This window comes from Mustelus asterias, chromosome 19 (genome assembly GCF_964213995.1).
Source record: "Mustelus asterias chromosome 19, sMusAst1.hap1.1, whole genome shotgun sequence".
NCBI lineage: Eukaryota > Metazoa > Chordata > Chondrichthyes > Carcharhiniformes > Triakidae > Mustelus > Mustelus asterias.
Window position 1 is genome coordinate 34,255,123 of NC_135819.1, and position 108,049 is coordinate 34,363,171.

General features: G+C 43.8%; 2 protein-coding genes across 3 annotated transcripts; one reads left to right on the forward strand and one right to left on the reverse strand.

The window, feature by feature from the left end:
• Positions 1 to 3,349: 3,349 nt before the first annotated feature.
• Positions 3,350 to 71,005, forward strand: gys2 (glycogen synthase 2). 2 transcript variants are annotated; one of them, XM_078235310.1, is made up of 16 exons: positions 3,350 to 3,769; positions 14,039 to 14,220; positions 15,174 to 15,365; positions 17,137 to 17,322; positions 29,451 to 29,595; positions 33,648 to 33,765; positions 34,837 to 34,957; positions 40,315 to 40,421; positions 47,307 to 47,366; positions 50,974 to 51,052; positions 51,996 to 52,109; positions 64,253 to 64,379; positions 67,235 to 67,330; positions 67,424 to 67,587; positions 69,940 to 70,020; positions 70,114 to 71,005. In XM_078235310.1, exons 1-16 carry the CDS (start codon positions 3,649 to 3,651, stop codon positions 70,300 to 70,302), a joined length of 2,082 nt encoding a protein of 693 aa, XP_078091436.1. In that variant the 5' UTR covers positions 3,350 to 3,648; the 3' UTR covers positions 70,303 to 71,005. The 2 variants fall into 2 exon arrangements, with proteins under 2 accessions (XP_078091436.1, XP_078091437.1); XM_078235311.1 differs by having other exon boundaries at positions 50,974 to 51,047; positions 51,991 to 52,109.
• A 7,272-nt stretch (positions 71,006 to 78,277) lies between these two features.
• On the reverse strand, positions 78,278 to 86,309 carry spx (spexin hormone). The gene is made up of 5 exons (XM_078234694.1): positions 86,233 to 86,309; positions 86,049 to 86,106; positions 84,587 to 84,649; positions 84,388 to 84,474; positions 78,278 to 78,390 (listed from the first exon to the last, which is right to left on the reverse strand). The coding sequence occupies exons 1-5, from the start codon at positions 86,254 to 86,256 to the stop codon at positions 78,320 to 78,322; spliced, it is 303 nt and encodes a 100-aa protein (XP_078090820.1). The 5' UTR covers positions 86,257 to 86,309; the 3' UTR covers positions 78,278 to 78,319.
• Between the last annotated feature and the right edge of the window lie 21,740 nt (positions 86,310 to 108,049).

Consider the following 108,049-nt stretch of genomic DNA (forward strand, 5'->3'; position numbering starts at 1 on the left):
CATCAAGTCTGCACTGACTCTCTGACAAAACATCCCACCCAGGCCCTCTCCCCGTAATTCCACATATTTGTCCCTAATCCCCCTAACCTACACATCTTGGGACACTAAAGGGCAATTTAGCATGGCCAATCCACCTAACCTGCAGTGACCCAAGGCCAGAATCGAACCCAGGTGCTGGTGCTGTGAGGCAGCAGTGCTAAACACTGTGCCACCATGGCGCCCCCTGGGGTTTGAGCCCTGCACCTTCAGGTGCAAACACTAAAAGAAAGATGCATATATTTCAGCACCGTTTGGAAACACAAACCATCCTAAAGTGCATTCCAGCCAATTGAACACTTCTTGAAGGTGTTCAGAATGTAAGAAATGCAGCAATTTGTGTAAAGAAAAACTGAAAATGACCAGGCAACCTAATCACTTTGTGACATTGTCCAAGCCCCACCCACTGCCCCAATTCCATGATGTCAGCCAAGCCATGACGTCAGAATAGTGCCATGGGATCTTTTATGATTAGCAGAGAGGGTGGCAGGCGGGCCTCAGTTTATCACATCTTCCAGAAGACAATAGCCTCTCGCTAAACTGCACTGAATTGTCTTTGATCTGATTTGATTTATCATCACATGTATTAGTGTTCAGTGAATAGTATAGTTTCTTGCATGCTATACAGACAAAGCATACCGTTCATAGAGTACATGGGGAGGAAGGAAAGGAGAGGTTGCAGAATGTAGTATTACAATTATAGTTTGGGTGTAGAGAAAGATCAGCTTTAATATAAGGTGGGTCAGACTGGATCTGGTGCTCAGGTCTCTGAAATGGAGCTTGAATCCATAATCTTCTAACTCAGCGAGAGAGAGAGATAGATAGATAGATGGCTGCCCACTGCAGCAAGACTGACAGGAAGTCACAGACTCCCGAGTGCAAAGTCTCTATAGAAAGTGGCCTCACGAAGTGACTGTTCCTAATACAGGTGAACAATGGCTGTTGACAAATTATTCAGTGAGGGGCCACCAACGTACATTCCAACAGTGGGCGGGCTCTATATTAACCTGACTGAACCGCTGCTGAAACCCATTCCTACATAACTCGTTCCTCGAGATTGACCATTGCATTGAACTCCTGCCAGCCTCCCATCTTCCAACCTCCATAGGTGTCAACTCATCCAAGTTCTGTTGCCCTTATCTGGGGAGGTGCTGGCCTGGTGATATTGGGTGGAATTTTCCTGCCCTGCCCGCCACGGGAATGGTAGCGGGTGGGACACGGACCATGCAAAGGTCTGTTGACCTCGGGCGGTATTTTCCGACATGGGGTAATGCTCTCCGTAAGAGTTTTAACAACATCAGGTTAAAGTCCAACAGGTTTATTTGGTAGCAAATGCCATTAGCTTTCGGAGCGCTGCTCCTTCATCAGATGGGGTAGAAACCTGCTCTCAAACAGGGCACAGAGACACAAAATCAAATTACAGAATACTGATTAGAATGCAAATCTCTACAGCCAACCAGTTCTTAAAGATACAGACAATGTGAGTGGAGGGAGCATTAAGCACAGGTTAAAGAGATGTGTATTGTCTCCAGACAGGACAGCCAGTGAGATTCTGCAAGTCCAGGAGGCAAGTTGTGGGGGTTACTGATAATGTGACATAAACCCAACATCCCGGTTTAGGCCGTCCTCATGTGTGCGGAACTTGGCTATCAGTTTCTGCTCAGCGACTCTGCGTTGTCGTGTGTCGTGAAGGCCGCCTTGGAGAATGCTTACCCGAAGATCAGAGGCCGAATGCCCGTGACCGCTGAAGTGCTCCCCCACAGGAAGAGAACAGTCTTGCCTGGTGATTGTCGAGCGGTGTTCATTCATCCATTGTTGTAGTGTCTGCATGGTTTCCCCAATGTACCATGCCTCGGTACTCTCCCTCCAGGTAATGCTCTCCCTCCAGGGCCTTGCTCCTCCCCATCTCTACAAACACCTCTTAAGATGTCAGTGCTCCTTCAATTCTAGCCCCTTGCACATCCAAATTCACTCCATACTAGGCATTTAGCTGTCTGGGCCCTGAGCTTTGTAGTTCCTTTGTAAACCTCTTAATCACACACTCTCTCTCTCTTCCTTAAAAATCACTTTGAGCAAGCTTCGAGGGTTGCCAACTGTGATTAAGCGTGTTTCTGGACGTTTCATCACATGACTTGCCCCCCATGCTCCAGCCATTAGTCAGACAACACATCCATCCTTGTGACACACTGCCTTCCTAGGCTAACTGGAAAGCAAAAGGACTCACTACCCAATTGGATGATGCTTGACTGTAAACCAAAGGGCCATTTTCAGCATTTTCAATATTTTTATATCTGGCAAAGAGAGCAATGTTCAAAGAAAAACGACAAAAAAAACCAATCTTTTGAAATGTCCCGATGATTTTTCTCCAGGGTTGACCTTCAATTCCTAGAGATTCCAGGCCGATCCTGAGGGGTTGGCAACCCTAATTTTGATTACCAGCCTTAACATAATGTTGCTTTCTGTCAAACCTGGCTGGATCGTGCTCCGGTGAAGGTCACCTTGGAACATTTTCATAGAATCACAGAATCCTACAGTGCAGAAGGAGGCCGTTCGACCCATCGAGTCCGCACCAACCACAATCCCACCCAGTCCCTGTCCCCATAACCCCATGCATTTACCCTAGCTAGTCCCCTTGACACGAAGGGGCAATTTAGCATGGCCAATCTACCTAATCCGCACATCTTTGGAGTGTGGGAGGAAACCGGAGCACCTGGAGGAAACCCACGCAGACACGGGGAGAACGTGCAAACTCCACACTGACAGTGACCCAAGCCGGGAATCAAACCCGGGTCCCTGGCGCTGTGGGGCAGCAGTGCTAACCACTGTGCCATCCATTACTGCGCATAAAAGTGCTACATAAATGCAAGTTGTTGCTGTTTTAATTCCCTGTCCCAAAGGCACTGAGGGCATTTTTGAAGAGGAACAAGAAGTAACAAAATAATTCAAAATAGGAAAAAAAAGTCTGTTAAAATTTACAGACTTGGTTTGAAAAAATAGATACAATGCAGTTTTTTGTAGTTCTGTATATTCACCTATATGTGTGAATCTGAACCCTTGCTGGAGACCTAGGATTCTGTGGACTAATATATGTTTTAAAAAAAAGAATATTTGTAGAAAACTTCCTTATTTGTTCTTGTTTAAGTTATGCAAAAAGTAAGTAAAATAATATTCCGCCCAATATCACCAGGTCAGCACTCTTGATATTCGGCCAACTTGTTAACCAACATGGAATGGCAAATAAAAGTTACCTGAGGTTTGACCCAGTTTAAACAGCAATGCACAGGCTGACTGGGGAAAGAGTTGAGTTGCTCACGGCAGATGGGCAGGACATTGGGACACTCACGTGATAAAGACATATCTTTGCCTGTTGGGAGCTCGAAGACCCTTCCTCCACCGCCTATTAGTCTGGGAATTCCTTTCTGTTTAACTCGACCTGTGGCTCTTTAAAGCTCCTCCGTCTAATCGCTGCGTTTCCCAAAGAGAGAGTAAGGCTTGGGGAACATTCCACCGAAGCAGGAAGCGAATCTTAACTGAGGCGGTTAGCAGGGCTAAGAGAGTCAACTTTTTCCTGTACAGTGCAATTTCACACACTCTCACTCACACACAAAAGAAATGCCGCTGCTCAGGTCACTTTCGGTAACCTCGTTAAGCGGATTCCCTCCATGGGAAGATAATACTATGCCTGTGGAAGACCTAATGTTCTTTGAGATTTCTTGGGAAGTCACCAACAAAGGTCAGTGATCGGTTTCAGAAACATTCCCGCGATACCCAGGCCGTTAGAGGGTTTAAAATGCGAATTTGATTTTTCTATTTTTAACGGAGTGTTTAATGGGCCACTGTGAATGATTTATTGTCCTGTACTCTTTATTTGCCCTGTTTAATTTCTCCTGCCAGCCTCTTGTGTGTTATTACCTCTCTGGACCTTTAACCTTTTGTAAGTTGCTCATTAACTCCTGGCCTGTTGACATTTGGAAGAGGGGCTGGGGCAGCCAGTCTGATTCGAGAAAACAAGGTTGGTTTGTTAGCTGAGAAGTTGCAGGGCCTTTAGTTTGAGATGTGGAGAATTTTCCATTGGGATTAGGTTCATGTGCTAGAATAGGGTTCACAAAACTTGTAACTGTTTCCCCCCCATTGTCCTCTAATCGTCCCACAGAATTGTTAGTGCAGAAGGAGGCCATTCAGCCCTTTGTGTCTGCACTAACTCTCCAAATGAGCAAGATTGACCTATTTTAAGGTGTTCGTTCTTTTTTAGACCGATGTGTGTTTAAATATCATGAAGCACATAATTGAATCGTTGGAACAGGAGCCACGCATTCATTTAATCTCTGCTGCAGTCATTTAATCTGTGTAGCAATTGTATCATGGCTGATCTGTAATCCTTTTGCTCTCCATTCTCTTGATGCATTTAATTAACAATCTATTAACTTCCATTTGAAAAATCCAAACTTTACACATTGCTGCAAAAACGAACTGACTCAAACCCCCATAGCCCACCTGCCCCACCCCCTAAATAAATTAAAACAGAAAATGTTGGGTAAACGCTGTGGAAAGTTAATGTTTCGAGTCCATGTGGCTTTTCTACAGGGTCCAAAAATAAATTGTCTAGCTTGGCAATGAGTCCTATAAATTCAATTCTAGTTTAATAAATGCCACTGAGATTTCACCAATGTTTCAGAATCCCAGTAAATAATAGGAGCGATTTTTGTTTTGAAAATTAAAACCTAAAAGCCTTGTCTATATCGAGTAGACAATACTACAGTGTTAATGTCACTGGACTAGTAATCCAGAGGCCCATGACACCAGTTAAAATCCCTACAGTGCGGAAGGAGGCTGTTTGGCCCATGCAGTCTGCACTGACCCTCTATAAGAAGTTTAACAACACCAGGTTAAAGTCGAACAGGTTTATTTGGTAGCAAAAGCCACACAAGCTTTCGGAGCTGCAAGCCCCTTCTTCAGGTGAGTGGGAATTCTGTTCACAAACAGAGCATATAAAGACACAAACTCAATTTACATGAATAATGGTTGGAATGCGAATACTTACAACTAATCAAGTCTTTAAGAAACAAAACAATGTGAGTGGAGAGAGCATCAAGACAGGCTAAAAAGATGTGTATTGTCTCCAGACACCATGACAGACCCTCTATAACAGCATCTTATCCAGGCCCCCCAACACCCTCCCTTTACCATGGCTTCCATCTAACCTGCACATCTTTGGATTGTGGGAGGAAACCCATATAGACACTGGGAGAACATGCAAATCCTTCCATGGCAGCTGGTAGAATTTAAATTCAATTAATCCAGAATTTAAAGTTCCTCTCAGTAATAGGTATCCTGAAACTGCCATTAATCATTGTAAAAACCCATCTGGATCACTAATATCCATTAGGGAAGGAAATCTGTTGTCTTTACCTGGTCTGGCTTTCATGTGACTCCAGAGCCACAGTAATGTGGCTGACTCCTAACTGCCCTTTGAAATGGTCTAACAAGCCACTCGGTTTGAGGGTAGTTAGGGATGGGCAACAAATGAAGGAGATTGTCATTGACTTTAGGAAGCGTAAATGAGAACATGCCCCTGTCTACATCAATGGGGACGAAGTAGAAAGGGTCAAGAGCTTCATGTTTTTAGGTGTCCACATCACCAACAACCTGTCCTGGTCTTTTCTCCCTTCTCCCCACACCCCCACGGCGACACTATAGTTAAGAAAGCCAACCAACACCTCTACTTTCTTAGAAGACTAAGGAAATTTGGCATGTCAGCTCCGACTCTCTCCAACTTTTACAGATGCACCATAGAAAGCATTCTTTTTGGTTGTATCACAGCTTGGTATGGCTCCTGCTCTGCCCAAGACCGCAAGGAACTACAAAAGGTCGTGAATGTAGCCCAATCCATCACGCAATCCAGCCTCCCATCCATTGACTCCGTCTATACTTCCCGCTGCCTCAGCAAAGCAGCCAGTATAATCAAGGACCCCACGCACCCCGGACGTTCTCTCTTCCACCTTCTTCCGTCGGGAAAAAGGTACAAAAGTCTGAGGTTCACGTATGAACCAGCTCAAGAGCAGCTTCTTTCCTGCTGCCGTCAGACATTTGAATGCACCTACCTTGCATTAAGTTGATTGTTCTCTACATCTTAGCTATGACTGTAACACTACATTCTGCACTCTCTCCCTTCCTTCTCTATGAACGGTATGCTTTGTCTGTATAGCGCACAAGAAACAATACTTTTCACTATGTTAATACATGTGACAATAATAAATCAAATCAAAATTACGAGAGCTCAGAAGTGAGTTTGTTGTGACCAAATAGATCCAATACTTGTATTGGAAGGAGGAGCATTTGTGGTGATAAATTAAGCTAGGCTGCTGGAAATATAGGGCTGTGATTGAGGAGAGAGATCCAGGAGATGGGTGTAAGAGTAACTTGGGAGATGAGTGGAAGAGCCTGTCTTTAAAAAAGCAGAGGAGCCCAACAGCTGATGGGGAAGTGGAATGAATGCCATCCAGAAAATCAGAACCAATGAAGCGTGTAGTTGATGCAAGGATCAAAGGCAAGGAGTGGAGATTGCCCCAGCATTGAGGTAGCTGATTGAAAGCTGGCCATCTCTGCAGCTGCTCAACTTGCTGTGTTCCATGTAAAGTTTATTTATTAGGCACGAGTAGGCACACTGCAATGAAGTTACTGTGAAGATCTCCTAGTCCCCACACTCCAGTGCCTGTTCGGGTACACCTGAGGGAGAATTTAGCACGGCCAATACACCTAACCAGCACGTCTTTCTGACTGTACGAGGAAACTGGAGCACCCAGAGGAAACCCGCACAGGGAGAACGTGCAAACTCCGCACAGACAGTGACCCAAGCTGGGACTTGAACCCGGGTCCGTGCCACTGTGAGCAGCAGTTCTAACCACTGCCACCGTGCTGCCCATGCTAGGGAGGAAGTTGCAGGATTTTCACTAGTGACTGTGAAAAAACAATGATTATATTTCCAAGTCAGGACGATGTGTTACTTGGAAGGGAATTTTGGGAGTGGTAATGTTCCCATGCGCCTTCTGCCCTTGTCTTTCTAGGTGGCAGAGGTCGCAGATTTGGCAGATGTACGAAAGGAGCCTTTGTGAGTTGCTGCAGTGCATCTTGTAGATGGTACACACTGCTGCCACTGTGTATCAGTGGATGAGGTGTTGTTTACGTGGGTTGCTTTGTTCTGAATAGTGCCGGGTTTCTTGAGTGTTGTTGGAGGTGCACCCATCCAGGTATGAAGTCCAGCGGGCAAATGGGAATTAATCTAGGGAACCACTGGGGCAGTTATCAGCAAGAAGGTGGCAATTGGGCCAGAAGCAGGTGAGGGAATGGACTTTAGACCAAAGAGAAAAGCACAGAAGCAACGAGTTCAGTGGAGCTGGGAATCAAGAAGATACAATATGGAAGTGAGTTGTGTTTCTGTCCTCTCCAGACTTGTGTTTATGGAGAATCTTTCAATACGACTGTCCTAAGGCAGAGTTGGCAATAAGCTGGACTTCTCCGTGGCAGATGGCAATCAGGGGACTGGGGTAACTGACAACTTGACAGTTCAGAGTGGAATGTTAGTGGCAACGAAAGCTCAGTGGAACCAAGAACAAGAATTGGGAATAGCAGCAGAGCAAAAGGGCTAGTGAATAAACTTCCATTAATGGAGTGGCGGAGCAACAGCCAAGACTGATACCAGTAGACTGAGGATTGAGATGCAGGGACATCTAAGAAATGAGGGGACTATACAGGTCAGGAACTTGCGTGGCAGTTCCTGAATGCTGGGAACTGGAGATCTTGTCTTTGCTCCCACACATTGATTTCCTCCTTGTAAGTTCTGCAGACTGGAAGTGAACCTGTTAAATTGGGTCGACAACTGTGATGGGAGCTGGGAACTAGTAACCAAGGGGTATGAATGTAAGTGTGATCTGCGCATCAGTTTTGCTGTGATGCCTGTTATTTATCTCTTGATGCGGAGATGCTGGTGTTGGACTGGAGTAAGCACAGTAAGAAGTCTCACAACACCAGGTTAAAGTCCAACAGGTTTATTTGGTAGCACAAGCCAACAAGCTTTTGGAGCGCTGCCTCTTCATCAGGTGAGTGGGAGTTCTGTTCACAAACAGGGCATATAAAGACACAAACTCAATTTACAAAATAATGGTTGGAATGCGAGTCTTTACAGGTAATCAAGACTTAAAGGTACAGACAATGTGAGTGGAGAGAGCGTTAAGCACAGGTTAACGTTGGCCGAGTTGTAAGAGTAGGTACCGTGTACCTGGTGGATGGTGTTCTCACGTGAGATGATGGCATCCGTGTTGATGATCCGGCACGTCTTGCAGAGGTCCTCTGCACCTCTGCAAGACATGCTGGATCATCAACACGGATGCCATCATCTCACGTGAGAACACCATCCACCAGGTATTCGGTACATACTCTTGCAACTCGGCCAACGTTGTCTACCTGATACGCTGCAGGAAAGGATGTCCCAAGGCATGGTACATTGGGGAGACCATGCAGACGCTACGACAATGGATGAATGAACACCACTCGACAATCACCAGGCAAGAGTGTTCTCTTCCTGTTGGGGAACACTTCAGCACTCACGGGCATTTGGCCTCTGATCTTCGGGTAAGCGCTCTCCAAGGCGGCCTTCACGACACACGACAACGCAGAGTCGCTGAGCAGAGACTGATAGCCAAGTTCCACACACATGAGGATGGCCTCAACCGGGATCTTGGGTTCGTGTCACACTATCTGTAACCCCCACGACTTGCCTGGGCTTGCAAAATCTCAACTAACTGTCCTGGCTGGAGACAATACACATCTCTTTAACCTGTGCTTAACGCTCTCTCCACTCACATTGTCTGTACCTTTAAGACTTCATTACCTGTAAAGACACGCATTCCAACCATTATTTTGTAAATTGAGTTTGTGTCTTTATATGCCCTGTTTCTGAACAGAACTCCCACTCACCTGATGAAGGGGCAGCTCTCCGAAAGCTTGTGGCTTGTGCTACCAAATAAACCTGTTGGACTTTAACCTGGTGTTGTGAGACTTCTTACTGTATTTATCTCTTGTGCAGACAGAGGGCACCAAACTGCTACAAATAGCTGATACTTGCTCCAGGAGAGAATTTTCCCTCTGGCGCCTCATCCTGTGTTTTTGATTTTCTAATTTTGTATTGGAGTTGACTTTTCCACCCTTTTTATCCTGTCCTGTCATTTTGGACTGGGCAAAAATTAAGACTGCTGGACTGTGGCCCCGCGGTTAGCACTGCTGTCTCCCAGCAGTGATTCCTGGCTTGGGCCACTGTGCGGAGTCTGAATGTTCTCCCTGTGTCTGCGTGGGTTTGCTCCGGTTTCCTCCCATAGTCCAAAAGACGTGCTGGTTAGGTGCATTGGCCATGCTAAATTCTCCCCCTGTACCTGAACAGGCGCCAGAGTGTGGCAATTAGCAGATTTTCACAGTAAATTCATTGTAGTGTTAATGTAAGCCTTCTTGTGACATTAACAAACTAAGAAAGCTTAAATGTTTCATTTTCTGATGCTGAAAATGTATAAATACTAATTCCTCTGTGTGTTAAAATGTAAAATTGAACTGCAACCACTTCTGTATCTCTCATCAGGCATACAGGAAATACTTTGAGAAGGGTGATATAAAGGAGAGGTTGGGCTTAAATATGGCTCCCAGGGTCTTTTGGGAGTGCTTTTGAAGGTGGACAATTTGTGGGTACCATGGGTGAGTGCTCCATTGAGTGGTGACAGTGACCAAGAACATTCAATCGCGAATGCAGTGGACAGGTGAAGAGTGCGTTGCTTTTTGGAGTGTAGAAGGTGTTGCAAGTGTGGAGGCTGTGTGCAGAACACAAGCCTAAAAGACATTGCTGATGGATGGGTGGAAGGAGTTTGAAGGCCACCATTTGCTGGGCAAAGGAGACCAGTGTTGTTGTGTGAAGATTCAGCAAATGATAGAATCCCTACAGTACAGAAGGAGGCCATTCGGCCCATCGAGTCTGCACCGACCACAATCCCGCCCAGCCCAGAACCTCATGCATTTACCCTAGCTAGTCCCCCTGACACTAAGGGGCAATTTAGCATGTCCAATCCACCTAACCCACACATCTTTGGACTGTGGGAGGAAACTGGAGCACCTGGAGGAAACCCAGGCAGACATGGGGAGAACGTGCAAACTCCACACACTGACCTCAGCCAGGAATCGCCCCAGGTACCTGGTGCTGTGAAGCAGTAGTGCTGACCACTGTGCCACCATGCCTCCCTGATTTGGAGACTGGGGACTATTACAGCAGTACATCCAGTAGAGCTTGGCATCAATATGTTGTGATGTGGAGATGCCGGCGTTGGACTGGGGTAAACACAGTAAGAAGTTTAACAACACCAGGTTAAAGTCCAACAGGTTTATTTGGTAGCAAAAGCCACACAAGCTTTCGGAGCTGCAAGCCCCTTCTTCAGGTGAGTGGGAATTCTGTTCACAAACAGAGCATATAAAGATCCCCATTGAGTTTGTGTCTTTATATGCTCTGTTTGTGAACAGAATTCCCACTCACCTGAAGAAGGGGCTTGCAGCTCCGAAAGCTTGTGTGGCTTTTGCTACCAAATAAACCTGTTGGACTTTAACCTGGTGTTGTTAAACTTCTTACTATCAATATGTTGGGCAGTGGAAAACCATGTCTCTCAAATTTGATTGAGTTTTTTGAATGGGTAAACAAGAAGGTAGATGAGGGCAGTGCAGTTGATGTTGTCTACATGGACTTTAGCAAAGCCTTTGACAAGGTACTGCATGGTAGGTTGTTGCATAAGGTTAAATCTCTCAGGATCCAGGGTGAGGTATCTAATTGGATACAAAATTGGCTTCTTGACAGAATAAGAAGTTTAACAACACCAGGTTAAAGTCCAACAGGTTTATTTGGTAGCAAAAACCACTAGCTTTCAGAGCCTTAAGCTCCTTCAGCTGAGTGGGAATTCTGTTCACAAACGGGGCATATAAAGACACAAACTCAATTTACACAATAATGGTTGGAATGCGGATACTTACAGCTAATCAAGTCTTAAAGATACAAACAATGTGAGTGGAGAGAGCATTAAGACAGGTTAAAGAGATGTGTATTGTCTCCAGACAGGACAGCCAGTGAGACTCTGCAAGTCCAGGCAAGCTGTGGGGATTGCAGATAGTGTGACATCAACCCAATATCCCGGTTGAGGCCGTCCTCATGTGTGCGGAACTTGGCTATCAGTTTCTGCTCAGCGACTCTGCGCCGTCGTGTGTTGTGAAGGCTGCCTTGGAGAATGCTTACCTGAAGATCAGAGGCCGAATGCCCATGACCGCTGAAGTGCTCCCCAACAGGAAGAGAACAGTCTTGCCTTGTGATTGTCGAGTGGTGTTCATTCATCCGTTGTCGAAGGAACACCGCTCGACAATCACAAGGCAAGACTGTTCTCTTCCTGTTGGGGAGCACTTCAGCGGTCACGGGCATTCGGCCTCTGATATTCGGGTAAGCGTTCTCCAAGGCGGCCTTCATGACACACGGTGCAGAGTCGCTGAGCAGAAACTGATAGCCAAGTTCCGCACACATGAGGACGGCCTCAACCGGGATATTGGTTTCATGTCACACTATCTGTAATCCCCACAGCTTGCCTGGACTTGCAGAGTCTCACTGGCTGTCCTGTCTGGAGACAATACACATCTATTTAACCTGTCTTAATGCTCTCTCCACTCACATTGTTTGTACCTTTAAGACTTGATTAGTTGTAAGTATTCGCATTCCAACCATTATTCTGTAAATTGAGTCTCTGTCTTTATATGCCCTGTTTGTGAACAGAATTCCCACTCCGCTGAAGAAGGAGCTTAGAGCTCCGAAAGCTTGTGGCTTTTGCTACCAAATAAACCTGTTGGACTTTAACCTGGTGTTGTGAAACTTCTTACTGTGTTTACTCCAGTCCAACGCCGGCATCTCCACATCATGACTTCTTGACAGAAGCCAGAGAATGGTTGTCGAGGGTTGTTTTTCAAACTGGAGGCCTGTGGCCAGCGGTGTGCCTCAGGGATCAGTGCTGGGTCGACTGTTTGTCATTTTATATCAATGATTTGGATGAGAATATAGGAAGCATGGTTAGTAAGTTTGCAGATGACACCAAGATTGGTGGCATAGTGGACAGTGAAGAAAGTTATCTCCGATTGCAACGGGATCTTGATCAATTGGGCCAGTGGGCTGACGAATGGCAGATGGAGTTTATTTTAGACAAATGCGAGGTGATGCATTTTGGTAGATTGAACCAGGGTAGGACTTACTCAGTTAATGGTAGGCCATTGGGGAGAGTTACAGAACAAAGAGATCTAGGGGTACATGTTCATAGCTCCTTGAGCCACAGGTGGACAGAGTGGTATGGTAAAGAAGGCATTTGGCATGCTTGGTTTCATCGGTCAGAACATTGAATACAGGAGTTGGGACGTCTTGTTGAAGTTGTACGAGACATTGGTAAGGCCACACTTGGAATACTGTGTACAGTTCTGGTCACCTTATAGAAAGGATATTAAACTAGAAAGAGTGCAGAAAAGATTCACTAGGATGCTATCGGGACTTGATGGTTTGAGTTATAAGGAGAGGCTGGATAGACTGGGACTTTTTTCTCTGGAGCGTAAGAGGCTGAGGGGTGACTTTATAGAAGTCTATAAAATAATGAGGGGCACAGATCAGCTAGATGGTCAATATCTTTTCCCAGAGGTAGGGGAGTCTAAAACAAGCGGGCATAGGTTTAAGGTGAGAGGGGAGAGATACAAAAGTATCCAGAGGGGCAATTTTTTCACAGAGGGTGGTGAGTGTCTGGAACAAGCTGCCAGAGGTAGTAGTAGAGGTGGGTACAATTTTGTCTTTTTAAAAAGCATTTGGATAGTTACATGGATAAGATGGGTATAGAGGGATATGGGCCAAATGCGGGCAATTGGGACTAGCTTAGGGGTTTAAAAAAAAGGGCAGCATGGACAAGTTGGGCCGAAGGGCCTGTTTCCATGCTGTAAACCTCTATGACTCTGTGAGGTGATTCATTCCCATTGCTTATATCTCCAATGATGCCAGTCTATTCTGATTTAACTTTCCATTTTGGACACGGCCGGAGTCACCATCAGTGTGGACAAGGTTTTATGTCCTGGCACTTCCTTAAACTTGGCGCGCACTCTTCGCTGTCTTTCCCAGCACTGATACTGTCTTAGATAGAAAATATATTAAAATGCTGCATGCGATCCAAAAGCAATAAGAGCACTATTCATAGAATCTCTACAGTGCAGAAGAGGCCATTCGGCCCATTGAGTCTGCACCATCTCTCTGACAGAGTGTCGTACCCAGGCTCCCTTCCCTGCCCTATCCCTGTAACCCCATACATTTACCATGGCTAATCCATCTAACCTACACATCTTGGGACACCAGGGGGCAATTTAGCATGGCCAATGCACCTAACCTGTAGTTAGCACAACATAACATTCAAGGTTATGGGCCAAGTACTGGTAAATGGGATCAGGTGTTTCTTGCGTGTCAGTGCAGACTCAATGAGCTCAATGGGCCTCTTCTGCACTGTATGATGATTTGGACTGTGGGAGGAAACCAGAGCACCCGGAGGAAACCAACGCAGACATGGGGAAAATGTGCAAACTCCACACAAGACAGTTACCCAAGGCCGAAATTGAACCCGGATCCCTGTGGGGTGAGACACTGTGCCACCATGCAGCCCTTAAACTATTGTCAGTTTTGCTATTGAGATCTCTGTAATGCAGACAAAATAAGGGAGAAAATCTGTATCTAAATCTCACCTTAGAGTCTATCTTCATCCATTGCCAAGGAATTAATTGGTGTTCTATGGACAAAGGCAATTTTAACATGGTCAGATCAAAGAGTGAATAAGATTATGGACCATTTCAACAAATCATTTGGATACACTTGACTGCTCCAGGAGTGATGTATGCATATTGCGAGATTTGAATTTCTTTCTTTCAGTTGGAGGTATCTACACTGTAATCCAGACAAAAGCCAAAGTCACTGCAGATGAATGGGGAGAAAACTATGTGCTGATTGGTCCTTATTACGAGCATAATGTGAAAACGCAAGTGGAAGTGTGTGAGCCAAACAACTCGGCCATAAAAAAAGCAATAGATTCCATGAAACATCAAGGATTTCAGGTAAGGGATGTTATCTCTCTGGAGGGAAAGCTGTAGCCCTGTGTTTTGTGAACATTGATTCATGTAACGTCACTGTTTTAGCTGTTATTGGAAGATGGGCGCAATTTCTACCTTTAGGAATTTGATGCAGGCTGGAATTCTCCGACCCCACCCACGGCTGGGATTCTCCAGTCCCGCCGCTGTGAACGGAGATTTGGCTGAGCGCCAAATTCTCCATTTTTGCTGACAGTGGTAGCGAGGCATGAGAGACTGGAGAATTCCAGCCCCAAATCGGCATGCTACTTCTAATTCCTTTCAAATCGAAAGAACAGAAGGCCCCCGCATTTAAATAGTGCCTCTCGTAACCTCAGAAGTTCTGTACAGCCAATAAAGTACTTTTTGAAGTCGCTGTCACATAAGAAACACGAGTATGGCACAGTGGTTAGCACCGTTGCCTCACAGCGCCAGGGATCGGGTTCAATTCCTGGCTTGGGTCACTGTCTGTGTGGAGTCTGCACGTTCTCCCCGTGTCTGCGTGGGTTTCCTCCTGGGTGTCCCGGTTTCCTCCCACAGTCCAAAGAAGCGTGGGTTAGGTGGATTGGCCATGCTAAATTGTCCTTTAGTGTCGGGGGGAGCTAGCTAGGGTAAATACATGGGGCTGTAGGGGTGGGGCTGGGTGGGATTGTGTTTGGTGCAGACTCGATGGGCTGAATGGCCTCCTGCATTGTAGGATTCTATGAGTAGCTAATTTGTGCATAGCAAGTGCCCACATAAAGCAATGTGATGACTAGATAATCTTTTTAATTATGTTGGTTTGAGTGCAAGACACCAGGGATAACTCCCCTACGCCATTGTTAATTGGTTTAGAATCTTAAACAAAATTGGCAGAAATCAGTCTGGTGATAATTTCTCTACAAAACGTTCACAAAAGCCTTTTTCAATCCAGCCTAATTGATGCAACCTCCTCTTCCCAGGTTTGTTTTGGCAGATGGCTGATTGAAGGTAATCCATACGTGCTGCTGTTTGATATTGGTTTGGCAGCCTGGAATCTGGACAGATGGAAAGCGGAGTTCTGGGATACCTGCCACATTGGCATCCCCCATCTTGACAGGGAATCGAATGATGCTGTCATATTTGGGTCCTTAACTGCCTTGTTTTTAAAAGAGGTACGTTGACTTTTTAATGCCACGTTGCAAGTCTTCAATGCTTCAGGCTTTGCACGTTTGTGAGATTCTTGTTAACAAGGCAATGTTGTGAGTTAATGTAGAATGTTCCAACATCTGACTTCAGAATATCTTCCAATATCTCTCCCTTTTGCCACCCTCTCCTCCTCTCTCTCTCTCTCTCTTTCTCCCAAAATGAGTTTGGCTCCCTTCCTGCCAAATATGTGTCCATGACACACACTGTCTTTCTTTGATCGCTTGTTACAATGCCTAGCTCTCTTTCTCAGGGGTAAAGGAAATAAAGCTTACACTGGCTTAATAAGGTGCTTCTTGTGTTAAAGCACATTTGGAGCATTGAATGAGTGGCACTCTTCATAATATATTCCTGTTTACCAAAGATCCCATTTTGCTACTGCAAAGGTTGCTGGGAATGTCATTCCGACAATGTCAGAATCCAGCTTGTCCACCTGAGATCCAAGTGTGAAGCTCTAGAATGAACATTTCACTGGCATGGATCAAATCCAGCCAAGACCTCGCTGAATGGTGGGAAATGCTCAAGAGGCTGAACGGCCTACTCCTGTTGCTACGTGCAACCAACTCCCAATCCATCACAAGTCATTCGGGTCAGATCTTGGCAAATGGAGCTCGAGCACCTTCATAGTGCAAACAATACAATTGCAACCAGGCATTTGTAATCAAATGTAAAGCCTCTTGTCAGTGTTTGCCCACAGGATGTGGGTGTCCCCTGGCTAGGCCAGCACTTATTGCCCATCCCTAGTTGCCCTCGAAGATGGTAATGAGCTGTTGTCTTAAACTGCTGCGGTCCCTGTGATGTAGGCACCCACAGTGCTGTTGGGGGAGGGAGTTCCAGGATTTTGACGCAGCGAGAGTGAAGGAACGACTATGTATTCCCAAGTCAGGATGGTGAATGGCTTGTAGGGGTTGCACCATGTTGGCTGTCATGCAATCAGGTCTACCTCAGTACATGGTTGAGGGCAGCTGAGAATTCAGGAGCCATGAGGAAGTTGGAGGAGCACCAGATCATGATCTTAAAATACATATTGTGAACTGGAATTTTGTATTTGCTGGCTTGGTAATTGTATAAAGATTCCTCCTTTTTTAATATTTTGGTTATTAAATAGAAACTAAAAGCAGGAGTAGGCCCTTCAAGCCTGCTCCACCATTCATTTTGAACATGGCTGATCATCTAATTCAATGATTCCCCCCCCTTCCTCCCCATGTCCCTTGATCACTTTAGCCCCGAGAGCTGTATCTAATTTCTTCTTCAAATCTCTCAACGTTTTGGCCTCATCTACTTTCTGTGGGAGTGAATTGCATACATTCACCTCTATGGGTGAAGGAATTTTTCCTCGCCTCAGTTCTAAAAGGTTTACCCCTTATCATCAAACTATGACCCCTAGTTCTAGACTCCCCTACCACTGGGAACATCCTTTCTGAATCTACCCTGTCTAACCCTGTTAGAATTTTATAAGTTTCTATGAGATCCCCTCTCACTCCTCTAAACTCCAGTGAATATAATCCTAACTTAGTCTCTTCTCAGATCTGCTATCCCAGGAATCAGCCTGGTAAACCTTCATTATACTCCCTCTATAGCCAGGACATGTATGAACATTTATCTTTGCATTGAAATGTTTAGTGGGATGCTGACTCTCCCTCAACACACAATTGTAATTGGTTATGTTTCATACCTACTACTGATTTATTTGTAGTTTTTAAGGTGCGTATTTAACATGATTTCCATTTGTTTTTGCAGCTTTCAGATCAATTTCCCGACAAGCCAAACATCATTGCCCAGTTTCATGAGTGGCAGGCAGGAGTGGGGCTGATATTGTGTCGAATCCGACAGTACCCCATCGCGACCATCTTCACCACTCATGCCACCTTGCTGGGCAGGTACCTCTGTGCTGGCAATGTTGACTTTTACAACCTACTCGATAAGGTGAGCTTGTTAACCAACCAATTTGGTGATTATTAATTCACTGGGTATCTCTGTAAATGAAAGGTGGATCTGTTAACTAGGTTAATTAGTTTTAGCAATGTCAAATGTTTTAGTTTCTATCAACAAAAGCTTTTTTAAAAATTCTGATTTGATTTATTATTGTCACATGTATTAGTATAGAGTGAAAAGTATTGTTTCTTGCGCGCTCTACAGACAAAGCATACTGTTCATAGAGAAGGAAATGAGAGGGTGCGGAATGCAGTGCTACAGTCATGGCTAGGGTGTAGAGAAAGATCAACTTAATGCAAGGTAGGTCCATTCAAAAGTCTAGCAGCAGGGAAGAAGCTGTTCTAGAATCGGTTGGTACATGACCTCAGACATTTGTATCTTTTTCCCAACGGAAGAAGGTGGAAGAGAGAGTGTCTGGGATGCATGGGGTCCTTAATTATGCTGGCTGCTTTGCCGAGGTAGTGGGAAGTATAGACAGAGTCAATGGATGGGAGGCTGGTTTGTGTGATGGACTGGGCTACATTCATGACCTTTTGTAGTTTCTTGCGGTCTTTGGCGGAGTAGGAGCCATACCAAGCTGTGATACAACCAGAAAGAATGCTTTCAATGGTGCATCTGTAAAAGTTGGTGAGAGTCGTAGCTGACATGCCAAATTTCCTTAGTCTTCTGAGAAAGTTGAAGCTGTCCATCTATTTTAATTTGGGCTTTCAATGAGCAAGTAAATCTAGACGAGAGAGGGATGGGAAGGCTGTGTACTGACACTGTGTGGTATTTTGGGGGTTAGTGTATCCTAAATTCCCAGGATTGCATCCTTTATTCCCATAGCTGTCAGACACATCATTGCTTTGGATCACTCCCGCTCAGTCATTGGGCTGCAGTGCGGATTAGAGTCACGTGAGTGGATGGATTTCTTGGCAGTTCTATTCCGGATGCAGTCACAGCTCAGAGAAAAGCACAAGGACAGGAAAGGGAAGATGTGGCTGCTTAAAGCTTAGGAGCAGGGACTTAGACAGAGGCCGATCCTTCTTAACCACTCCGCAGCAGTGCAATATACTTGTTACCATTAAGGACAAGGAGAAAGACAGCAGGGTGAAAAGTCACAATGCAGGCTAAGGCACTGTGGTTTCGCGGCAATGAGGTAGGTAGCTGGAAAGACAAACAGAAATATAGTAATCACAGTGGATTCTATAATGAAGCACGGATAAGACTTCCAAGCGGTGTGTTGTCTGATCAGTGCCAGGGTAAGGGTTATCTCTAGTCCACTGGACAGGAATGAAACTTTGGTTGCAATGGTCTATGTTAGAATGAAAGCGAGGTAGGAGGCAGCCCTGTTAAGGGAGCATCAAGTGTTGGGAGTTAAGTAGAAACATAGAAGATAGGGGTAGGCCATTTGACCCCGCAAGCCTGTTCCATTATTTAATATGATTATAGCTGATCCTTTATCTCAACGCATTACTCTCACGTTCAGTCCATAACTTGATAGAGGTTTACAAGATTGAGTGGCATTGGCAGAGTGGATAGTCAGATGCTCTTTCCTAGGGTAGAAAAGTCAAGGACTAGGAGACATAGGCTTAACGTGCATGAGGAAAAGTTTAGAGGAGATGTGCAAGGCAAGTTTTTTTTTTTACATAGAGGGTGATGAATGTCTGGAATGCACTGCCCGGGGAGGTTGTGTGAGCAGGTATGATAATGGCATTTAAGGGCCAACTAGACAGATACATGCATAGGATGGGAATGGAAGGATATGGACTACGTAAGTGCATAAGGTTTTAATTTAGGCAGGCATCATGATCGGCGCAGGCTTGGAGGGCCGATGGGCCTGTTCCTGTGCTGTACTTTGTTCTTTGTACCCCTTTTAATGTCTAGCAATGTATTTCCTTCTTAAATACATTGTGATTTGGTCTCTACAGCTTTCTGTGGTAGAAAAGTCCACAGGTTCACCACCGTCTGAGTAAAGAAATTTTCTCCTCATCTTAGTCCTAAATAGCCTATCCTGAGACTGTGACCCCTGGTTCTGGAATCCTCATCAAGGGGGCATATCAACCTTGCATCCAGTCTGCCCAGCCCTGTCAGAATTTTATACTTTTCAATGTGATCCCCCCTCATTTTTCTTAAACTCCAGCGAATACAGACCTAGTTGATCCAACCTCTCCTCATATGACGATCCTGCCATGCCAGGAATCAGTCAAATGAACCTTTGCTGCACTCTTTGGTATGAAGACCAAAACTGCAGACGCTACTCCAGATGTGATCTCACTGAGGCCCTGTACGGCTGCAGTAAAACATCTTTGCTCCTGTACTCAAATCCTCTTACGATGAAAGCCAACATACCATTTGCCTTCTCAAATGCATGCTGTACCTGCTATCAGTGACTGATGTACAACATTTCCCAATCTATCAAGAATCAAATAATACTCTGCCTGCCATTATGTTTTTCCTCCCACAGTGAATAACTTCACACTTCTCCACTTTACAATACACTACAAGTGCATTTTCTTGCTCACGTAACTTGTCTAAATTCACCTTGAAGCCTGTTTAAATTATTTTCTATTTGTTCATGGGATGTGGGCGTTGCTGGCTTTCAGCATTTATTGCTCTTGAACTGAGTGGTTTGCTAGGCTATTTCAGAAGGCATTTAAGAATCAACCACATTGCCGTGGATCTGAAGTCGCATGTAGACCGTAAGCTAACAGTGGCAGATTTCCATCCCTAGAGGATATTAGTGAACCAGATGGGTTTTTCCAAAAGTCGACAATGGTTTCATGGTCATTATCTGCAACGTAGAAGGCTTAGGGGTGATCTTGTAGAGCCCTATTTTTTTTTTAAATGAGGGGTATAGATAGATCAGCTAGATAGTCAACATCTTTTCCCAAAGGTAGGGGAGTCTAAAACTAGAGGGCATAGGTTTAAGGTGAGAGGGGAGAGATACAAACGGATCCAGAGGGGCAATCTTTTCAGAGGGTGGTGAGTGTCTGGAATGAGCTACCAGAGGTAGTAATAGAGGCGGGTACAATTTTGCCTTTTAAAAGGCATTTAGACAGTTACATGGGTAACATTGGTATAGAGGGATATGGACCAAATGAAGGCAATTGGGACTAGCTAAGTGGTAAAAACTGGGCGGCATGGACAAGTTGGGCCGCAGAGCCTGTTTCCATGCTGTAAACCTTTGACTCTATAAAAAGATATAGAGATACTGGAGGGGATGCAAAATAGATTTGCATGGATAGTACTCCCAAGGTTATAACCATCAGGAAAGGATGAATAGACAGGGCCTTTTTTGTTGAGGAGAAAAGCATTCTAATAGCTGCTGTTAAAATTCTCAAAGGTTTTTATAAAGGGGGCACCGATTAATTTGATTTATTCTTGTCACGTATTGGAATACAATGAAAAGTATTATTTCTTGCGAGCTGTTACAGACTAAACCTACCATACGTAGAGTACATAGGGGAGAAGGAAAAGGAGAGGGTGCATAATATAGTGTTGCAGTTACAGATAGGGTGTAGAGAAAGATCAACTTGATGTGTGATAGGACCATTCAAAAGTCTGATGGCAGCAGAGAAGAAGTTGTTCTTGAGCCAGTTGGTAAGTGTTTTCAGACTTTTGTAGCTTTTTCCTGATGGGAAAAGGTGGGAGAGAGAATGTCCGGGGTGTGTGGGGTCCTTGATTATGCTGGCTGCTTTTCCGAGGCAGCAGGAAGTGTAGACTGAGTCAATGGATGAGAGGCTGGTTTGCGTGATGGACTGTGCCACATTCACACTTCTTTGTAGTTTCTTGCGGTCTTGGGCAGAGCAGGAGCTATACCAAGCTGCGATACATCTGGAAAGGATGCTTTCCATGGTGCATTTGTAAAAATTGGTGAGAGTCATAGTGGTCATGCCAAATTTCCTTCTACTTCTGAGAAAGTAGAGGAATATGGGGAAGAGCAATAATAAAGGCCATAAAATGGCTACCAAGACATCAAATGGTGGATTCGGAGGAACTTCTTTGTCCAGAGAACATGGTGCTCACTACCACGGGAAACAATTGAGGCGAATAGTCAGAGGGAGGCTAGATGAGCATATCGGGGCTAGGGAAACACAGGTTTATGCATGGTTGGAAGAGGGAGGAGGGAAAGAGACTTGAGTGAAGCATAAAAGATGGATTGGTTGGGCTGAATAACATTTTTCTGTGTTGTAAATTGATGTAATTTGAGTTTTTTGAACCTTTGCTGTGACGAAGGTGGTGCTACATCAGCATATGAGATATGATGCTAGAAGTGATGTGTGAGATAGAATCATAGAGGTTTACAGTATGAAAACAGGCCCTTCGGCCCAATTTGTTCATGCCGCCCAGTTTTTAACCATTAAGCTAGTCCCAATTGAAGCCCATATCCCTCTTTACCAATCTTACCCATGTAACTGTCTAAATGCTTTTTAAAAGACAAAATTGTACCTGTCTCTATTACTACCTCTGGCAGCTCGTTCCAGACACTCGCCACCCTCTGTGAAAAAATTGCCCCTTTTGTATCTCTCTCCCCTCTCACCTTAAACCTATGCCCTCTAGTTTTAGACTCCTCTACTGTTGGGAAAAGATGTTGACTATCTACCTTATCTATGCCCCTCGTTATTTTATAGACCTCTAAGTTCACCCTTAAGCCTCCTACGCTCCAGGGAAAAAAGTCAGAGTCTATACAGCCTCTCCTTTATAACTCACCATCAAGTCCTGGTACCATCCTAGTAAATCTTTTCTGCACTCTTTCTAGTTTAACCTCCTTTCTATAGTAGAACTGTACACAGTATTCCAAGTGTGGCCTTACTGATGATATCTTGTACAACTCCAACAAGACATCCCAATTCCTGTATTCAATGTTCTAACGAAACCAAGCATACCAAATACCATCGTCACAACCCTGTCGACCTGTGACTCCACTTTCAAGGAGCTATGAACTTGTACTCCTAAATCTCTTTGTTCTATAACTCTTCCCCAATGCTCTACCATTTACTCAGTAGGTCCTGCCCCGATTCGATCTATCAAAATGCATCACCTTGCAATTATTTAAATGTGCACATTTGAGTGTTTTATACAGATCCAAGATCCAAGGCTTAAAATGCCCCCTTAAATGGACAATAGTCACTTAGCAGTAACCCACTCTTCACCATGTAAGAATTCTGGGCAGGCAAAATGATACTGCTGCTGTGGGTGGATATATTGCAAAGCCAGGGATCTTTTCACTCACTCATGGTATGCTGGCAAGTTAGACGGGCAAACAAGTTAGCTCGGTGGTCAGTCTGCTGCTTGTACACGCTGACGTGAGCCACCTTGCAAATGAAAATGGAAACTCCATCCAGCCAAGGCTCATCTACTTTGCAACTAGCTCCCATACCCCCACATGCAACACCATGGCAGATTGACGAATTGTTTTAAATAGCACTGACACTGTTTTAGAGTAAGTGATAAAAATGGATGTAACAACAGGTTTTAAATAAAGATGTGTCTCATTGGAAGAAATGCCAGAAGTTGTAGACTGTGCAACGTAATGGTTTTCCAAATTTGGAATTGAATTGTTTCCACGCTGCCTGTGTTTGGTGGTTCCTGGTATTTGATCAGCACCTTGAGTACAAGAAGATTTGAGGGGTGATTTAATTGACGTGCTTAAAATATTGAAAGAATATGATAGGGTAGTTGTAGAGAAATTAATTTCCTCTGGCAGGGGACGCAATCTTAAGTTGGAGCTAAACCACTCAGGAGTGAAATCAGGAAACACTTTTACACGTGATTTATGGTAGAAATCTTGCATTCTTCATCCTCTCCTGAACCAGAGATGCTGAGGGGGTTGGGGATGGTTTAACTGAAAATTTTAGGATTTTATTGAATAAATTATTCTTGGATAATGGCGACAAAGGATGTGAAGCAAAGGCGAGTCAATGGAGTTGAGGTACACATCAGCCCCGATTTCATTTGACTTGTGGAGAAGGTTCAAGGGGCTGAATAACCTCCCCAGTTCCTATTCCCATTCCCCAGAAAGTAGACACTTCCTACGCATGTTGACAGTGAATGTTACTTTTTCCTTCTGCTTTTTTTTCCCCCCCATCCAACTATCATGCCTTCCTCAGAATCTTGAGGGACACCATTCAGCCCATCATGTCTGCACTCGCTCACTGAGAACATTCTATCTGACCCCACCCTCCTGACTTATCCTTGTAACCTTGTACATTCCTTCTTTCTAGGTAGCAATCCAATTACCTTTTTTGAAAATATCGATCAAACCTGCCTTCACCACCCTCTCAGGAAGTTCGTTCTGAACTCCAGTCACCCTCTAGATCATAGAATCCTACAGTGCAGAAGGAGGCCATTTGGCCTGAACCGACCACAATCCCACCCAGGCTCTATCCCCGTAACCCCACATATTTACCCTGCCAATCCCCCTGACACTAGGGGATAATTTAGGGGAATGGGAATAGGAACTGTGGAGGTTATTCAGCCCCTTGAACCTTCTCCACAAGTCAAATGAAATCGGGGCTGATGTGTACCTCCACTCCATTGACTCGCCTTTGCTTCACATCCTTTGTCGCCATTATCCAAGAATAATTTATTCAATAAAATCCTAAAATTTTCAGTTAAACCATCCCCAACCCCCTCAGCATCTCTGGTTCAGGAGAGGATGAAGAACGCAGGATTTCTACCATAAATCACCCGCACATCTTTGAACCCAAAGATGAAAACATCTTCCTCCTATCATTTTTCTAATCACAAATAATGTAATACCTACTTGAGAAAGCAAAGAGAGCAAAGCCAATGGAGTAGGGCACCATTAAATTGAACTAGAGTATAGTCAAGGTGAAGAATAAATGGATTCTGATCAGTATGAGTTTTATAACCCAACAAATGTAGATATTATATCGTGTACTGAGTAAGGATTTAGTCACCGTATAAGACTGAGCGCCAGTATTAGCGCAGACAATCTCTCTCCTCCTCACCACCAGAAGACTGTGACAGCAATATGTTATCTACAGTTTGTGCTATAGAAATTCATCAAGCTTACAGTAACTGGCCCTCCCAGCCGTTGTAACCTCCAGCAGAAAATACACCAGACTTGTATCATTGGAGTATCAAGTTCCTCCCCATCTCCAAAATGCTGTGGCCAACTCGGGCATAACACCATTCCTTAACAGAGGAGCGACAAAATTTTAGTTGTCCCTCCTAATCTTGGGGCACCGTAACACTGACTGCACAGGGTTCAGCATCATTCGCGACGACTCAGATGCTGAAGCAGTCCAAGTCCAAATGCAGCAAGACCTGGACAATACCCAGGCTGACGAGTAGCAAGTAACATTGACCCTCTCCAACTAGAGAGGATCCGACCATCGTCCCTTGACATTTAATTGCATCACCATTGCTGGATCGCCCACAATCAACATCCTGTACACGTTGACGTAACCCGGGGGTTACCATTGACCAGAATCTGAATTGGACTAGCTGTGCAAATACTGTGGCTACTAGAGCAGGTCAAAGGCTGGGAATCATAGAATCCCTTCAGTGCTGAAAGAGGCTATTCAGCCTATCGAACCTGCACTGACGACAATCGCACCCAGGCATCTATCCCTGTAACCCCATGTATTTATCCTGTTAATCCCCCTGACACTAAGGGGCAATTGAGCATGGCCAATCAATTTAACCTGCACATCTTTGGACTGCAGTGAGTAACTTGCTTTCTGATTCCCCAAAGCCTGCCTACCATCTACAAGGCACAAGGCAGGAGTTTAGTGGGATACTCCCCACTTGCCGGGATGGGTGCAGCTCCAGCAACACTCCGGAAGCTTGACACCATCCAGGACAAAGCAGCCCGCTTGATTGGTACACCATGCACAAATATTCAATTCCTTCATCACCAACGCTCAGTAGCAGCAGTGTGTGCCATCTACAAGATGCACTGCAGAAATTCACCGAAGATAGCACCTTCCAAACACATGGCCACTACCATCTAAAAGGACTAGGGAACAGAGACCTGGGAACACCACCACCCTTCGAGTTCCCCATCCAAGTCACTCACCATCCTGACTTGGAAATATATTGCCGATCCTTCACTGTCGCTGGGTCAAAATCCTGAAATGCACTCCCTAACAGTACTGTGATGTACCTACACCTCAGGGACTGCAGCGGTTCAAGAAGGAGACTCACCACCAGCTTCTCAAGGGCAACTAGGGATGGGCAATAAATGTTGGCCTAGCCAGCGATGCCCACATCCCTGTAACTGAATAAAACAAGCACATCACAGCAGTTTAAGAAGGATCAGTGCCACCGAGATGGCCAATAAATAGGGCCTCAGCTATATTGTCTGCCTCCTTCTGTCAGGAGTAAAAGAATGACTAGGGTAAGATTAGGGCCAGTCAAGGACAGTAGTGGGAAGTTGTGCGTGGAGTCTGAAGAGATAGGAGAGGCACTAAATGAATATTTTTTGTCGGTATTCACACAGGAGAGGGACAGTGTTGTCGAGGGGAGTACTGAGATGCAGGCTGTTGGACTGGACGGGATTGAGGTTCAGAAGGAGGAGGTGTTATCTATTTTTACCCTTTCCAGAATTGCTAAGTCCCCTGGGCCAGATGGGATTTATCCTAGGATTCTCTGGGAGGCTAGGGAGGAGATTGCAGAGCCTTTGCCTTTGATCTTTGTGTCGTCATTGTCTACAGGAACAGTGCCAGAAGACTGGAGGATAGCAAATGTTGTCCCCTTGTTCAAGAAGGGGAGTAGGGACAACCCTGGTAATTATAGACTGGTGAGCCTTACTTCTGTTGTGGGCAAAGTTTTGGAAAGGATTATAAGAGATAGGATTTATAATCATCTAGAAAGGAATAATTTGATTAGGGATAGTCAGCACGGTTTTGTGAAGGGTAGGTCGTGCCTCACAAACCTTATTGAGTTCTTTGAGAAGGTGATCAAAGAGGTGGATGAGGGTAAAGCAGTTGATGTGGTGTATATGGATTTCAGCAAAGCGTTTGATAAGGTTCCCCATGGTAAGCTATTGCAGAAAATACGGACACATGGGATTGAGGGTGATTTAGTGGTTTGGATCAGGAATTGGCTAGCTGTAAGAAAACAGAGGGTGGTGGTTGATGGGAAGTATTCATCCTGGAGTTCAGTTACTAGTGGTGTACCGCAAGGATCTGTTTTGGGGCCACTGCTGTTTGTCATTTTTATAAATGACCTGGATGAGGGCGTAGAAGGATGAATTAGTAAATTTGCGGATGACACTAAAGTCGGTGGAGTTGTAGACAGTGCGGAGGGAAGTGGCAGGTTACAGAGGGACATAGATAAGCTGCAGAGCTGGGCTGAGAGATGGCAAATGGAGTTTAATGCGGAAAAGTGTGAGGTTGATTCACTTTGGAAGGAGTAACAGGAATACAGAGTACTGGGCTAATGTAAGATACTTGGTAGTGTGGATGAACAGAGGGATCTGGGTGTCCATGTGCATAGATCCCTGAAAGTTGGCACCCAGGTTGATAGCGTTGTTAAGAAGGCATACGGTGTGTTAGCTTTTATTGGTAGATGGATTGTGTTTCGGAGCCATGAGGTCATGCTGCAACTGTACAAAACTCAAGTGCGGCCACACTCGGAGTATTGCGTACAGTTCTGGTCGCCGCATTATAGGAAAGATGTGGAAGTGTTGGAAAGGGTGCAGAGGAGATTTACCAGAATGTTGTCTGGTATGGTGGGAAGATCGTATGAGGAAAGGCTGAGGGACTTGAGGTTGTTTTCGTTAGAGAGAAGGAGGTTAAGAGGTGACTTAATAGAGGCATACAAGATGATCAGAGGATTAGATAGGGTGGATAGTGAGAGCCTTTTTCCTCTGATGGTGATGGCTAACATGAGGGGACATAGCTTTAAATTGAGGGGTGAGAGATATAGGACAGATGTTAGAGGTAGGTTCTTTACTCAGAGAGTAGTAAGGGCGTGGAATGCCCTGCCCTCAGCAATAGTGGACTCCTCAACATTAAGAGCATTCAAATGGTTATTGGATAAACATATGGATGATATTGGAATAGTGTAGATTAGACGGGCTTTAGATTGGTTTCACTGGTCGGTGCAACATCGAGGGCCGAAGGGCCTGTACTGCGCTGTAATCTTCTATGTTCTCACAATCTTACACGAGGAAGTGACCATTATATGGAGCAGTCTTATCAAAATGACAAAATTACAGTGCTGTGTTGACTTCTTGATGCATGGCATTTGGAATAGGACTATTCCGTACTAGAATCCTTGAACTGCAAATTGAGAACAATTTTTAAAAAATCTGGGTCAGTACTGTGAGCAAATAAACTTAACAAGTTAACCTTTGCACAGCACTCCACTGTTTTGTAGCTGAGGAAAACTGGTTGGAGATCTTATTAGCTAACTTTGCTATGCCTATGTATTGGCCTCTGCATTCTTTTCTTCTTGCCTTGTCTGTCGGGAAGTATCTAGGGGTCTCCTTACAGACCAATGTTAATTCACCATGTGTCAGGGTTCTGGTGGGGAGGGAGGGCGGTAACATGCAAGCTAATCTAGACTTCTTGGGAAAAGCTATCCTATTATTGTATGAATGCACAGGGGCCTACATAGTGACATCCCCCTCCCACATTTTGGGTTTATCTCCAGTTTGCTCTGGGGTTATTAATTACACCAAAGCTGAGGGATTGGGAAATTCACTACCACTTAAAAAAGGGAAAATAAATTAAGTCCTTTCTGTTACAGACGGGCAGTGAGACAAGAAATTGGGACTGTTTAAATTTAGCCCCTTCCTGTCAGTAACATTTGACACTCTGCTGAAGTATTGGTAGATTAATTTTGTGTATAAATGGAAATCTTGGGATGGGAGAGGAATTTGTATGACATTCTGGGTGGGGTTTTCCAGCTCCACACACCAGAAGAGTGGAGATTCCCACCCTCAACGGAACTTTTGCTGATCCGGCAAATTTTCCGTCTTCCAAACCCGCCACCAACCCCCCCCCCGCAACCACTCCCCGGATTCCTGCAGCGGGTGGGATTGGAAAATCCAGTCCCCTGTAACAAATCCAAAGCATGCTCAGATGGCCTTGAGTTGATCTGGACGCAAGTAGTTGGTGTGTTGTGTTTTGAAATTTAATATTATTTATGACCAGTGGTACTACAGTCTTTCTGTGGTGGAAGAGTGATGTTTATAATTTATTTATTAGTGTCACAAGTAGGCTTACAATAAAGCCTACACTGCAATAAAGTTACTGTGAAAATCCCCTAATCGCCGCACTCCAGCGCCTGTTCGGGTACACTGAGGGAGAATTTAGCATGGACAATGTACCTAACCAGCATGTCTTTCAGTCTGAGGGAGGAAACCCATACAGACATGGGGAGAACATGCAGACTCCACGCAGACAGTGACACAAGCTGGGAATCAAACCCATGTCCCTGGCACTGTGAGGGTGCAGTGCTAATCACTCTGCCACCATGTTGCCCTCTGAGAGTGGCTGTAACGTGGATTTATTAAAAAGTTATGCCAAAATGGCTTGAAGTTGAGGACCAATGTTACCAATGAGCTTGGTTTCGACTGCTTACAATGGTAGAGTTTGTTATTTAAAACATTTTTTATGGACATCCTCAATCTGCATTTCTCCATTTCAGTCTTTTAAAAACAAGCACTTTAAAAAGAGGAATGTCCTTCTCCAAAAGTAAAATGGTCGGGAGATCATTGGGTGCTTTAAAATGAGCTTTGTCCCTTGGCAGCTCTCGCTGGGATGAAGGTCTTGCGGCATGATGCTTCGAACCTGACATTCTTCATGAAGTGCTCCTGCCTATGGGGATCTGCCTATCAATGTAGCTTAATGAGTAAACTGCAACTCACAACAAATGTGCTTTGCTGCTGGCCTCTTGGGCCCCGTTGACCTTTTTTCACAGTCAGGAAAACCCTCGTTAAGACATCTGATCTTCAAGTAAATGTTAGTTTGTCAAGTCTCATTGTAATGCACAATGGCTGGAGAATTCTAAGTGCAGGTAGCTGACAGGAAATGCTCTTTGGTCTTGTATTTCTTATATGCATCTCCTCGGTAGTGCAAAGACTAAAGTTATCACTTTGTTATTGAACAACTGGACGATAACTCATTTTCCTGCTTTTCCTTTCTCTTACTGAACAGTTCAATGTCGACAAGGAAGCGGGAGAAAGACGGATTTACCACCGCTATTGCATGGAGCGAGCCAGCGCCCACTGCGCGCACGTGTTTGCGACTGTCTCTGCCATCACTGCTGTCGAAGCAGAGAACATGATAAAGAGAAAACCAGGCAAGATGCACGCTGTTCTCAGCTCCCTCTCCCATTAGCTCTGCAGCTCAACAGTCCAATACTGTTTTAGAGATCGCTGCTGTGCGTTCTGCCATTCTGAAATAAAAGTTTGGAAGCAGGAATTGGCCACTCAGCCCTTCGAACCTGCTCCACCATTCATTTATGATCATGGCTTATCATCAAAATCAATATCCTGATTTCCCCCCCCCTTCCCTTGCATTCCTTAATCCCTTTAGCCCCAAGAGCTATATCTATAGAAACATTTGTTTGGCCATCATTTGTGTTTGAATTCATCCAATATTATTTTGCAGTTCACTAACAGCAAAGTATGTTACTCTAGAAACTCGTGGCAAAGCTAAGAACCAACTTATCGCAAAACCATAGAGCACAGAAGAGGCCCTTCGGCCCACCAAGTCGGCACTGACACATTAGAAACACCTGAACACCCATCTAATCCCATTTGGACCATAGCCCTGATTGTTACGATGTGCCAAGTGCTTACCCAGATACTAATTAGGTTATGAGGCAACCCACCTCTACCACCCTCCCAGGCAGTGCATTCCGGACAGCCGCCACCCTCTGGATAGAAAAGGTTTAGGTCACATCCTACCACCACCACCTCCCCCTCTTTCTCCCCCCCCCCCCCCCCCCCCAACACCCCCACCTAAATCTCCTCCCCTCACCTTGAACCTACGTCCCCTCGTGAGAGAACCTTCAACTAAGGAGAACAGCTGCTCCTTATCCGCTTTGTCCGTGCCTCTCATAATATTGTACACCTTGATCAGGTCACCCTGCAGTCTTCTCTGCTGTAATGAAAACAACCCAAGCCTACCCAACCTCTCTTCATAACTTAAATGTTCCATTCCAGGAACATCTTGGTGAATCGTCTCTGCACCCCCTCCAATTCAATCACATCCTTCCAATAATGTGGCGAGCAGAACTGCACACAGTGCTCTAGCTGTGGCCTCACCAAAGTTCTATACAACTCCAACATGACTTCCCTGCTTTTGTATGCTCTGCCTCGATTCACAAAGGCAAGTGTTCCATGTGCCTTTTTTTCACCACCCAACTAATATGCCCTTCTGCCTTCAGAGATCTGTGGACAAACACACCAAGGTCTCTTTGTTCCACAGAACTTTCTAGTGTCCTACCATTCATTGAGTACTTCCTTGTCAAAATACTCCTTCCAAAGTGTATCACTTCACACCTTTTCAGGGTTAAATTCCAAGAGCCAGTTATCTGCCCATTTGACCATTCCATCTATATCTTCTTGTAGCCCAAGACACTCCGCCTCACTGTTAACCACCAGGCCAATCTTTGTGTCATCCGCAAACTTACTTATCCTACCCCCATGGACACATGGTCATCAATGTCATTTATATAAATGACGAATAATAGATAGCCCAACACAGATCCCTGCGGTACGCCACTGGTCATTGGCTTCCAGTTAAGATTCTCAACTTGAGTTGAGAAACAACGCTAACACAGTGGCACAATGGTTAGCATTGATGCCTCAGCACCAGGGACCCAAGTTTAATTCCGGCCTTGGGTCACTGTCTGTGTGGAGTTTGCACATTCTCCCCGTGTCAGCGTGAGTTTCCTCTGGGTGCTCTGGTTTCCTCCCCCACTCCAAAGGTTTGCAGGTTAGGTGAATTGACCGTGCCGAATTGCCCCTTAGAATTGCCAACTATTTTACAATGGCTTTGTATAATACTTTGTGATAATTTCATTGTGAAGGGATAATGCCAAACACATAAAGATGTCTAAATTAGGGGGATTGGCAGGGTAAATACTTGGAGTTATGGGGTTAGGACCTGGGTGGGATGGTCTGTCGGTCAGAAAGTCAGTACATACTTGATGGGCTGAATGGCCTTCTGCTGCATGGTCGGGATTCTATGAACAAATCTTAGTTGAGTGGAGAGTTCTTCTTGACTAGGAGAACTGACCCTTTAGCAGGTACAGATATAAAGTATGTTTTAACAGTGTCACAAAAATATATTTACTCTTTTAACATCTTGAGCAGGCAAGTGTATAATTCACCACAGCCATTCTCTAATTAGAGTTAAATTAATGGCTTTTTAGCTCTTTTGTATTCCTAGAGAAAAGTAACTAATAAACCAAATTTTTCGTAGTCCGTATGGATTAAATTTCATAATACTGTGGAATCTGCATGCAGGGGTCTTTATAATTAGTTATCTTACCATTTAGTATATCTAGTTTTATAGGTCTTCCATTTACTTTGTGGAGATTATTTGCCTTTCACTGCAGCGTTCATAGAAATCATAGAAACCCTACAGTGCAGAAGGAGGCCATTCGGCCCATCGAGTCTGCACCGACCACAATCCCACCCAGGCCCTACCCCCACATATTTACCCGCTAATCCCTCTAACCTATGCATCTCAGGACTCTAAGGGGCAATTTTTAACCTGGCCAATCAACCTAACCCGCACATCTTTGGACTGTGGGAGGAAACCGGAGCACCCGGAGGAAACCCACGCAGACACGAGGAGAATGTGCAAACTCCACACAGACAGTGACCCGAGCCGGGAATCGAACCCGGGACCCTGGAGCTGTGAAGCAGCAGTGCTAACCACTGTGCTACCGTTCTCACCTGAGTTTTCCCAGCCAGAATTCCCTTGCGTTACATGCTGTGCTAGTAAGTACATTAAAACCGTTGCTGGAAGGCACTGTTGTATTTCACGTTCACATGGGGGACTGTTGCTTAGAGATCTTATGATGACAACATTTTCCAAAGGATATGTATGCAACCTTGCTAACTCTTGTTCATATATCTAACATTGATGTGGTGATTGTAGGCTGCTTAGATTCATGTCTGGGCCATAAGAGATTGGACAATCAGGTGACCAAGGACATTTTTTCCATTAATAGGTCATTTTAGATGGATTGCATCCAACTGAATCATAGAATCCCTACAGTGCAGAAGGAGGCCATATGGCCCATCGAGTCTGTACTGACCACAATCCCACCCAGGCCCTACTCCTGTAACCCCATGCATTTACCCTGCTAATCTCCCTGACACAAGGGTCAATTTAGTATGGCCAATCCACCTAACCCGCACATCTTTCGACTGTGGGAGGAAACCAGAGCAACCGGAGGAAACCTACATAGACCCGGGGTGAACGTGCAAACTCTACACAAACAGTGACCCGAGGCCGGAATTGAACCTGGATCCCTGACGCTGTGAGGCAGCAGTGCTAACCATTGTGCCACTCTGCTGCCCCCTGCTATCATTTTCTTTAACAAGGAGCACAGAAATAAGTCATTCTGCTTGTTGTGCCAATGATAGCTCTGAAATAGCTGCGGTTCTTTGATTTTGAACTTTTTTTGCCTTTTTTTAAAAACTGTTGTCTGGGAAGCTGTTCCATGTATTGTATCGAGCACTCTGTGTGAATGACTTCTTGATTCTTGTCCAATCAATATAATTTTATTGGTCTGAATCTGTACACACCTTGTTCTTCTGTCAGAATTAATTTAAAGTAGGTTCTGTATTTCCCTTTTCCATACAGTTTACTACCTCTAGTGCTTCTTAAAGTCACCTCCAGAGCACCTTGCCATTCAAGGTTAAGAGGTCTATAATTCTCTCCTAACATTGGGGACCATTCTAGAGGCTGCTCTTTGCACCCTCTCCAATGATTGAATGACTCCCTTGTCTCCTGGTAGCCAGCCAGCACACTCATGACATTATAGCTCTGGTGGTTGTGAGCACTGAGGGCCATGCCTGAGGCAGTTATGTTGGTAGCTGGTTCACTTCCTGCTTCTTGAGCACTTTCTGGCAGCTTGAACTGCCCATTGTAAAGGGGAGCACGGTTATTGATGGGACAGTGGCTTACCTGATCCTCTGACACTGGTATCCCCGCTAGAGGACAGCTCCTGTACCCACACCCTGTATCTCACAGATCATTACAAGATTGACCCGTTACTTATATTGGTAGAAAGTACAAAAATCTCCTGTTTTCACTTTTGAATGTCTGTTGCTTAAAAACTGAAGAACCATCTCTACAATACTTTCACTGTTCTTTTTTTTTCTCTAGATGTAATCACGCCAAATGGCCTGAATATCAAGAAGTTCTCTGCCATGCATGAATTTCAGAATCTGCATGCCTTGTACAAGTCTCGGATCCAGGAATTTATTCGGGGCCATTTCTATGGGTATTGCCTGCTGCTTTTTCATCTTTCTTTCTTTAACGTATCATGCCAAAATGCTGGAATTTCTGTGTCCAGTAGAAGGAGCCTTTAGATCACTATCCCATGGTCGTTTTTATCAACCACTGAAAGCTCACCAGTCATAATGACGAGCTGTGATCTGACTAGCCATAAACTCCACTCATCACACCAGTGTCCTCACTGATGCAAGCCATTCAACATCCCATGCGCACACAACTGGAATCTAGCAAAACTATGCTTCTGACCACCATCCTGACTTGGAAATATATCGCCGTTCCTTCACTGTCACCGGGTCAAAATCCTGGAACTCCCTCCCAGCACTGTGGGTGTACCTAACACAGTAAGGAGTCTAACAACACCAGGTTACCTAACCACAGGGACTTCAGCATTTCAACAAGGCGGCTCATCCCCATCATCTCGAGGGGATTTAGGGATGAGCAACAAATGCTGGCCTAGCCGGTGACGCCCACCCCCCCATGAATGAATACATTAAAAAAAGCATTTTAAATGTCACCATCACCAATCTAATGCTTCTCCCTCTAATTAAGTGGATTGGTGCATGAGCCCTTTGTGGTTTCTTCCATTTTAATTAACAATTTCTGCACAGCTTCATCCCTCTTACTGACTGGGAATGAGATGTTTTTTTTTATTTGCTTGCTTTTAAGATGGGCTTGTCAATGTTTACAGTGTGCAATCCATTCTGAAGAAGAGATTCATTATCAGGCTGTTATAATGCAACAAATTCCATTCATTGCAAATTACTTTTAGTACGTGGTTACACTTTCCAAAACAAAGCATGCATTTATAGAATTTCTGCGTCCAAAACAATCCAAATCCTTGTAAAACGTCACAACCATTTGTGTGGTGGAAAGATATGCAAAGTCAGAATTTGAAGTGTACACTCACTGTGACTGTAGTCCTCTTGTTATTTCTGTGATATAGTCTGCAAACATCTCTGTGAACACCAAGAATGCTGGATAATGTATTTTGTAAAGAGGCGAGTAATTAAAATACTTTATTTTTGCTGGAGCTAATCTTTTGTGGATTTGATTCTAGCCACCTGGATTTCAACTTGGAAAAGACTCTCTTCTTCTTCATTGCCGGCAGATATGAATTTACAAATAAAGGAGCTGATTTGTTCATAGAAGCTTTGTCGAGGTTAAACTTCCTCCTCAGGGTAAGAATACAAGAAGCTACAAAATCCCCCCCCCCCCCACACACACACACACCCTTTACCAGGGAACCCGCCGCAAAGGGTCGACTTCAAGGGGCCAGAAAATGCCGCTGTTTTCTCAAGTATCACCTAATACTTTTCTAGCGAGTTGTCATGAATAAGATCTATTCTGTGCACAGCAGATGGTCTCATCAGATGCTTGTGCTTTCACAAAAAGAGATTTGAGTATGTAAATCTCCTGTTGGATGCTATTGTTTATATTATTGGCTTTCAACAGTTTATGGCTTTATTAACTTCCACTTCATCTGCAGGTTAACGGCAGCCAGTGAACAAAGAAAATTACAGCACAGGAACAGGCCCATCGGCCCTCCAAGCCTGCACCGACCTTTCTGCCCGACTGAACTAAAACCCCCTACCCTTCCGGGGACCATATCCCTCCATTCCCATCCTATTCGTGTATTTGTCCAGATGCCCCTTAAAACTCACTATCGTATCTGCTTCCACTACTTCCCCCGGCAGGGAGTTCCAGGTACCCACTACCCTCTGTGTAAAAAAAAACTTGCCTCGTACATCTCCTTTAAACCTTGCCCCTCGCACCTTAAACCTGTGTCCCCTAGTAATTGACTCTTCCATCCTGGGGAAAAAAGTGGTGATGAAATGATAACATGGCACCATACATGTGTTACTTATTTTCAACTGCAGCTTTCTATTCAATTCCCTTGTCACTGACCTTTCCCTCCTTTGAATTCCTTGATTTTCAAGTACATAGCAAATTGATTTTTAAATGCTGTGAAATCTATTCCTCGGAGCTGTTTTGTTGTAAAACATTCCAAGTTCTAATTTTTATTTTCTGAGTCGTGTTTGACTGATTGGAAATCGCAATTGACAAGTAACATCCACGCCACACAAATGCCAGGCAATGACCACCCCCAATAAGAGATACTTCAAACACCGCCCCTTGACATTCAATGGTGTTATCATCACTGAATCCCCCACTGTCAACATCCTTGGGGTTACCATTGACCGGAAACTCAATTGGACTCTCCACGTAAACACAGTGGCGACAAGAGCAGGTCAGAGGCTAGGAATTCTGCGATGAATAACTCACCTCCTGACCCCCCAGAATCTGTCCACAATCGACAAGGCACAAGTCAGGAATGTGATGGAATACTCCCCACTTGCCTGGATGGGTGCAGCTCCAACAACACTTAAGCTTGCCACCATCCAGGACAAAGCAACCTGCTTGATTGGCACCACATCCACTCCCTCAACCACTGACGCTCAGTAGCAGCAGTGTGTGCTGACTACAAGATGCAGTGCAGAAATTCATCAAAGATCCTTAGACAGCACCTTCCAAACCCACAACAACTTCCATCTAGAAGGGCAGGAGCAGCAGATACAGGGAAACATCACCACCTGCAAGTTCCCCTTCAAGTCACTCACCGTCCTGACTTGGAAATATATCGCCGTTCCTTTGCAGTCACTGGGTCAAAATCCTGGAATTCCCTCCCTAACAGCACTGTGGGTCAACTCACTGCACATGACTGCAGCGATTCAAGAAGGCACCGCCTTCTCAAGGGCAACTAGGGATAGGCAATAATGCTGCCAGCCAGCGATGCCCATGTCCCAAAAATGAATAAAACAAAACCATTTATCAGAGCAAGTAACAATAAACATGGTTGAAGGGGAACTGTAGATGTGTATTTAGAATTCCAGAAACCGTTTGACAAGGTGCCACATCAAAGGCTACTGATACACAGGGCTCCTTGTGTAGGAAGTAACAACATATCAGCATGGATGGAGGATTGGTTAACAGGATAAATGGGTCATTTTTCGGTTGGCAAGATGTGTGTAATAAGTCGAATGTCACAGGGTGCTAATGCTAAATCCTTAAATATTTATAATTTTGTCAATGACTTAGATGAAGGGACCATACTGATTGCTCAGTATGCTTAAATTTGCAGATGACACAAAGAAAGTTAGGAGAGGACATAAGTTCCTTGGGCATAAGGGTAGGTCTTATGAGGAAAGGTTGAGGGAGCGAGGGCTTTTCTCTTTAGAGCGGAAGAGGATGAGAGGCGACTTAATAGAGGTTTACAAAATGATGAGGGGGATAGATAGAGTGGACGTTCAGAGACTCTTTCCTCGGGTGGATGTAGCTGTTACTAGGGGGCATAACTATAAGGTTCATGGTGGGAGATATAGGAGGGATGTCCGAGGTAGGTTCTTTACTCAGAGAGTGATTGGGATGTGGAATGGACTGCCTGCTGTGATAGTGGAGTCGGACACTTTAGGAACTTTCAAGCGGTTATTGGATAGGCACATGGAGCACACCAAAATTATAGGGAGTGGGATAGCTTGATCTTGGTTTCGGACAAAGCTCGGCACAACATCGAGGGCCTGTACTGTGCTGTACTGTTCTATGTTCTATAAGGCAGTTTGCAAAGGACAATGGTTAGCACTGCTGCTTCACAACACCAGGGACCCGGGTTCAATTCCATCCTTGGGTCACTGTCTGTGTGGAGTTTGCACATTCTCCCCATGTCTGTGTGGGTTTCCTCCGGGTGCTCCGATTTCTTCCCACAGTCCAAAGATGTGTAGGTTGGGTTGATTGCCTCTTAGTGTCAAGGGAATTAGTAGGATAAATATCTGGGGTTACGGGGATAGGGGCCTGGGTGGGATAGTTGTCAGTGTAGCATCGATGTGGCCCATGCCTCACAGCGCCAGGGACCTGAGTTTGATTCCCCGCTTGGGTGACTGTCTGTCTATCTGTGTGGAGTCTGCACATTCTCCGAGTGTTCTGGTTTTCTCCCACAGTCTGAAAGATGTGCTGGTTATGTGCATTGGCCGTGCTAAATTCTCCCTCAGTGTACCCGAACAGGCACCGGACTGTGGCGACTAGGGGATTTTCACAGTAACTTTATTGCAGTGCTAATGTAAGCCTAATTATGAATAAATAAACTATAAAGTTTACTCTTTCAATACAGATATCTGCCTGTAATAGCTCTGCGCAAAGCTACAGTCCTCAAATTTTAAGTGTAACAGTTGGGTTGAGGGATGAATGTTGGCCAGGACACTGGGACAATTTTTGCTCTTCCAAGACTGGCATGAAATGTTTTCACGGTCAGGCAGACAGGACCTGAGTTGAATATTTCATTTGAATAAGAGCATTTTCGGTAGTGCAGCACTCTGTCAGAACAGCACTGCAGTGTCAGCCTAGATATTTGTGCTCGAGTCTTGAACCCACGCTCTGGTCCAGAGGCCAGGGTGATATCACTGGGTTAAAGCTGACTAGATATATGCTCTGGGGCTCATATTATATGTCCCACCTCTGGCAGTAGAGACAAGAACAACAGTGAAAAGAGACTGCTGACAAAATGTTTATTTCCGTGTGAAACCAACTTGCCATTAATGTAGTAAAGCATCCTTAAGATACCTTACAGGTTTGATTTAGTTAGTAAAATTTGGTACGAGTCAGTCAGTCCCATTCCCATCAAAACCCCATCCAGTTTCCTTTCAAACTGTGACCTCAGGCTTCCACTACCCTCACTGACTGATGATGACTTTGAACTTGCTGCCTCTGTATGGAATGAGGTTCTTCCTTCTATTCCCCATGTGTCACTCATCCAAACCCTTAAATCTCTGTCTTTTAGTCCTTGTATCATCAGCTAGTGGGAACAGATTGTCTACGTGATCTAAATCCGCCATAATCTTGGACCTCTCAATGAAATCTTCTCTCAAACTCTTTTGGTTCATGGAGAGAAGAAATAGCATCTCCAACCTAACATTCCTCACCCTTTGAACTATTCTGGGAAATGTCCGGTGCACTCACTTTCTCTCAAGGATCCTCGTTTTCTTCCCTAAGCATGGTGACCTGAACTGGACAAAATATTCCAGTCGTGGCCCAACCTGAGTATTATTAAGGTTCAGCATAACTTCCCTGCTCATTATGCCTCTGTTTATGAAGCACAAGGTCCCATATGCTTTGTTAACTACTATCTAATCAATATGTTTAAAAGTTTTTAAAGTTTGTTTATTAGTGTCACAAGTAGGTTTACATTAACACTGCAATGAAGTTACTGTGAAAATCCTCTCCTTGCCACACTCCAGTGCCTGTTCGGGTACACTGAGGGAGAATTTAGCACGGCCAGTGCACCTAACCAGCACGTCTTTTAGACTGTGGGAGGAAACCCACGCAGACACGGGGAGAACATGCAGACTCCGCAGAGACAGTGACCTAAGGGAACCCGAGTCCCTGGCACTGGGAGGCAGCAGTGCTAACTGCTGTGCCACCCCAAAACGTCCAAATGCTTTCAAAGTAACTCATTGGCTATAAAGAAAACCTTCGACTAATGTATGACGCATCCTATTTCACTTACCAACCACTAATTGTGTGGTATGGTCAGTTTTGTAATATTGGAAATGTGGCAGCCAGTTTCCAAGTAACAGTGATGTAACGATTGGATGATCTGTTCTAGCAATGTTGGTGGAAGGATAAATATTGAGCAAGATACCAGCGAAAATTCCCTGGTCTTCATCAAAATAGTGACATGGGATCTTTTACATTCATCAGAGAGTCTGATGAGGCTTTGCTTTGATGTCTCTGTCCAAAATGCGACATGGTTCCATGTTCAGGGCCACCAGCCTAGATTTTGTGCTCCATTCCCTGGAGTGAGACTTGAACCTTGTATAAAGTTTATTTATTAGTCACAAGTAGGCCTCCATTAACACTGCAATGAAGTTACTGTGAAAATCCCCCACTCGCCACACTCTGGTCCCTGTTCAAGTACATTGAGAGAGAATTTAGCGCGGCCAGTCTACCCAATCAGAACATCTTCCAGACTGTGGGAGAAAACCGGAGCACCCGGGGGAAACCCACGCAGACACAGGGAGAATGTGCAGACTCCACACACATAGTGGCCCAAGCCGGGAATTGAACCCCGGTCCCTGGCGCTGTGAGGCAGCAGTGCTAACCACTGTGCTGCCATTCCTCCTTGAGGAGTGACTGCTGCCAAACATTGTTGATACTGTAAAATACTTTCCTTGGAGATCATGAAAACTGCCTTATAATTGCAAGGTTGGTTATTTTTTATGAAGATGAGGGCTTCATCAAAGTTAACTGTTCCCTCCCAATTTTATTGAATTTTCCCCTGTATTTGAGCATGTTTTTTATTTTTAAAAAAGCATAATATTGTAATATCAATTCTTATTGAACTGATGGTCATTGAATATACTAGTACATGGATAGTTAGGACTCAGAATTAAGGTGAATTTCGTACTGTAGAAAGATTTTTTTGTGTGTGTGTGGGGAACTCCAGATTCCGTTAATTTTAAATGCCATGTTTCTCTCTCTTTGTTAGGTTCACAAGAGTGATGTGACAGTTGTGGTGTTTTTCATAATGCCGGCAAAAACACACAACTTTAATGTTGAAACATTGAAGGGGCAGGCAGTCAGAAAACAGCTATGGTAAATCGATCTTTCCTGTGTTATTTTTGAAGTTTCTGTTGTACTTGAGAACTCGGCACACTATCTGTCAGAATGGTGTCCCTGGAGAGGGCTATAACTTTACTAAACTAGATCATTCCATGCGCAACTCCATTCGGTTGTAAAGGCTTCACACTACGCCTCACTGATTCATGGTTCTTGGCATCCTTAAGCAAAACTGGATTGGTGTTGACTTTATTGGGGGATGGGAGTCATAGAATGTAACAGTGCAGAAGGAGGCCATTCAGCCCATCAAGTCTACGCCAACCACAATCCTAGCCAGGCCCTATCCCCATAACCTCATGCATTTACCCTAGCTTGTCCCCCTGACACTAAGGGGGACAAGCTAGGGTATGATAACTATCCGGCTATGATAACTAGTATAGCCAGTCCACCTAACTTGCACATCTTTGGACTGTGGGAGGAAACCCACGCAGACACAGGGAGAATGTGCAAACTCCACACAGTCACCCAAGCAGGGAATTGAACCTGGGTCCCTAGCATTGTGAGGCAGCAGTGCTAACTACTGTGCCACCGCCCCGGGAGTGGTGTATTAAGTTGGATACTTGTTCACTGGTTCAAAAGCAGCCCAGATTGATGGGATGAAAGTCTCCTCTGAATGGTCTGAAATAAAGTGAGCCCAGGCAGTCTGGATCCTGTTCTGGAGGCTATGGGCCTACTAAGCGCAACCATCCTGAACTTGGCAGCCATCCATCAGCGATTATCAATTAATGCCATGAGAAAGGAAGGTCGTGGAGTGGGGCAAGAAGCTAAACAAATGTCACACTGATGCAACTGGGGGTGCTCTGAGGTTTAAATTTAATGGAGGTATTCAAAATCATGAGGGAGTTGGGCAAAGTAGATGGGGAGAAACTGTTTCCATTGGTGGAAGAATGGGTGCCACAGTGGTTAGCATTGCTGCCTCACAATGCCAGGGACCCGGGTTCAATTCCGGCCTTGGGTCACTGTCTGTGTGGAGTTTGCGCATTCTCCTCGTGTCTGTGTGGGTTTCCTCTGGGTGTTCCAGTTTCCTCCCACACTCCAAAGTTGTGCAGGTTAGGTGAATTGGCTGTAGCAAATGTGTGGGGTTATGGGGAGAGGACCTGGATAAGATGCTCCGTCAGAGACTTGATGGGCTGAAGGGCCTCCTTCTGCACTGTAGGGATTCTATGATTCTAAAGAAACAATGGTGAAGACATTTAAAACAAAACACAGCAAATGGATTTGGATGTATTGCCTGAAGAGTGTGGTGGGGGCGGATTTAATCATGGCTTTCAAAAGATAACTCCTAAAATCATCCGAACACAAGATTTTTGTGGGGAAACGGAGGGAGGGTGGTACTCGGTGAGTTGCTATTTCAGACGGCCAGCACAAAAACACAGGGCTGAATAGTCTGCTGCTACAATTGTTTTGCTGAGGCTGATTCTAGGTTGCGCTGCATAACCCTGTCTTGAATGCTCAATGCTGATTCGCCCAATTAAAATGGGAAGAGTTAAATTTTGCAGCAATAACATCGCTGAACTCATGTGCAAATAAATGTTGCGTGAGATTGCAGCACAACTGGCTCTATAGTCCCACCAGTCACTGACAATTGATGAAAAGAGTTCAGGATGGTGATGGAGTCCACTGTGCTCCATCACCATCCTGAGACGTAACCATAGCAACTCTCTGCAATAAACTTGCAGAGGCTTTTATTTTATATGCCATTTGTAGCACAAATAAAATCTGTCTGTGTCACACAGTTGATGCAAAATAATTACCACATTTATATAAATTGCCAAAATATGTCTGCAGTTAATGGCCTAAGTAAATGATTCAATACTCCCATCATGATCAAACAATCATCACATACACCTCTCCACGGCTGCCCAAATTGGCATTGACACTGGTGAACTCTTGTGTCCCTTTACATTTGGCAACTCTCCCACACAAGACATCATAATCCTTCATGCTTGACCTTGTGACCAGGAAGAGTTAATGAACACTCTCTGGTAAGAGGCAGTTGATGTGAAATTGAGAAGCTGCTATATTTTGCAGAAACCATGTGTTTGAACAGAATAGTAACTCGATCCTTCCACACTGCATGCAGAATAACAGTGTTCTGTATTGTAAACCGATGCATCTTTGTGTAGCATGTCACATGATTATGTGGTGACATTATCAGAGGGATTTGGGAGATTTTTCCCCCTCTTCCATCTAGGGTTGTAAGCAAGCAACATGTTTCTAATAAGTCTCCACCAACTGGTTAAGGAACCTACTGTGTGGCAAACGTTTCTTTCTTTTATCTTTGACTGCACAAACCACACTCTCTCTCTTGAGTGGACTAAATATGCATTCTCTTACTGTTCACTTCCACTGAAATCTGGCCTCCTATCTTGATTTGGTAAAGGTAAACTCGACACAGTCCCAGATGACCATAGGCTGTGACTGGTGGTGATTGAACCTGAGGATCACCACACCTCGGGCAAGGGACATGGTTGGGGGAGGGGGGGTCTTCATGATTAACCTCAGCCGGTATAGGAATTGAACCCGTGCTGTTGGCATCACTTTGCATCACTAACCAGCTATTGAGCCAACTGAGCTAAACTGACCTAGATTGTGGTGCGTCCCTCGCTGCTGATTTCCCACCGGCTCTCCAGTGTTTCCTTTAACATGTCTCCACGTTGGACGTTTGACGATTTACTTCCTAAATTTTCTTCCCCTGCTGAGGACTTGGTTAGTTCGGATCCCATTATTCCCTGAATGTGGTCTCCATTGAAACGGACTCTTGCTGCTTTAGGAATGCGTAGTGTTATTAATCGCAATAAGCTTCGATGGTTCAGAGGAAAAACACTTCTCAAACCTGACACCCAGTAGTTAGATCAGAAGCCCAAGCTGGCCCATTTGGTTTGACAGCAAGTCATCCCTCCCCTCCGACTGGCTATTTGCTGGATTTTAAACTACCCAGGCTTTGCTTTAACTCATATGAATTTTTTTTTTGAATGGTGGCACAGTGGTTAGCACTGCTGCTTCACAGCGCCATGGACCCAGGTTCGATTCCCGGCTTGGGTTACTCTGTGTGGAGTTTGTACGTTCTCCCCATGTCTGCGTGGGTTTCCTCCGGGTGCTCCGGTTTCCTCCCACAGTCCGTAGGTGCATTGGCCATTCTAAATTCTCCCTCTGTGTGCCCAAACAGGTGCCGGAGTGTGGTGACTTGGGGATTTTCACAGTAATTTTTATCTGTGTGCAGTTTGCACATTCTTTCCGTGTCTGTGTGGGTTTCCTCCGGATGCTCCGGTTTCCTTCCACAATCCAAAGATGTGCGGGTTAGGTGGATTGGCCATGCTAAAATTGCCCCTTAGTGTCAGGGGGACTAGTTAGGGTGAATGCATGGGATTATGGGGATGGGTGGAATTGTGGTGGGTGCAGACTCGATGGGCCGAATGGCCTCCTTCTGCATTGTTGGATTCTATGATTTATGAATTCTTCTGTTGAAAAATTGATCAAATCTCCTGAAATGCCTCCTCTGCCCATTGAATGCTGGTGTCCAGTTCAGCTGCCAGATAATCTCGATATTATTTTCACACGACAACAACTTCTATTTAAATAGCACCTTTTTAAAGTAACAAAACATCCCAAGGTGCTTCCCAGGAATATTACAAATCAAAATGAGACACCAAGCCACGCAAGGAGTTGTTGGGGACGATGGCCAAATGTTTGGACAAAGAGGGATGTATTGCAGGGCATCTTTAAAGAAGAAAAAGAAGTAGAGATAATTCAGAAAGAAATTCCAGAGCTTTGGCAGCTGAAGGAACGGCCAGGTAAGAACCATGCTTCAAATGCCAACTTCCAGACAAGATTCTCTGGCTTCCTACTAGATTCCACCCCATTCTGCCAGGAATCTTGGGCGGGCGCTTGCTGTCGGCAGAAGCGGTAGATCCTGCTGCCGTGAAGAGCTGGAAGATTTCCCTCTATATGTATTGATTGATAGAATCATAGAATTCCTACAGAAGGAGGCCATTTAGCCCATCAAGCCTGCACCAACAATAATCTCTGTCTGGCCCTATCCCTGTAACACCATGTATTTACCCTAGCTAGTCCCCCTGGCACTAAAAGATAATTTAGCACGGCCAATGCACCGAACCTGCACATCTTTGGACTGTGGGAGGAAACCAAAGCACCCGGAGGAATCCCACACAGACACGGGGAGAACGTGCAAACTCCATTCAGACAGTGACCCAAGGCCAGAATTGAATCCAAGTCCCTGGCGCTGTGAGACAGCAGTGATTCAACACCAAAGGAGTTGAATGGAATGTTACAGTTGGGACTTGTTTTGGATTTTATTTTGTCACACCTTCACAATGTGAAGAAGGTTCCCATAAACAGACTGAATCACCTATGAACTAAAACCTTTATCAGATCTCCATGTCCAAGCTTAGTAATTAATTCCCAGTTATGATGTGCTGTTCATTATGACCACATAATGGACCACGTAATCGCTGAAAGTAAGTGTGCAGGTATAGCAGGCAGTAAAGAAGGCAAATGGTGTGTTGGCCTTTATAGCAAGAGGATTTGAGTATGGGGATAGAGATGTTTTACTGCAATTGTCTAGGGCATTGGTGAGGCCACACCTGGAATATTGTGTACAGTTTTGGTGTCCTTATCTGAGGAAGGATGTCCTTGCTACAGAGGGAGTACAGCAAAGGTTTACCAGGCTGATTCCTGGGATGGCAGGTCTGTCATATGAGGGGATCTCATGGAAACATATAAAATTCTAACAGGGTAGATTCAGAAAGAATGTTCCTTATGGTGAGAGAGTCTAGAACTAGGGCTCATGGTTGGAGGATAAGGAATAAAACCTTTTAGGAATAAGAAATTTCTTCACCCAGAGGGTGGTGAATGTGTAGAATTCACTATCACAAAATGTAGTTGAGGCCAAAATGTTGTGTGATTTCAAGAAGAAATTAGATAAAGCTCTTGGGACTAAAGGGATCAAGAGATGTTGGGAGAGGAGGGAATCAGGATATTGAATTTGATGATCAGACATTATCAAAATGAATGGCGGAGCAGGCTCGAAGGGCCGAATGGCCTACTCCTGCTTCTAGTTTGTGTTTTTATAGCGCATGTTGCTCTCCAGTGGAACTATCGCATGAAGACCAATGATAAAACTATTTGGTCTAATCTCTTTTCATGGCAGCTAAATAGTACAGCAAGATGCTGAATCAGCACAGCACTTAAAACCTAATTGAAATCAGCCTGGAAGCAGCTTAGGAACAACAAAGAGCTTATTCTCATAGAAACAAGTTTGTATTTTGACCTTCTAGTTGTGCTTTGATACCTCATCCCGTCAGAGCTTTGGGACAATTCCTGGCATTTATACAAGTCCGAGCTGTCAATCACCCATGATTGAAGATGCAAGAGTTGGACTTATTGGACCGGAATAGGCTAATGCGTGGATGCTCACGTCATCTAGATTCTGGGTATATGTTATAGTGGTGATGAGTTAGAACCTAGAACTAAGGTTTTGTATTGTGATTTTTATTTTTTTCCCCCCCCAAATCAATCCGTTTGATCAAGTTTCATTAAACTACTCATCTACTGACATTTAATAGACAGCTTTCAATTGAACTCCAGCTATTTCCAAACTCTGAAACTAGTTACAGAAGAAATGTTGCATTATTAGTAGTCTGCTTTACTTTTGAAGGACTGCGTGGACTAAATTCAGTACAAGAACTTATTGTACACTTATTTCTTTTTCCATAAATACCTCATCACTGTATAAAATTATCCCTATTGCTGCCCAATTGGGAGCGGATTGGATTCTTGGGGACAGAGATAGCATTATGTATATCGATCTCCCTGTGCTTTAGTTGTTAAAATTACCCATTCGTACAAAAGTGAGCCACATGAAAGCTCCAGTTCCATTGTTAATCTGTGTTAAAGTAGCTGACCTCAATCAGGGCAGCAGTTGGTTAAGAGCACTGTAGTCACAACTGCTGCCCTGATTGGCTAAGAGCACTATAGTCTCAGCCACTGTCCTGATTGGCTAAGAGCACTCTAGTCTCAATCAGGGCAGCGTCTGAGACTACAGAGCTCGTAGCCAATCAGGGGATCAGCTGAGACAACACTGCTCTTAGCCAATCAGGACAGTGCCTGAGACTACAGTGCTCTTAGCCAAGGAAAGAAAAGTATGAAGAAAAGGATTCCTGCTTTCTAATTCTCTATAAAGAATGTTGCTGGATATTTGAGGTCAGGATTTGCTTTGGTGATAATTGCCCATAGCCTCCAATCCCCGGTTAAGTAGCCTGCTTGAGTTTACACATGTTTGATGTCTCAGTCGGCCTACTAGACAATAGTCAGTGACCTCAGTGCCAGTCTGTCAAAACTGTTTGGATAAAGTATTCTTCAACCGGTTTCTCAACGCAGACTTATCGGAACAATCAATTGATGGTCAACATTTACAACTCTTGAATGGAGTGTGGACCTAAAAGGGTCATGAGTTCAAGAGATTCACGTAGAAATTTGGATCAGAGAATCAAAAGTCGAAGGCACTAGTTGCATATATCCAATTTTTTGATCATTAATTTTATTGACCCCTGAACTTAATTTGCTAATCTTTATTCTAGTCAACTCAGGCCATCCACCAGACTGAATCCTTTAAATTTACCCTGCTGCCTTAACGCCTGAAGTAACCATTGGACTTTTTGAGACTGCAACTCTACATTAATGTATCAACAACTTTCAAGTGAAATGTTGCGAGCACCAGCCCTAAGGCCCAACATTATGTATTGTTCCTTGCTATACAGTAAATTCGCTTGTCTTATCTATTTTACTGTTTACTGGCAATGCTCACTCATCCAGTAGATATTTCATTATTTTTCCCTGCAGGGATACTGCCCATTTAGTGAAGGAGAAATTTGGAAAGCGACTTTATGAAGCATTGTTAAAGTAAGTTATTCAGCTGCTTCAGCATAAAGTTTAAAAATAAATATTTATGTACTATCCATAGACAAAGGGCGGGATTCTCCTGTTCCGCTGCAGTGAATGGAGATTTGGCTGAACACTAAATTCTCCGTTCTCTCCGTCGGCGAATGGTCAAAGAATTCCGGCCTTGGTACTTTTCAGTATTCTTGCCAGAGATGAAATTTTCCTTTTGAATATGTAGTACAAATGAACACAGTAAAGCTGGGACAAGTTGTATTGAAGTGAGAACAGATGATGCTTGAAAAACTCAGCAGATCTGGCAGAATCGGGGCGGCACAGTGGTTAGCACTGCTGCCTCACAGCACCAGGGCCCCGGGGGGTGGGGTTCAATTCCCGGCTTGGGTCACTGTCTGTGCGGAGTCTACACATTCTCCCCCTGTCTGCGTGGGTTTCCTCCGGGTGTTCTGGTTTCCTCCCGCAATCCGAAAGACATGCTGGTTAGGTGCTGGCTATGCTAAATTCTCCCTCAGTGTACCCAAACAGGTGCTGGAGTGTGGCACCTAGGGGATTTTCACAGTAACTTCATTGCTTCGGACGTTAATGCAAGTGTACTTGTGACTAATAAATAAACTTTAAAATAATCTATTAGGAGAGAAACAGAGTTAACATTTGGAGTCCTATGACTCTTCTTTGGAACTGAAGGAAGGAAGAATGTGTTAGAACTGAGAGATTGCAACAAAGGGTACAAACTTAAAGAACAAAAGACAGGGGTTGGGGGGGGGGTTGCATTAAGGAAATATGTATGGGATATTTTTAGAAAGGGGTCTAAGATGAAGGAGAAGGGACACAGTCTGAATTCCACGTAGAGTCCCTAGGGCTGCAACGTGCCTAACCTGAAGATGAGATGCTGCTTTGCCAGGTTGCAGCTACTCTCACTGGAGTATTGCAGCAGGTCAAGGACGTACATGTGGACATGAGAGTAAGGTGCTGAGTTAAAAGGGCAAGCGACAGGAAACTTGGGGTCATGCTTGCAGACTGAGCAAATGTGTTCCGCAAAGTGGCCATTTAGTCCGCGTTTAGTCTCCCCAATGTAGCGGAGACCGTATTGGGAGCAGTGAATACAGTTGATCAATTTGAACAAAGTGCAGGTGGAATGTTGCTTCATCTGAAAGGAGTATTCAGGGCTTTGGACAGTAAGGAGGGAGGACATAGAAGCTGCAGCACCTGCACCTTTGCGATTGCATGGAAAGGTGAGAGGGTACAAAATAGATTTACCAGGATGTTGCCTGGTATGGAGGGCTTTAGCTGTGAGGAGAGGTTGGAGAAACTTGGTTTGTTCTCACTGGCGCGACGGAGGTTGAGAGCGACCTGATAGAAGTCTACAAGATTGAGGGGCATGGACAGAGTGGATAGTCAGCTTTTTCCCAGGGTGGAAAAGTCAATTACTCGGGGGGCACAAGTTTAAGGCGTGAGGGACAAGGTTTAAAGGAGATGTATGAGGCAGATTTTTTACACAAAGGATGGTGGGTGCCTGGAACTCACTGCTGGGGGAGGTAGTGGAAGCAGATACGATAGTGACTTTTAAGGGGCGTCTTGGCAAATACGTGAATAGGATGGGAATAGAGGGATATGGTCACCGAAAGGGTAGGGGGCTTTAGTTCAATCGGGCAGCATGGTCGGTGCAGGCTTGGAGGGCCGAAGGGCCTGTTCCTGTGCTGTAATTTTCTTTGTTCTTTGTGCCATGGAAAAGGGATGAGGCATTGGGGGTGATGGAGGAGTGTACCAGGGTGTCTGGGAGGGAGTGATCGCTGCAGATTAGGAGAGAGAGGTTTTCAAATTGTATTGAATTATTTTATATCAACACAAACCTATTGCCTGATTTATTTGCAATCAATGCCATTATCAAATTTGCTGATGTTGTCATAGAAATCATAGAAACCCTACAGTACAGAAAGGGGATTGGGTCACAATGGATAGAGACTGATGTGTGCCTTTTCTGCTCTGCAGCGAGTTTTTGTGAAACTTATAAAGGAATATGATCAACTACTAGAAGATGCTTTAGTGGTTTGCAAAAAATGTGACTAAGCTCAATGTGTCGACATAATGGGTCAAATGGCCTCATTCTGTGCATTCATCTTTCTTTTCCAGAGATTAGAAACGTAGGAAGTGGGTAACTTTGTGTGAAACTGTAACAGCTACACAAAAATTGTTTTGATCTGCTTCATTTCTTTGATTTGATTGTCACATGTATTAGTATACAGTGAAAAGTATTGTTTCTTACACCCTCTACAGACAAAGCATACCGTTCATAGAGAAGGAAAGGAGAGAGAGTGCAGAATGTATTGTTACAGTCATAGCTAGGGTCCAGAGAGAGATCAACTTAATATAGGGTAGATCCATTCAAAGGTCTGATGGCAGCAGGGAAGAAGCTGTTTTTGAGTCAGTTGGTACGTGATCTCAGACTTTTGTATCTTTTTCCCAATGGAAGAAGGTGGAAGAGAGTTGGGGTCCTTGATTTTGCTGGCTGCTTTTCCAAGGCAGCGGGAAGTGTAGACAGAGTCAATGGATGAGAGGCAGGTTCCCCACACAGCCTCCCCCCACCCCCCCCCCCAAAATAAATTTCTCCTCACCTCAGTCCTAAAAGGTTTACCGTCTATCCTCAAACTATGACCCCTAGTTCTGGACTCCCCCACCATTTGGGAACATTCTTTCTGAATCTACCCTGTCTAACTCTGTTGGAATTTTATACGTTTCTATGAGATCCCCTCTCCACTCTTCTAAACTCCAGTGAATATAAACCTAACCAACTTAGTCTCTCCTCATTTGACAGACCTGCCATCCCAGGAATCAGCCTGGGGTAAACCTTCACTGTACTCTCTCTATAGCAAGGAATCCTTCCTCAGATAAGGACACCAAAACTGCATACAATACTTCACATGTGGCCTCACCAACACCCTATACATTGCAGCAAAACATCCCTATATTCAAATCCTCTCGCTATGAAGGCCAACATACCATTTGCCTTCTTTACTGCCTGCTGTCCCTGCGCGCTTTCAGCGACTGATGCACAAGGATAACAAGATCCACCTCTCTCAATTTACACCCATTCAAGTAATAATCTGCCTTCCTATTATTGCTACCAAAGTGGATAACCTCGCGTTCATCCACATTATACTGCATCTGCCCTGCATATGCCCCCACACTCAGCCTGTCCAAATCACACTGAAGCATTTCTGCATCCTCTTCACAGCTCACCCTCCCACCCAACTGTGTTATCTGCAAATTCAGTTCCCTCTTCCAGATCATTCAATATATAATGTGAACAGTTCGGGTCCTAATGAAGATCCCTATGGCATTCCACGAGCCACTGACTACCAATCAGAAAAAGACCCATTTATGCCAACTCTTTGCTTTCTCTCCATGTCAAGACACTACCTGCAATCCCATGTGTTTTAACTTTAGAAAGTAGTCTGTCAAAAGCCTTTTGTAAGTCTAAATCTTTGTAGTTTCTTGCCGTCTTGGTCAGAGCAGGAGCCATACCAAGCTGTGATACAACCAGAAAGAATGCTTTCTTTGGTTCATCTGTAAAAGTTGTGGTTTAGTACCCTACAATTATCCTGTAAATTTTCAGAGGGGAAACTCCAGATATGAACAAGATCTTTGATCGCGATGACTCGACCATAATGAAAAGAGCCATCTATGCAACTCAGGTACGTTTGGAAGTAGGATAACCTTTATACCTGCATATAGATTGAAAATTATTTTAATAAATTATTCAGAATATCCTTGGGTATCTAATGAAGGCTTTTTATAATTTTGTAATTTTCAAGGGAGGAATTGAAACCTTTTTGTTGAAACCTAGTGAGTGAATGTTCTCTGTGGAGAGGAAGAATCGTGTGGATGGTGTTTGGTTATAATTTTAGATCCAGCAGATCTCACTGATTTAGCCAGTGCAACAAATGCACATGCATTTATTTTAATGTTTAAAAATTGCAGCTTGGATTGTTCTTTTAACATCACAAAGCACTAATTAGGCCTACATTTCAATCCATCACACTGCTTGCATTTTCAAACTGAATAAAGGGACTCAGCCTGCGAAAGTATATCACGCTGGAACAGGTGTTGGCCATTCAGCCCCTTGAACCTGTTCCACTGTTCAGTTAGATCATCACTGATCTGTATCTCAACCCTATATATACCCACCTTTAATCCATGGGTAAAAGTTATCAGACATTAATCTGCTGTTTTGTCTTGAAAGTTTCAACTGTATTGGGAGAGGAATTTTTCTGAAGTTGAAGGGAGAAATAAAATGGGTAGCTTGTTCTTTCTAACTTTTTACCCTACCCTGGAATATCTGAATATATTTCCATTTTCAATAAGTCCCATTCCTGTTCAGAACCATTTTTGACGATGCTAATGATTTGGAGTTGATGCTGCTATTTTTATATTCCGAATACTGATTCTAGTGAAATCCCCTAATGTCTTGGCATGGTTTATGTCGAGGTGTCCTATGAAGATGTGATTTGCCATCTGTTTTATTGCCCAGGGTTTGTACTTTGATACAGCTTAATGTCCAACCTGCAGCATTGAGCCTTTGTTTAGCCATTCTGTTACTGCAGCCACTGATTAGAGCTTTACTCTGACTGACCTCAGCGCCAAACACTGCCGCCGGTGACCACGCACAACATGCTCGATGACAGCAATGACCCCATCCTCAGCACCATCAGAAGAATCGGGCTGTTCAACAATCGGGCTGACCGGGTCAAGGTACGCATTTTACCTTCTCTTCACAGGTGAGAATGCATTGATTACGGAGCCAGCGTTAGTGCTTTATGAGCCTTGCTTCTGAGCATTGTTGTCCTCCCTCTTATCTATGTCTTCAAAATGAAATTGCATTAGCCAATGGCGGGAGATAATGCTGCAGCTTCCATGGTCGGAATGACTGCTTATGTAAATCTACAGACGTGAAGTTGGGTTACCAGCTTTACTTGTGATGGGTCTTTTGGGGTTCCTACAGCTGCGTCTTGGTCCTTTCCTACCATGCAGGTTAATGTTCAGAAAAACTTCTATCGCCATGACACAAGCTGTTGAATCAGAAGCGCTGTTTGGCTCAATGTGCAGTGCAAGTTTTGAACGGCCTTTCCACCAGGTATTGGTGTCAGATGGAGCAAAAACAACACACAACTTGCTGGCCAACAATTTACACTTACACTCCCTTTATTGCCCTCCCCCGGGAGGCAGGCTGCCAACCTGCCCCTCCTGAGCTATTCCCTGGATGGGAACACACAGCTGCAGGAGCTGGTGTATTTTGGGTTGCTCTAAGAAAAATGGATGAGAATGTCTTGTTGCTTGTATAAATTTTTTTGAGTGGTGGGGCCTGGTTAAATAGTCTTTATTCAAATAGTGTGTGTGCAGTAAATCATGCATTGGAGTGAAACAATAAGGAAATTAAAGGTGAGATTCTTTGGCCTCCCCTCACTGTTTTTCTCAGTGGTAAGCTGCAGTGTGCTATTCGCTGGGATCATCTGGTCCTGCCGCTATTGATGGGAATTCCTATTGATACTACCCCATGCTGCAGGGAAACCTGTGGCGGGGGTGCACCACTGGTGGGACCGGAGAGGTGTGAACGGCCGAATAATTCTGGCCTAATTCTCTTAACGTAGAAACATAGAAGATAGGAGCAGGAGGAGACCATTCAGCCCTTCGAGCCTATACATCACAATAATGGCTGGTCGCCTAACTCAATAGCCCAGTCCTGCTTTCTCTCCATAACCTTTGATCCCATTTTCCCCAAGTGCTATATCAAGCTGCCCCCTTGAATACATTCAATGTTTTGGCATCAACTACTTCCTGTGGTAATGAATTCCACAGGCTCACCACTCTTTGGGTGAAGAAATGTCTCCTCGCCTCTGTCCTAAATGGTCTACCATTTAGGATGGAGGTGATTGTGACCCCTGGTTCTGGATTCGTTCACCCCACTCACCAACTGTTGAACTACACGCTCCCAAAGAACAAAGAACAGTACAGCACAGGAAACAGGCCCTTCGGCCCTCCAAGCCTGTGTCGCTCCTTGGTCCAACTAGACCAATCGTTTGTATCCCTCCATTCCCAGGCTGCTCATGTGACTATCCAGGTAAGTCTTAAACGATGTCAGCGTGCCTGCCTCCACCACCTTACTTGGCAGCACATTCCAGGCCCCCACCACCCTCTGTGTAAAAAACATCCCTCTGATGTCTGAGTTATACTTCGCCCCTCTCAGCTTGAGCCCGTGACCCCTCGTGATCGTCACCTCCGACCTGGGAAAAAGCTTCCCACTGTTCACCCTATCTAGACCCTTCATAATCTTGTATACCTCTATTAGATCTCCCCTCGTTCTCCGTCTTTCCAAGGAGAACAACCCCAGTCTACCCAATCTCTCCTCATAGCTAAGACCCTCCATACCAGGCAACATCCTGGTAAACCTTCTCTGCACTCTCTCCAATGCCTCCACGTCCTTCTGGTAGTGCGGCGACCAGAACTGGACGCAGTACTCCAAATGTGGCCTAACCAGCGTTCTATACAGCTGCATCATCAGACTCCAGCTTTTATACTCTATACCCCATCCTATAAAGGCAAGCATACCATATGCCTTCTTCACCACCTTTTCCACCTGTGTTGCCACCTTCAAGGATTTGTGGACTTGCACACCTAGGTCCCTCTGTGTTTCTATACTCCTGATGACTCTGCCATTTATTGTATAACTCCTCCCTACATTATTTCTTCCAAAATGCATCACTTCGCATTTATCCGGATTAAACTCCATCTGCCACCTCTCCGCCCAATTTTCCAGCCTATCTATATCCTGCTGTATTGCCCGACAATGCTCTTCGCTATCCGCAATTCCACCCATCTTCGTGTCATCCGCAAACTTGCTGATTACACCAGTTACACCTTCTTCCAAATCATTTACATATATATCAAATAGCAGAGGTCCCAGTACAGAGCCCTGCGGAACACCACTGGTCACAGACCTCCAGCCGGAAAAAGACCCTTCGACCACTACCCTCTGTCTCCTATGGCCAAGCCAGTTCTCCACCCATCTAGCCACTTCTCCTTGTATCCCATGAGCCTTAACCTTCTTAACCAATCTGCCATGTGGGACTTTGTCAAATGCCTTACTGAAATCCATATAGACGACATCCACGGCCCTTCCTTCATCAACCGTTTTTGTCACTTCCTCAAAAAACTCCACCAAATTTGTAAGGCACGATCTCCCTCTTACAAAACCATGCTGTCTGTCACTAATGAGATTGTTCCATTCTAAATGCACATACATCCTGTCTCTAAGAATCCTCTCCAACAACTTCCCTACCACGGACGTCAAGCTCACCGGCCTATAATTTCCTGGGTTATCCCTGCTACCCTTCTTAAACAACGGGACCACATTCGCTATCCTCCAATCCTCAGGGACCTCACCCGTGTCCAAAGAAGCGACAAAGATTTCCGTCAGAGGCCCAGCAATTTCATCTCTCGTCTCCCTGAGCAGTCGAGGATAGATGCCATCAGGCCCTGGGGCTTTGTCAGTTTTAATGTTCCCTAAAAAACCTAACACTTCCTCTCTTGTAATGGAGATTTTCTCTAACTGGCCTTTATACCCAACGGCAAGCTAACTGCTGCAAATTAATGACCTACCGCCAGGTTATCCCATGTTTGTAGTTGCGTCAATGGAGAGCCAATCTGTCAGTCATTGCACATGCCGAGATCATGGCAATTTTGAATAAGTAGATGTTTGCTCTGTTATTCAGTATTCAGTTGCCAGCTCTCAATTGCTGAAAAATCAGTCTCTGAATAATGGGAAAGCTTCTGCATTTGTTACTATTCTTCCAGACCAGCTAGTTGCTTTCCACAGAGATGCTGCCTGGTCCCAGCACTGTTAACATTGTTGTGTCCCATGGACTCTTTTTTTGTCAGCTGTATTCATCCCAGTCCCTGTTAAATCAGCTGTGGTTGCACTCCTTCACCTCTGAATCAGGAGGCTTTGGGTTCAGGCCCCACTTCAAAGACTGAACAAACAAATCTAGTCGTTATTACTCCAGTGGCACGCTGCAGGAATGCTGCACTGTCGGAGGTACTGTATGAGGGCCCTGGAAAGGGTAGACCGGAAAGACTTGTTTCTTTGAGCTGAGGGGTCATTTACCAGGTAGCATAGATTTGAAGTGATTGGTCAAAGGATTAGAGGGGACATGAGAGTAATTCTTTTCACCCAGAGGGTGGTGGCATTTGGAATTCACTGCCTAAATTGGTGGTTGAGGCTGAAAAGCTCAACTCCTCTGTCAGGTACCTGGATTTAAGAGGCATCTGAATGGGTACATGAATAGGGAGGGGATAGAGAGATATGGTCTGAGTAAGGACAGAAGGTTTTTTTGGTAGTTTAGTTAGGGCATCGTGATCGACACAGGCTCGGAGAGCCAAAGGGCCTGTTCCTGTTACCTTTATTCTTTATCTGGATGGCACCGCAGCACAACAGTTAGCACTGCTGTCTCACAGCGCCAGGGATCTAGGTTCAATTCCAGCTTCGGGTGACTGAGAGAGGTTTGCACGTTCTCTCCGTGTCTGTGTGGGTTTTATCCGGGTGATCCGGTTTCCTCCCACAGTCCAAAGATATGCAGGTTAGGTGGATTGGCCAGACTAAATTGCCCCTTAATGTCCAAAGATGTGGAGGTGAATTGGCCTTGGTAAATGTGTGGAGTTATGGGGATAAGGCAGAGGGGAGGGTCTGGGTGGGATGCTCTTTTGGAGAGTTGGTGCAGACTTGATGGGCCAAATGGTCATATTCTGCATTGTAGGAATCAATGGCGTATCTGCATCTGAAGTCCTGTAACCTGCAAGGGTACAGACCAGGTGCTGGAAAGTTGGATTGAAATGAGCAATTCAATTTTTCTCTCTTTTGGCCGGTGTGGTCACGATGGGCTGAATGGCCTCCTTCTACACTGTAAATCTTTCAGATAAAATGTTAACGGAAGATAGCTGTCCCCTCAAGTGGTCATAAACAGTCCTATGATACTAGTCGGGGAGGCAATGGACTAGTGGGTATTATCGCTAGACTATTAATCCAGAAACTCACCTAGTGTTCTTGGGACCTGGGTTCGAATCCCGCCATGGCAAATTTGCTTTCTCCCCATAACCTTTGATCCCGTTTGCCCCAAGTGCTATATCAAGCCACCTCTTGAATACATTCAATGTTTTGGCATCAACTACTTCCTGTGGTAATGAATTCCACAGGCTCACCACTCTTTTTGGTAAATTTGAATTCAATAAAAAAAACCTGGAATTAAGAATTACTGATGACTATGAAACCATTGTCGTTTGTAGGAAAAACCATCTGGTTCACTAATATCTTTTAGGGAAGGAAATCTGCCATCCTCACCTGATCTGGCCTACATGTGAATTCAGAGCCACAGCAACGTGGTTGACTCTTAACTGCCCTCCAAGGGCAACTAAGGACAGGCAATAAATGCTGGCCAGCCAGCAATGCCCATATCCTACAAATTACTAAAAAAAAAGTCAGAGCAGAGGAGTTCTCCCTGTTTCCTAGCAAATGTTTAATGCTCAACATTGCTGTTTGTGGGATCTTGCTGTGTGTAAATTGGCTGTCACGTTACTTCACAGTACTGTACTAACTAGACTTCACAACAGCAGCTTGGTTGTAAAGCATTTTGAGGCACCCCAAGGTCCTGAAATGTGCAGTGGAAATGTAAGTTTTTTTTTGTTGATAAACTTGATAAATGAAATATTGTTTGGGCTAAAATTGGACTTGTGTATCCCTCTAGGTTAGGGATAATTTTCTTCTCATTGGCAGCCAGGCTTGAGCCAGATTAGTTTCATACTTGTGCAAGTTGTTCATTGAGAGAACCTGAATCTAGAGATATTTCTAGCTCGTTTTAATGTGTGATGTTGCTGCAGTTATTCTCCGCTGTGATAGCGGGCAAGCAGCCACTTCCCAAACCAATATTCCTGGACAACGAAGGTGCCACACACTCCTAGATCTTTATAGCTTTTGCTTTCTGTGAAGGGGCCTAAGCCTGTCCTTTGAATGTTCTCTAGTAGAGATTAGTGAGGAGTAAGGAGTCACAAGGAAGAATTCATTGCACTAATGACGCAGTAGGGTGGTAATGCAATTTGCAACTGGTTGTGACGATGCGTGACCTGAGAGTGGCACAGTGGTTAGCACTGCTGCCTCTCAGCGCCAGGGACCTGGCTTGGGGCAGAGTCTACACATTCTCCCCGTGTCCGCTCTGGCTTCCTCCCACAGCCCAAAGAAGTGTTGGTTAGGTGTATTTGCCATGTTAAATTCTATGCGTGTGTATATAAAGTGTAGCATCTCACACTGTTCACCTTTCAGAATGTATTCATTACTTTTCAGCATGGCTTAAAGAAATTACTTAAGTAATATGTAGAGGTTTTTAATCCTGCTGTGTTGAATATTAATCTATTTACACTCAACCAAGCATGCTGTCTGCTGTTGTTCCCCATCATTGCTTTACACGTCAATCCATTCATTCATTATGATGTTCTTGGCTTTATTGACTGGGACAGATATCATTCGAGTTAGGTCAATATAACTATAATGTCCAGTGGTATAAACCTCGGTCCGTGAAGTGCCTAGCAGAGGGGAAAAGATACATTTGGAAAAAATTGAGAGCAAAACTAAAATAGGTTGAGTAATATCTTAATGAGTTAGAATGAGGATATTAATTATTTTAATAACAATGAACTATTATTGTTTAACTGAGTACGGATGGCTGGACTGTTCACTTCTTACTCATCCAACCGTATTCCTGCAGGACAGGAGCAATTAAATGTTGTGGTCTTTCAAGAGTTGTTGCATCAGGGAATAGGGAGTTACAGTTATTGATTGTGTTTTGTTGTGATTCGACTGAGCTTTATGGAGTTAGTCATGAGATATTTCCGAAAAACCCATAAGTTTATGTGATTATAAACTGCACAAAAAAAATTGACCCTGTTGGTAATTTAAATTCTTGAATACAGGTCAGCAAATATTTAACAACTTTCTAAATCTTTGGTTCAGCAGAGAAAAAGTCCGTCTTGTATCCTGTGCTTGGAGTCACTAATCAATTCTTTATTTTATACAGGGGTTTTAGTTAATATGCAGTTGCTCTACAGTTGTCTGTCTCCACACAGAAATAACTATATCACATCTGTCAACCTAGAAAATCAGCAAAATCGAATTGACTTTAAAAAAGCAAACTGCTCAAAACCAGCCCTGAATATTACCTTCCCAACACATACATGAATGTGTGAAGATAGTCTGAATTATATAGGACAGGATATATGACACAGACACTGGTCATTGAGCCCAATATAGAATATATAACGTAAGCACAGGCCATTCAGCCCAATATAGGGGAGCGTGGCAACATCTTGCAAGCTGTCCCCAGCACACCCTCTAATTCTATCTTTCACTCATAGAATTTTACAGTGCAGAAGGAGGCCCTTCAGCCCATTGAGTCCCACCCAGGCCCTATCCCCTTAACCCCATGCATTTACCCTAGCTAGTCCCCCTGACACTAAGGGTCAATTTAGTATGGCCAATCCACCTAACCCGCACATCTTTGGACTGTGGGAGGAAACTGGAGCACCCGGAGGAAACCCATGCAGACATGTAATTTCCAATTAGATTCCACCCAATCCTTCTATACGCAAAGAGTATAGACCCAGACTCCTCAACCACGTCTCAATGGCAAACCTTTCATTCCTGGGATCATTCTTGTGAACCTCCTCTGGAACCCACCCAAGGCCAGCACATCCTTCCTTTGGTATGGGGCCCAAAACTGCTCACAATATTCCAAATGGGGTCTGACCAGAGCCTTGTACAGCCTCAGCAGTACATCCCTGCTCTTGTATTCTAGCCCTCTAGAAATGAGTGCCAACATTGAATTTGACTTCCTAACTGCCAACTGAACCTGCATGTTAACCTTAAGAGAGTCCTGAACCAGGACTCCCACGTCCCTTTGTGCTTCAGATTTCCAAAGCCTTTCCCCATTTAGAAAATAGTTTACGCCTCTATCCTTCCTACAAAAGTGCATAACCTCACACTTTCCCACATTGTATTCCATCTGCCACTTCTTTACCGCTCTCCCAGCCTGTCCAAATCATTCTGCAGCCTCCCCAGTTCCTCAATACTACCTGTCCCTCTACATATCTTTCTTGTAAATATTCTCTTCACCCTCTCCAGTGCAACTACATCATTTTTATAATATGGCAAACTGAACTGCACACAGTAGTGTAGGTGTGATCTAACTGAGGATCAATGCCTTTAGCGTAACTTTCCTATTTTTTAATTCTATCGTTCCAGAAATAAAACCTTGTGCTTGGTCTGCCTTTTTTTAAATGGATTTGCTAATCTGTGGTACAACTTACCAATGATTGGGCAGCAAGTGGTTAGCATTGCTGCCTCACAGCGACAGGGACCCAGGTTCAGTTCCAGCCTTGGATGACTGGCTGTCTGGAGTCTGCACGATCTCCTAGTGTCTGCATGAGTTTCCTCCAGGTGCTCCAGTTTCTTCCCACAGTCCAAAGATGTGCAGGGTAATTGGATTGGCCATGCTAAATTCTCCCTTGGTGTCCCAAGATGTGTAGGTTAGGGGGATTAGTGGGATAAATGTGTGGGGTTATGGGGATGGGACAGAAGGGTGGACCTAGGTAAGATGCTCTGTTGGAGAGTCAGTGCAGACTTGATGGGCTGAATGGCCTCATTCTACACTATAGGAATTCTGTGATTCTCTGAGAATTCCTTCCAGCTAGTCTCTCACGCTGTAAGCAGTGTGACCTCCCCATTCTTCCAACCAAGTTGTATTCCCTCACATTTATGCATTGAACTTAATTTTCCCAATTCTGGAAATGTATTGATGTCATCTTGTAACTTGTTGCAGTCCTTCTCACTATTGACTATCCACCACACCACCCCCACCTCCCACTCTCCACACAATTTGGTGTCATCGCAAATTTAGAAATATTGTTTTTGATTCCAAAGTCCAAATGATTAATGTTAATTGTGGATAGCAGTGGTTCCTGCATTGATCCCTGTGGAACTGCACTTCCCTCCTTTCCCACTCTCTGCTTTGTCTTGAAGTTAGCCACCAATCCATTCTGCCACTTATCCCCTGAAGCCACGTTTTCTGATCTTATTCATTAGTCTAATATGAGGCATCTCATTGAAGGTTGTTGAAAATTCGGAGAAACCCCATCTACTGGATGAACATTGCTTACACTCTCTTACCTCTCCCAAAAATTAATAAGATTGTCAAACATTATTTTCCCTTTAGTTCTCTTTTGTTACAGACACTGTGTGCATTGCTCTACTGACATCTTGACTCATTTTTAATAGGATTTCCCTTCCCTTTATGCTTAACCATCTTTTGAGACTTCCTCTACTTATCCCCATTTCATTAATATGCTCCCTTACTTTGGTTTCCTACAGGTGCTCCAGTTTCCTCCCACAGTCTGAAAGACGTGCTGGTTAGGTGCATTGACCCAAACAGGCACCGGAGTGTGGTGACTAGGGGATTTTCACAGTAACTTCATTGCAGTGTGAATGTAAAGCTACTTGTGACAATAAAAAAAACTTTAAACTTTAAAGAAAATCTTTCCTACATTCCCATACCCTGTTCTACGTATGCAGCATCTGTTGTAAATCGCTACACTGACAATCCCCTTATAGAACCTTTTTCCATCCCCTTACCTGTCCTTTCAGCTAGGACACGGGAGCCATCCCATCAGCACAGTTCCTTCCTATCACAGAACCGGTATTAGTACACCCTGAATAGGAACCCCTCTTTTGCACTCCAGCCAATAAGACATGAGTAAGTTCTCCGGATCAGTGCCGCTTGCTCCTATGTCAGTCTGCATGTGGCTCGGGCAATAATCCAGAGATTATTTGCCCTGGGATTCTATGTTTTTTGAGCCTGGCTCCTGATATTCTTGCAGTGGGATTGCTTCCCTCTTCCTTTCTCTGTTTATTGTTCCAACATGGACCATGTCAACTGGATTTATTTCCTCCCTTTCCATGTTCATCTCCAGCTATCCTTTTACCCTGACACTGGGCAGGCAACATATCCTTCAGGACACTCATTCTTGGCTCCAGAGGAGACTGTTTTCTCCTCTGAAGCATAATCCTCTACTGTTATCACATTTCTATTCTGTTCTTTCCCCAACCTGGACAGCTGCCTTTGCCACCATGTCTTGCTCTGCATTCTGGCTGCCCTCCCTCAATGTTTCTTTCTGACCTGATAGGAAGCCAGTACATTGTACCTGTTGGATCAGTGCCTGCTGGCCCTCCATCCCAACCTCTCCTTATCTCTACTACTGTGCTCCCTGGCACTGACTCCCTTTCCTAAACCTGTGTTTTCCTCTGGGATGTGACTATATTCTGGATGGAACTGTCCAAAAACTCCTTCCTCCCCTCCCCTTGGTGTTGGAGCTTCTCCAACTTGCCCTCCAACCGAATGACTCTGAACTGGAGAGATTGGAGACATCTCCTGAAGATGCTATGCTCAGGATGGTCTCACTGACCGTAAACAACTACAATCATTAGCCCAGACACAAGAGCTGCTCTCCTATATCTCGGACTAGTCTTATTCTATTGATTTTAATTAATTAAAGTCTTTATTCAACAGTTTTCTGTTTTTTGAAGTAGTTTAACTGGTTAAAGTTTATTTATTAGTGTCACAAGTAGGTTTACGTTAACACTGCAATTAAGTTACTGTGAAAATTCCCTAGTCTCCACACTCTGGCGTCTGTTCGATTACACCGAGGGAGAATTTAACATGGCCAACGCACCTAACCAGCACGTCTTTAGGACTGTTGGCGGAAACTGGAGGAAACCCACGCAGACACGGGGAGAATGTGCAGACTCCACATAGACAAGTGACCCAAGCCGGGAATCGAACCTGTGTCCCTGGCACTACCACCATGCCATGTTTAATACGGCACATACTTCCCTGGTCCTAGTTCAAACTACTGCTCTGGGTTGGAGACTAAAGAAGCCTTAAAACTCACCAGTTGATCCACTTGCTTTCCACACCTAATTAATGCCTCTGGACTTCAGGTCTCGCTGTCTCTTGCTCCGTCACTCAAACCGCTCCTTGTTCTGTAAAAGCCGTAGCTTTTCCCTCACCACATTAAATTCCTTCACTCATTAAATTCCTCAGGTTCAGCAAGTACTCTGTGCAGCGGTATCCCATTGAGTTAGACTTTGTGCTACTTGCATGAGTATGCAACAGGACAGGGGAAAGTTTTTTGAAAAATGCTGCTTTATGGAATCCTATTCATTGTGTATGCCTCTTGGGGATGACAAAACATGCCTATAATTGTGACCCTCAAACCATCAGCTCATCCTAAAAAACCGTCATTTAAATTCATACATACCCAACAAAGGATGAATGCAACATTTGATTCTAGATGTTTCCTGTCCTTCTAGCTGATCAGTCAAGAGCGGCACAGTGACAGTGGTTAGCACTGCTGCCTCACAGCGTCAGGGACCAGGGTTCAATTCCAGCCTTGGGTGTCTTGTCTGTGTGGAGTTTGCACATTCTCCCCGTGTCTGCGTGGGTTTCCCCCAGGTGTTCCGTTTTCTTCCCACTGTCTGAAGATGTGCAGGTTAGGTTGATTGGCCATGCTAAATTGTCTCTTAGTGTCCCCAGGATGTTTAAGTTAGATGGATTAACCATGGTAAATGTGTGGAGTTACAGGAATCAGGAGATTGCCTGGGTAAGATATTCTGTCAGAGAATTGGCGCAGACTCAATGAGCCAAATGGCCTCCCCTGCACTGTAGGGATTCTATGAATTGAACCTTGTCAATTGAACATTATCCATTGTCATTGAGAATCATAGAATCTCTACAGTGCAGAAGGAGGCCATTCAACTTATTGAGTCTACTCTGACAACAATCCCACCACGCCCTATCCCCGTAACCTCACATATTTACCCCACTAATCTCTCTAACCTACACATCTCAGGACGCTAAGGGGCAATTTAGCATAAGCTGTTGTTGGGGGTGTGGAGCAGTGGGTGGAGGTAATGGTAGGGTGGGCAGAAAAAGCTGATTTCATTGAATAAAATGCTGCATTGGAACCCTTGTGTCCCCCTTTTTTCCTTTTAATTGCTTGAGAGGATTTTTGTTTTCCAAAGATTGGAAAAGCCTGTGTGGGGGTGAGGGGGGAACAGCAGTACAGAAAGAAGATGGTTCAATAGCCATTTCACCGAGGGAGAAGTGGACTTCACGTTGTGTGAAAAGAAAGAACTTGCATTTACTTGACACTGGACACATACATGATTTAATGTGTCATGAATGCAGTAACTGTACAGCCATAGCCTGCAGATAATAGATGATGTTGATCTGTCTGGTCCCAAAGGGATGCTTGCTTCTCATCCATGTAAGTTTTAAATGGTGTCATGAAGGTCCAAGACTCAAATACATTGAAGTTGCAACACAAACCACCTTTCAAATCCATGACAATATTTGCCCTCTAAGTGAGCAAGAAATCCTAATCATATTTATACTCCATTTACCAATACAGCTTCTCTGACACAGTTCCTGTCTGTAATTCTAATCCTTGAAATTAATTTCACAGCCCCACAGCATTCCCAGAAATTTCTCTCGCTCCCTGTCCAAAATCTCTTGCATTGATTCATGTGCCTCCAGCCCCTTGCTCTGCAGCCCACTGGTGTAGTCAACCCCAAGGTCTTTCAGAGTCGGGACAAGGTCTGACGAGTGAAATATTGCAACATTAACATTGCTGTGACATTATGTAAAAAATGTACCTTAAGCCATGTGTGGCTATTTTCAGGAATGCTTTCTGAAACAAATAATTGCCTTGTTTCAAAATCCTGTTACTTTTCAATTGTCTAGATTGTTTTCCACCCTGAGTTTCTGTCATCCACAAGCCCACTTTTGCCAATGGATTATGAAGAATTTGTTCGAGGTTGCCATCTTGGTGTTTTTCCATCTTATTATGAACCTTGGGGCTACACTCCCGGTAAGTATCACCTTTGTGACCTCTTTCTTTTAATTGCTTCACAGTCAATGAAGTACTTTTAAAGTATAATCACTGCTGCAATGTAGGAAAGTCAGGCCAATGGTAGGACAGTAGGCATGGACAGCCTTAAAGCTAGAAATTATTCATGACATAGAATCATAGAATCCCTACAGTGCAGCAGGAGGCCATTCGGCCCGTCGAGTTTGCACCGATCACAATCCCACCCAGACCGTATTCCCATAACTCCATGCATTTACCCTAAAATGCTAGTGCCCCTGACACTAAGGGGCAATTTAGCATGGCCACTCCACCTAACCCGCATGCATATCTTTGGACTGTGGGAGCAAACTGGAGCACCCGGAGGAAACCCACGCAGACACAAGGAGAATGTGCAAACTCCACACAGTGACCCAAGGCTGGAATCGAACCCGGGTCCCTGGCGCTGAGAGGCAGCAGTGCTAACCACTGTGCCACCCTGATGGTGGGGAATGCAATGAAATAAGGAACTGTCTAAGAATTGCCAACTTGCCTTTGAACTGTCTGTCAAAAGCTGCAGATTAGAATTTGGCTTGAGGCACATTGTTCCCCATGCCAGAGTACAATGGTGTGCTGAATCCATTAGAAAGGACTATTGTGAAAGCCTTTTCAACATTATTTCCTGCTCAGGCTGGGTGAAGGTGCAAGATGCACTACCTGGTCCATCCTCCAATTTATATCAGAGTCGTATTTATGCCATAGAATCCCATATTGTACTGAACCTTCTTGCCTGGTTGAGGCTACATTTAGCGCTGCCCTGTGGAAAGCCCCAGCAAGTATGGCAGTGGAGCATTAACTGATGCCCAGCTATCTTAACTTGTCCCTGAATGATGACTGGATCTGGGACAACCGTGTCTATTTGATTAGTCTATCAGGATTAGTTGATTTCTAATGATGTATGAAGGGGTTCGGTCATTTGATGTATAATCCACCAAGGGGAGCAATCTTGCTGTTCTTTATATCATTTTCTCATCCCAGATCCCTTCACAACCCATGAATAAAAAGATTGTGGGATGTGCATATGTACTTATCCTTGTAATCACCTAATGAATCACCAGCCGATCAAAATGTGTTTCGAGGAACGCAGCAAAGCCAAGGGCCAGTCATTGTGACAAAGCTTGAAGCATTGGCACCCGCCCAGCACCCAAATACATCTGGCACTCCTTAATGCGTTTTGAGTCCGCAGCTTTAAGCAGCAGATTATTCCAGATGATCAGTCTTTTATTCTATCTGTATTGACTTCACTTTCATGTCTGTACTTGTTGCTGGTACTGCCACCTTCAATTAGCAGTCCACAACTTGAGCTTCTAACTTCGACATAGTGCCGCAAAGCGTTTACTGCACTTCTAAAGGTCCTGCGCGCGGGATGATAAACGGATGTCCCTGCCGTCTCTTGTGACTCAGGTGGATATTTAAAATTTCCGTCGCATTATTCGCAGAAGAGCAGTGAACTCTCTGGGCGTTCTGGCCAATATGTTGTCTCATCTGTGGGAGCTAGTCTGTAAGATGCCTGTAAGGCTTAACCACACCACTCAATTGCTGAACCTCAGAGTTTTAAACCATTTATTCATTTTTACGGGATGTGGGTGTCACTGGCTAGGCCAGCATTTATTGTCCATCTCTGATTGCCCTCGAAGGTGGTGGTGAGCTGCTGCCTTCTTGAACCACCGCAATCCCTAAGGTGCAGGTACGCCCTCAATGCTGTTAGGGAGAGAGTTCCAGAATTTTGACACAGTGACAGTGAAGGAATGGTGATATATTTCCAAGTTTGGATGGTGAGTAGCTTGGAGGGGAGCTTGCAGGTGGTGGTGTTTCCAGGTATCTACTGCTCTTGTCCTTCTAGATGGTAGTCGTCGTGGGTTTGGAAGGTGTTGCCTAAGGAACCGCGGTAAGTTCCTGCAGTCCATCTTGTAGATGGTACTCAGCTGCTACTGTTCCCCACTGGTGGTGGTATTGAATGTTTGTGGAAGGGGTTCAATTTCTGGTCAGTGGTGACCCCAAGGATATTGATAAGGGGGGAATTCAGTGATGGTAATGCCACTGAATATCAAGGGGTGAAGGTTGATCCTCTCGTTGGAGATGGTCATTGCCTGGCACTTGTGTAGCCCAAATTTTACTGCCACTTTTCAGCCCAAGCCTGGATATTGTCCAGGTCATATCAGCCATGATTGAATGGCAGAGCAGACTCAATGGGCCGATTGGCCTAATTCTGCTCCTATATCTTGTGGTCTAGGTCTTGCTTCATTTGTATAAGGACTGCTTCAGTATCTGGAGTCACAAATAGGGCTGAACATTGTGTAGTCATCAGTGAAGATTTCCACTTCTGACTTTATGATGGAAAGCAGGTCATTGGTGAAGCAGCTGAAGATGGTTGGGCCTCAGACACTATCTAGGAACCCCTGTAGTGATGTTCTGAAACTGGGATGATTGACCTCCAACCAGCACAACCATCTTCCCTTGTGCTAGGTATCACTCCAACCAGCGGAGAGTTTTCCCCCAGTTCCCATTGACTCCAGTTTTGCCTCGGGCTCCTCGATGCCGCACTCAGTCAAATGAAAGTAACAATATATCTATCTGTCCACTCTCCCTGGTGGTTACTTTCCAGGAAAAAATGACTTGGATTCACTTGCAGGTGATGGGGGGGGGGGACGTTATGTGGTTGGGAGCTAGCAGGTAGAAGTGTAGAAAGAAGGGAAGTGTACTTTAGCACATATACCTGTAAGTATTTCCTTGCATACATTTCACTTGTAAGATAGTTTTATATAGAGTAGTATTAAACAGCACACATTACCCTCATGGTTCAATGTTTGTTTTTACAGCTGAGTGCACAGTGATGGGAATTCCCAGTGTGACCACCAACCTCTCTGGATTTGGTTGTTTTCTGCAAGAACATGTGGCAGATCCAACAGCCTATGGTAAATTATGTAAATGAAATGCCACACCCCCCACAAGACGCACCACATTTGGCTTGTGCTTACTTTTAACTTTTGTGTTCTCACTGTGTCCAGGGATTTACATAGTTGATCGTAGATTCAGATCACTAGATGACTCCTGCAATCAGTTGACCCAGTTCATGTTTGGATTCTGCAAGCAGTCACGTCGCCAGAGAATTATCCAGAGAAATCGAACTGAAAGGCTTTCTGAGCTACTAGACTGGAGATACCTGTCCAGAGTAAGTAAAAGTGTTAGGGTACGGATCAGAAACCCCAAGGTATATTATGAAGTTAGATTGGAATCCAACTATGTACAACGTTGATGTGATGTTGTTGAGATTGGTGAAGGGGGCTTTTTGAAAGGGAATGAAATGCTCTCCTGCCATGTGCAGAATGGGAGTAGAGATTGGTTTGATGGTTCTAATTTCCGAATGAAGAAACTGATATTATGAGAAGGGAAACATTAATCTTGGAGAACTTCTGAAATGTGTTTTCAAAACTAAATTCATTTGATCGCCTAAAAGTCCAACATTTTTTTTGAATTCTTTCATGGGATGTGGGTATTGCCAATCCCTAATTTCCCTTGAGAAGGAGGTGGTAAGCTGCCACCTTGAACCATTGCAGTCCATGTGGTGTAGGTACACACACACTGCCATGGAGTTCCAGGATTTTGATCCAGTGACAGTGAAAAAAGGGCGAGATGTTTCCAGGTCTGGAAGATGAGTGACTAAGAGGTGGCGTGGGGTGGTGGTGTTCCCATATGTCTGCTGCCCTTCATCTTCTAGTTGGTAGTGGTTGTGGGTTTGGACGATGCTGTTTAAGGAGCCATGGTGAGTTCCAGCTGTTCATCTTGTGTATGGTACACATGGCTGCTACTGTGCGTCCACGGTGGAGGGTGTGGATGTGGTGATAGTCAAGCAGGCTGCTTTGTCCTGGATGGTGTCAGCTTCTCGAATGTTTGTGGAGCTGCACTTATCCAGGCAACTTCATCACACTTCACATTTCAGACTTGTGTCTTGTGGATGATGGACAGGCTTTGGAGAATCAAGAGGTGGAGTTACTCACTACAGGACTCCGAGTCTCTGACCTGCTCTTGTAGCCATAGTATTTTATATGGCTAGTCCACTGCAGTTTCTGGCCAACGGGAACCTTCTAATGGTAACGCTATTGAATGTTAAGGGACAATGGTTAGACCCTCTCTTGGTGGAGATGGTTATTGCCTGGCATTGTTGTGATGAGAATGTTGCTTGCCACTTGTCAGCCCAAGCCTGGATATTGTCCAGGTCTTGCTGCATTTGGACCACTTCAGTATTTGAGGAGTCGCCAAGGATGCCGAACATTGTGCAATCATCTACAAACATCCCCACTGCTGACTTTGTGACGGAAGGAAGATCATTGATGAAACAACTGAGGATGTTTGGGGCAAGGACACTACCCTGAAGAACTCGTGCAGTGATGTCCTGGAACTGAGAATTACTGACCTCCAGCCACCACAACCATCTTCCTTTACGCCAGGTATGACTCCGGAGAGTTTTCCCCCTGATCCCAATTTGACTCCAGTTTTGTTTGGGCTCTTTGCCATACATGATCAAATGCTGCTTTGATGTCGACGACAAGTCATTATCGCCTTGCCAGTTTCAAAATATTATCTGATTCCCATCAGTTCTAGAAATGTTGCATGGGGTGGCACAGTGCTTAGCACTGCTGCCTCACAGCGCCAGGGACCCGGGTTCAAGTCCCAGCTTGGGTCACTGGCTGTGTGGAGTCTGCACATTCTCCCCATGTCAGCATGGGTTTCCTTCGGGTGCTCCAGTTTCCTCCCACAGTCAGAAAGACGTGCTGGTTAGGTGCATTGGCCATGCTAAATTTTCCCTGTGTACCAAAGATGCAAAGATGTGCGGGTTAGGTTGATTGGCCAGGTTAAAAATTGTCCTTTAGAGTCCTGAGATGCGTAGGTTAGAGGGATTAGAGGGTAAATGTGTGGGGGTAGGGCCTGGGTGGGATTGTGGTCGGTGCAGACTCGATGGGCCGAATGGCCTCCTTCTGCACTGTTGGGTTTCTATGATTTCTACCCGAACAGGCACCAGAGTGTGGCAACTAGGGGATTTTCGCAGTAACTTCTTTGCGATGTTAATGTAAGCGTACTTGTGACACTAAATAAATAATTGTAATAATAATACATGATAGCTCAACATGTACAAGTATGTGTAGTATTAGGTTTCATAATCATAGAATCCTACAGTGCAGAAGGAGGCCATTTGGTCCATCGAGTCTGCACCGACCACAATCCCACCCAGGCCCTATTCCCATAACCACATGCATTTACCCTAGCTAGTCCCCCTGACATTAAGGGGCAATTTAGCATGGCCAATCCGCCTAACCCGCTCATCTTTGAACTGTGGGAGGAAACCGGAGCACCCGCAGACATGGGGAGAATGTGCAAACTCCACACAGACAATGGCTCAAGCCAGGAATTGAACCCGGGTCCCTGGCACTGAGGCAGCAGTGCTAACCACTGTGCCACCGTGCTGCCCATAATGTTAGTACATTTTGCATTAGTTGATTATTTGCTTGTTTCTTCTGATATGCAGTACTACATATATGCCCGCCATCTTGCCCTGAGCAAAGCCTTTCCAGAAAAATTCCAGATGGACGCAATTGTACCGCCATTTGTAAGTCCACCTGTCCATTCTTGTATATTATTCAAAGTTATGTAGACTTCTTTTAAGATGAATAATGTCATGAACTATTTTTTTCCACACCAGAGTGAGGGTTTTGAGTATCCCAGGCCAGCATCAGTGCCCCCTTCCCCTTCTGTGTCCCTGCATTCAAGCCCACATCAGAGTGATGAGGAGGATGATGACGAAGATGAGCGGTACAATGAGGATGAAGAGGCTGAAAAGGACCGAAGAAACATTAAAGCACCATTTTTCTCTGGTCCAAATCCTATCTGAAAGAACCAGTCAGATGGGGCGTACCACAACTGAGATGACTTAAACTGTACCGTTTGGGAGATTTATTGTTGAAGTACCCTGCTGATGGAAAACCGAGATGCAAGAACGGCGAGTTAAATCCATGTTGCTCCCTGGTTATTGTATACACAATGACATTGGTCCCCAGTGCAACATAGGAGCTGCAGCACCTGAACTAATGTCTATTGTTGGGTTTGGGGCTTACTATGGCACACTTTGACATGTCTGGTCCTCCTAAACTGTGACAAAATTGTAAGTTTGTACTTGTGATGTGGACCACTGCTTTTATTCTTTGCTAATATTGTTAATAATTATTGTGGAGGTGTATTTGTTACCCTGTGCATCGAAGGCCATCCACCCTTATGATCTCACCACATATTATATCCCTGTGACTTTTCTTGTGGGCACTGGTGGAAAAAGTGCTCATCCATCTTCCTACCACCAATACCAAAGGAGGAAAGTCCATTTGAAATGAGCTCCTTCATAGCGTTGCAGTTGAGGACCCATGGAGATGAGAACCTTGCACTTTTTTAAAAAACTTAAGAATCATTCTTTAACTAGGGAATTTCCACTTGGAAGTTGTGAAATATATTTCACTTGGTTTGAGAAAATGTAGTAAAACAGTTGCAGGATATTTGTATAATCACAGAAACTAAATAATAAACTTTAATGATTAAAACTTCTTAAAAAGACCCAAGTAAAGTACTTCAGTCCAACAAGTCATTTCTGTTCTAGTACGTTTATTGAGGCATATTTCCACATTTTAGCCATTTCCTTCAAACTCAAGATCTTATGATCATTTGTTCTCTTTTGCCGAGTGTATTAAATTAATTTGGAGAATCATAGAATCCTTACAGTGCAGGAGGAGGCCATCCGGCCCATCAAATCTGCACCGACTCTTCGAAAGAAAGAACCTAACCTGCACCTCTTTGGAGTGTGGGAGGAAACCGGAGCACCCGGTGAAAATCCACGCAAACACAGGGAGAACGTGCAAACTCCACACAGACAGTGACCCGAGGCTGGAATTGAACTTTAGTTCCTGGCACAGTGAGGCAGCAATGCTAGCCACTGTGCCGCCCAGTCATCTACATAGTTTGCTGAAACAATGCTTTATGGCTGGAAACCCTAATTATTGTTTTTAGAAAGACTACAGCTACATTCCAATGATCTGGGATCAGTCAAAGATGGCTGCATATTTACATCACTGTATTTTACATTCTAAAACCATTGAAGTTGAGACAACTTGTCTACAAATCCACACCAGGAATATTGAGCTTGAAAGATTCTGAAAGAGGCCCATCTTCCATCCCGTTAGCAAAGCATCCAGACAATCACCCAGGTACCCAACTGAGAGGTGGCAAACCATTAGGCATATTCAACATGGACAATCGGATGAGGGGAATTCCCAGCCATGATCTGTTCAATTTACAAGGGGGATACACAAGCTGTGACCATATTTGGGTCACAGGGTAGTTGGGAAAGAACATCATCTGACAAGCCAGCCAACTGCTGTGTGCTTAAGCAACTTTTTTCTGCAGAATTAAACAGGCAACTGAGACTCAAAACCCTGAGTGGTTCTTGTGCTCTCCATCCAACTTGTAAATATTGAACTCTGCTGATTTTCACTATCCAGATGCTGCATCATTCCAACCCTGCTGTCTCCAGAAGAACAGATAAATCATCCACTGCAGTAGGACTACCAAGTTCAGTCTGAAGCCAGTTACATCACCAATCTTCAGTAGCCCCTTTTACTCTTTTAATTTTACTGGACTCTAGCCTGTCCAGTCTGTAATCTATTTGTGTGTGTGAGAGAGTCTGTGCATTTTAAAAATATATATTTCATGGAGACCAGGTTAAGTACAAAAATTCTCCACCTTTTTAAAAGCTTAAGAAAGTCTGTTTGATAATGTGCTTTGTGGGCACAGCATACAGTGTTAAGCTCTCTCAGAACTGGAAATTACATTATTTATTTATTTTAAAAACCTATTGCAGTCAAACTGAGGAGATGGGAGCCATTCTCACCTGCTAGTAACATCCATTCATTTGGCCATCAGTCATGTTGTTACATTTGAGAGTGGTTCCAGGGATGAAGATCTTCAGTTCTGAGGATGGATTGGAGAAGCTGTGCCACAGTGGTTAGCCCTGCTGCCTCACAGTGCCAGGGACCCGGGTTTGATTCCAGCTTTGGGTGACTGTGTGGAGTTTGCACATTCTCCCCGTGTCTGCGTGGGTTTCCTCCAGGTGCTCTGGTTTTCTCCCACAGTCCAAAGATGTGTAGGTCAAGGGGCCTAGCGGGGCAATTATATGGGGTTATAGGGATAAGGATGGTATTGTGATCAGTGCAAACTTGAAGGGCCAAATGGCTTCCATCTACACTGTAGGGATTCTATGAAGAGGAGTTTGAGAGAAAATTTAAAACAAGTGTTTGAAACCATATAAAGAGAAACCGTTCCCAATCAGAGGACACAAAATAAAGTGATTGACAAAATAACGAAATGTAATTGTGTTGGAAGCAGATTCAATGTTGGTTTTCAGAAAGGGAATTGGGTAATTATCTGAAGAAATTACAATTGCATGGCAACTGGGGAAACCGCAGAGGAGGAGGACTATCTGAGTTACACTTTCAGAGACCTGGCACAATCACGACTGGCTGAATGGTTACAGCACAAGAAGTAGCCAAACAAAGAGGTGAGGAGCAAGAATCTTCAAATTAACAACCATGGTAAGAGATGGTGAGGTGAGTTAGCACATTGCCCTCGAACATCTGGAGTCAGAACCAATAGGATGAAGATGTTACTCATGTGGCTCCATCAGTCACAACATAGTTATTACTGAATGAAATAAAAATCTAATTTGCGGATGGTTGTCATAAACTGACCAACTCTCTTAAGGTACAGATGAAATAGAATCATAGAATCCCTTCAGTGCAGACAGAGGCCATTTGGCCCATCGAGTCTGTACCAACCACAATCCCACCTAGGCCCTATTCCCGTAACCCCACACATTTACCTTGTTAATCCCCCTGCTACTAGGGTCAATTTTAGCATGGTCAATCTACACATCTGTGGATTATGGGAGGAAACCAGAGCACTCGGAGGAAACCCACACAGACAGGGGAGAATGTGCAAACTCCACAGTGACCGAGGCCGGAATCGAACCCGGGTCCCTTGCGCTGTGAGGCAGCAGTGCTAACCACTGTGCTGCCCAAGTAATGTAGGGATGTAGAAAATACTACACTAGTGTAATTCGGCTGCACTATAGCACAGTAGAGGGAATTCAATGATGTGTTCAGTGTCTGAAGTAAGATGGCATTCAATTTTAAGATCTTTCGCTGTCTCTGGAAGGTACTACGTGGTGTCTTTGTAGACCTTTCATTGCAAGAATGATGCATCAACTGAGTCATCTGCTTTGTAAAAAAATCCTTCAACAGCTCATTCATAAATGCAACCTTCTTTACAAGGTCCCACACATTGGGCAACATTTGATGGTGGGACATTTAATTGGGCAGAAGGGTGGCCACTGGGCACCCATGTCCGCCCAATTAAATCAGTGGCCAGAAGGTTCATGGATGGTCTTCCTGCCACCAATTAATACCTACTTAAGGGCCTCATCCTGCCATTGTTGGTGTTCTCTCAGTGGTGGGCAGGTGGCTCGCATGTGGGAACCTGGTAAGACAAACATTTTGGGGGCTGCTTGTGGGTTTCCAGAGGGGGGGGTCTCTTATTCAGTGGCACTGGAGAACTGATTGAGGGATTGATCCAGCCTCAGAAAGGGGCACTGAGAACCCTCCATGACCTTGCTGCCAATCCTCTTCCCCTGCCATTATTCACTGCACTCACCAATGCCCTGGGTCCCTCAACCACCCTGGGCATTGGATGAGTGCATTACCAGCAGCAACCACCACCTCCATGGTGGCACTGCTGAGTGACAAAGAGTTGCGGCCTCTGATTGGCTGACAGCTCATGGCTTGCAGGACTTCAACTCCTTGACCCCGGGAAGACCGTTGACCCCAGGAAAGGCCTGCTGCTGTCCTGTTCAGTGTCTGATTAATGAGCCTCCCCATACAGAAGCGACGCTGGCTCCCCAGCTGGTGACCGAGTCCCCTATCACATATATTTAAATGTTATCCCTTGTTTTTAGAATTATTGTTTAAATACAAATTATCTTTCTTAAAATAGCATGTAATGCTGATTCCCTCTGATGTGACCAGTGTGACTATGAAATAAAATAAGGGACGCCTTGACTGTGGGGCAGGAGAGAGTGGTGCTGGGTGACAGGGTTTGGGGGTGGGTGGGGTATTGGTTTGGTAAAGGTAAGAGCAGGAGGGTTTCGACATGAGGTGACGTGGTGAGCAGCCTGGGAATGGAGGGATACAAACGATTGGTCTAGTTGGACCAAGGAGTGGCACAGGCTTGGAGGGCCGAAGGGCCTGTTTCCTGTGCTGTACTGTTCTTTGTTCTTTGAGTGGGGCCTTGAGATCACAATAGCGAAGGGAGGGGTGGGTGCTAAAATCAGCTAAAACTGACAATTTATCTTGTTGAGTCACAACATCATCTCTGCTGGCCGACTCAGTCACTCGCTGCCATGCTCAAATCGTTCAAACTCACTGTGGAGACTTTAGGGACGCAGAACAAATGGTGAAAACACGGGAAAGTGCCCTAACATTTCAGATAGTCAGTCACCGTGTGACCATGTTTAAAGTAAATTAAGTTCCAAGGACCAGCTGGAAAGTTAAATAGCTCAGTGGTTGGATTAATTTATGTGCGCAGAACTGTGAAAGAGTGAGGAAGCTTTCTCTTTCCTGCCTTCACCTAAAAATCAATGGTCCTGAAAAGCCTTGCTTCTATCCTCTGTGTCAGCATTGAACAGAAAGACATCTCTTGGGTTTTATTGTTCTAAAATGTACTTGGCAAGGAAATGGTTTCCTGAACTTGCAACATGGGTTTATATAGAATCAAGATGATTTGTGAAATCAGCCCGGCAGTTAGTGAAAGGTAGAAGGCGAAATGTGTTCAGTTATGAGTTAGCGGGGCAGATGTCTTGAACACAATCCTTATCCTTGGCTCCAACGGTACTCAAAAGCCACAGTTGCCTATTCCAAATGTACCTATCTGGACAGCGCAAATAAAGATCAGAATCTCAATGAGCCATGTAATCAGTGGTACCGTTTTCCATTTCTAGGAGTTTGACTATGAAGATCCAAAGGTGATTTAGTAGGAATCAGATTAACATACAGATGGTGCACACAGACTGCTTTTAATGGCCACTGTGCTATATTTACGCAAAATGGATCAATTAATACTGTAATCAGGTTTCAGGCATAGAAGCGTCCACGCTGACTGGCTGTCAATTTAATTTGCATGCATCATTTAATATACCCAATGCAGTAGTTCCATTGCATTGTTTTTATTCAAGTCCACCTGAACACAGCAAAGAGTAGAGGTCTTGCGGTGCCATGTGTAGCGTTCCTGTCTCTGAACCAGAAGCGCTGAGTCTCACCCCAGGACTTAATGGCCAAGGAAGGTCAAACAGGTTGAATATAAACCTGCAAAATCCTCCTTAAACACGCCAATGGCAGGTGGTAAAAACAAGAGAGATTCCTGCTTAGCCATGCGATGGAAGCAATGGTAGAGTCTCTACTATCAGTATCTGTAGCCCCAGACTACAATGTGCATGTAAAAAGTGTATGTTAATCATAGAGCCATGCAGCATGGAAACAGGCCCTTCAGCCCAACCGGTCCATGGTGCCCTCCTAGCTAGTCCCACTTGCCCGCCTTTGGTCCAGATCCCACTAATCCTTTCCCATCCACATACTTATCCAAATGCTTTTTAAATGTTGCTATTGCACCTGCCTCAACCACTTTCTCTGGCAGCTCATTCCATATACACACCACCCTCTGCATTAGTGCAACAACTTGAACTCCCTCACTGAAAACCTACAACCTCGTCTGCGGCTGGGATCCTCCTGTGCCGCTGCAGTGAATGGAGTTTTGACTGGAGCACCAAATTCTCCGTTCTCGCTTGCAGCGGGACGGGTATGGACAAGACTGGAGAATCCCACTCCCTGAGTGAACTGTAACACAGCACTAGTTATACTAAAGTACCCTTATTTGTTTTTTCAATTAAAGTTAATTGATTCCCACAATATTGACTTGGAAAGTTCACTGACAGCAAATGAATGTTTTGGAATTCCAGCATCCTGTAAAGCATTTGTATTAGTTGTGTCACAGGCCTGAATCGGGGCCTTGTACCTTAACCCAATGCTGTTGCAGATGTATTACCATTTCCAATTGGCCCTTAACATTAACAGAATCCAATATTAGTAACTTTAATACTGATCAATTAAGATCAATATTGCTGTTACTAAACATAGGTCCAGAAACCATTTGGTTTATCTATTATAAAAAACTATGTTCAGGCACAAACTATTAAGTTTTGAACTGGATAACTAATTTATATTACAAGATTATACATTAGGTGTAACTGACAATAGTGCAATAAGTGTCATGAACTATTGAAGCTGTGGCATTTATTATGAAAAATGTCAATGTTAATCACATTTCACAGCCATGTCTGTTGTTTATCGTATTTGATAATTTATCAGTAGGTAACACACTTGTCACTCTAGATTGTCCCCCTAGATTGTATGTTCACGTTCCACTTGAAAGGTATGGGCACAGAGTCTAAAAATCCAATGCAGAACTGAGGGCCCCATATCTGTCCTTCAGGGTCAACGTACAATGGCTAGTTCAAAGGAGAGAGAAGTTGGCCCACCAACACTTAAAAGGCTATCTACATTCCTGATAATACTCCTCTCTCAACCAAGAACAAAAACAGAACGTTTTGTCATTTCTCTCTGTCGCTGTGCACAAATTGAGAGTCCCATTTCCTGTGTCACAGAAGTGACTGCGCTTCAAATAATGCAGAAAGACATTGACAAAAGAAGGTATGTGGGAATGTGGAGGTGAGGCCAAAATCAGATCAGCCAAGATCTTTTAGAATGGCAGAGCAGATTGAGGGGCTGAATGGCCACATTTCTGTTCCTAATTCACAGGCGTTGTCCTGAGTTCATGAAAGTGGTGATGTAAAGGTGCAGTTTTGGCCTAAGAACGCACATTACATGGCAAAGAGAGTTGTAAAGTTAGTTTGTCAGCAAGGAAACGAGCCAAAAAATAGACAATGCTACAAGCTATCAAAGGATCCCTATAGTGCGGAAGAGGTCATTCGGCCCATCAAGTCTATACGGACTCTCCCTGACAGCGTATTTTACCCAATCTGTAACCCCCCCCGAACTTACCATGGCCAATCCATCTAACTCCCGAACTTACCATGGCCAATCCACCTAACCCCCGAACTTACCATGGCCAATCCATCTAACCTACACGTCTTTGGAGTGTGGGAGGAAATCCACACATATACGGGGGAGAACGTGCAAACTCCATACAGACAGACACTCAAAGCCGGAATCGAACCCACGTCCCTGGGTGTGAGGCAGTAGTGTTAACCAGTGTACCACCGTGCCACCCCTAGCCTCGCACATATTTTAGTTGCTCTATCAAAATGGCAGTCTGTGTGTATGTTGTCACATTTTCTTTAATCTATAGAACCATACTCCATATTTTGACCAAAAGATCTGTGTAATTTGAAACCGTATCAAAAATGCTGAGCATCTGAGGAAGAACACAACCATTCTTTCCCTGTTTTGAGTCTAGATACAAGATTTAAGTTTGAGTAAAATTGAACTGAAAATGTCATTTTGAAAGTCCTACCACTCGACAGCAATAGTTAGCATTCAAGAAGCTAAAAGATTTTTAATTCATTAAACAATTCTACATTTCAAACCGGTTATGAAAAGGATATATTGCCTTCCCATGTACAATATAATCGATAACTTACAAACATACTTCGGTGTAACCACTTGCTACAGAGTCACATTGCACATAGATAGAATCTAGTGGGTGAATGGGGGAATCCAGGTTTGCAGAAGTCTGTCAAAAGTTTAGAAGAGTAATTTTCTCCAATTCGGGTTTTCTTGCCAAAAATACGGCTGTGCACTTTCCTCATTCTCATCTGTAATTTTAAAAAAGTAGGTATAAGTAACAATTCATATGTATCAGTGTTGAATTCAGTTAGTATAGGCAAAGTAGGGGTGACAATTCTAATTTAATATTTATCTGAAGGGCTCATGCCTCCAACTACACCCCCTAATCACCACCCCATGATCTTGTTATTTATCACTTGGCTGCCCAGCCTCACATTTCTTCCCTCTGCCAACCAGGAGAGGAGGAGGTGATGGCCTAGTGGTATTATTGCTGGACTATCAATCCAGAAACTCGGCTAATGTTCTGGCGACCCAGTTTCGAATCCCACCATGGTAGATGGTGAAATTTGAATTCAATTTTAAAAATACCAGGAATTAAGAATCTACTGATGACCATGAAACCATTGTCGATTGTCGGAAAAACCCATCTGGTTCACTAATGCCCTTCAGGGAAGGAAATCTGCCATCCTTACCTGGTCTGGCCTACATGTGACTCCAGAGCCATAGCAATGTGGTTGACTCTCAACTGCCTTCCCAGAGCAACTAGGGGTGGGCAGTAAATGCTGGCCAGCCAGTGATACCCATATCCCATGAATCAATTAAAAAAAACTTGTTACTTAATTAGTTGATCTTGTTTTGGCCAAATAACCTTTTATCACCATCTCCAAAACCTTGAAGACTTTTAATTGTTAAAAGAAAATGAAATAGATTTTTAAAAATTGATCCTGTGTAAAACAACTGCTGTGATTACAAGAAAGTTTAGTAAAAATATAACAAACAAGTTTGCGAGAGAGCTCATATGAAGTAAGATAAATTGGGAATGGGGACGACCACATATTAGAGCATAGAATCACACTGAAAAAGAGAAAATCAGTTAGTCCATTCACTGGCTCTTTCTCTATATCCCAACATTACTTTTCCTCCTTTGAATATTTATTCAATTCCATTTTTTCTTCATTGATTCATGGGACATGAGTGTCGCTGGCTGGCCAGCATTTATTGTCCATCCCTAATTGCCCAAGAGCCTTAGTAAGATGCTCTTTCGGAGAATCGGTGCAGACTTGATAGACCCAATAGCCTCCTTCTGCACTGTAAGGATTCTATGGAATGCGCCCCCTATAGTTACACTGGCAGCAAATGCAGCTGGTTTGTAATTGTGCCCTGTACCCTATGGGTGGGATTTACGGCTTTGTCTGTCTCAAAAGCGTAAAATTCCCCTCAAGGTCAATGGACCTTTCCATTGTCCATCCCTCGCCCACTCCGCTTCCCATGGCAGGTGGGCCAATGATTCAAAATCATTAATTTATACACAAACAGTGGTCCCAGTACTGAATCATGGGAGACTCCAATGTACCATGTCCTTTGAGTATAAAAAAACAACCATTCACCAGAACTCTGGTTTCTATTTTATCCCTTGGCCAATTTTGTATCCAAGCTGCTCTATCCCATGGGCTTCAACTTTGCTAACAAGCCTAAGATGTGCTACCTTATCAAATGTCTTTACATAATAGCAACTCCACTGCCCTCAGCCACCTCTCTATTACCTTGACAAGAAACTAACATCAAGTTGGTCTAACATGATTTGTATGTAAAAAATCCATCCTGGTGCTTCTTCTATATGGCTGTTAATTTTTTCACAGATTATTGTTTCTTAGAATGACTCACATCACTGATGTTAAACTGGTTGACTTGGGATTGCCAAGCTTATTCATTTTATTTTTGAAAAAGTAAGATTTGCAATCCTTCACTCCATCAGCACCATCCCTGTCTCTTCTAGTTTATTAAGTAACAGATGCTAAAGAAAGTAATTAATAGTATGGGCACGGTGGCACAGTGGTTAGCACTGCTGCCTCACAGCACCAAGGTCCCGGGTTTAATCCCTGGCTTGGGTCACTGTGCAGAGTCTGCACATTCTTCCCGTGTCTGCATGAGTTTCCTCCGGGTGCTCCGGTTTCCTCCCAAAGTCCAAAAGACGTGCTGGTTAGGTGCATCAGCCATGCTAAAGGGGCTTTTTGCAGTAACTTCATTTCAATGTTAAGGTAAGCCTATTTGTGGCACTAATAAATAAAATTAAATTAAAGGATGTAACTGCATCTCGTGTGTGTGCATGTGTGTTTGTGTGTGTGTGTGTGCGTGTGCGTGTGTGTGGTTTAGAGGCCAGAAATAGGCTCAGCAGTGATCTTTGCCATTGTTAAAAGACTCTGCAAACACTCAGGTAGTAAGCTCACATGGCCTGATTTTTGGGGGTGGCACTAGTGGATCTGTGCTATTCAACACTCTACCTGAAGGCCAGATAATCTTCAAATTGTCTGTGTGAAGAATGACTAGGAATGAACTTGAATTTATGTAGCGCCTCTCAGGTTCCTGGTCTGACCCAACCCAATCCACGAACAATGAATTGCTTTTGAACTTCAATCACTATTTTGTAGGAAAGTGCAGCAGCCAATTAGCAAGTGGCAAGGTCACACAAAACATCAAATGAGATCAATAAGCAGTTAATCTACTGAGCTAGTTTAGTGATTTTACCAGAGCTTCACTCCCTCCGTTATTCCTCAGATAGTACTATGGGATCTTTTCAATCTAGAGTGTTTCTCCCAATGCCTCAATGAGGAATGCACTGACTGGTGTGATGTCCGGCTTACTGACCAGGAAGATGCCAAGTTTAGAACCATAGAAATGATACAGCACAGAAAGGGACCATTCAGCCTTGTCCACGCTGACCCAAAGATACCCAGGTGCCCTTTCTAATCCCACCTTCCTGAACACGGTCCATAGTCCGGTCTCTTACAGCACTTAAGGTGCAGATGCAGGTACTTTTTAAATGAGTTTAGAGTCTCTGCCTCCACCACCAACTCAGGCAGCGAATTTCAGATACCCACCACCCTCCGTGTCAAAATATTTTTCCTCATGTCCCCTCTAATCCTTCTGCCTGCCACTTAGTTTGAATCTATGACCACTGTTTTTTGAACTCTCTTCCAAGAGATACAGGTTCCTCCTGTCCCCTCCATCTCTACCCCTCACAATTTTGTATACTTCAATCATGTCACCCCCTCAGCCTTCTCTGTTTCAAGGGGAAAAAACCCTAACCTCTCCAATCTCTCCTCATAGTTACAACTCTCCAGCCTTGGCAACCTTCTAGTAAATCTCTCTGCACCCTCTCCAGACCAATTACATCCTTCCTGTAATGTTGGGATGAGAATTGCACACAATTCTCCAGTTCCATCAGTATATCCCTACGTTTGTATTCTATACTTCTGCCAGTGAAGGAGAGCGTTCCATATGTCTTCTTTACAACCTTATCTATCTGTACTGCTACCTTTCGGGACCTGTCCACTTACACGCCAAGATCTCACTTCATCGACCTCTCTCAGTATATTCCCATTTATTGTATACTGTCTTTTAGTCTTTTACTGTTTGACATCCCTGAGTGCATTACCTCACACTTATCAAAGTTGAACTCCATCTGCCACTTTCCTGCCCACTCCACCAACCCATCTATATCATTTTGGAGCTTATAGCTTTCCTCTACACTATCGACACAACATGGCCAATTTTTGTGTTATCTGCAAATTTCCCAAGTGTGTCTCCCATGCTCAAGTCCAAATCGCTAATATATTAAACAAACAAGCGAGGTCCCAAAACTGAGCCCTCTGGAACACCACTTGAAATGGCTTTCCATTTGCGAAGGGCACCTATCGACCATCATCATTTGTTTCCTGTTACTAACCCAACTTTGGATCCAATTTGCCACATTACCCTGTATCCTATGGCTTTTGCTGTTAATTCCAGGTTTAATCAGGTTCAATTCCAGGTTTGTGATGAGTTTGTTACCATAAGAACACAAGAGATAGGAGCAGAAATAGATTGTATATCCATCAAGCCGACTCCACCACACAATGTGATCATGGCGGACACTGGGCTTCAGTTCCATTCTCCTGCCCACTTCCCATATCTCTTGATTTCCTGAGAGACCAAAGATCTGTCTTTCCCAGCCTTAAATACATTTAACTGTGGAGCATCCACAGTCCTTTGGGGTAGAGCATTCCAAAGATTCACTACCTCCTGAGTGAAGTCATCTCAATCCTAAATGAACAGCCCTGAGACAGTGCTTTAAATTCCCTGACCAGTGAAAAAAAATTATTAGCGTCTAACTTATCAAGCTCTTTCAGAATCTTGTCCACTTAAATGAGATCGCCTCTCATTCTTCTAAATTCCAGGGAATATGGCCCCAAATTTGCCCAGCCCCTCTACGTAGGGATCATCCCAAGAACAAACTTAATGAACCTTTGCTGTACCACCTCCAATGTAAGTATATCCTTTCTTAAATATAGACACCAAAACTGCATAACTGGCCATCGAAACAGCACGACAGGAGCACTAAAGTTAAAAACAATACAATCACTGGTACACATTTGCTAATATTCCGCGCCCCCCCCCCCCCCCCCCCCCATCAAAGTCTTTAACAAGAGACTTTTTTAATTCACTATGGCGGGTGTGGGGAAATATTATCAAAAATGTACCCTGGTGAGGGTGTGTGTGTGTGTGTATTTAGAGGCCAGTATTAAGCTCTAGAATCATAGAATCTACAGTATAGAAGGAGGCCATTTGACCCATTGAGCCAGCACCAACAACAATCCCACCCAGGTCCTATCCCCCTAACCCCATATATTTACCCTCCTAATCCCCCAGCACTAAGGGGCAATTTTAGCATAGCCAATCAACATAACCTGCATATCTCTGGACTCAAGGATGATCTTTGCAGTGATCTTTGCCTTTGCCAAAGACTCTGAAAACACTCGGCTACTATGCTCACAGTATCTGATTTTTGGGGGTGTGATACTAGAGGACTATTGGCAGCGGCGGAACAAAATCTCAGTGTGAATCATCGTCTCTCTCTGTCGAAAGTGTACGTTGGGGAAATTGTCCAAATGCTTCAATATCCATCAGCTTGAAACACGGACCTTGACTTGTAGGGAATGCTGGATAGACTTGGGGCTGCCGGTCTGCAGTGCAATTCTCCAGAACCATCTGAGAGTGTGGGATTGATGAGTTTACCCCATAGTTTCACCTGGTCCAGACTGGTTCATTTGCTGAGATACAGTCCTATTTCAACAGGAAACTAATTAACAAAATAGCATACCCAAGTTCAGGAATAATTTTAAATCATAACGCATCATTAGGTGATCATTAGAATCTAGAATCCCTGCTACAAACATTGACGTGGAACTTGATCCTATCTGGCTGATCATTGTAGTGCGTCTCCAAATAAATCCCGTTTAGAAACAGCAAAATACTGGAATTATTTCAGAATCAGATTTGATGACTTAATTTAGAATTTCTAGCTCTCATAGGGACAAGGTGACGAACCGGACTGTGTTTTTTAAAATTTTTACTCCACCCTTAAAATTACAAAGCCAATGCTCAGAGTGGACCAGACAAACCCGAATCCATTCCTTGCGTGCTCCAAAAACCAAATTCAAAATCCAATTGAATCTAATTCAGGGTCCCCACAAGAGAGGCAAACAAAGATCCAAGCTGACAAGGTGAGACATTGCACCTCATCTTGGGGGCTTGATCTGACGTTTAATCGTAGCCAAAAGACCGAGAAGTGATGACTGGATTGTGGTTAAACAGAATCAGGTTTTGCTCCGATAGGGAACTCTCCAGGAATTAACCTCCCTAATGGTTAAAGTACAGCAGATGACATAACTCAATGAATATCCTTGTATTGCTGCATTTTCCTACTGCAAGTAACTATACGAAAAAATAACAGCACTCTGATTGACTTTCTAGGGGTGGAGGCAAGCTGGCAATAAATTAGACCTCCAAGGAAGCAGTTATCATTTTGGACAAAGTTAATCTGTAACTATTCTTACCAGTGTTTTTGTCCACCATAACTTTATCAAAAAAGGGGTTTCCCTCACCCCTTTTGTGTTATGTTCATATATCTAACAGTTTTGTAATTGGACATAACACCCAGTATACAAAGGAACTTGTAGACCATTTACAAAAAAAACCCCATTCACCTTCTTGTTGTGCCTGTCTGATGGAAGCCAGCAGCACAGCCGTTGCTTCTGATAGGGTTAATGGGTTGGTGTTTTGGCTTCTAGTCTCTGGTGAAAGACAAGAATGATTATGCAATTGCAAATGGATCTGCAGGACTGAAAGGATAACAAGGGGCCGTGCCACTGCAATGCCAAAGTGGACTAAATCCAATTCTCTTACCAATATCTATTTTTTCAAAGAGGTCTCCATCATTTTCATTCTCCGCAATGAACCGACGTCCCTCTGGAATAATAATTGAAGTCAAGTCTTTGAAATGCGAATCTATTTTCTAATTCCCTGGCAGGTTGACATGTGTGACCTGGGCTGGGATATTGGCAGCAAAAATAAAAAGTGCTCTTTCACCGGTGGTTCTGTGATTGGGGATTTTCACAGTAACTTCATTGCAGTGTTAGTGTAAGCCTACTTGTGATACTAATAAATAAACTTTAAAATTAAAATTTGTGAAAGATTCTATTGCCCACAAGTTTAGGAATATTGACTTGATATTTCCTACAGGGAAATGTGAAGACGTGCCTCTCCCTATGACTTGACACTGCCCCCCCCACCGCCCCCCCCCCCCCCCCGCCATTCTATGAAGATAAGCGTGACTCGAATCTTGGGAAACTGAGGTGTACAAAATTGTGAAGGGTATGGACAGGATGGATAGGAAGGAGCTGTTCCCCTCAACTGAAGGGTCAATAATCATTTTAAGGTGAGGGTCTGGAGATTTAGAGGGGATTGAAGGAAAAGGTTTACACTCGGAGGATGGTAGGAGTCTGGAATGCGCTGCCTGGGAAGATGACACAGGCAGGAAATCTCACAACCTTTTAAAATGTACCTGGATGAGCACTTAAAATGTTGTAACATTCAAGGCTCTAAAAGTAAAATTTATTTATTAGTGTCACAAGTAGGCTTACATTAACACTGCAATGAAGTTGCTGTGAAAATCCCCTAGTCGCCACACTCTGGTGCCTCTTCGGGTTCACTGAGCGAGAATTTAGCATGGTCAATGCACCTAACCATGGACTTAGTGGCTATGGATTAAGCTATGACTATGATATGGCCATGTCCAGAGCCATAGTCCTATGGGCAATAGTCCATGGCTATGGACTAAGTGCTGGAAAGTCGGATTAGTGCAGATTCGATGGGCCGAAGGTCTGTACTCTATGACGCTTGAATTTATGTAGCGCCTTTCCTCCCAAACAACTTCATAGTCAATATCCAAGTGTAGTCAGGAAGACAGAACGCGGCACCCAACTTGTGTTGTCCAAATGCCCAGAAAGTGGCCTAAATTAATTGATTATCGGAAGTTAGTAAGGATTTATTGTAAATGAGCGTGTGTGCAGATTAAAGTCAATAAACCGCCCATCCCAATTCATCAGGTTACCTCACCGCAGGACTCAATAAAATATCAATTCTTAAACCCCCATGTTTAATGTGCCGCATTATACAATACGGGGCAGTTATTAAGAACTATGCAATCGCTTAATTGCCTAAATCATCCTTCAAAAAATCATCTCTTTAGATTATCGCGTTGCTCGTAGAACAAATGTGAAACATTTAAACCCTCCTTAAAATAAATATTGACGAGTAAATCACAAGCTGGTGTGCTGGACCGCACTGAACAGTTGGGTTTACTTACGTGCGCCTTTTAAGTATAACATCGCCTGAGGTGTCCAGTTCCGTCTTTGGAAACGATCCTACAAAAACAGGAAGCATAAACTTTGTCAACAAGACTTTAAAAACAAAATGAGAGGCTGGAATATAGAATGAGAAGGTGATCGGTTTGAAATCAATGAACGCCTCTTTAACAATGGGCTGTGTACCTGTGGGGCGCTCCGGGACTGCATGAAGAATGAAGAGATCAGGAATAGCAAGAATAGATGAGCTGCGAAAGCCCCCAGACCCTGGACAAGAAAGGGAAAATAAAACTCAGGAAACAGTCCGCCAATACTTCCACATGACTTCCCACACTGTTCCATCAGGATAATAAATAAATCACCTTTCTTTTGCTCAAACTATTCTTCACTCAAGAACTGATCGAACTTCCCATGTTGGAGAAAGTCATTGGCATAGAAATCATAGGGAAATCATAGAAACCCTACAGTACAGAAAGAGGCCATTCGGCCCATCGAGTCTGCACCGACCACAATCCCACCCAGGCCCTACCCCCATATCCCTACATATTTACCCACTAATCCCTCTAACCTACACATCATCAGATTTTCTTTAGATCCTGTCTATCTAAGTAAAGAATGTTTAAATCAACCCGACCCATCATTACAGTGAAGCAAGCAGACCACACACTACAGAGGGTTAATACAAACTCACTCACCTTCATCGTTTGCTCCTCAATTTCCACTTGTGGGTCTTGCTGCCAGCCTGTGGTTTTGTGTGTGTGCTCTCTGTTCAGGTCTCTGCACTCTTTTAAATGTTCTCCGGCAAGTCCCTCTGGCAGGGCTGGTTCTGAAGGGGGGCAGATGTCAGTCTTGGAGGCGGGCGAGTTGAACTCACAAAGGGAGGCAGGGGGAGAGGAAGCTGCAGGGATTGATGGACACCCAGCGACTTTAACAGAGCCCCCGAAACCCCCATATGCACGGCAAAGTTCTCAGCGTGTCAGCATTGACATTTCAACCTCCCCTCCCCAAGTCACATAAGCAAACAAGGTGAGAACAGGTTGGAAAATAAAGATGCGTGTGGACACTACAGAAAAAAAAGAATTATTATGCGAGAGACTGCATAGAAACTTTCACTTGTTACAATAATGTAGATCTGTAACTTCACAGTAATTTCATTGCAGTGTTAATATAAGTCTACTCATGACTAATAAATAAATTAAATTATTAAAACTGCTGTGACCTACAACTCTCCAGCTATTGGAGCCAGTATCGAGAGAAAGTTTGCCCGATTTTAATCCCCCTTTTCCATGTTGAATTTCATGGTAACGAAGTTGTAAACTGAGCTATTATTAAAAGGATTGTATCATTTCAAAACCTATATACGCCTGTTTTTTTTAATTGCCACGTGGCACAGTGGTGAGCACTGCTGCCTCACAGCGCCAGGGACCCGGGTTCGATTCCCGGCTTGGGTCACTGTGGTCTGCATGTTCTCCCCGTGTCTGCGTGGGTTTCCTCCAGGTGCCCTGGTTTCCTCCCACAGTCTGAAAGACATGCAGATTAGGTGCATTGGCCGTGCTAAATGTTCCCTCAGTGTACCCGAACAGGCGCCGGAATGTGGCGACTGGGGGATTTTCGCAGTAACTTAATTATAGTGTTAAGGTAAGCCCACTTGTGATACTAATAAATAAACTTTAAATGTTCAAGAATCGGTAAAGTCTTTTCAGACCAATTCTGACATTGTCCAAATGAATGTGATTAAAACCGGAATGTATTATTTGGGTATGACTTGTAGCTTTAAGATGATTTATTCATACAGGTAAGTATTTGTGAACCATTGTTGAAATGGGCATGGAAAGAGAAGACTGGAATAAACCCAGAAAGGTCTGAGGTTTATGGTAAGTAAAGTATCAGTACTTCTGACCATAAATGCAATCCGTTAAATAATGTACTGAGATGGGCAGTGAAAGAAATTAATTGCTCCAAGTCTCATATTGACCCAGTTTCTGTCTCTTTGTCAATGCAACTTACTGAACCACTTGGTTAAGGCTTTGGCATTTCTCAAAGCACTTTCAGAAATGTTTCTTTTATTAATCTTTTGACACCAAATCAATGGGGATGTCAAGCAGTGGGATTGAAATTACTCCAACGGGAGGACTGGCAACAGTCAGAGTGCCTTGGACCAAGTAATACCACTTCAAATATTAACTGAGGTGCAGTGACTGTGCAAACAAAAAAAGATGCTGCATTTGTAAATGTGGGCTTTCTCTCGTGTTCCGACTCTAAAAATGTACAAAGTCTAAGCAATACAATTAGAAACTGGGTGACAAAACTGTAATCAAATGGAATGGTCAAATATGAAAACCCAGGACAGGTAATCTTCAACAGTTCCTGAATCTCAAGGAAGGCAGAACTGGCTTACTGCTGAAGTTTGTTATCTCTGCATCGTGTACTCTTGGTTTGAAAAAGTAAATGGAAAATTTAAAACTCTCCTGTGTGAGACTGCGATCACCCAGAACAGACCATGGAACACATACTGGCTCAATGCCCCACTCATAAATATGAAGAAGGTTTTACAGTGATGCACACCGTCACTCCTAACGTAATATGACCACCTTGGTGTAAAATTATAATTGCTGCTCTATACCTAGGTATGTGAAAGAAGAACAAGTTTGAAAAATATATATATTTGGCATGCTTATAATTAAAAATCGATAAAGAACAAGTGAAGAGGTAATAAAGATATTGATGATAAAGGGCGTGAACATTTATGACGTTGACCATTTTTATATTGTGTTATATTATGCAGTACAGTATAAATATCATTCCTCTATATATGTTTAAACCTTATTTATTAATGTCACAAGTAGGCTTACATTAACACTGCAATGAAGTTCCTGTGAAAATCCTCTAGTCACCACACTCTGACGCCTGTTCGGGTACACTGAGGGAGAATTTAGCATAGCCAATGCACTTAACCAGCACGTCTTTCGGACTGTGGGAGGAAACCGGAGCACCCGGAGGAAACCCATGCAGAGACAGGGAGAACATGCAGACTCTGCACAGATAGTGACTCAAGCCGAGAATCGAACCCGGGTCCCTGGCGCTGTGAGGCAGCAGTGCGAACCACTGTGCCACCATCAGTTGTATGGCTTCACATAATGAAATAGCAGCATTAATTCTGCAGTGTGCTGAGGATGTGTTCACTGATTCTTGACAACGTCTGCCCAAACGCTCCAGATTGAGATAAATGAGCTGTGTCCATCTGAGGAGCGAGTGTACAGTTCCATATTGAGCTAATATAAACTATAATAGTGTACACTTTTCAATAGCTAGAGTTAGATTCTTAAGCATCTTAAGATGCGCAATGGTGGGTGGCACAGTGGTTAGCACTGCTGCCTCACATCACCAGAGTCCCGGCTTCGATTCCCAGTTTGGGTCACAGAGTGTGGAGTCTGCATGTTCTCCCCATGTCTGCATGGGTTTCCTCCAGGTGCTCCGGTTTCCTCCCACAGTCTGAAGGACCTGCTGGTTAGGTGCATTGGCCATGTTAAATTCTCCCTCAGTGTACCTGAACAGGCGCCGAACTGTGGTAACCAGGATATTTTCACATTAACTTCATTACAGTGTTAATGTAAGCCTACTTGTGACAATAAGTAAATAAACTTTAAATAAACTTAAACACCTGCTTGATGCCTACATGCTTCAGGCACATGATTGGTCAAAAAACAAAAACTTGGCAATAAATGGTGCTTGTATTATGACTGAAGAAGTAGTTTTTACACCAACAACATATATAATGATTATTTGAAGCATTGGAATGTCTGAATGTCAGGTTGCACAGAGCTTGTATTAATACTGCAATTACTTTACATTATTGAAGATAATTATTTTCAGAAATCATTGTGTTGACTCCTTAAAGATCTCTTTGTAAATTAAAAGTGTTCTTAGAAATCCAACAAGTATTACATTTTCAATGACGGGGCAGGCACATACAATGCACTGAAAAACAAAACTTGAAATATCTAGATATAGAGAAAATGGAAACAAGCAGCAAACACCAGTTATAGAAGGGATGAATGTGTTTGACAAACTTGATAGATTTCTTTGAGGGTGTAACAATTATAGTAGACGGAAGATATTCTGTGGATGTAGTCGTATACGGGCATTACGAATATGAGACTTTATAAGATGGTTATATTTTAAACTGCCTCTTTTAACCTAAGGTTAGAAGCATGTCCTGCGATGGGGAATGCCATAAAATCATACTGAACACTGCCAAGAGTAAGGCCCATGTGATTTGGTTGCCACTGAGACAGAAACCCAGGCCAAAGTTCATTGAAATCCATGCACCAGTTTTTGCACCTTGACAGAAAAGATAGGCTGGACAGGGACTCTCAGACATAATAACCTAGAGCAAAAAACAGAAAAAAGCTGCTGCTGTGCCAAACAGAGGGAAGGGCTTTTTTTGTGCCAACCGTCAAGCAGAATGCCGGTGAGAATGGATTTCCTAAAATAAAAGCAAAATACTGTGGATGCTGAAAATCTGAAATAAAAGCAGAAAATGCAGGATGGGGTAAAGCAGGAAACTACAGGGAATATACAGCAGCTCTGACGGCATCTGCAGAGAGAGAAATAAAGTTAATTTTTGAGTCAGATGTGATTGTGGAGAAGTCATATTCAACTTGAGAACTTAACTTTTATGCCAGATAGTCATAGATAGTGCATTTCCAGCACTTTATGTTTTCCAAATGACTTCCCCATTTAAAGAAATGAGACTTACATAGAATCATAGAATCATACAGTGCAGAAGAGGCCCTTTGGCCCATCGAGTCTGCACCTACACATTAGAAACACCTGAATCCCATCTAATCCCATCTGAATGCCCTGAATGTTATGATGTGCCAAGTGCTCAACCAGATACTTTTTAAAGAATGTGAGGCAACCCACCTCTACTACTACCCCTCGCAGCACATTCCAGACCGTCACCACCCTCTGGGTAAAAATGTTTTTCCTCACATCCCCCCTTTAAAGTTTTAAAAACCAAGTATCCCCTGGGGGTACCTTGCAACTGGACGTCTGTTTGATGGATGCTACTCAGAAAATTGAATGAAGGGGTTTTTAAAGAGACACTGTAAGTCTTGCCCTGGTATGGAAGAGAGATGGCACATTTTTGGGAACTGGGAGTAGTTTAGGGCTTTATTCACTAGGTACATATCTCTGGAGATTCTGGCATAATATATAAGCATGATCTGGGGCTTTTTGTTTTTTAAATTAGTTAATGGGTGAAACTACCTATTTTGTAGTTTAGTGTCATTGTTGACTAAGTAATGTTTCGTCAATGGTGATTTTAATTTGTTACAGTGAAAGTCTTAAAACATAAAATCTTGTCCTGTGATTATTTGTCAGTTGTTGAGAAAGTTGTATCTTCTTAAAAGTTATCAGTTTTCACTGGGGATCATAACAACAGGCTCTCAGTAAAGCTTTGACAAATAACTGTGCAGGAAGAAAATTAAAATTGAGGAGTACAAAATTGGATTACAACTAATTAGAAGGAATGAAATAGAAAGTAGGATTCACGAGTAGTTCATCTGTGTGGCTCGAAGTGGTAAGTGGGGTCCTATAGGGTTCAGACCTGGGCTCAGTGTCAACATCAATGATATCAGTTTGAACCATATAGGAGTATAGAATGTGCAAGGAACTTAAAAAGGAAATTTGGAGATCAGAAAGGCAACATGAAAGGATACTGGCAGGTAAAATAAAGGTAAACCCTAAGTTGTTTTACAAGTACATTAGGGAAAAGGATAACCAGGAAAGATTATGGCCCATTAAGAACAAACAAAGAACAAAGAACAACACAGCACAGGAACAGGCCCTTCGGCCCTCCAAGTCCGCGCCGCTCCCCGGTCCAGGATTGAATCCTGAATCCAGGATCCCCGCCCAATTTTCCAGCCTATCTACATCCTAATATCCTATCCACCGAGCTGTCCCTCACAGCTACGATGCTTTGTTCATCACAACCTATTAACTCACCCCCACCCCCCCATTCCAGACCATGTGATCTCCAGGGAGAGGCGAAAACCCAGAGTGAAAACCCCAGGGCCAATATGGGGAAAAAAAATCTGGGAAATTCCTCTCCGACCCCCTGAGGCGATCGAAACAAGTCCAGGAGATCACACTGGCCCTGATCAGAAAATGCTTCCCAACCCTATTCATTTCCACTTCTGCTTTACGAACACCATCTGAATTCCCTGCCCCCGAGACAGGTTCCCAACTATCCGCAGTCTCGCTCTGTACTGGCACCAGCAAGATGATCATAGAATGAAGCCTTGAAACGAGAAACAAAGAACAATTAGCCCGCGCCGCTCCCTGGTCCAAACTAGACCACTCTTTTGTATCCCTCCATTCCCACTCCGTTCATATAGCTGTCTAGATAAGTCTTAAACGTTCCCAGTGTGTCCGCCTCCACCACCTTGCCCGGCAACACATTCCAGGCCCCCCACCACCCTCTGTGTAAAATATGTCCTTCTGATATCTGTGTTAAACCTCCCCCCCTTCACCTTGAACCTATGACCCCTCGTGAACGTCACCACCGACCCGGGGAAAAGCTTCCCACCGTTCACCCTATCTATGCCTTTCATAATTTTATACACCTCTATTAAGTCTCCCCTCATCCTCCGTCTTTCCAAGGAGAACAACCCCAGTTTCCCCAATCTCTCCTCATAACCCAGCCCCTCCATACCAGGCAACATCCTGGTAAACCTCCTCTGTACTCTCTCCAAAGCCTCCACGTCCTTCTGGTAGTGTGGCGACCAGAACTGGACGCAGTATTCCAAATGCGGCCGAACCAACGTTCTATACATCTGCAACATCAGACCCCAACTTTTATACTCTATGCCCCGTCCTATAAAGGCAAGCATGCCATATGCCTTCTTCACCACCTTCTCCACCTGTGACGTCACCTTCAAAGATCTGTGGACTTGCACACCCAGGTCCCTCTGCGTCTCTACACCCTTTATGGTTCTTCCATTTATCGTGTAGCTCCTCCCTACATTATTCCCACCAAAATGCATCACTTCACATTTATCAGGATTGAACTCCATCTACCATTTCTTTGCCCAAATTTCCAGCCTATCTATATCCTTCTGTAGCCTCTGACAATGTTCCTCACTATCTGCAAGTCCTGTCAGTTTTGTGTCGTCCGCAAACTTACTGATCACCCCAGTTACTCCTTCTTCCAGATCATTTATATAAATCACAAACAGCAGAGGTCCCAATACAGAGCCCTGCGGAACACCACTAGTCACAGGCCTCCAGCCGGAAAAAGACCCTTCCACTACCACCCTCTGTCTTCTATGACCAAGCCAGTTCTCCACCCATCTAGCCACCTCCCCCTTTATCCCATGAGATCCAACCTTTTTCACTAGCCTACCATGAGGGACTTTGTCAAACGCTTTACTAAAGTCCATATAGACAACATCCACGGCCCTTCCTTCGTCAACCATTCTGGTCACTTCTTCAAAAAACACCACCAGGTTAGTGAGGCATGACCTCCCTCTCACAAAACCATGCTGACTATCGTTAATGAGTTTATTCCTTTCTAAATGCGCATACATCCTATCTCCAAGAATCTTCTCCAAGCATCTCAGTCGTAATTTGTGCATGGAGGACATAAGTAGTGTTCTAAATGAACACATTGTATCAGTGTTCACTAGTGAGAGAGACAGTGTGGGTATAGAAATCATGGAAAAGGACTGTGATACAGTCAAAGAAATTAACATAGACAGAGAGGAGGTTGTGAGTCGTCTGACAGACTTAAAAGTAGATAACTCTCCAGGACCAGATGAAATCTATCCCAGGCTGTTGAATGAGGCAAGAGAAGAAATAGCAGGGGCGCTGGCAATAAGTTTCAATTCCTCTCTGGCCACAGGAGAAATGCCGGAGGATTGGAGGACAGCCAATTTGGTACCATTATTCAACCAGGGAGGAAGGGATAAACCAGGCAACTACAGGCCAGTCAATCTAACCTTAGTGGTTGGAAACTATTGGAAGCAATTCAGAATTGATCTGCATTTGGAAAGACAAGGATTAGTCAAGAACAGTCAGCATGGTTTTGTTAAGGGGAGGTCATGTCTGATCGACTTGATTTTTTCGAAGAGGTGACCAGGTGTGTAGACGAGGGCTATAGGCATTAGATGTAGTCTACTTGGACTTCAGCAAGGTTTTTGATAAGGTCCCACATGGGAGACTGATAGCGAAGATAAAAGCTCATGGGATCCAAGGAAATTTGGCAAATTAGATCCAGAATTGGCTGAGTGGCCGGAAGCAGAGGGTGATGGTCAAGGGATGTTTTTCAGACTGGAAGGCAGTGTCCAGTGGGGTCCCATAGGGATCAGTGTTGGGGCCCTTGCTGTTTGTAGGTTATGGAAATTATGTAAACTTGAATGTAGGAGGGTTGATCGTAAGTTTGCAGCTGATTTGAAAATTGGTAATGTGGTAAATAGTGAGTAGGATAGCCTTAGATTACAGGAGGATATAGAAGGGCTGGTCAGATGTACTGATCAGTGGCAAATGAAATTCAATCTGGATAAGTGTGAGGTGATGCATTTGGACAGGACAAGCAAGACAAGGGAATGCACAATAAATGGCAGGACCCTGGGAAACACTGAGGATCAGAGGGACCTTGGTACATGTACACTTGACTGTATACACCGGTCCCTTAAAGTAGTAGGACAGGTGGATAAAGTGGTTAAGAAGGCATATGATATACCTTCCTTCATTAGCCGAGGTATGGAATTTAAGAGCAGGGAGGTCATGCTGGAACTATATAAAACGTTGGTTAGGCTACAGCAGTTCTGGAATCCACATTATAGGAGGGAGGTGATAGCACTGGAAAGGGTGAAAGGAGGTTGACCAGGATGTTGCCTGGGCTAGAGAATATTAGTTATGAAGAGAGATTGGATAGACTGGAGTTGTTTGCCTTGGAGCAGAGGAGACTGAGGGGGGCATGATTGAGATATATAAAATTATGGGGGGCATAGATAAAATAGATAGGAAGAAATGTTTTCCCTTGGTGGGGGGATCAATGGCCAGGGCATAGATTTAAGGTAAGGGGCAGGAGGTTTAAAGGGGATGTGAGGAAAAACGTCTTCATACAAAGGGTGGTGGGAGTCTGGAACTCAATGCCTGAAAGGGTGGTGGAGGCAGAGACCCTCAATACACTTAAGAAGTATTTAGATGTGTACTAGCAATGCCAAGGCATACAGCACTATGGGCCAAGTGCCTGAAAATGGAATTAGTATATTTGCTTGGTTTGTCTCTGAAGGGTGCAGACGGGATGGGCTGAAGGACCTTTTTCTGTGCTTTATACCTCTGTGACTCTATGACTACAGGGAGTTGATGTTCAAACTTACTGACAATATTAAAATATGAGATCTTGTTCATAATTCTGAGGAGCAAAGGAAGCTGCAAGGAGATATTCATAAAGTGATGGAATTGACAAAACGTTGCAAATATAAGTCAATACCAGTAATGTGAGCCGGTAGATTTCAATTAGAGGAAAGTTTTTATATGAATGGGGAAAAGCTCAATAAGGTGAAAGAACGAAGGTTTAGGTTCATTAGACATTAAAAGCAGTTCTTCAAATGGATAAAGACCAGAACACACAAATGGAACATTGTTTTAAATGGTATGAGACATACAATATAAATGTCAATATGTAATAGTGACACAAATACAAAACCTAATGGAAACTATAGTTGGTGTACTGTGAGCAGTTCTGAGCTCCACACTATGACAGGATGGAACAGTCATGATGTGGAGATGCCGGTGTTGGACTGGGGTAAACACAGTAAGAAGTTTAACAACACCAGGTTAAAGTCCAACAGGTTTATCTTTAAACCTGTTGGACTTTAACCTGGTGCTGTTAAACTTCTTACTAGGATGGAACAGAGCAGACACAAACACTGTTTGTAATGATGGGGCTGGGTGGCGGAGGGGGTGTAGATTTTGCAGACCCAGGGTTATGATATTTTAGAATGCAATACTTGAGTTAAAGATGGCAGCAGAGAATATGCCACTTTTAAGAATATGTTCAGTGGATGACAGAAGAAAACGTGAATAAAGAGGAAATGACATACACATAGATTAGAACTATTGCTCATGGAGGAAACAACTCTATTTGGACTGGTTTGGATAAACATTCATGTGTAAGTCCAGTGTGTTTTTGTGTAATGGCAGCATGGTGACACAATGGTTAGCACTGCTGCTTCACAGCGCCAGGGACCTGGGTTTTATTCTGGCATTCAGTCACTGTGTGAAGTTTGCACATTCTCCCCACGTCAGCGTGGGTTTCCTCTGGGTGCTCCAGTTTCCTCCCACACTCCAAAGATGTACAGGTTAGGTGCATTTTCCACGCTAAATTGTCCCTTAGTGTCCCAAGATGGGCAGGCTAGGTGGATTAACCATGGCAAATGCACAGGGTTACGTGGATACAACACAGGGTAGGGCCTGAATGGGATGTTTGGTGCAGACTCAATGGGTTGGAGAGCCTCTTCCTGCATTGTAATGATCCTATATTATTTCTAATTCTGTTCCAAGTGTTATACAGATATTCCACCATGTAATGTAATACATCTGCTTTGCCTGCCTGGATGACTATTATCCTTTGGCAGCAGAATGTATTAATTGATTTACAGAATAATGTATTCAACTTCTGCAGGAATATCCAAGATTGATTTTGAACGTGTTAAAACAAATCTCCTTTTTTCTCCTTTAATCTTCAGACTCTCAATCTGATTAACTCCTAACAAACATAATTTCTAATATAATTTAGCTCGAGCCTCATCCAATCTCTTGAGAGCAGCTATGTAAAATTGAAATATCCAGTGCTGAGTAGATTTCCTATGTCTGATCAAATATCCTGTTCTATTCTGTGCTCAAAAGATCAATAAAAGGAAATTCCTTCCACCAGTGTTTCCACACAAACATATATCATGATGGGAAATGTTTGTACTTGAAAAGGTAAGAGTCCTTTTAGCTCCAGGCCAAATATTATAAACATCTAATGAAACTGTATGCATGGAACTTTTGACCAAGGATCTGAGACTGAGTGTGGACTGATAGCAGAAGCCAGTTCAGTTAATTCCTACAATTCTTGGCTGCAGTGTGCAAATGGACAGTGTTGTAGAAATAAATTACTTCATCCACTTAGAATCATAGAATCCTACAGTGCAGAAGGAGGCCATTCAGCCCATCGAGTCTGCACCAACCACAATCCCACCCAGTCCCTATCCCCATAAACTCATGCATTTACCCTACTAATCCCCCTGACTAAGGGGCAATTTAGCATGGCCAATCCACCCAACCTGCACATCTTTGGACTGTGGGAGGAAACCGGAGCACCCGAAAGAAACCCACGCAGACACGGGGAGGACGTGCACACACCACACTAGACCCAAGCCAGGAATTGAACCCGGGTCCCTGGCGCTGTGAGACAGCAGTGCTAACCACTGTGCCACCGTGCCACTTATGTGAAAAAGTTGCACAAAAACATCACTGTTGCAATGAAGAAAGCTTCATGAGTTCCTCTGATAGTTCTGTGGAGTTATTCACTGAATCGCTGAGTTAACGGGCAGCCAGTGTGAAACACATACTGGGAAAGGCTCAGCGCTATGGGGGAAGGTGGGAAATGAGAAGAGGGCTGGTGTTTCCAAGGTGCTCCCGCTGAAGGAACAGCCGCTGTGGGTCTGTCTCAGGGAGCTGCTCACCTGTAAAAATAAATTGTGATGGAAAACTATGCAAAGAGTGTCTCGGCAGCACATTCAAACACAAACCTCAGCCCCCTGATGCCTATTTGATTTTATTTCAGTCTGGACAATTCACCCTGTTCTGGATCGAGGTTATGGCTAAAATATAAAGACCGGCTGGCCAAACTGGCCTGCCCGACAACAGTAAAAACAAGTGGGCAAAGTAAAATCGCGTTCTATTCATTTCTTGATGGATCTGATTGCTTGTTTGCAGGTGGGCTTCCACCAACTGAAATATCGCACAAGTTCGCGATGATGTCAGGATGCGTACCTGCCCTCTGCTGGCGCGATTTCACACGCTTCTGGTTTCTGAATTCAAGGTTCCATTTTGTGTTTTTGGCTAGCAGCAGCAGTGTTTAGTTTAGAAGGGAGTGGGCATCAGACTAAAAGCAGTCTCTCTCTCTCTTTCTCTCCCTGGGTTTTGGGAGTTCTGCTGGTTAGCTGAAAGCAAGGCTCATTGCCTTCCTGCAATAGGAAATCTGCTCTTGGTGGCTTGACAAGGGTCACTCCCTGGTGTTCTGGGAAGCTGTTCTCACTTCAAACTATTCCGAGTGTATCAAGAGAACTGCAGCATTCATCCAAAGGGCTCAATTCCAGCATCACGTGAGTATGAGTCTTTGCTGTGTTAAACCCGTGGAAGGGTTTTGTTTATGGGATTGGTTTGTTTGGGACATCTTAGATATATTTGTTAAGGGTTATACATTATTGTGGTTGTTTTGTTTTGATTGATATTGGTAACAGTTCTTGCTAATATTCTTACTATACATGTTAACTATACTCTTAAATAAACTTTGTTTGATAAAAGCTCCCTAGTGGTCATTTGAATCATACCTGAAGTGAAACATAGCATGCTTATCCTAGCCAAATCCAAGATGCAAAACCTATGATCCAAGCAGGCTCCATAAAACACTTTGGAGTTTCTGACCTGAACTATAACAGAAGTAACATTCATGCCACACAAGTGCCAGGCAATGACCATCTCCCTTACAATGGCATTACCAATGCTGAATCCCACATCCTAGGGGTTTCCATAGACCAGAAACTGAACTGGATTAGTCATATAAATACTGTGGCAACAAGAGCAGGTCAGAGACTGGGAATACTGCAGTGAGCAACTCACTTCCTGACTCCCCAAACCCTGCTCACCATCTACAAGGCACAAGTCAAGAATGTGATGGAATACTCTCCACTTGCCTGGACGAGTTCAGCTCCAACAACATTCAAGAAGTTCAACACCATCCAAGACAAAGCAAGCCATTTGACTAGCATCTCATTCACCATCTTAATCAGCCATTTCATCCACACTGACACAACAGTGTGTACTATCTACAAGATGCACTTCAGCAACTCACCAAGACTCCATCGACAGTACTTTCCAAACCCACAAACTCTACTACCTAGAACAATGGCAGAAGATGCAAGAGAACACCACCAGCAGCAAGTTCCCCTCCATGCCATGCACCATCCTGACTTGAAATTATATCGCCACTGTCACTGTCATTGGGTCAAAATCCTAGAATTCCCGCCCTAACCGCAGTGATTATACTTGCACCACAATGATCGCAGTGGTCCAAGAAGGCCACCACAATCTTCTCAAGGGCAATTAGGGATGGGCAATAAATGTTGGCCTAGGCTGCAACATCCACATCGCGTGGAAGAATGAAAAAAAACCTCAATGATCTCATTGCTGTTAGTGAGATCTTGCTGTGCACAGAGTGGCTGCTACACTGCTACAACAGTGGCTGCTTTTCAAATCACTCCTTTAGTTTTATATCGCTATCTCCCATGCCCGCAAGCCATCAAGACCCATGTGCTCTTCAAATTCTGACCTCTTGCACATTCAAGATTTCAATGCTGTACCATTTGCAGGTTTGTCTTCAGTTGTCTATAGACTCCGAGCTCTGGAATTTCCTTTCCAAAACCCTCTGTGCCTATGCTTAGACTCTCCTTAAATCCTACTTTGACCTAGATTTTGATCACTTGTTCTAGTATCCCATAATATGTCTGTGTCAAACTTTGTTGATATTTACCTGGTGGATCACCCTGGGAAGTTTTACAACATGTTAATATTAATGCTATATGCTATGTTATTTTCTCAGTTGTTGTTGTGGTTAAAGTTCAAACATACTTCATTGTGTGTGTGTTTTGGACAAGGTTTCCTTTCTTTCTCAAATGGTATGGGAGAGCAAGCTAGGTTAATATTCAAAAGTAGTTTTATTACTCCTGGTTTTCTTTAAGTTTGTTCATGGGATGTGGATATTGTTCTCTGGACCAGCATTTATTGCCCATCCCTAATTGCTCCTTGAACTGAGTGGCTTGCTGGGCCATTTCGGGGGGAATTTAAGAGTCAACCACATTGCTGTGGATCTGGAGTCACAAGTAAGCAAGATCAGGTAAGGATGGAAGATTTCCTTCCCTAAAGGGGCATTAGTAAACATCATCTTAATTCCAGATTTTTATTGAATTCAAAGTTCACCATCTGCCATGGTGGGATTCGAACCCGGGTTCCCAGATCATTATGCTGGGTCTCTGGATTATTAGTCCAGTGACAATACCACTGCTCTACTGCTTCCCCTATGAGAACTAAATGGAACTGATAAAGATGAATAGAGTGTATATTTAATACTTTTCCTTCTTGTAAATAGTGTTTTGTTGAAGCACTAAAGAGTATTTAACATTTTGTTAGGTGTGTGAGAAAATAGTTCTGTTTTCCGTTTGACATTTTGATCCCTGCAAATGAGCCCTTACCCCGACGAGCACAATCACCAGTATAACCTTATATCGCAGACAGAGAGATACTCTGTATTTGTGTAACTGGGCAAGGTAGTCAGTGTTACTTTAGAAAACTGCAGAAGCAAATCATGTTTTGACAGGAATGTACTGCTCTGAAGCTAACACAATTAGGGTTGACCTTTGCAGATCCCTAAAGGGTAAAGGTAATGACGCACCTAGAATCTGACAGTTTACATTAACTATACTTCCATTGGCACACATAAGCAGTCCGGAACTCAGCGCTGTTCAACGAGAGAAACCTTCACATTTTGTGAACTTGTCATTCTTTGTAATAAACAGCACACGGAAAATTGGTATGTGGATCAGGAAGGTTAGTTCTTAAATAAAACCTACTGTGAATGAAAAAGAGAAAGTTAGAACTAAAATCACTGAAAATTGAAGAGCAAATGCATTTTCATATAGTGGAACAGAAATAATAAATGTGCATTACAATGTGCCTTTATTCATCATAAACTGGTTCAAAATAAATTTTAAAAATAATTGGTTGTAAAATAAGAGCTTCCATTGTACAAAAACACTTTAAGCAATATATTCCTTCATTTGATCAGCACACATGACAATTATTTTATGAGTTGGTGTCCATTTTTAAAGAATATATTTCATATTTCGTGAGTTCTCGATCCATTTTTTCACCTCTTTTGTTATTTTCTTTTATTCTTTCCTATTTTTACTCAAACCCCTAATGCCCTCTTCTTCAATTTCAGTTTCCAAACTTTATTATGATTCGTTCATGGGACGTGGGTGTCATTGGCTAGACCAGCATTTATTGCCCATCCCTAGTTGCCCTTGTGAAGGTGGTGGTGAACTGAGTGGCTTGCTGGGACGTTTGAGAGGGCAGTTGAGAGCCAACCACATAGCTGTGGATCTGAAGTCACATGTAAGCCAGACCAGGAAAGCCTGAATCTGCCAAAATCCACTGTTAGCCAGAATTACCCATGAATGTTTTAGATATTTTTATTTTTGCCAAAAATGTGAGCTGATAATGTTGCTGTAAGGGAAACAGGTATCTTGTACTGGCCTGTTCAATTTAAGTAATTGTGTATCTCCTCAACCGATCACGATTAAAGATTGTGAAATTAACATCAGAAGGACTGAGAAAGAAGTGTGAATTAAAATGATTAAATTCAATGCAAAATCTGATGCAGAAAATGAAATAAAGAGAGGGAAAGGAAGGTTGTATTAAGAGCAAGAGATATAAGCAACAAAATTGACTATTTCCTTAAATTTTACATTTTAAAAATGTTCCATTAATGAAGACCTAAAGAGAGTCCCAAACATGTATGAATTAATTTTCAGTGACAGAAAGTTGTTCTAATCAAAGACTTATCACACCATTCAAAGGGTTCCAAGATTGAAGTTAGTATCTACCATACAAATATAGCAACTTCATGCCATTCAACACATATCAATGGTGAGACAGGCAGCAAAATGCCTTTCTTGCACAGCTAGCAGTGGAGTGGTAAATATCAGGCAGCAGCATCGGCATTTCTCATTTATACGGATTGATTCCTGGGATGGGAGGGTTTTCCTTTGAGAAGAGATTATGTAGAATGGGCCTTGAAATTCAGAAGGATGAGGTGATCTAATTGAAATGGCAAGATTTGGCAGGGTCGATGATACTAGTTTGTTTCCTTGGCTAGAGTGCCTGGTACTAAGGGGAATAGTCTCAGGATAAGAGCGTCAGCTGTTTTTGACTGCGGGGAGGAAAGTTTGTTTATGTTCAGAGAGTTGTGAATCTTCGAAATTCTCTACCATAATAAAGCTGACGATGCTCAGTTGTTGAATATATTCAATTTTGGGATCAATAGATTGTTGTACTCTATGGGAAACCAAGATATGGAGATCAGGAAGGTAAGTAGAGTTGGGCCCAAAGTTCAGCCATGATTTTATTGAATGGTGGAATAGTCTCATCGGGATTTATGGCCCACTCATGCTTTTATTTCTTATGTTCTTGCCTAAAATTGCATGAACATGCTGCATTTGCTCAATAGTTCCATTTGTGCCACACAAGTGCCAGGCAATGACCATTTCCAATAAGAGAGGATCTAACCATGCACCCCTTGACATTCATTGGCATTCCCATCAATAAATCCCCCACTAGCAACATTCTGGAGGTTACCATTGATCAGAAATTGAACACAACGAGCCAGATAAATTCTGTGGTCACAGGAGCAGAACAGAGGCTAGGAATCTTATGGTGAGTATCTCACCTTCTGACTCCCCAAAGCCTGTCCCCAATCTACAAGGCACAAGTTAAGAGTGTGATGGAATACTCTCCATTTGCTTGGACGGATGCAGCTCCAATAACACTCGAGAAGCTTGACACCATCCAGGACAAAGCAGCCCCCTTGATTAACATGTCATCCACAAACATTAACTCCCTCCACCACTGGCGAATAGTAGCAGCAGTGTGCACCATCCACAAGATGTACTGAAGGACTTCCAAACCCATGACCTCTACCATCTAGAAGGACAAGGGCTGTAGATACATGGGAAGAACACCACCTGAAAGGTCCCTTCCAAACCACTAACCATCCTGACTTGGAAATATATCAATGTACCTTCACTGTCGCTGGATCAAAATCCTGAAATTCACTCCCTAGCAGCACTGTGGGTGTACTGTAGCAGTTCAAGAGGCAGCTCACCATCACCTCCTCAAGAGCAATTAGGGATGGGCAATAAATGTTAGCCCAGCCAGCAAAGCCCACATCCTTTGAATGAATAAAAAATTAAAAAGGCTGAAAAAAATTACGCCTGAAGTATTCAAGAATAAATGAATATTTAATGATGTAATGAATCACATTTACTGTTCAACAACGCTCTAGCCAAGAAAAAAATAATTTTACAAGTGTGGGACATTATTCCTTCAGAAGCAAATTAGTGTTGAAGATTTTTAAAGAATCTTTTTTTCAGTTTCTCTGCCTGCCTCACTTTTATATCTCCCGTAATCTCAGCTGTATGTTGCAATCCCCTTTTTGCCTTCTGAACATCAAATAAACCAAATTTATAGTTCTTGCTTTATACTTCCTGGTTTGAACTTTGCTCTTTTTCACCTCTACAGATGTTGAATTAAGAGACACTTTCCATTGACAAACCTGGAAAAGTATGTGTGTCATCTGTCAGTGAAAGGAAGGCTGAGCACTGTTCCTTTATCAGTGCTAGCAAAATCCAGGCAATACTATCATCACCCAGCACCAAATCTTTTGCATGAGCTGCACGGTGGCACGATGGTTAACACTGCTGCCTCACAGCGCCAGGGACCTGGATTCAATTCCGGCCTTGGATGACTGCCAGTGTGGAGTTTGCACATTTTCCACATGTCTGTATAGGTTTCCTCCAGGTGCTCCAGTTTCCTCCCACACTCCAAAGATGTCCAGGTTAAGCCATGCTAGGTTATTCCTTAGTGTCCCAAGATGTGTCGGTTCGATGGATTAGCCATGGTAAATGTGTGGGGTTACAGGTATAGAGCAGGGGAAAGGGCCTGGGGGTAAGATGCTCTGTCAGAGAGTCGGTGCAGACTCAATGGGGCAAATGGCCTTTTCTGCACTGTAGGGATTCGATGATTCTTCTTTGAATTTCATATTCAAACTCCCAAGCAAATTTAGCATTCAAAATTTTAAGGTTATATATCAAGTAAACGGCAGTGCAAACTTTAATTTTTCGAATGCAGGAAATTTTAGTCCAAAATGGTCTATTAGGATACAAGATTGTTTTCAACACTGCATGAGTCAGGACTTGGACTGATGAAAAGACACACCCAATATCTATTTTTTATTGTGGCTATAATTGCACATTCTGGGGAGGTGGGGGCAGTGAATTGAATGTACAAAATTCAAAAATGTCAACCTCTATTAAGGTAAACTAAAATGTTTTCCTACATTGCAAATGAACTTGACATTTTTTAAAATATATATATATATATATACAAGGGAACTGTCAGCAATGTTTACTGAATATGCCAAAAGGGTTTTAAATATCCTAAACATAAGGTTATGTTGTGAATAATAGTTTGCTCATTGCAGTATTGTACATATTAGCATCAACACTAAACTTTTAATTCCCGGATAACCTCATGGACCAAGTTTGCACTGTTTATTTCATGATTCAATTAGAATTTTTTATTTATATTAAGTGAACGAAAATTACGATACCACTTCGATATAATTTCTACCTCAATTCATCATCTCACTAAATCTTATTAAGTCACATTCGTGCTATTCTGCTCGGTCTGCAAGTCTAGCCAGACTACCATGACTGATAACTACAGGGAAGTGTTACTTTGTTGACTGCTACTCGAGGTTGGTTAGACATATTGAGCATCAAGACTAAGATTAGTTAATGACTTCCAACTTTATCCTTAGTTGTTTTAATAACATGGAGTACATTTATTACCCATTATTTTATTTCCACTGTGTAATACTTCACATTTCTCTGTGTTAAAATGCCATTGAAGTTTTTAAAGTTTACGTTTATTTATTATTGGCACAAGTAGGCTGACATTAACACTGCAATGAAGTTACTGTGAAAATCCCCTAGTCGCCACACTCTGGCGCCTGTTCGGGTACACTGAGGGAGAATTCAGTATGGCCAATACACCTGACCAGCACGTCTTCCGCACTGTAGGAGGAAACTGGAGCACCCGGAGGAAACCCACACAGACATGGAGAGAATGTGTAGACTCCGCACAGACAGCAACCCAAGCCGGGAATCGAACCCGGGTCCCTGGCACTTTGAGGCACCACTGCTAATCAGTGTGTCACCATGCCCACTTATGAATTCTGTCTAATATATCCAATAATTTAAAGTTTGGTGATCAATTTTATTAAAGCAGTATAGCTCAAGATTTGTATTCTGGATTATGCACCAATAAGATAGAAATCATAGAATCCCTACAGTGCAGAAGGAGGCCATTCTGCCCATTGAGTCTGCACTGACAACAATCCCACCCAGGCCTGTCATCCCACATATTTACCCTGCTAATCCCTCCAACCTATGCATCCCAGGACACTAAGGGGCAATTTAGCATGGCCAATCAACCTAGCCCACACATCTTTGGACTGTGGGAGGAAACTGGAACACCTGGAGGAAACTCACACAGTGGGGAGAATGCGCAAACTCCGCACAGACAGTGGACCAAGCTGGGAATCGAACCAGGTCCCTGGAGCAGTGCTAACCACCGTGCCTCCACAACCAATAACCACAAGCAATTCCAAAGTCTAGACTAATGACAGCTAGCCACTAGCTTTATTAATGTGGTAGGTTGGCAATATAAAATAGGAAAATGAAGGAAAGCAGTTCCAAAGAAGCATCATATTCAACTCAAAACTTTAGCTTGGTTTCTCTCTCCATAGCTGCTGAACATTTCCAGCATTTTTGTTTTATAATAGGACACTTCTGTATATCATTGAGATACGTGAGGTTTATCCAAAGGTGTGCAGGTTAGGTGGATTGGCCATGCCAAATTGCCCCTTAGTGTCCCATGATGTGTGGGTTAGGGGGATTAGTGGGGTAAATATGTGAGGTTAAGGGGATTGGACCTTGGTGGGATGCTCAATTGAAGAGCTGGTACACTCTCTGCCTTCTAATCTCATACAGACAGACCTTCACTCACATTGAGTGTATTCTGTGCTGAATTAATTGCCAGGCCACTGGTTGCAAGATTGTCCATGGCTAATCCACCTAACCTGTACATCTTTGGACTGTGGAAGGAAACCAGAGCACCCAGAGGAAACCCACACAGACACAGGGAGAGCGTGCAAACTCTACATCCTTTCATTGTAGCAGCAAATTGTTCCTTAAAAAATGCCGAGGCATTTGTCTCCAATACATTGACTGGAACTTTAGTCCACATGTTGATGACATTGAAGAAGTATTTAGATGATTCCTTGAAATGCCATATACAAGGCTATGGGCCAAGTGCTGGAAAATGGGATAAAAATAAATAAGTGTTTAGTGCCTGGTGTGGACATGATGGGTCGAAGGCTATAAAACTCTATGACTATACTACCACATCAATAAGCATATAATATTGACACCCAACAACACAAAATGGAATTCCCATTTATTCTTGCAAATCAATGGGGTTTTAATCATTTAATTTTTTTATTTCCAGTCCAAGATGAGACTGACAGTAACTTGTTTACTGACTTATCTTCTCATAGTGCCAGGGACCCGGGTTTGATTCATTGCTTAGGTCACTGTCTGTGCAGAGTCTGCACGTTCTCCCCGTGTCTGCGTGGGTTTGCTCCGGGTATTTCGGTTTCCTCCCACAATCCAAAAGATGTGCAGGTTCGGTGAATTGGCCGTGCTAAATTCTCCCTCAGTGTACCCAAACAGGAGCCGGAGTGTGGCGACTAGGGGGTTTTCACAGTAACTTCATTGCAGTGTGAATGTAAGCCTATTTATGACTAATAATTAAACTTTAACTTTATTTTTGTTTTGTTTATGATGTAGGAGTTAGCTGCAAAGATTTTGGTTCATAAATCCAAGCGATGGAGCAGGCCTCAGATTTATCAGACGGTGCAAAATGTTATTGAAGTCACTGAAGCTTCTTCTGGTTCCTTGGAATGTTGCTAACCTTCTAAGAGAAATCTCCTTTGCTTTGAAGGGTCAATTTACAGTTGGCTCTAAATGTTTGGAGGGTCAAATGTTTGGAAAGTCAACATTCTTTTAGGAATATCTCCAGGTTATCAGAGAAAATACCTTCAGCAAGCTCAAGATTCTTCACTGCTAGAAGTTGTTTTGAGTATTTTGTTGACTCCTCCAGGAGTTAAAGGAATGAAATATGACCAGCCCACGTCCCTCTGCACCTGGTGTACCTCATCCTCACAGGTCATACAGCCTGTGGCACAGTGGTTAGCACTCTGCCTCAGATTCAATTCCATCCTCAAGTCAGTGCGTGTGTGAAGTTTGCATGTTCTCCCTGTCTGCATGGGTTTCCTCCGGGTGCTAGTTAAAACAGCTTATGCATTTCCCAGAGCTGCTCATCTGAACTGCATTTGACTTAGAGTTACAAAATTGGATGTTGTTTGAGTTCAGGGAAGGTGGGTATAGTTTGGGAACAAAAGGCAATCTCAGAGAAATGGTGTGTTTAACTATTCATATACTTAAGTGTCGTAGTGTATTATGCTGCAAAGTTGAGTAGAATGTTAGATTTTGGGGTTTGTAAAATTATAAAAAAAGATGTAAAATGCTTAGAGTTGTAAAATTGCATGGTCTGTTAAAAAGGTAGTTTCTTTTCTGTACTTGAGTTTTTAAAAAAGTGCAGGTGCATGCAGTACATAGACTGAAACATTGGGCGGAATTTGGCTGGCATATCCACCCGAGATTCGTACAATCCCACCCGAGAATGGCGTTCTCCGAGCCTTGCCTGCACTCGGAATCAGGGCAGGTATGCCAGTAAAATTCCGGCCGTTGTATCGAGAGGC

What these genes read in the sequence shown, in the direction of transcription:
- gys2 (XM_078235310.1), top strand. Translation starts at nt 3,649, where the DNA reads ATGCCGCTGCTCAGGTCACTTTCGGTAACCTCGTTAAGCGGATTCCCT. An exon ending in CTGCCTTGTTTTTAAAAGAG is followed by an intron (nt 15,366 to 17,136) that starts GTACGTTGACTT and finishes TTGTTTTTGCAG; the next exon opens with CTTTCAGATCAATTTCCCGA. An exon ending in GGCAGATCCAACAGCCTATG is followed by an intron (nt 67,331 to 67,423) that starts GTAAATTATGTA and finishes CACTGTGTCCAG; the next exon opens with GGATTTACATAGTTGATCGT.
- spx (XM_078234694.1), bottom strand. Translation starts at nt 86,256, where the DNA reads ATGCAGTCCCGGAGCGCCCCACAG. An exon ending in CTTTGAAAAAATAGATATTG is followed by an intron (nt 84,475 to 84,586) that starts GTAAGAGAATTG and finishes GTCTTTCACCAG; the next exon opens with AGACTAGAAGCCAAAACACC. An exon ending in CAGACAGGCACAACAAGAAG is followed by an intron (nt 78,391 to 84,387) that starts GTGAATGGGGTT and finishes TTAAAATTACAG; the next exon opens with ATGAGAATGAGGAAAGTGCA.